This window comes from Emys orbicularis, chromosome 1 (genome assembly GCF_028017835.1).
Source record: "Emys orbicularis isolate rEmyOrb1 chromosome 1, rEmyOrb1.hap1, whole genome shotgun sequence".
NCBI lineage: Eukaryota > Metazoa > Chordata > Testudines > Emydidae > Emys > Emys orbicularis.
Genome location: NC_088683.1, coordinates 204,064,346 through 204,208,524, shown reverse-complemented (window position 1 = coordinate 204,208,524; position 144,179 = coordinate 204,064,346). Strand labels below are relative to the sequence as shown.

At 41.5% G+C, this 144,179-nt stretch overlaps 3 protein-coding genes across 3 annotated transcripts; 1 reads left to right on the top strand and 2 right to left on the bottom strand.

Moving 5' to 3' along the window:
* The first annotated feature begins 18,320 nt into the window (after positions 1 to 18,320).
* CLDN14 (claudin 14) lies at positions 18,321 to 19,031 on the top strand. Its single transcript, XM_065423589.1, has one exon. The coding sequence runs from the start codon at positions 18,321 to 18,323 to the stop codon at positions 19,029 to 19,031; it is 711 nt and encodes a 236-aa protein (XP_065279661.1).
* Positions 19,032 to 60,180: 41,149 nt separating this feature from the next.
* On the bottom strand, positions 60,181 to 88,114 carry CHAF1B (chromatin assembly factor 1 subunit B). The gene is made up of 14 exons (XM_065423091.1): positions 88,029 to 88,114; positions 85,940 to 86,066; positions 85,429 to 85,561; positions 84,570 to 84,687; positions 82,708 to 82,811; positions 79,393 to 79,489; positions 77,150 to 77,228; positions 69,169 to 69,262; positions 68,365 to 68,434; positions 68,167 to 68,258; positions 66,447 to 66,609; positions 64,853 to 65,281; positions 60,937 to 61,031; positions 60,181 to 60,302 (listed from the first exon to the last, which is right to left on the bottom strand). The coding sequence occupies exons 2-14, from the start codon at positions 86,063 to 86,065 to the stop codon at positions 60,181 to 60,183; spliced, it is 1,722 nt and encodes a 573-aa protein (XP_065279163.1). The 5' UTR covers position 86,066; positions 88,029 to 88,114.
* Positions 88,115 to 92,957: 4,843 nt separating this feature from the next.
* MORC3 (MORC family CW-type zinc finger 3) lies at positions 92,958 to 141,469 on the bottom strand. Its single transcript, XM_065405528.1, has 17 exons — positions 141,340 to 141,469; positions 132,347 to 132,419; positions 129,497 to 129,629; positions 128,240 to 128,454; positions 127,807 to 127,951; positions 124,674 to 124,824; positions 123,229 to 123,360; positions 122,876 to 122,995; positions 117,482 to 117,579; positions 111,081 to 111,185; positions 110,804 to 110,926; positions 110,635 to 110,709; positions 109,767 to 109,809; positions 105,049 to 105,236; positions 103,190 to 104,024; positions 97,665 to 97,828; positions 92,958 to 95,123 (listed from the first exon to the last, which is right to left on the bottom strand). Exons 1-17 carry the CDS (start codon positions 141,376 to 141,378, stop codon positions 94,970 to 94,972), a joined length of 2,793 nt encoding a protein of 930 aa, XP_065261600.1. The 5' UTR covers positions 141,379 to 141,469; the 3' UTR covers positions 92,958 to 94,969.
* Between the last annotated feature and the right edge of the window lie 2,710 nt (positions 141,470 to 144,179).

Here is a 144,179-nt window from a genome sequence, read left to right as displayed (position 1 = left end):
GAAGGATGCTGGAAGGACTAGATAAAGGGTTATGCTCTGAACTCAAGCTTCAGACTGATGAAAACTGGAAAAAAAACACAGATGGGACATGGTTAAGTGTCTGGCAAATCTGTCCATTTGACAAGAAATCTGCTTTGATGATCATACAAATGGGTCAAATCCTGAATTCTTTTCTCAGTTTTTCCTCATTCCTTACTCTAGCAAAAGTCCCAATGAACTGAATGGGATTTTTGCCCATATGAGGATATTGGAATTTGGCCGATAATAATAAACAACACCCGTATAAGGTGCTATCATATGCTAATATCAAATTGTCAAGGAGAAGAAACTGCCAAACAAAAAAAGAGTTAGAAAGGGATGTTAACGTGTACATACATTACAATCAAACTCTGGGCCAAATTCTGTCATCCTTACTGGAGCAAGAGCTCCCATTTATATTCCAATCAGAGTTCTTCGCCAACTGACAACTACAGAACTCATCCTTTTCTTCAAAAAAGTTAATGATAGTAATAATGATGAGTGAATAATCTTCTATCTCATTCACAATTCAAGGCCTGATCCAGCACCCATTAAAATCAACAGAAAAGCTCCCATGGAGATCAGGCCCTAAGAGAGCTCCTACATCAGTTGTTTGTCTAATTTGTCTATTAAAAGATCCCCAAACAGGTGGATAAAACATCGAAGGATAAATTCTGCTTTCAGTTACCTCAAAGGCAGCGGCGGCTCCAGGCACCAGCGCTCCAAGCGCGTGCCTGGGGCAGCAAGCCACGGGGGGGCGCCCTGCCAGTCCCTGCGAGGGCGGCAGTCAGGCAGCCTTCGGCGGCATGCCTGCGGGAGGTCCGCTGGTCTCATGGATTCGGCGGCAATTCGGCGGCGGGTACCCCGAAGCTGCGGGACCGGTGGACCTCCTGCAGGCAGGCCGCCAAAGGCAGCCTGCCTGCAGTGCTTGGGGCGGCAATAAAGGTAGAGCCGCCCCTGCTCAAAGGGGTTGCACAGTGAGGTTACAGAGGTGTATTTGAAAGCAGAATTTGGCTTGTAGTCTTTTAGAACTTATTCTTTTATTTTAATTATTCCTTTTTTTAAGTGATTCACCAGTCATGCACCAAGATTTATTGCACTGGTTTATCAATCAACATTCAGACGAACTACTCATACTGGTCAATTTCAGAGGATGAGTATTCCATAGCACATATTATGCCTCAGAAAAAAGAAGATTTTGGCTTTGTGGAAACAGCTTAATATTTGTAGCCTTAATAAGGATATAAACTAGTCCTGGAGAGTGAACGAGTTCTCATGGAGAATCTGATACATAACATATAGAAAACTTGATCCTTTTACTATACCTTGAGTCCCAGAACTGAGCAGCTGTTGTGATCTTCACAGGATATGAGATATTCCAATAATGTGATAGAATGGAAGACAAATAAAACAGAAAGGGTAGAGGATTAGATAGTTTAGGTCCCAGAAGCATTAAACAGCCCTTGATAACTCCTGGAAACAATTTATTGATTCCTTCTTTGTGTTGCACATACCCATTAAGTGATTTCATTTCCTCTAATCACATCACTTGGTTTAGAAGTCTTTTGGTCTCTGAAACCTGTGGATGCACAGATAAGTTCAGTTTCTCATGTGGTGGCTATATGTTCTATTATATGTGAAAAGTTGATACAGTACATGTAACTCCTTGGAGCCAGCAGGTCTGGAGCTTTCATCAGTAGTGGATCATCATCACATCAAGGAAGCACCAGTGGGTTAATTGGTGTGGCAAGCCAAGCTTTAATTGCATTCAGTAAAACTGGGGTAATTCTGACATGTGGCTTTTTCCATCCCTGTAATGAGTAGTAGTAAGGTTCTTGGAAGACCTGATTTCAGTATGAAAAGTATACTGCCAACTTAGCACTAATACTGAGACCAAATGTAATATTGGTCAAGTCCACGCTAGTCACCTACATGAGAATGGTGATGAAGATGTCAATTGTGGAGATTAATTTACAATTGTATTTGCTGATGTTAAAAATAACACCTTGCTCATTTTTACTGAAGGAACATATACTCCATCTTATGATCGAAAGCAATTAAACAACTCCTTGATTTAAAAAAAAAGTATTAAAATCTGCCAGTTTAGCAAAATGAAACAAAATATTCCTCATCCAAGCTGACCTTCATATTCCATCCTATGGGCATTAAGTGCTTTTACTGTTCCTTCTTTAAAGAGCTGCCAGTGCTACAGGCTTCTCACTAGTCAGGCCAACAGCAACTAGAATGTGGAAAGTTCTCCACAACAGCTAGTTTGTTTTGCTTGTTCCTCCCTTTGGAACAAACAACGTCACCTAAACGTTCTTGCTGCTGTTTCCTGAAGCAAAGTTAGTGAGAGAGAAGCTGTGGAGAGAAGAGTGAAGAAGGTTATTCCCCCACCATTCTTCCTGAGTGTAGGAAGAGTCTCAGGATCATGAGCTACCTTTTAGATTTTTCAGACAACTTAGGGCACAGCTCCATGTGAGCATAAATTCTCTGTAAAGCTGCAATGCACTCAAACTGAGCACTGGCACTTCTTACCTCCAGACTTGAAGAAAAAAAATCCACTGCTTCACTAGAACAAGAAAGAAATGAAAACAGACATACAGAACATTGGGTATATTTCTATTGGCTCTGGCTGCTGGGCACAGTATATCAGTAGCCTCTCATTCCCGAAAGGTTCCTCCTTTGCAGATATTTACAGAGGCATCTGTAGCAGTCAACCGGACTGCACTTAAATGAATGAAAAATAAACGTATTAAACCATATTTCCCATTCTGTGGAACCCAGTAAAAGTGTCTCCTGTTCCTTTCATCACCTAAACCAGATACATTCATCAGCTCATGAAAAGACATTGGCATATGGTTTGGGGAGACATGTATTCTAAGGAAACGAACCTATGTCACCCAATACTTTCCAAATTAAATAAATACCCCTGTCATTGTATATATTTTTGCAGACTGAGCTAGTAACAGTGTGAATAATTTTCTCATGTACTGTACTAAGCCCTTTGGAAGACCTTTGCTTTTACAAGGGTATGTGTTCTTTGTCACACAAAAGCTTTCCCTTTATTTAATACAAACCCCCTTAAAGTGTTATTGGCTTCCTGTAGCAACTGTCCCAGCCATATTCAGACAGATGATTTACTGCCGTTACTACATTTGCTTTAAGAGAGGGATCATGTACCATTTAATTTTAGCAAAACTAAGTTAGTATATGCAGGTATATAGTGCTTGATAGCATCTTGCTATGGTTTTAAAAGGGAAGGGGGCAATAAGTCCCAGGAAAAGGAAATAACTACAGTGAGCTTTATGAAGGGTCATGCCAAACTGATGTTCATCAGAATTGCATGCATGGATCAAGGACACTGGATGGCTCTAAGTTTGATTTCAGGTTTCACATATAGCTCATAAGAAGTGAAATTCACCCCACCGCAGAAAGCCAGCAGAAATTGTATTCACCATTTAATCCCTTTTGAAGGGGTTTAAGTGGTATATAGTTAGGTCTAGTGCTACCCCTCTGCAGAAGGGTGATTTTCACCCAAGAAGAACAAATAATAAAATAGTTGCCATCTGCTCATCCTCAAGAAAAATCAAAGGGGTAAAATTTTCAGAAACTTTTGAATCTTTTGAAAATTGTATCCAATGTTAGTTTTAAAACAATGGTAAGGTTGCAAAATCAAGCACTCATAAAAGTCTAGACATTTAAAAACTTACTGTTTCTCCTTCAAAATTAAGTCAGCAATGGTAAACATATGTAGTGGGAGTATTTTCTATTCCTGTTAACAGATACCATAAATATAGTGGATGTTTAATGTTTGCAGTCATTGGAATTTCCCAACTTTTGAGTTTAGAGGGCTTGATAACTTCACCTTTTTTTTTTTTTTTTGCTTAGTATTATCATTTGGGGGTGATATTTATCCCTGGGCACAGAGGTGAATTTCACCCTCTATTATAAAAAAAATAAGATACCTCATATCAAAACCCTTGTAAGGGGTTTGTGAAAGCTTGTGATTTCTTTGGTTAGTGAATGTTCTCCCAAGCTTTTTTGAGAAATAGGAACTCTTGTGGTGAAGAAACCACAGTGCTTCCCTTGCTGGCAAGCTAGCTAAGCCTCCAGAACAAATGGCTCTACCTGAATTAATCACATAGAGCTGTTCTGCAAAATGTTTAAAATACAGAATGATGTTTCCAGGCCAGATGTACAGCTTTCCTCAGATCTGTGTGTCATGGTTTCACTTACCATGAAAACCTAAATATGGTGTGATGGTAGTGTTTAGATAAGACAGATGGAGAGTGCAGTGCAGACTCGGTATTGTAGAAATGCTGATCCTTATAAATGAGCTGTATTGCTCAGTGGGAATTTCCTGGCTGACTTTTTAAAAACCCGAGCTCGATTAAATCATCACAGCTGGGGAGAAAATATCAAGAATTAAGTAACTATTTTATGAGTTGTAAGAGTGTGAAAGTTTTAAGTAGTTAAATAATTACAGAGCTCTGTGAGGGTTATAGGGAAGACGAATGAACTTGTGGCAGATGACGTTATTTATTCTAGCTTATGCTGAAAGATAAATGAAAGTGTCAAGGATGTGGAAAGAATTTAATTCAGAACCAAAGAGATAGCAGTCAAAACAAATAAAGAGCTAAGTATGGTAGTGAAAAGTACCATTCATGCACAGGACAAGGGAATGACGACACCTTGAACTCAATACTTCCACAAGCTATTTGGATTCGATTAAGTATCACAGAAATTGTGTAGAAAGTTAAATATGGCCTGAGCGGCATGTAACACAGCTGTTAACTTGTTTGTTAACAGCAACGGAATTCCATTAGCATAGGAATAAAGAGCAACAGCATGCATGTTGGTATGTAGTTATAGGATTATAAAACTTCCATAGGATCATCTTAAGTGTGTTGTGAGGCCCCATCCTAAGTAAGGTGACCAGATGGGATGAAGAAAATATCAGGACACATGGGGATGGGGGGAGTCCTGCTGGTGGAGCAAAAAAAAACCAAAAAAAATGGAGTCCCGCTGGCGGAGCAAAACAAAAACAAAACCAAACCAGGAGTGCGAAATATCAGGACAAATTGCGTCCCGACCAAATATTGGGACAAACGCCTAAATATCGGGACAGTCCCAATTTTATTGGGACGTCTGGTCACCCTAATCCTAAAGTACCTTATGTGGACTGATAATGGCAAAAAACATCTTTCAATCTGTAGGCCTGATTCTGGTCTTATAGAGGGTTGCCATTTTGGTTGGACATTTTCCTGGATATTTTCTCACATGATTCCTGGAGACTCTGGGACAATATTGGAGGGTTGGCACCCTACTCATACTATTTTTACATCATGCACTTCAGCAGAGTTACTCCTGATTTACACCATCATAAGTGAGATTAAAAATCAGGCTTTATGGGTCTGCCAGGCAACAGAGCAAAAGCAGTGAAGATGTGACACTGTGAGCTGTTTGGGATAGAGATCATCTTTTTGTTATGTCTGTACAGTGGCAAGCAAAATTACAGAAAAATAAATAATAATGATATGGATGATTTGAAACTCTATGGATGGTCACAAAATGGGATACAGAGATTGATGACATGCAGAAAAGTTTGGTGAAGATATAAAGCTACAGGTTGACTTGGCTAAATGTGCATCCATGTCTGTGATGAGGGGCAAACTGGTACAACCACATGGCATACAAGTTAATGAAGGCACTATCCAAGATCTCTCTCAGCATGACTTGCATAAATATCTTAGAATTGGGGAACTGTCAGAGTTACAACATAAGGAACTCAAAAAAGAAGTGAGAAGAGATTATTACGAACGAATAAGGTAAAACTCATCTCAGATAATTTTATCCAAGCCATTAATATGTGGGCAATATCAGTAGCATGGTACATTGTGGGAGTAATCAAGTGGAATCAAATGAAGAAGAAAATATTTTACACTCAAACAAGAAAGTTCCTGGTGATTAACAGAGTAATGAATATCAATCGAGATATGGCCAGGATGTACAGAGGAAAAAGGATTGCTATCTGTGGAGGAAACAACTGACAATGAGATCTGTTAAACAATTAAAAAAATTATCACAATTAGTTGTGAAATTTTAAAAAAATCACAATTAATTACAGCTTTAATCATGCTCTTAAACAATAATAGATACTATTTATTTAAATATTTTTGGATCTTTTCTACATTTTCAAATATATTGATTTCAATTACAATACAGAATACAAAGCATACAGTACTCACTTTATATTATATTTTTGATTACAAACATTTGCACTGTAAAAAAGATAAACGAAAGAAATAGTATTTTTCAGTTCACCTCATACACATACTGTAGTGCAATCTCTATCGTGAAAGTACAACTTACAAATGTAGATTTTTTTTTGTTACATAACTGCACTCAAAAACAAAACAATATAAAATTTTAGAGCCTACAAATCAACTCAGTCCTACTTCTTGTTCAGCCAATTGCTAAGACAAACAAGTTTGTTTACATTTATGGGAGATGATGCTGCCCGCTTCTTATTTACAATGTCACCTGACAGTGAAAACAGGCATTTGCATGGCACTTCTGTATCCGGCAACACATTGCAAGATATTTACGTGCCAGATACGCTAAACATTCATGTGCCCCTTCATGCTTCGGCCACCATTCCAGAGGACATGCCTCCATGCTGATAGTGGGTTCTGTTCGATAATGATCCAAAGCAGTGCAGACTGACGCACCTTCATTTTCATCATCTGAGTCAGATGCCACCACAGAAGACTGATTTTCTTTTTTGGTGGTTTGGGTTCTGTAGTTTCTGCATCAGAGTATTGCTCTTTTAAGACTGCTGAAAACATGCCCCACACCTCTTCCCTCTCAGATTATGGAAGACACTTCAAATTCTTAAATCTTGGATTGAGTGCTGTAGCTATCTTTAGAAATCTCACATTGGTATCTTCTTTGTGTTTTTGTCAAATCTGCAGTGAAAGTGTTCTTAAAATGAACAACATGTGCTGGGTCATCATCCGAGACTGCTATAACATGAAATATGTGACAGAATGCAGGTAAAACGGAGCAGGAGACGTACAATTCTCCCCCAAGGAGTTCAGTCACAAATTTAATTAATGCATTTCTTTTAAACGAGAGTCATCAGCATGGATGCATGTCCTTTTTATTTTCCACGATAAAGAGAGTGCACTACAGTACTTGTATGAGGTGAATTGAAAAATACTATTTCTTTTGTTTATCATTTTTACAGTGCAAATATTTATAATAAAAATAATAATATAAAGTGAGCACTGTGCACTGTGTGTTCTGTGTTGTAATTGAAATCAATTCTGAAATGATCTTTTATTACATTGCTTCTTTCTTTCTTTATGTATTTTACATTAAATGAACATTAAAGGTATGAGGATGCCCAGGCCTACCACAGAGAACTTTCACTCCCTCCATGTGTACTCCTGCAGAGATGCCAGGTACAATGCGGCCCTTGAGCTCCCCAGAACCAGAATGAACTATGGCTTGCATTATGGCTACTACTATCCCCCCAGGGGGCAAGGAGGGGCAGAACTGGTCCGACTCAGGAATATGAGGGGGACCATATACTGCATCCTGTATAAGGATGAAGCAGGGGTGATGCACTCCTGGAGGCATTATGATTGGCTGAGGCACAATGCTTCCAGAAGCTCCTGTTGGGCTGGCCCTGCTCTACACCATCCTATGCTGCAAGCTGGATCCTAAATGCAATCTGAGCCCTCCGTTTATTATTTAAATTAATATTTTAATATATTTTAATATATAACATCCAAAAACCACGTTACATTTGCAAAGTCAAGCACTCAAAAGCAAAAAATACTCTACATTAAGGATGCCTGTGCAACTTTAATTTGGCCCCCTTGTGCATATGCATCAATGCATTCTTTAATTACATGATCACATACTATTTTTTAAGAACATAACATAAGAACATAAGAATGGCCGTACTAGGTCAGACCAAAGGTCCATCTAGCCCAGTATCCTGTCTACCGACAGTGGCCAATGCCAGGTGCCCCAGAGGGAGTGAACCTAACAGGCAATGATCAAGTGATCTCTCTCCTGCCATCCATCTCCATCCTCTGACGAACAGAGGCTAGGGACACCATTCTTACCCATCCTGGCTAATAGCCATTTTTCCACAGAACTGCTGGCTTATTCAGTGCACAGGGTGGACAGTTTCTTTTTATCTTCATCATTCAGTGCGCACATTCATTATTTACTTCACACCATCCAAAGCCATAAGGTTTGTTTTTTAAAATTTCCTCGTGGCCATTTCCATTATATTCTCTTTGTAATAGCTTAGTGCTTCACAAACATTGATGAATTTATCTTCAAAACAGCCTTAAAATTATCCCCAGTTCACACATGGAGAACTGAGGCACAGAGGATAAGGCCAAAATTGTTTAAAGAGTCAACTAATTTTTGGTGTCCAACCTGAGAAGCATAGGGCCTGATTTTTCAGAGTTCTTAGCATTTCACAGTATTTTATATGGCCAGAAAAGTTTTCCTGTTGACTTCAGTTGCAGCTGTGAATCCTCAACACTCCTGCAAATGAGGAACAGACAGTGGCCACCTGTAAAAATTTTGGTTTATGTGACTTGCCCAATATCACACAGGAACTCTCTGGCAGAGGCAGGTATTTCTAGAATCGAATTCTCTGGGGCAGCATTCAATTGCCCCAATCACAAGACCATCCTCTCTTTTTCTGCAATCCCCTGCCTCATTCCCTACACACCTTTCAACTTCTGCAACAAATGAGGCATGGATCCTACAGACAACAGGCTATTTCACTACACAACCCTGATTCACTCCCTGAACATTGTTCATCCTGTGTATTGAATGAGGCAGGAGTCCTGCTGAAAAAAAATAGTACATGATCATGTAATTACAGGCTGCATGGAAATGCCTATGCACAAAGGGGCCAAACTAAGATTGCACAGTAACACTCACGGATTTTTGCAAGGTCATAGTCAACACCAGGTACACACCCATTTTTGTTGTATCCAGGGTATCATCTGTGCAGGAGACAGAGCTTTCTCAGGAGCCAGTCAGACTATGGAATGAACTCCCACAGGAACTAAGGGCCATCAAACCTCACGTCCTTCTGCTGCAAGTGAAAGGAGAATTTCTTTATCCTGGCCTTCTCTAACATAAATACAAAGGAATGTGTATATTAAAACAACCACAAAAATAACAAAACACCCTTCCAAAATAAGACACTCCACTGCACACACTTCTCCCCTGAGGAAGAGGATGAGAGAACAAACAACAGATGACAGATGTGTAGTCATGTTTCTTCATGCACTATTGAACGGCCCTTAGATATTATGGTTATGAGCCTTAATAAAATAGAATGCTCTTTTTAAGACATTTATATTATAATATCTGAAGGAAGGTATAAAGCACCTCAGGGCATGAAGTGAGTTCTGTAAAAACATTATTCCTCATATTCTACTCACTCATGTCTCTATCGTATATTATGGATGTTGACACTCAACACTGGTCACCTTGACTGTATTCACCAATATTTGAGTGGAAAAGCCCTACAGTTTGCTTGTGCAAAGGGCCATTTGTGTATGTGCCACACAGATAACTGCATACACAGATGCCTCTTTCTGCAGGCATTTATCTGTTTAGGTTAATATGATTTTTCTGTGCACAAATCTTGCAGGTGGAACCTACAGCCTAAATTTACAAAAGTGACCAGTGATTTTAAATGTCTCATTTTTTCAATACCCAAATTGTGGCACCTTAAAGGGATCTGATCTTCAAGGGTGGATGTTGAGCATTTTAAGGTATCTCAATTTGAGTACCTTGTGACACTCCCAATGGTGATGCAAGAGCATGAGTACCAACCTCAGGGTAGACTGTTAAAAACCAGGGCACAAACCCCAAATTGGTTGTGAGTTCTAAACTTAGATTTCACCAACCAACTGCACCATGTGCAAACTCCATAGGCACATCAACATCCTAAACACGAACTCACAGACAGTCCCCTTGGGTACTCCGGTCTGTCCTGACACTCAGGTGAGCATATCTCTGACAGATGGACCCTTACCTCAAGAATCACAGCAATGTTCACGGTACTCCTAATCCCAAAGGCCCAGTCACTTACCCCAGGTCAATCACGCTTTAGGTCTCATACTAGAAACAATGCTTGGAGTCAATCCTCCAGTAAACTATATGAAGACATATTAAATAGGAAAAGGAAATTAAAGTGTTATTTACATGGTTAAAGCAAGCACACATAGTCACATGAATGAGTTACAGTCTTAGGTTTCAAAAGGTAATATAGGCTTCTATAATCAGCAAGTTCTATTCATCCTTTAGTGCTAACCCAGGCTAAGCAGCTAGTGATCTCTTGCTTATGCCTAGAATCACCTTGCCCCCTCCCCTGAGCAGAATAGAGATCCTTAGTTCCTTTGTGTGTGGTCCCCTCCTGCCATGTGCATTGAGCTGCAAACTCAGCTGATGGGAGGAGTCCACTTGCAGACTCATTTTCACAGGCAGGAGAGCAGAACAACAATGAGAGTCTTTAGTCCTGTTGTTGACAATTCCTCAACCCAGATGCAGAGAGTTTTCAGTTGCAAGATCCACCGATAGCCTGTCTGGTATCAATGGGTCTTCTCTTTCGGCAGGGGAATACAAATTGTGTAGAAGAGCAGCTCTTCACACCAACTAATGCCCCTCTCCTGTATGGCAAATGATACATTCACAATATGCCCGCTCAAATATTACATTACCATATGGTGCACAGATATTACAAGTCAGATTAATGCATGGACAGCTCACAAGCATTCAGCAGAGTCTAAATACTTTCTTATAATTCTAATACGTACTTTATCAATATTAATCCACAAGTGAGCCAGTCAGATTACAGCTATGTAACTGCCTGTGTCCAGTTGAGACATGGGGACTTTGGCATGAGCTGGCACCTGGCCTGCCAGCATCACACTCCCAAAATCTGAGACTTGAAACACTAGTTACTTGTAAAAATTTTGGCCTCGGTGCCAAGGTTTGAAAATGTAGTCTTTTGGGTGTCCCTTCATTGTGTTTCCATACAGCACCATCCAAAATGTTTCATTCCATTTGCAGTCCTGGTCACTGATCCTTTTTCTTTATGCATTTTCCAGTGGTATCCATCACTTATCTTATTTATGTCAAAGCAGAATGCTTTATTTAAAGTGGGGCAGGAGACAGAGGATGTTTTTATGTCATTTTAAAAAGTTAACCTCGGATATTTCTATGATGGAAAAATATGGAACCCATCCAAGAGCATTTCAAAGTCTACAGAATTTGGTTTACAGCTTACATATAATCAGTCTATGTGACAAAAAATGAAATTCAAGAGTTACCACTGTTATTTGAACACAAGTATAATTGACAGCTAACCATATTGGTAGCCAAAATAGATATATGAAAGAACAAATTCACAAAAAATCAAGTAGGTGTTTGTAACACTACATGTATAAGAATACAATGAATATTGATGTATTCTGGATAGTTTCTTCATTCTGAACTGGAGTTAATGTTCTTGTCAGGCATTTGTCAGTGCAGCAGCAGTGCTAAAGTACTCAATGTCAGCATTGGCTTTAGGACTGTTACTCTGGAGAGGAGAGTGGGGTAGAGTGGTTGAAAGATCAGAGTTGGACACAAAGTGACTTTCAAAATTATATTGATCTCAGCTTTTCTTAAAAAAAAAAAAAGACTAGATGTTTGCTCTATGCCTTGTAAGCCAGCATTTTACACACACACACACACACACACACACACACACACACACACACACACACACACACACACACACACACACACACCCAAGTGCATGATGGTGACCTGAAACCAGAAGTGGATTAAGCTTTTATGGGGCCCTGGGCCAGAGCAAGTGGGGGCCCCTCCTCTCCCTGCGCTCCTGCTGGGGAAATGGGGTTGGGCACAGGGGCTTGCCCTGCCCTGCCCTCCTATCCCGGAGCTCCTGCTGGAGAGCGGGGTGGGGGTGTGCGGGATTCCCCCAGCGGCCTGGCACTCCTGCTGGGGAGCGGGGACTTCCCCCACTCCCCGGCAGGAGTGCTGGGTGGGCGGAATGGGGCAAGCCCCCATGCCCTGACCCCGCTCCTGGCAGGAGCGCCAGGCAGGCACGCGGAGCAGCTCAGGGTGCCCATTTTTCTGGGGCCCCCGGGCACAGGTCCCATTGGCCCAGTGGCTAATCCGCCACTGCCTGAAACACAGGGGATCAACATTTAGGAATGTGGTCCCTTACTCTGCTCATACAAAGACATTATATGCTCAGACCCTAAGGCCCCAATTCAGCCAGTACTCAGGCCTGGTCTACACTAAAAAGTTAGATCGACCCAGCTACATCACTTAGGGGTGTGAAAAATCCACTCCCCGAGTGACATAGTTAAACCGACCTAACCCCTGGTGTAGACAGCACTAGGTTGACGGAAGAATTATTTCATGGACCTCGTTACCACCTCTCAGGGAGGTGGATTACCTACACCAATGAGAGAACCCCTGCCATCGGCCTAGGCAGGGTCTATACTGAAGGGCTACAGCTGTGCCGCTGTAGCATTTCAAGTATAGACAAGCCCTTAAGCACAACCCTAACTTTAAGCATATGAGTAGTCCTATTCACCTCATGTGGGACTATTCACATGCTTAATGTTACCACATGCTTAAGTAGCCTGCTGAACTCGGGCCTAGAAGAGGGAGTACATTGCTCCTGATTCTCTACTGTGTTGCAACTTGAAAGTACTGTAGATAGTCACACATGTGCAAAGTGAGTACAAAGTGGGTAGAAAATGTTACCAAACCAGTATGGCAGAGACTTACTCCTGCTACTGAGCGCTTGAATTGCCGTGGTCTAAGCCACTGTACAAGGAGCAGGGGTGGCTCTAGGCACTTTTCAAGGGGCTGCACTCCATTTTATTGATTGATTGATTGATTGCTTCGGCAGCGGCACTCCAGCTTTTTTTTTTCTTTTGCTTCGGTGGTGGCACGCCGCCTTTTTTTTTTCTTTTTTGCTTGGGGCGGCAAAAAACCTGGAGCCGGCCCCGACAAGGAGGAGCCCTTTTGTCTAGTATCCTCATGGTGCTGTGCATACAGCAGCACTGACAGGCTACAGAAGTAGCTGTATTCAGCCCTCTTCTTGTCCACTGGAGGGAAATTCCTTGCAATTCAAACCTTTAGCATTGGGGTAAATAGCAGATAATCGAGGGATGCTGGAGTACTCTATACAGGGAATTTGTTGCATGTGAAATTGAGAGATGAATATCCCACGTAACTGATATTATTCAGTTACGTGGGATAATTTATGAACTACTGGAAGGTGCTAAAACAGTATGATGATGAGAGTGGTATAATAATCTATGTCGACCAGAACAAAATATCAGTGAAACAGACCTTCTGCAGCTAGACCTTGTGCGAGCTTCCTCATACAGTTCTGCCAATGCATCTCAGATCTGACTAGCATCAAGTCCTGGACCTGTACTGAGAAGAAGTGAGAGAAAGAAGTGATACCAGTTATAAAATAAATTCCCCTTTACATATCATACTGTGTTTCTAATTATTTAACTTAAATGTATATAGAGTACAAAAGGAAAGAAGATTATACATAGTTTATTTAGCCTTTGCTAGATAGTAATGAAAAGGAAAATCAATTAATTTTTAGAGACACACAAGGAAATAAAGGGACACTATATGGAGCAGTAGGTTAATACACTTGTGAAGTCCTGAGTTCAAATTCCAACAGAAGGCACAAATTGAATGTAATAATTTCATGGTTTTGATCCTACATACTAATGGATATTTGCCCAAATAAAAAATAAACAAAAACCCCACCACATACTTTAGCATCATTGCTCACAGAGGCCCAGAAATAATAGGGTTGTTGTGTTATAGATCAGGATTGGTGAATACTGACTTGCATTCTGGTTGGCATCACTATGTCCTTGTTCTGGCAAGAATTTTCAGCATTTCACTTTCATGAGCACACTTTTGAATGTGGTCTTTTAGTTTACTCGTGAGAAGAGAAAAACAACAAAAGACAAAATAATCTGAGCCCTAATGTTATTTTATCAGATTTTCAGTGTTATTAAGAGAAGTTAAGAGGAATTTGATGGGTTGAAATGAAAACAGAGTTAAGTAAGGATGTAGAGGGAGAAAAAGGAATTATTGGATTAAAAATTCCACTGGCAGAACTTTATCAAGAGCAGCAGAAGAAAAGAGGGATGAGAATCACCGCAGTTACAGTCAGCGTAAGAATGGGGCATTTTATGGGTCTGGAGAAAGCACTTGTAAAAGAACAGCCATGAAAGAATGAGATTGATATGGGTAGAGAAATAGTAAAATGAGAAACAATGAAAGAGACATCAGTGAAACCTGCATCTGTCTTTTAATTCTGGGTAAATACCCAGATTAGAAACATTAGTTTCTACTGCTTAATTGGAGCTTATTTTGGAGACAGGTCTCCCAAAACTAATACAGCTGTAGTATGATACAGGGGATACAAACCAAAAGATGTATCCTATGTATAGTGAGTGCTATATAGCTATTCCTATACCACACAGGTATTAGACAACATAAAAGGTTATATGGAAAAGCTGGCTTTCCTACCATTTTACTTATTAAATAAAGATGGCATGAGCTGGCACAGAAAACCCGTTTTTCACAGCTGCTCTTCACAGATTTTCACATTACTTTTTACAACCTTTTGGTTTGTGGATGGCTGAGTTGTGAAAACTCAGCCTGAATGCTGTGCAAGCTGTCCTGCTTCTCCCTCACCTTGTTTAATTCTGGGCCGCAGTGCAGGGCCTGCTTGGAGTTATGGAACCATATCACTTAATGAAATACCACAAAATAACAGTGCCAGCTAAAACGAGCTTTCTTCACAGGTTGGATAGCTTCTCTGGCCTGTTAAGTCTACATCTCATTTGCATTTTCTTACAATGATGAGAACCAAGATCAGTGTAGAGTGGATGGCTTCGCCTATCCTCTAGCATGTAACCTGGGCCCATCTGCAAGCCATTGACTGCACTATTCATTCAGCCATTCACAACAGGGCACAGCTCTACTGCTGGTGGCCATGTTCATAGGGTAATCCGTTAGAAACAAAGCCGTAGGTTAAGGTTTTTTAACAAAATGATTGATGTTCTTTGAGATAAAATGTGTTAATTTACAGTTATTTTTGCCACAATTAAGTAGAGAGTGCAAAGTTGTTCTACAGTAGTTAAGCATTACTTAACACTGGTAGCAGCTGGCCGCAGCTAAACACAGAACATGGAAAACATGACGTCAAGCAAGTGGGGCTAATTAAGGCCAGTTTCCTAAATTAAAAAGACCTTAAGAGCTAAGGTTTAAAAATAACACCTTAATGATTTCTAAAAATAGCTGCTGCCAAGCCTGAGTATTTTGACCTCCATTAAATCTGGAAGTCCATTTCCTGTGACTAATGGTGTAAATCACATTTAACTTTTATATCCCGTTCTCTTTGGGATTAACAGCAAAGCCTTAATGCCTGACCTTGAAAACCTTTTGCAAACATCCAGAAGTAATCTAAAGTGGACTTGCAAATGGTGCTCAATATACAGCTATAATGTGTTCATTGATTAATTAGATGGATTATAATCAGGGGTTCAACCTTTATACATGCATAGGTAAATAATACCAAATGGCGTCAAGGGAGAAACCGGATAACCATGAAACTGAGACTGAAGGATGGTGTTGCATCTAAGGAACTGACTAGGAGGCAGGAGACCTGAGCTCCATTTCCAGATCTGCCACGGCCTGCCTGTGTGACCTTGGGTAAGTCGCTTAGCCCCTTTGTGCCTCAGTCCTCCATCTAAAAATGGAGATAACAACACTTCCTGACCCCATAGGGGTGTTCTGAAGATTAATTCTTTAATGTAGGTGGAATTCTCAGGAACTACAATAAGAATTATAGAAAAAATGAATGGATAGAAATAATAGAATATTGCACAGAAAGAAAAATTCGAAATACGGCATTTAAGTTTTTCTTGCCTGAACAAGCTGTGGTAACAAAAAGTATTTTGCATTACTGGAGATTTCCATTTTGTTTGTTCCTATGACTTGCTACATGCTCTGCTTTACCCTGGATTATGTCCTGTTATGGCACATTACATCCAGTCAGCTGTGACAGAGAGAAAGAAATCTGTGGCATGATCCCACCGGACACCGTGTAGCGAGATGCAGAAATGTTCAGCAGGAACAATGCTGAGGGGAGTTTCTAAACAAAATGTTGAGACTTTTATCATTATCTGTCAATCAAGAAGATTACTCAGCAACAACATAAAACAGTCGATTGTCATTTAAAAAATAGGCACAGTGGAGCTGAAAGGTCATACAGCCATAATAGAAGTTACAAACAGTAAAACACCTTCCTAAAAGTAGTCAAGCAAAAACAAAGCTATTTTTTTTGTTTTGCTCTTCTTTGGTTTTGCTTTTATATTCAAGCCATCAAGCTATATTTGCCAGTTAACTTTCCACTGATGTCAATTAATATCACCCTCATTCCCACTCTGTATCTATGGATTAATATATAAACTAAAATTTTTTTTAAAAGAACTAACATGTATAACCATGAGTTCATCTCACAATCTTCATTGTTGTTTGCAGTGTTGTTGTCGCCGTGTCGGTCCCAGGATATTAGAGAGATAAGATGGGTGAAGTAATATCTTTTATTGGACCAACTTCTGTTGGGAAAGAGAGGTCTCCACAGAGCTCTTCTTCAACCCAGACCTCATCCACCTTGTCTCATTCTTCATTGTTGTAACCTTTGTGCTTCTCTAAACCACTTAATCCCACCTTTTGTTTGAGTGGATGGGGTGCAAATCAGCACTGATTTTTTGATTCTCTGGGCTTGTCTACACTGCCAATTTACAGCGCTGCAACTTTCTCACTCGGGGGTGTGAAAAAACACCCCTGAGCGCAGCAAGCTTTAGCGCTGTATAGCACCAGTGTAGACAGTGCCTCAGTGCTGGGAGCCGCGCTCCCAGCGCTGGGAGCTATGCCTCTTGTGGAGGTGGGTTTTTTAGAGTGCTGGGAGAGCTCTCTCCCAGAGCTCTGCCGTGACCACAAAAGCCACGTTAAAGCACGGTTATTCCTTTATACCAAAGAGTCTTCAGAGTCCTGTATACTTTGGTCACTAGTCTGACCCATCATTTTTTTGTGTGCATGAACCCTTTCAGGCCCAGTCCCCCAAATACTTATGCAGATTCTTACTTTTAAATACGAGTTCAGCCAGTGCATAAATCTTTGCAGGACTGGGATGTAAATTTGCTTCTGTTTCTGAGTTCCTAGCTGGACTTTGATGCATGAGTACTTTATATATTAACATAGAAAGATTTTGCCCCCACAGATAACACTGACCTTGCAAGGCAACAATCTAGTATAGATAACTGTAACTAAGATTTATACAGAAGGAAGAGTTCCTATTTCTTGCAAGGGCTTTTTATGTTAGAATTTGTTATGAGATATTCTTCTGAAATGGCGAGGCATTGCTCCTCAGAAGATGCGGTGATGCACATCTGGTTTAACATGCTGTCATGTAGTCCACAAACTGAAGTCATAAACTGAGTCTCCGTAGGGACTAATGAAAGTTATTCCTCTTTGAGTTGCTTTATTAAAATAAAACCTCAAGAAATACTGGCAACTAGGATAGGGAAGGAAACTTTAATCCAATACTTGTTATCCTCTTCCACAGATTTTAAATCACTCTCTCTGCTCTCTAGTTTGAGCAAATATACCCTTATTGTTTTTGTAGTCCTGCTATGAGCTTCGGAATGTTTTCATCATGTAAAGTAGCTTTCAGGTGTCTGCTTTATAAATTCAAGTGTTAACACTTGTTAATTTTCTACTTTAGAAAGGAAGTCATGTTTCTCTGAGGAGTCTGTTGGTAAGAAGAATATTTTATTTGAAAATATTTTTTCAATTTCATAATTTGCTGTAATTTTTTTCCCAACAGGCCATGGAAGCCTGTTTACATAAGTGAAGAGGGAAGCTTACTTTCCCACTGCTTCCACAAAATATCATTAACTGCCATAACTATGCTAATTGCACTTGAAATGCATCTTACTGGTTAGAAAAATAATGCATTTAGGTAATATTTAACTTCTTTTTCCTCAATTACCTTTTATTAGGAGTCCAGAAGGTGTCAGAGTAAAACTGCTGCATATCTCCCAGGAAAAGCTTGTGTTTTCAGAAGGAAGCCAACCAGAGATACATTATTAAATGGAATAATTAGGACAAACATTAACATGGCAAGCATGGCTGTTCAGTTACTGGGCTTCTTACTAAGTCTCTTTGGTCTAATTGGAACCTTAATTGCTACTATTCTGCCTCACTGGTGGAGGACGGCACACGTAGGCACCAATATTATAACAGCTGTGGCATACATGAAAGGGCTCTGGATGGAGTGTGTCTGGCATAGCACTGGCATCTACCAGTGCCAGGTCCATCGGTCTCAGCTTGCACTGCCTCGGGACCTTCAAGCAGCTCGTGCCATGATGGTGATTTCCTGTGTTATTTCCACACTGGCATGTGTGGTATCTGTTATTGGCATGCATTGCACTCGATGTGTCAAAGGGGCCACTGCCAAAAATTCTCTCGCTGTCTCTGGTGGAATCTTTTTCATCCTGGCTGGTCTCATATGCCTGGTTCCTGTTTCTTGGACTACTAATGATGTGGTTACAGATTTTTACAACCCCGTGCTTCCCAACGGGATGAAGTATGAGATAGGGCAAGCTCTTTACCTCGGTTTTTTCTCTGCATCTTTGACTATACTTGGCGGAGCTCTACTGTGTACATCATGCCAGAGTACTGGGAACAACCTACCTTACCAGCCACAACCAAGGAGCACAACAAGGGCTGCTCCCTCATATAGACCACCAACTGCCTACAAGGGAAACCATGCGCCTTCTCTGACCTCTGTTTCACAGAGTGGCTACAGATTAAATGACTATGTGTGAGTTCCTTAAGATTCACCTGTGAGTCAGAACTGCTCTATAATGGATGTGTATGACATAAAACTAAGCTAAAGAACACTTATAATTTATGAGAGTTTTGATACAAAGTTTACCAGTGTGTATTTATGCAGTGAAACAACATGAAATTGTTTGCTTTGAAACTGGAAAAAAGAAAAGAAAAGAAATTTGTAGTATTCCAGAGGCTGCAAATTTCTCCCTATGTGAGGTCAACTTAAGCTTAAGCTGTGGATGTGGTCAGTTCTGATTAAAAGTAACGTTTTTATTTTTATCCAGTTTCTAATACTAAAACCTGCTTTCACAAACAATAAAGGGTTAACAGTAGAGCTGGTTGAAATTTTTTCAATTGAACAATTTTCCATTGAAAAATAATGTTTCATGTACATCAAAACATTTCAGGGTAACGTTGATTTGGACTAAATTATTCTTTCAACTTTCTCATTTCATTTCAAAAACATCAAAACATTTAGGTTTGATTTTATCATTTTGTTGGTTATATATTAACACATTAAACTATGATATTATAAGATTATATTTCATATAGAGCTATATTTGATATTGCATTATAATGTTTTGACCTTATCCAAACAAAATATTAGGACACTGTCAAAATGAAACAATTCTGATGTTTCCTAATCAAAATTGCTTGGAATTTCTGTTCCAAGAAAAATTTCAACATTTTGACTTTTTGTTTTGATTCAGAATGAAAACAAATATTCAAATGTCAGAATCTACCACAGTACAATGCTATTTATTATCTTGATTACAATAACAACTTTTATTATCTTGTCCCAGAAATTTCAAAGAGTAATCAAAGGTATTAATTTTTTAGTCTCTCAGTTATATTACTTTATTGTAGTTGGGGCCTGTCTGAAAGCTCACTGAAGTCAACAGGAGTTGTTTCCATTTACTTCAGTGGGATTTTGATCAGGCCTTGACAAAGAAAGCATGTATCAAGCCAACTTCCAAAACATATAGGGATATGTCCAATTCCAAAAAATATGGATTGTACCATTGATTGTGACACTTGCTGGACAGAGTCAGGCCAAAACGCTGGTTGAAAGCAATTTACATTTAAAATCATGGTAAAATGAAATTATGCCACAATACATGCAAATAAAAATGTCTGTCCTCATTATATTGTAATAAAGGCCAACACAACATGTAATGCACAGTACAAAACTGTCACAAAGAATAAAAGCAGTAGATTTCTGTTAACCCCACTTGGGCAACATATGGGCCAACAGACTAACAGCTAATAGGGTTAAGAAAAACACTCTCCACACCTGAGAGTCAACTGAACTTGCTGCACTTCACTTGGCAAAAAGCCTGTTTGTAATTAGTGTCACCTGGCAGCACCTCCACAGCTCAGATTCTAAAAAACAACAATGAGGAGTCCTTGTGGCACCTTAGAGACTAACAAATTTAGTTGGGCATAAGATTTCATGGGCTAAAACCCACTTCATCAGATGCAACATCAGATTCTGTCAACGTTTCCAGTGTTTTCACTATAAACCTTTTTTTTTTTTTTTAAAGAGGCTGATCAGCCATTTTTATTCACATTTGGCTTGAAACTTGACATGGACGTTTTCAGCAGAGGTACAATTTATTATCATCATTATTATTATTTTAAACAGACACTTGATTGGTAAAACTAATAACTTTATCTTTCAAATTGATATTAGATAGCCTTGCTGGCCAAACATCCATTTGATGTTTTTTTTAAAAATTGTATTTTCATACATGGTTAATGCACTCAGCTTTCCCTACTGTAGGTATTGTATATTATGTAAAACCCAGGCTTTGTAGAGGGACTTTGTTATTACAACAAACCTATCTTAAGTAACCACACCAGGGACAGAGAAAAACTGTTTGTTTGACACAGGTGGTTTTCTAACAGGTGGAGCAGAATTGTGCTTAGTACATTAGGGGATTCTTTGGGATGGTCTTTTAAGACAAGAGGTAGCTTCATAAAGATGTTTTTTTATGGAGATTTTACTGTATGCACATTACAATGGGTCCAGCCAAGAAATTATGATATCAACCTTGAGCAAGGGGGTTTTGTGCAGTCATGAATACAAGTCCAAGTACAGGAAATGAGCTATGTAGTATGCTTACTACATACTGATAAATTATTCCACTTGCCAAGATGCTTGTGCAGTGGGAATACTAATGTGTAGTACTATTTTTACTGCACAAATTCCCAGCCAAATGGAATGTGTGTCAGTAGTAAGAACAGTTTGTAAACTCCTGGCAAAAAGTCTGGAACTGCTCTGATGGCAATAAAAGAGTGGAATGGTTTATTTCACAGTGTGTTATGGGCCAATGGATCTCATTCCATGCTAATGGGATGAATTCCCCCTCCCCCCCTCTTTTTTTTTTACTATTGTTTTAAAAAGATATTCCTATTTATACAAATAATATAGAAGGTCTGATTTCAATTGATAAAGGAAAATATAAATAAACACTAAATTTGAATTCATGCTGCCTTTAATTATAACTCACCCTTCTATTATGTCAAGCTGTTGCAACACATATTATTGGGGCAAATTCTGCCCTCAGTTGTGCACAAAGGGCTCCCACTGAATTGAACAACAGTTGTACGTACACAGACAAGGGAAGGATTTGGTCCCATGACATGTAAAATGATGCACTGCTCTAAGACCTTAGCAGCCGAGCGAATTCCCAATAGCCTTAAAGAAGTAAGTCTCATTGTCTTCAGTGGGATCTCCTGGTAAATGACATAAAGTGGGGGGTTTGGTTTCATGGAACACTGGGCTACTTTTTATGAGAAAAAGGAGCTGTACACTTTGGACGGCCTCAATCTCAGTAGTAGGGGAACAAATCTTCTGGATGACGGCGAAGATAGACTAGTCTGGAAGGCATTAAACTATAGCGAGGGTCAGTGTTGAGGGGACAAAGATAGTGTATCAAATGGAAGGTGTCACAGGAAAATTAAATCAAGATGACAAGGGACCTGAAGAGAAGCCAAATGTTCACTGCCTCTATGCCAATGCTAGAAACTGAAATTACAAGAGGAATTAGAAATGCTCATGAGAAGAAATGTGACACAACTGGCATTATTGAAACCTGTGGGATGATTCACACGATTGTGATATGCCTCTTTGGGTCACGGCCCAGAGGGAGGAACACATTTTGTGGGGCCACTATATTCCCAACCCAAATTGGTGGGCAGGGAGAGAGTGGAAATCTGTGGTAGCTTGGCTCCTCCCCCAATGCTCCAGCCCATGCAGCTGCACTGCCATGAGAAAGATGTACTTGTGTCAGGTAAAGGGCTGGGAGAAACCAGTAGGGCAGATCATAAGTCTCCAGTCATAATGTGCTTCCTGGTCTTTTGCTTGGGCAGCACAAAAACATGCTGACCACAAATGATGACTGATGCAAAGCTACAATTAACCTCTAAATATGTTTACTAATTTGTCCTAAAAGAACAATAAGGTTGCATGGTGAAGCACTCAAAATTACAGAAATAGTATGGTAGTAATCACTACTACAGCGTGCCACAAACATGTTTCTGTGGTTTTATAAAGAAGAATGGCAATGTATTATGGTATATTGGTTAAAAAACAGTACTGAACGTTAAACTACAATGCATGCGCAAAAGAGGGCCATTTCTTTTTGGGTGCTTCGCTTTGCAAACTGAACGTTCTTTTAATATAGTTTTTGTTTGCAATTTCCTAAGTTTTTAAAAATGAAAATTGGAAAACCAGTTCCATTATGTGCTAAACAGCCTTCCTCCCTATGCACCTGCACTCATAGGAGTGTTGAGCCCTGCTTTGATCCATTGTTCTTGAGAAAGGCTAAACCAATTGGGCTCAAACTTTCCCTAAAAAGGTACTCCCCAGCTGAAAATAAACCTGTCAAATTTCATCCTAAACATAAGGGCTATGCACTATTTAAATCCTATTTTGATCTCCTGATTGATGTGGAAGGGAGAACAGTCCTTGGGTAGGGTGACCAGACAGCAAATGTGAAAAATCAGGACAGGGGGTGGGGGGTAATAGGAGCCTATATAAGAAAAAGACCCCAAAATCGGGACTGTCCCTATAAAATCGGGACATCTGGTCACCCTATCCTTGGGTGAAGATTCAGGTGCTGTCTATACAATTCTTGTATCTGGAAAAAGGTCTAAGAATGGCTCCTTGCAAGACATATTCCTAATTCACTGACAGTCCTAGTAAGAGGTGATAATCACCAAGAAAGGGGTTTGACTGACAAGAAAATGAAGAGAAGCTACTTTAACGGGCCTCAAAGGGTTGCTTGATGATGGCACAGAAACCTAACCTGAGACCCTCCTTACTTACAGGAAACTTGATTGAAAGTGTGAGTTGCTTGAAGGCTTCCAAGAACCTAGAGCCACTAAGAGTCATAGATTTTAATGCCAGAAGGGACCATTATGATCATCTAGTCTGACCTTCTGGATAATACATACAAATAAATAATAAAATAAAATTATAATAATAATATTGAGTCTATGAGAAAATTCAGAGAAAAGATGGGGATTGAGTTAGCTGATAACAAGACAAGAAAATGCTAAATTCAGTGGCCTAGAAGTTTTGTTAGTTTAAAAACAAAAGCTACAGAAACATTCCTATAATTAGATACATGTGTAATAACCAGTAGTTGGGATTCTTCACAGCAGTGGATTAAAAATTATGGAAGTTCTGTGTCTAAATCACCTGCATGCTGTGTTCTCTCTAAGGTGTGCGGCTGCACAAGAGCCTACCAACGGCTGCAAATTAGCAGAGCTGCGCAGGCGTGCACACTGCACAGAGGGCGTAGCCACAGGTGAGCCTGGAAGATGGCAGTGGGATGAGGTGGGGGTGCTGGTGGGGGAGCTTGGGGTGTGCGGGGCTGCGGCGGGGGAGATGCTGCTCCCCCAACCCCGGGGCTGCAGCAGGGAGAGACTCTCCTAGCTCCGGGGCTGTTGCGGGGAAAGGTGCCTGTCTCTCCCAGCTCCAGGGCTGCTGCAGGGGGAGAGGGCTGGGGGAGTCCTCTCTCCCTGCCGTAACCCTGGGGCAGGGGGTGCCCCTTCAAATCCCCACACCTATCCCTTCTTGACACCTTAAATGATTTCTTGACATCTTAAATTACTTCTTCTTGGAGCAGCTAGTCCTGGAACCCACAAGAGGAGAGGCAATTCTTGATTTAGTCCTAAGTGGAGCACAGGATCTGGTTCAAGAGGTGAATATAGCTGGACCGCTTTGTAATAGTGGCCATAATATTATTAAATTTAACATCCCTGTGGCGGGGAAAACACTACAGCAGTCCAACACTGTAGCATTTAATTTCAGAAAGGGGAACTACACAAAAATGAGGAGGTTAGTTAAACAGAAATTAAAAGCTACAGCGCAAAAAGTGAAATCCCTGCAAGCTGCATGGAAACTTTTTAAAGACACCATAATAGAGGCTCAACTTAAATGTATACCCCAAATTAAAAAAACATAGTAAGAGAATCAAAAAAGTGCCACCGTGGCTAAACAACAAGTAAAAGAAGCAGTCAGAGGCAAAAAGGTATCCTTTAAAAAGTGGAAGTTAAATCCTAGTGAGGAAAATATAAAGGAGCATAAACTCTGGCAAATGAAGCATAAAAATATAATTAGGAAGGCCAAAAAAGAATGTGAAGAACAGATAGCCAAAAGACTCAAAAAGTAATAGCAAAAAAAATTTTAAGTACACCTCTACCCCCGATATAACGCTGTCCTCGGGAGCCAAAAAATCTTACCGCGTTATAGGTGAAACCACGTTATATCGAACTTGCTTTGATCCACCGGAGTGCACAGCCCCGTCCTCCGGGACACTGCTTTACTGCGTTATATCAGAATTCGTGTTATATTGGGTCGCATTATATCAGGGTAGAGGTGTACATCAGAAGCAGGAAGCCTGCTAAACAACCAGCGGGGCCACTGGATGATCGAGATGCTAAAGGAGCACTCAAGGACGATAAGGCCATTGCAGAGAAACTAAATGAATTCTTTGCATCGGTCTTCACAGCTGAGGATGTGAGGCAGATTCCCAAACCTGAGCCATTCTTTTTAGGTGACAAATCTGAAGAACTGTCCCAGATTGAGGTGTCATTAGAGGAGATTTAGGAACAAATTGATAAACTAAACAGTAATATGTCACCGGAACCAGATGGTATTTACCCAAGAGTTCTGAAGGAACTCAAATGTGAAATTGCATACCTACTAACTGTAGTCTATAACCTATCATTTAAATCAGCTTCTGTACCAAATGACTGGAGGATAGCGAATATGATGCAAATTTTAAAAAGGGCTCCAGAAGTGATCCCGGCAATTACAGGCCGGTAAGCCTGACTTCAGTACCGGGCAAACTGGTTGAAACTATAGTAAAGAACAAAATTGTCAGACACATAGATGAACATAATTTGTTGGGGAAGAGTCAACATGGTTTTTGTAAAAGAAAATCATGCCTCACCAATCTACTAGAATTTTTGAGGGCATCAACAAGCATGTGGACAAGGGGAATCCAGTGGATATAGTGTACTTAGATTTTCAGAAAGCCTTTGACAAGGTCCCTCATCAAAGGCTCTCAAGCAAAGTAAACTGTCATAGGATAAGGGGGAAGGTCCTCTCACGGATTGGTAACTGGTTAAAAGATAGGAAAAACAAAGGGTAGGAATAAATGGTCAGTTTTCAGAATGGAGAGAAGTAAATAGTGGTGTCCCCCAGGGGTCTGTACTGGGCCCAGTTCTTTTCAATATATTCATAAATGATCTGGAAAAAGGGGTAAAGAGTGAGGTGGCAAAATTTGAAGATGATACAAAATTGCTCAAGATAGTTAAGTCCCAGGCAGACTGCAAAGAACTACAAAAGGATCTCTCAAAACTGGGTGATTGGGCAACAAAATGGCAGATGAAATTCAATGTTGAGAAATGCAAAGTAATGCACATTGGAAAACATAATTGCAACTATACATATAAAATGATGGGGTCTAAATTGGCTGTTACCACTCAAGAAAGAGATCTTGGAGTCATTGTGGATAGTTCTCTGAAAGCATCCACTCAATGTGCAGTGGCAGTCAAAAAAACAAACAGAATGTTGGGAATCATTAAGAAAGGGATAGATAATAAGACAGAACATATCATATTGCCTCTATGTAAATCCATGGTATGCCCACATCTTGAATACTGCGTGCAGTATGGTCACCCCATCTCAAAAAAGATATATTGGAATTGGAAAAGGTTCAGAAAATGGCAACTAAAAATGATTAGGGGTATGGAATGGCTGCCATATGAGAAGAAATTAAAAAGACTGGGACTTTTCAGCTTGGAAAAGAGACGACTAAGGGGGGGATATGATAGAGGTCTATAAAATCGTAACTGGTGTGGAGAAAGTAAAAAAGGAAGTGTTATTTACTCCTCATAACACAAGAACTAGGGGTCACCAAATGAAATTAATAAGCAGCGGGTTTACAACAAACAAAAGGAAGTATTTTTCACACAACGCACAGTCAACCTGTGGAACTCCTTGCCAAAGGATGTTGTGAAGGCCAAAACTATAACAGGGTTCAAAAAAGAACTAGATACGTTCATGGAGGATAGGACCATCAATAGCTATTAGCCAAGATGAACAGGTATGGTGTCCCTAGCCTCTGTTTGAAAGAAGCTGGGAATGGGTGACAGAGGATGGATCACTTGATGATTATCTGTTCTGTTCATTCCCTCTGGGGCACCTGGCATTGGCCACTGTCGGAAGACAGGATACTGGGCTAGATGGACCTTTGGTCTGACCCGGTATGGCCGTTCTTATGCCAAACCCCTTGCTGCAGAGTTTGTGAGGCCCCCATAGAGGTCGGCGTATTTCAAGCATAAAGAAAGCATAACAATTATTTTATTTCATGCATCAATACTAATGATAAAATATTTTATTTCCTATGTCAAGAAAATGGATAATTTTGTTTTATGCCTCAAAGGAATAGATACATGTAACATTCTAAAAGGCTACTGAAAATTTTGCAGTGTTAATTTTATTTTTATTTTAGTTCATATTAAATAAACATCTGAAGCCGTGCAACTTGTTAATTATCCATTGCTTTAATATTCTTTCTTCTTCCATATATATATATATATATATATAACTTTTTAAAAATATATATTATATCTAGGTTTTTTGTTTCTATTGGTGGCGCACATCCTCACATTACCTCGATATTGGTGCTGCACATAATGGATGGAAAAAAATTGAGGGAACATTGCCTGCATGTCATTAAAAATCTCAGCTAATATCTCTACTTTCTACAGATTGCTCCTAACTTTATGATCGCTGTTTGTCAACTAAAGGGCAAACTAGGTACAGATAGCTTTTTAAATATCTTTCACTTTCTTATGAGGTAATTCTTATAGCAAGATCCTAAATTCTGATCTTATCTACAATCTTTCTTGTTCTCATCAATAACCAACTGCAGCACCTCCTTGTACTGATTCTCAGTTTACTTCAGCTCTTTTGCTGCTGTTCTATCATCAAGATAAGGAGGCATGTCTGAACATACAGGGCCAATTCCTTCCAGGTATAAATCAGCAAAGCTTCATTGAAGTCAAACTTCCAACTTCCCTCTTTTTCTTTCTAACAAGCAGTACATTTCATTCAACTACCTGATGTATTTCTCGTTACCAAGAACACTGCTTAGTTTGCAATACAGCAATTCCCATAGACAAACATCTGAATTGGGCATAAAGGTTGCTAGAAAGAAGACATGCAATATACACTGACTGCTCTCACTTTTCCCGTAAAAAGTACTCCTCAAGAAGGTCTCCTGGGGAATGGGGAAAAAGTTGTAGCTAAATTTATTTTCTGCTTTCAGTTCATTTAAATGTTCCATCAGCTCATTTAAATTCTCTATACCCTAATGAAATCTCATTGGTGAGGAAATTGCTAGGAAATATGGTCATTAAAAAAGAAAAGAACTTTTGTGTATCCAGGTGTGCTGATTTGATCTGTTAAATATATATATGGAGAAATCGTGGCTCCATTGACTTCAGTGCCACCCACCCACCTCAGCCTCAGCAGGTGGGAAACTCGATGGGACCATCAGCAGCTGGGACAGGCCCTGTTGAATGGAGGAGGCGAACACACACTGAGGGAATGCAGGGGTCCCTTCCTCTACAGAATCTCTAGCTACTCATTAGCTGGCTTAGGCATGAAGAGAGCTGGTTGATCCCTCACCCTCCTCTTTCATTAACTTAAACTCTAACATGGGCCACATGGAACCTCTGATGGCGCCATTCCAGCAGCCTCACCCTCCCCATCCAGTACTCGAAGCCTTGGAGCTGTGTTTTGCCAATGCTGCAGGTCTGACTGACCATCTGTTTTGGGATCAGGAAGGAATTTTTTCTTCCCAGAGGGGTCAAATTGGCAGAGGCCTAAGGAGTTTTTCACCTTCTTTGCAGCACCCTGGAGGTGCAGTTAAGTAAAAGGGGAATAGGATTGAATAATTATGATAGCACTTGGTAAGGATGTTAGTTTGTTGCAACTTGCGGCCAGTTTCCACTGTGGCTAAAAGGAATCATTCCCAGAACTAACAGATCTGGGATTTTACTGATTAGCCTTGTGCTCGTGGGATGGAGGCAGACCTTGTAGCCTTCGTGGGCCGAGGTCCCCCTCGCAGGGGGATGGGTGGGTGGTAGGACTCAGAAGAGCAAGCTGAGTTCTAGGGGTAAGCTGAGGAGAGTCTACCCTGAGTATGTGTTATAAGGTAGGAGCCCTGTAACCCCCATACTGGAACCACCTAAAATACCTGCTTGGTGAGAATCTGGGTGACTAATAGGGTGGATAGCACCCTCTTCCCCATGTTAAATTTAATAAAGTTGCAGTCTGCTACTTAAAATCCACCCCTGTGTTTGTCCTCATTTGCCACCATGTCTACATTAATGGGGTCAGGATTTCACCCATAAGCTTATCATCATCATCATCATCATCAATACTTCCAAGTCTACTGTACAGCATTTAGCTAAAAGACCTCTGCAGCATCAGTAAAAAATATGAAGTCATTTAACTAACTCTGTTTCATATGGAGCTGGATAGTCATTCCTCATGACACATGGGAGTTCTCCCTTCCACTTCAGTCAAGGGTAATCAATTTTATTTTTAAAATGCCATAATCATTTATATTGATCAACAGTTGTTAATGGCAGTGCTTTGGAATCCATATCTGGTTTGGGATAGTGTTACTTTGCAAACATTTCGTGCCCAATTAGGCAGGCTTGCTAATGCATGTCAGTTTCATTCAATCTGTCCCATGTTCCCAGGGTGAGAAAAGGGCAAGCTGACCGAATAATCCCACACTTTACTTACACTTTACAGTGAGCTGCCCATTTTTTTCATCCATTCAAATTGTAAATGGCAAAGAGTTAGTTGTGTATAAGACGCACAAGGACAAAAATTGAGGCAGATTAATAAGCCCTGAAAACCAGAATTATGAGGCAATTGCTAGTGCTTTAGAGCAACGGCTTTCAAACTTTTTCTATATTATGAAGCATTTCCTTAAGACACACTTGTGGACTATTATAAGTAGCCACTGGAGTTGATAGGGATCTCTGCTTTCAGAGCTGTGCCCAGGTCCTGTGAATGGGCCAGTAGGTGAAGTTTCAGTTTCCTGCCAGCTTTCCTGTGTGTCAGACTTTTATTATAGACCAAGTCATTTCACAATCTTGATAACCATACATTCTTTGTAGCAACTAAATGATTTTTTGCATCATATTAGTAGGGCAGCATTAAAAAGACAATATGAAAATAAACTTGTCTAAACAATGAGTATGGCAGCTTAGCTATGGCTCTCCATTTTGCATCTGTGCTGTTCGTTTCCAATAGCACTTTTCATTTCCTAGCACCAAAACACCTCTCCTTGGTTCCAGTTCCTCCAGCCTTGCTCTGATCTCTTCAGGTTGCTTTGCAGATTGGTTGTGTCCTCCTGCACGTTTGTTACCTTATTAGTTTGGGGCTGTCCAGAAATGTCCACAAGACTGAATTTAGAGCAAAGAAACTCCTGTCATGTCAGACCTGAAGCCATCAAAGCCATGAGAAGGAAGAAAAAGGTTTGGGCTTTTGGTTGAGTTGGTCAGAAAGAACATCTGAAACACCTACCACTAGCTGCAAGCCTCAAAGTATGAAGACTGAGATGGCAGAAACAGCGACACAGACCACCTGGAAATGCTCTATGGCTCACCAGCAGTCTGAAAACCATATTCTGGGAACTTCTGCGGTGGAAGAAGCTGAATTTAGAAAATAGAAGTCTGGGTTTTCATTGAAAACTGGGGAGAATTTTTTTTTTTTTTAATTTGGAAAATTTCCAAAAGCAATTTTTCATCAAAAAAAGTTTTGAATGAAAATCTTCAACCAGCTCTACTTTTGATTTCAATGGGAGTAGGATCAGGCCTATAGATATTATGCTGTACATTTTGCAGAGTAACTTTAATTTGAACCTTATGCATGTTCATAAACCAGTTTGTGGATTTCATGTGTCACAACATTACTGCCCTCTGTGCATGGTTTGTATGTTATTCTGGTTTTGAAAGTAACTAAAGACTACAGCCCTTTAGCTGTAGAAAATCCAAATCCAGATGTTGCGCCTTTCCCCCTGGTTTGCTTCACCTGCATCACTGCTTTTTAGTATACTTCAGCTTTAAAAGTTACACTGCACAGCTCTTTCACTATAAAAAAATGAAAAGAAAATTCATAACTCAAGCAACACGATTGCCAATGCCTGTAGGCCATATGCCAGAAAGACTGAGGCTAATAACATACTTTAAACTTCACTGCAAGTAGTTATTAGCATAATAAATACACATATATCTGTACCTGATGAAATACTTTAAATTTAGGAATGCCACTGTAAATGTGGTCCACTTGTAAAAACATTCTCCTTTACAGTGAGTATCAGCATTCTCCAGTGGGGAAAGACGTGTCAGGTTATAATCCATTCTAGATGAACTGAAAAGCTTTTATAAAAAATTAAACTGTTGAAGAGCCCAAATCAATAAGGGGTGAAAATTCACCCCTCTGTAAACAGCCAGCACTTAAGCCCACATAATAGGACTGGCTGCTCAAGAGTGGGGAAAGTTTCTTGTGTCCTATGCACTCCCACAGAAGGGCCAGACACAATCAGTCTTTTCTCAGGGAAACTCTGATTGAAGCCATCGGGAGTATCCCTGCATACCCACCTCAGCGTTTGGCCGTGTGTGTGAAAAGCTAAAGGGACATGAGCAGAGTCAGTGATTTCCAGTATGGCAGGGAATTCAGTAAGGGCATTAATGTCTTTCTTTCCAACTCATTGGGAGGGAGCAGAACCTGCAAGATGGGATTTTCAAAAGCACTCAGCTTTGGCCTCACTCTGCTCCTCATTGAAGTCAATGGTGAAACTCTCATTGATTTCAATAGCAGTAGAATTAGGCCAGTGTGTTGCGAGCATTTGAAAATCCCACCTTAAATGCATACCATCTTCATCACAGCTGCTATAAATTGTGATATGTTCTTGATAGGCCTCATTAACACCAGGAAAACTAGCTGCTGCTCACTGCAACAGGACTGTTCCCACAAAAACTACTGTAATGAAACAATATGACGATGTGTCTGTCGTGTACACTTGCCAAGGATTAAAAATGAATGTACAGGAAAAACACAAGCTCAGTGTGTATGTGGCAATGTATGGTATATTGCACACTTCTTTAAGATAATTGTCAATGAGTGCAAATTATATAAAGCACTGGGTTATTGTAATACACACCCCTGGTTACTTAACAGTCAAATACTTTTCTATATGCATTACAAATTGAAAGCTGGAGCTGTTTCTAGGCACTGTCAGTTGAGTATCATCTTTTCTGATACACTTTCAAATGTGTACTTCATGGGATAAAGCTGGAAAAATATACCATTTTTTACAGAACTCTTTCCCTCTTACTAATCCAGTAGAGTTTTGGGGGGGAATTATCAGGTTTCATTGGGGTTTTTTGGAGGAGGACACGGATTTCATGCTTTTTCAGTTTTTGAATGTCTATATCACTCTGGATTATTTACGTAATCATAACACATTTGAAAGTGTTTTGATACTGGAAACATCAGGTTCGAATTTCAATCTGAGAATAAAAACTTTAAAGTAAAATGTTTAAAGAACATTTTTTTTTGTCTATTAGGAAACAGTAAGAACATTTCTAAACTGTCTAGAAATTTGGAGACAGGAAACAGGTGGGGTCATCAGAGTTTTCAGAGAGGGACATGGCTAGTGAGTGGAATCAACTGTCATTGGATGCTACAGGAACAAAAGTGGATGGACTTGTGAACTGATAGTGGGATCTGGTTTGCTAGAACTTCTGGAAGGTGGTAGCATATCTGATCACATGGTGCTATACAGAGCTGGCTAGAGCTTATTATTTTTCAATTTTTGGTCTTCAGTGTTGATTTCATTAGATGATTTTCTCATTCTAACTATAGTGAATGTGAAAGCTGTTAATCAATACTGCAAATGAATGATTACTGTTTTAGTTATTACCAACTAGCAATGAATGAATTCTATTTATTTACAGTATGAATTCTATTTATTTGATTTGCCATGCCTAGAAGAAATTAAAAGTGAAGAAATAGAGGAAAAATTAAGGAAGAACTAAAAATCAACATGAATGTAAGATGGTTGGTTAAACATAAGAAATGGTGGCCACAAACATCCAGGCAGGGGGAAAAACCCCCTCTTAATGAATTGATGCTATTGATTTTACATCTGAAAAGAAAACTGCAGAATACTGTATCCAAGTTGCTGAGATGCCATCCAAAAATAGAGAGAAAAATATGATAAGAAGGTCTTTGTCATTTGCTCAAAACAGTGAAAATACAATGAAAAAGATGAGAGAATATTTCAGGGAAAATTATCCTAAACGTCTGTAACATGAGTGTTAAGTACTGTATGTAAATCTAATTGTGCATTAAGGCTATGTTAAGTATTACTTCTTTCTCAATGAGCCAATTAAAATACTCTTCATTAACTATCATCAGACGCCTGGTTGGTTGATTAAAAAAGTAGTTGTATGCCCGGTTCCAAGTCACACCCAGTGGAGCTCAGGAATATTGGATATCATATTTGCATCTAATTATATAATGAAATGTGTATTGAGCATGAGGAGGATTTGATCTAAGCCTAACATATATTTTGCACAACAAGGAACTCTACAGAGATTCACTACATTTACTAAAGTAACAGAAGGCGGCTTTGGAGGGACCAGACAGATTACTGGTTGATGACACTATTGTCATAGTCTCAGTGAAAATTTGGCTTGATCTAGTTAACCAAAAAATTGGATTACACAGGGTCAAAATCAAAAGCACTTCAGAGAAGCTATGGTACTTTTCCATTACTGAGCCAACATGACTGAACCCATCTACAAATAGCCTGAGTACAGAACAGGAAGAAAAGCCTGAAATGTGGCTGATGGAACATACACTATTTTTCTCCTTTCTATTCAAGCATTTACAATTCAAGATCCAGATTCTTACCCCAAATCTACATTTGTGAAAGAGGCTGTCTTGCTGTTCACTGCCTCATTACAGTCAAATCTATATCTTACAGAGATTAATCTTCAATAACAGCTCTTTTTACAGTTAATATGTAGTTCATACCTCCACTACCACATTTCAATGATAGTCTCATTAAAAAACACTTTAATGTAATTAGTGTATTGCGTAATATACACCCCTCAACTGTGTGAACTAGCAGACTTGCTCCAAAAACATAGACCTCTTGGTTTTCAGTAGTGTAAAGCCTATTTATCCTCTTTGTGGGTGAATCATCGGAGGTAGTATCTTAAACATCTGAGCTGTCCTTTAAACAACGGGAAGGGCTACAGAAGTGCAGTAGCTAGTACATTACACCAGTTATTGTATAAATCATTAATCGGGGGGGAGGGTCTTTAAACTTTATTTTAACTCTTATAGGTATACAGCACATCACCTTTTACAAGGTGCTTCAAATACACAATTTCAGCTCATCAAAGGACAGCTAACTTTTGTTCACAGAATAAATTTCACTACAGTTATTTCAGACAATCTCAGAAAAAAATCAACAATTATTAGTTTGTACTATATTATATTAAATTTGTGTTACATTATGCATGTCATTTCATGCTCAATTTAAATCATCTCACTATGGGAAGGAAGCTGTGAATGAAAGGGTTAGGTGTGGGACTGGTTTCAGAAAGCATTCTACTGTTAAAAGCAATAGAGGGTCCTGTGGCACCTTTAAGACTAACAGAAGTATTGGGAGCATAAGCTTTCGTGGGTAAGAACCGAAGTGAGGTTCTTACCCACGAAAGCTTATGCTCCCAATACTTCTGTTAGTCTTAAAGGTGCCACAGGACCCTCTGTTGCTTTTTACAGATTCAGACTAACACGGCTACCCCTCTGATACCATTCTACTGTTAACATTCTAGTCATGACCTAACCCCTGTAATATTTCACAGATACATCTTCAGTCTGGTATGTTTAATCTACTGTCAGTATCTCCAATCGTTTTATGAAACCACTATTTATTTCCTGTACATTGAGGGACCTATCCCCATTCTGCTGCTATAGTTAGGGGGCTAGTTGCCAGAAGCTGAAAAGATTTGGGGTCATGCCTTTCCCCAGTAGTACCAAGGAGTTCATTTGTCATATCAAGGGTATAGTCCTATTTCAGTATTTCTTTTTTGTTTCTGGACTGTTTTCAGGCATTCACCCTGTGTATCATTAGCTGAATACCAAATGTTCTAAAGCAAAATCCTGCTCGCCTTATTCACATGGGTACTCTGAAGTCAACTCTTCTTCTAGCATGAATAAAATAAGCAAGCTTTACCTCCTATGGAGCATAGGACATTTAAAATCATCTCAATGGCTTTTCACAGCTCCAGGCTTAAATTCATGATTCCGAGTATCTCTTAAGTTCTCATTCACTCCTTCAAAAGCACACAGGAAACTGTATTACTTATATTTCTCAGTCAACTAAGGAAGGGGAAACCTGAGCCCAGGTCTTGGGAGGTAAAGAAGAGAAATGGATTTTAAAATAGTTTTAGAATTTATTTACTTATTTTTGATTTTTTTTTAATCTATCACATACTTTTATTGGTATGGGATCTTAGGCAGCTTTAATTAATTATATTTAAAAAACATTTCTGCTTAGCTTTCAGTACAAAATTCCTCAGGTTGGTGGCAGACCCTTCCATACATTTACTCCTTTCTAACCTAATTACAGCGTCCAGACATTATACATGTCAGCTATAGGACTTGCATATCCAGCCCTAACATTCTAATCTATGGGAAGAAATGGAGAAAATGTCTATAAAAATTAGAAAGGAGAAACATCTATTCCCAGTAAAGGCTTTCAAATGGAAAGACAGGTGAAAGAATTCTCAGGGTGTACTGGTAAATTTCTAATGAAATTTAATAGTAACATAGAAGTTGTAAAACAAGCCAGGCTGAAAGGGACAGATATTCCAACTGGCCCGGGGTTAATCCTAGTATTTGTTGCTTTATTTATGGTTGACATTTGGATATCAAAGTATGAATGTGGAAAATGTTCCACTTATAAGAAATTATGCAACACAAGTCGGTTGAGTTTTATGGGCACACAATATTGTATTTTAAAACATTATCAACTATCAGGCAATAAATTATTTTTTAAAATGAAAGTGGATACAAAAAAGAAATCACAATGCAGCTGTTTCCAACTGCCACCTTTATGTGTTCCCTTTCTAAGGCTTTCATTTTAAATTAAAGATTTGTCCTGTGTTGTAACATCTTTGGGCTGCCAATGTGCTGCTGTTTGCATTTTGTTCATACCCTGACATCATTGGCCAGACTGGAAATTTGTCTCCTTTACACCAAAGATGTAAATCTCCATATTCAGAATAAAGAGTTGTTGTCTGGGTCTGAGGACAGGACAAGTCATCACAGAGACAGGTTGAACATGCAGCAGATATCTATAATGTTATAGAATTCCCTGGTGTCATGATATAGAACCATGCCTATAGGCTATTGCATAGCAAAAATAAACAAAACAATCTGTCTCAGTAAAGTAGGTCAGTGTGATAATCATTTATTACAATTTACTTATGAGGTCATGGACCGCTTAGTCTTGTCTTGGGCTCAATGTAATATAAAGCTTCCAGGAGAAGTTCTCCTATGATAAATACATGGCAAAGGCACAGATTCGTGACATCTGACAATCCACTGTATTCTTTCTTTCTGTCCATCTAAGCATTTATACAGTGCTCATCACACCATGGTACAAGTGTCTGCGGCCCTCTAACTTTGTAATTCAATGAATACCCTTGCATCTGAAGAAGTGAGGTTCTTACCCACGAAAGCTTATGCTCCCAATACTTCTGTTAGTCTTAAAGGTGCCACAGGACCCTCTGTTGCTTTTTACAGATTCAGACTAACACGGCTACCCCTCTGCTAAATGAATACAAGACACCTATTTCAGGGTCAGGAAGAAGGAAGCTTTTAGCAAGAGGAGGTTTCCATTTTTCTTTATCTCCTTTATCTGTATTTCCTATCCTAGGGAGTTAGTTTGCCTCTCCCAGTGTCTTGTTGCTCTCCCTTGTCATATCAAATGTGTAATTAGATGGTAAGTTCTTTTAGGGCAGGGAATGTATTTCCCCCCCCTTTTTGGCCTGATTACTGATACTACTACTAGTTAAACTCGGTCTCTGTCAGCTTAGTGTCCAATCACCTGTTTCCAAGGGTAGGATGTGCATTTTACAATGTCAGTATCATGTAAATGGAGATCTTGGAAGCACAAATTTCATTAGCATTTTAGTTCTTGTGATTTTTAGGGCTCTTTGCCAAAAATCATGGATTAGACAATGGCATATTTAGATAGAATCACAGATTTGTGACTTGCCTTGCAAGTAATCTGCACTAAACTTTCCTTCCTGGCAGCAGGAGCCCGTAGTAGGTCTTCAGCCTCCTGTCCCCTTATCTTATAATGAAATGTACTGTTGGAGGAGAGAAGGAAGCATTGTTCTTTACTGTTAGACTACGAAAATGGACTGCACAGCCAAATGTTAACAATGGCTGGCTTCAAATGTGCTGATTAGAATGGTTAAGGTGGCTGATGGACACTGATGTGAGAAGCATTTTAAACTGTTTCCTCTGCAAAAGTTCATAAATATTTTTCTAAAATGACAAAATCAAAAATTAAATTGCCTCTGAAAAAATGGTGCCAAATTTGGAGACTAAAAGCAATAATTAAAGAGAGAGAGAGAGTTATTTTAGTCCTGCTTCAAGAGCAAATCTCAGGGCAACCTTAACTATGGAATCACTATGGAAATCGTGTGTGTGAGTGTGAGAGAGACAACTATATACACATGCTTTTTTAACTATACTTCTTTGGTGGAGTAACACAGATTTTATGTAACAAAGTAGCTTAATATAACAATTTTAACTTATTTTTGCTCACATGTTAAAAATAAAACTATTTTTTCTGAAAACTCCCTCATCCTCTGAAGTCCACCATCACCACACTCTCGCACCTGGATTTCTCTATGAGCTTCCAACACTCCTGTTCACCATGGGACCTAAATTTTGCTAAACTGGTTCAGCCCATCTTTCCTATGGTTATAAGCACTTTGTGATGGATAGACACACAAATCTGGAAAGGCTGGGAGCAATAAAAACCTGGCTTACTAGGTTTGGTTGGGAACAAACTAATGAACACCTGTGATAAGAAGTAAAGGGTGATTTTTTAAACTAGACTAGTACATTAATCCAACTATGTAACACATTTTCAAAATGAGTGGGGGATACGCCCTGCCCAAGAACAGGTTCTAATATCCAAGCCTGAGTGAGTACTATAATGTATTGATAAATACCTAATAGTGGCTCTATTTGCATATAATCTCCACGCTATCAATATTTAACATATCACTTTGTAAAGTACTAGGCGATATCTGGAGTAGGAAAGTAATATTGTTCTGTGCTATCTACCCAGGTACTTACCTGGCTAACATCACTGCAGTATCTGAGTGTCTCACAATCACTAATGTATTTAGCCTCACAGCACTCTTGTGAGGGAAGGAAGTATTGTTATCCCTATTTTTTACAGATGGGAAATGAGGCACAGAAAGAGTAAGTGAATTTCCCAGTGTAACGCGAGGCTGCTGGGTCAATTGTCAGCAGTGGGGATGGTATCTTGGGCCGCTGGATCTAAAAGCATGAGCCTCTACTGCCAGAGCTAAAAGACACAGGCCTGTTCACTCAAAGACTGTAGCATACTCAAACCTCTGTGTATGTCCCAGCCACTAGCAGGGGACAGAGTACCTATTGTGTAAGTGTGGGTTGCACCATGATCACCCAGCATACCAGTGAGCCAGGGATCTTCTACCAGATCCATAAAAGTATCCCAGCTCACTGCCAAACCCATAAAAGCATGCTTCATCTCCAGCTAAGAAGGGAGATATTTCAATAGGGGATGAGTTAAATCATCTGATTTGCCTTATTTAGGATTGAAGATTTTTAATGCCTCATAAAGTATATTACATATACATTCACAAGGAGACAGCACTAACATCTCTGTATATATTAATCACAGAATCCCAAAGGATGTAGCCAGTAGTGCTTTTCCTATTTGAATGTAGTGGTTTCAGTCTGAATTGGATATTAACTACCTGCTGTGTTTGGCAGATCTCTTTTTGCTAAAATAAATAATTGTATGAGAAGTCATAAACTGTATATGGGCTTTTTCATTAAAAAAAAAATCAAAGTAACATCAGGATTGTAGCAGCCTTACTTATTGCAGAAAATCTGGCTTTTACAGCTGCTCATGTTGTACTGAAAACTTCAGCCAACTGTAAATGCAGTCCAACATTTCCTTCTTAAAGTATCCCTTACCAAGGAGCAAAGCCAAGTGAATTCTGGACCGGATTAGTGTGTTAAAAATTATGAATGTGCTCTTATTAGAGTAGGTTGCATGTTTTACATTAAATATACATTCAAATAATAATCTGGCAAAAAGTCTGTCAAGATGATAGTTACATTGGCACAAGGAACAGATTTCCCCCAGCCTCTACCAAAAAATGCTTGTATTTATCACCTATATTATTTGTGGACATTAATGAGGATCTTACTTGAAATCAACTGTACTCTCTAATTGGTGCCAGGTCCTGTTCCATTTTATAGCTGAACTATTTCAGAAATTACTTAGTTCCCACTAGGGACAACACTTTGACAGGTTACACTCTAGCTTATAAAAAGATAACAATTGCTTTTTCTTGTCTGGAAAATTATTTTGAGCTGGAAGCATACAGGACCTCTCAACTATTTCTGGTTACAAGGTAACATTATTTATTTTGGACCCAACTTCACTTCCACCTCACACAAACCTAGTGTTCTCTCATTGTTTGTTATGGTCAACATTATTTTCATTTCAGCCTATGCCTCCATCACCCTTCTGTTAACTGCTCTCTGCATTACTGCCTCTCACTCTCAACTCTGAACCTTCTTTCAGGCACACTTCCGCACTTGGGAGAGTCTCCCTCTTTCTGTGCAGAAAGTGCCTTCTCTTGCTTCTTTCAGATCCCTCGCTGAAGCCTTCGGCTGTCATGAAGCCTTCCTATATCATTTCTACCACTGGTGCTGCCTCTGCAACCTCTTACATTTGAATGATTATCTAAGTAGATTTGTCTAAATTCGGTCCTGCTCCTGCAGCAAGCTCCAAGGAGATGTAGGGGGTCTCCCCACGCAAAACAGGTTGCAGGACTAGTGCCTTAGACTGAAAATTCATCAGGGCAGGAACGTACGTAAAGCATTATGTGAAGATATGGGGCTTGATAACCATGAGAAATGCTGAATCATGAAACTGAGTTTACAGCAATCTTTACAAACAATTCCTTCATTTTACACAGTTTTGTTGCTCCCCCATTTTGTGTCTTCAATGAACATTTAAACAGTTTCTAGCACCACACATTTGAGAAGTATAGCCCAATATACAGCTATGTGGTGTCACAGTTTGAGGCATATAGCTCAAAATCTTTTCCTGAAATTACGCTTGGTCAAATACAAAATGTGCATCAAATATCATATCTGGAACATAAAAAATATAGTCTGTCATGAAACAGATTTCCTGTAAACAGAGAAGCTTAAGTATTAACATATAATTTACATGCCTTTTTAATCAAACAAAAACATATTGAGCAAGTAAATTATTCAAAACTAATAAAAGTTAAAGATTAGCAATATTGCCATCATGTGGCTAGTAGGAGTAATTGCTCAGGCATGAGTCTGAATTCATTAAGTACCAGGAAGCTAATTATTTCCTCTGAGTGCTCCTGTTACCACAAAAAAAGCAATATTTAAAGTTTTGTTTTAAAAAACAGTTTCTACAATTATGACATTATTAATATCCAAAATCTCCCTTTTCACTGTAATTTGTACAGAGCGAAGGGGATTAAAATAGTTAAGATTGCATCAGTCTTTCTATTGCAAACCCTATTTTTGTGGATTTATAGCTCATATGTAAAAATTCACTTCAGGCTGTACTGATTTGATCAGAAGTGATTTTATTTTACAAATTTGAAAATAGTCCTTGTGGCTTTTCTTCAGTTCTAGTAGTTCTGAGGAAAAATAGTTTCAGATGCTGTTTTGTGGTCCTATAATCCAAAATGGTTTAAAGTGAAGTTTTAAAGTCCCTCCATTACTCCAACATGTGAACTAATGGCTTTGAATTATTATGAAAGAAATGAACAAAACCAACTTAATTACTTTAATTTATGAGTGCTATGGGCGTGTATTATTTTCAACAAAAGTTTGTTATGATTTTTAGCATGTGGATTTTGAGCAATCTCAACAAACGCACTTTAAATTATACTACACAAGATAAAAATACTGTAAATTTAGTTTAACATCACTATCACTTTTTTTTCTAGTTAGTTAACCATGTCAAAAAATCCCTTTCTAATAATGTTGCAAAAAGCAGGCCAAATCCTGTGCTCTCAACTCCCATGAACTTTAATGGGAGTTGGTGGAACTATAAGTAGGTTAAAAGGCGTTTGCAAGTATCATTTGAATAAAAGACAGAATTTACTTTGACAACATTCACAACCTCTGCAAGATTACAAGGTCATTCTGAAAGCTGTTTGAGCTTCTGGGAACCATGCAATCAAATAGGAGAAACAATACATGTGACAAACAGTGTACTGGGTGAAATTTTGTGGCCTGTGTTACACAGAAGCTCAGACTAGAACTAGATGATCTAATGGTTCCTTCTGGCCTTAAAATTTATTAATCTTAAAATCTATTTATCTATTACAAATAGCTAATATTCAAAGCAATAATCACAGCCACTAGTGCATATTAATTGTCTGTAAAGTGCTTTGAGATTCTTGGATGAAGGACATGGTATAAATGCAAAGTGCTATTATTATTATAACAAATATACTTTCAGTAATTTTGTAGTATTTAATATTCAATAAAACTATACTTGTAACCAACAATAACTCACCTTTATTTGTTATTGTACATTGTACTGCACATCATGAAACAAGAGCATCCAGCATTTATATCAAGACAAAATACTGTAATTGGAGAAAGTTTTATGTTACTATTGCACCTGAAAGAAAGACTACTTTTGTTTGTTACTGATTCCCAAGGGTTACCTTTTTGTAATAATCCCTCTTTTGTCATAGATACAAAAACTTCATATGGTCAGACTTACAAATTTTGAGTTTAAATACTGCAGTGTCAAGTCATGTAATGCATCTCTTCTATCTGCAGGTTTAATCCACGTGTTCTTCCCCACAGGCTTGGTCCACACTCAGGCCAGATCTACACTACTCCATACTTTGGTGTAACTTATGTCTCTCAGGGGTGTGCATGACATAAGTTATACCGACCTAATGGCCAGAGTGGACTGCGCTATGTGAACAGAGCTTCTCCTGCCGACATAGCTACCACCTCTTGTGGAGGTGGAGTTGTTGGACTGATGGGAGAGCTCTCTCCCGTCACCAGAGAGCATCTTCACCAGACACGCTACAGCAGCGCAGCTGCACCGATGTGTAGCTGCGCCGCAGTAGCACTTCTAGTGTAGACTAGCCCTTAGATTCCCACCCTACCCCAAATATTTCCAAATGGTACAGCTCCACTGGTGTTAGCAACAGAGAGGAATAGCAAGATTTCTGCAGCCCCCACTGCTTGGGGGCACATACAGCGGTGCACCACATGAAGTTAAAAAGTGTGATTTTAAACCTGCTTACTTAAACCAGTGCCAAAGGTTGGACACTTCACTTCCATTTACATCAGGTTTATTTCGGTTTATCATAAGGCAATTATATAGAGCTCTAAGCTTAACTGAAATAAGCCACTCAAGCCAAAATCAGAGTGTCCACACATCCTTTTTCACTGGTTTCAGTGAAACACTGCAAATTTGTGCACAGACAAGGCCTAACACAGTGACATCTAACCCAGAGGAGGTAAGAAATCAACGCAGGAAGAAGAAAAAAGTGGTAGTAAGATCATTTAAATATTAGACTGTATAGAGGTGACTGATGGTAACTTATAACAATGAAAACTCTGTATTGCAGAGGTTATGAGAAGTGTCTGACCCATGCAGCTATAGATCCAGTAGAGTAACTTTGCCAGCAAAATTGGAGGAGAAGAAACAGGTAAAATTTACTTACCTTCCCATAATTTTTCCTTCTCCCTTTTGTGCCATCAGCCCTGTGTGTTCCATAACAACTAAGTTATTCCTCTTCATCTTCCAAGCACAGAGGATCTTTTCCTTTTTCAAACCTCTCTCTAGCTTTGCAACATAGTACCAGCAGGTGGAGCTTTTCAGAGAGCTGATTGTCTAACCCCCCCAGTTCACTGCTCTACCAGAGAAGATGAACTATAAATTCTGATTAATAATGAAAGATTAGCTATAGCCAAGCAGGATGGTTAAGCTACGTATTCATTTATATTACAAAAATGGATATGAATACTTACGCCAAAGCAAGATCCCAATACAAGGCAATCCCAATATTTCTCGCAATCTCTCTCTGCAGAAAAGGAAAAAAAGGAAGGGATTCAAAAGGAAGGATTAACATATTTCCCTCCAACTAAAAGGTAATGCAAATTAGGTGACACCCTGAATGGGGTCTCATTGGCACCTGGTGTGCATTTCAGAAAAGGACAAATCACAGAAGGGTAAGTAAATTTTACTTTTCTCCCTCATGGACACCTGGTGTTCTGTGATCCCCAGACAACTGGAATGTAGGCAGCAGTAAAACTAAACTCTCCACAAATGAGGGAAACTTAAAAGATAGAGAAAAGTGAACAAAGAAAAAACACCTTTTAGTTGAGGACGTTTGTTTATTTTTGTCTTTTTTCTTTCTTCTTCCTTGCCCTCTATATGAAGGGTTACAAACCAAGAGAGAGACTGCAGAGCCATGTGTCCAAAAGTCAGAACGGACAACAACAACATAACTATTTGAAAGCAATAAAAAAAATGCACTGAAAACCAGGTAGCCAGAAGGCAAAATTACTTGAATGAAGTACTGTACTGTTCTACTCAGGAAATGACCAAATGCCTGACTGAGTGAGTTCTTGGAGGAAGGGGATCTTTTATAAAAATGTGTAGGCCTGACAAGCTCCTGTACTTAATCCATCTAGAAATGGTGAATGTGGATGCTTTGCACTCCTTCCTTAGTCACCTGTCTAATTATAAAATTGCATCCCATATTCTTTTAGGAATACTTTGCGTAAACACAATTTGCAACCCTAACCATATTTAAAACATGCATGTGGAAGGACATGGATCACAAGCGAGACAAAATAGAAAAATCTGGTGCAGGACTGAGACTCACTTTATCTAGGAAAAATTTGAACACAAGGATTCCAGAGGAATAAAGCTCCCTCTCCCACCAACATAATATTTTCTGTTCCATGTAATTGCTACCAGGAAAAACAAAATGGGATTCTTGTCCTTTTAAGAGCACCATGAAATTCAGGTTCTCAGAATCCCTTGAAAACACTCAGATTTGTGGACAGTTTTTAGATTCAAGCAAGAAATTTATGAGCTCTCCTGAATATTCATGCTCTAGAAGGCAAAATGTCTCATTGTAAACCGTGGATTGTCTGTAACTTGAAATCTTTAAACCGTGATTTGAAGACTTCAGTAACTCAGCCAGAGGTTAGGGGTCTATTACAGGAGTGGGTGGGTGAGGTTCTGTGGCCTGCAATGTGCAAGAGGTCAGACTAGATGATCATGATGGTCCCTTTTGATCTTAAAGCCTATGAGTCTATGAGGTTCCAGGCCATTTTGCTCAAATGTAGGTGGCAGTTTTAATCATTAGACACCTTATATTGGGAAGCCCTTGAAGCACAGAATGTCCTTAAAGAGGCCTTGGTAAGGGACTAGCACACAGTGGATACTACTGTAAACAAACAATGTAAGAATTTAGAATTCAATTTTTTAAATAATTTCAACAGATGATAGCAATGTTTGTTTTTAAGCATTTTTCATTTTTTACCAATTTACATTTTCACAGGCACAAAATTATGGGTTTTAAGCGTTTTTTTCTAGTTTTTATCTATTTACATTTTCACAGTTGCAATAAATTATGAAGAAGCCAAGGGACTCAAGAAGTTGAAAGTTCTGGTCATTATGTACAGACGTTATCTCATACGGTTGGGCTATTAACAAGTAATCTATTGCCTTCCTGTTGTAGAATGGACATGAGACAGACCATCAAAATGGTGAAAAAACAGGGAACCGGGCAAAAGTCTAAGGGCATTGCCTGGAATTGGAAATGGCTCTGCAATGTTGCAAAGTACACGTAGTATTGGTGGCACAGGCAAATTGGCCCATGGAGACAGGTTTCCTTAAAGGACAGTGAAAATCCTGTGGAGAAATTTCTATCAGAAAGTCCTGGAGTTCAGGCAGAAATGGACCTTGCACCAGTCAATCAGCCTGGACAGAATAAGTAGTGGGAGAACTTGTCGTTACTTCCTACCAGAAAGAGTCTTGAACGCCCAAGAAAAAAAAAAAACTCTCAGGAAAAGGAGTACTGTAATTGTTTCTGCAGAAATGAGGTTTGTAATGTTGCCCCCCACTGCCTTTTACTGATCCAGAGAAAGGTGAGGTGATTGGATAAATGGAGAAGGGGAACTTCAAAATCTACAGGAAGATTCTCTCAGATGGTTTTGAGAGCCCATCTGTGGATATATATTTTTTTAATTTGACTTGGAAAGCTTGAAAACTTTGGAAGAAAGCTCTGTTCTAAAGAGAAAAATGGTAGAAGACTTTCTTTTTCTTCGCTTTTGGGGTGCTTTTTTGGTCATGGTACACAAAGGAATCTTATGGAAGGGCTTGAACTAACCTCCTCAGAAATGGTTGAGCAACGCAGCTGTAAAGATTCTGCTTCCACAGCTACCTGTTTTGTTATTTCCCGATCTATGTCCTGCCCCTTGAAGTGCCCTCTTAAAAAAAAAAAAAGATTTAAAGAAGCAGGAGCTGACAGGATGGATAGGTGGGCGAGAGGGGAAAAGAGCAGAGCTGGGCACGAACACTTATACAGGAAGCCCCTCGCTTCTGCAGTAATGCTCTTTGAGCTTTAAAGCTTTTCTGAACTGGTTTTACAGCTGTGCAACAAAATGATGCACTCTCCTCCCTTAATATTGAACTTTTAGTGCTGGATCACAGCCTTTCAGATCATTCACTGGAACTGGAAGGCTGATGGAAAGAGCAACTAACCTTTCAGCAATGCCACTTGGAAGAAAGCTGCTGTCAGGCTCAATGAAAATGGCAGGGTAGGCTGATCTAACACACATGGAGACATAATCACACCACCACCTGCACATTCCAGCTATTTTGGTGGTCTGCTGGCATATGCAGGCTGGCAGTATGGGTCAGGCTGCTCTGCCTCATTGGTAAGTAAAGCAGCCAGCAGGCATGGTAAAAAAGAGACAGGGATACACAGATTTAAGAGCCGGCCAAACAGAAGATTTGCTGGGTAAATGAATGAGGTAGATCACTCATGTATGCTGAGACAAAGGAAAAATAAGAGAAAGCAGCAGTAAGAGAAAGGACTGGATTAGGCCACACTTGAGGGAGCCTGGGGAATAGAGGGTTAACTAGCAGTATGGACCAGCCCGCTCTGCTGACTTCCTCAGGAAAAGCCAGTGGAAGGAACATGAAAAGAGTGGTGAAATGGCAGGTTTGGCCATGCTGTACAAACCCACGCTGCAGGGAGCTGGGGGGACAGGCTCTGTGCACAGGCCCTCAGGCTGCTCTGACGTAAGGGGAACTAGCACCCCACGTGGGGTTTTGGTTTCAGAGCCTGTGGGAATCAGAGCTGCCCTCAGAGGGAGAGGGGCTGACAAAACCAGTAAAGGGATGGAAGGTGAGGGGGGCTGATGCCAAGCGCAGCAAGGAGTGACTAAAGCCCTTTCCGGAACACCTAGGGCAGAAACACCTGGTTACTGTGGCAGTCTGAACGAGCCGAGGGGTCCTGCATCATGGGTCTTTCCTGCCACAGGCCCTGACTTTTGTTTTTGCCAGTGGGTGCTCCCTCCTATCTGCCCCTGCCCTCACCCTTGTGCAAGTGGTGGGCAGGGCCTTGGGGAGGGAAGAGGCCGAGTGAGGGCAGGGTCTCAGGTTGGAGCGGGGGGCCGAGTCATGGACCAGGTGCTGGGGCCCACAAAAGATTCATCTGGCCCTGCGTGTGCTGAGCACCCTTCTCTTTTTTGGTGGGTGTAGGGTTGCCAACTTTCTACTCACACAAAACCGAACACCCTTGCCCCGCCCATCCTCCAAGGCCACACCCATGCCCCGCCCCTTCTCAAAGGCCCCACCCTGCTCACTCCATCCTTCCCTCCCTCTGTTGCTCGCTCTCCCCACCTTCACTCACTGGCTCAGGGGGCTGGGGTGCGGGAGGGGGTGAGGGCGCCGCCAACCGGACAGTCAACAGCCCAGTCAGCAGTGCTGACCAGAGCCGCCAGGATCCCTTTCCGACTGGGTGTTCCGGTCGAAAACCAGACACCCTGGTCACCCCAGAGCACCCACAGAGTCGGCGCCTGTATTTCCTGCCCTTCGGCTTACCAGGCTCTTGAAGACTCTCCTGGGTTGTGCCATGTTTCACCCCAGTCAGAGCAGAGAAACAGCCAAGGACCTCTGGCCCGTCGCTTCCAAAATGCCAGGTTCCGCTGAATCTCTGCCCCAAACAGCTTACAGCTTGCCTGCCACAGCGCTGTAGAGTGGGGGCAACTGCATTAATGCGCAGCTGGGGTGTGTGCTAGAGCCATTTTGATCTTAGCTGGGCTGCTACACTGCCAGATTTCTCCTCAAATAACCGTTTCCTACAGACTCCTGTTCTCAAAATCCTCTCCCCACAGTGGGGGTGGGGGACACCAAGGAGAGGGAGAAGAATAGTAAAAAGTGTCATGGAAAAAGCTCCTGCCTGGAGCTAAAGAGAGGCCACGTCTAGAGCAGTGGCTTTTTTCATTTGCGGACCCATAAAAATGTTCAAATGGAAATCTTAGACAAAGTCTGCGGGCCCCCAGGGGTCTGCGGACTGCAGGTTGAAAGCCACTGGCCTAGAGGAACCTCCTGCTTCTTACCTTGGAGCAGAAGTGAAACACTGGGGAATAGAGTGGGAGTCAGTCCTCTGAACACCTCCACCTGCTGGCAAGCACATTGTGAAGCTACAAAGAGAGGTTGGGGCTGGGGTGTGGTGGGGTGGAAAAAAGAGGAGCCTCTGAGCTTGGAAGATGAGGAGAAATAACCCACTTGTAAAGGATCACCAAGCACCCAGTGCTCATGATGGAGAAGGATCCTCATAATGCTGAGAGCCTCCTATCAGTGTAAGTTTCCTTCAATACCCTACCACCAAAAAGGCTGCAAGCACCTCCTGCTCCCCAGACACCTCCTCCCTTGCCCCTCCTTCCAAATTTCTACTCTCCAGTTCCTCACCCACCAACCCTTCTTCCGCTAAAACATTCCTCAATGTAGGGCTGCCAACAGTCCCATATTATAACTTATTTAGATTAAAAAATTGCTTGTCCCATACTAAATTAGCACAGGATGCCTTGTATCCTGTATTTTGACATATTAAAAATAATATCCCTCTGCAAATATTGCAAGCCAGTTTTTTATTACCTTATTTTCCAATGATATTAAGTTTCTAAAACTAGACAATGTAGTACAGAATCAATTCCATGATTTACTGAATCAACGTACCTAATTAAGTTGAATTAATAAATGGAAATTTTGCCTACCTAGTGGCTAATATTAGCTGCAGCACTATTTACACACATCAGGTAAACAGATTCAGCAGGGTGAGTGAAACAGCAGGAACTTCAGACAGTCCTGGACTTAAACAAGAAAAAATGAGATTGTATAGATATAAATGCCAATGAGAAAGAAAGTACAACAGTGGTAGTTCTGGTAAAGCCTTTTGTACATGATTTGCTATTGGGCATAGAGGTGAAACTGACCTAAGGCAGCATTACAGCAACTGATAGACATAAGAAAGCACACAGGCCGAAAGTATGACAACCATTAGCAAATGTTTTGTGATTCAAACACTAGAAGTGACAGAATTGCAGCATAGGAAATTGCAACCTTTTACCATACAGTTAAACACAGTCTGCATTGCAACAGCATGGTCAATGGAAATAAGTTTGCAATTCAAATATTGTTAAAAAATTGTCTTGTGCAAGAACCAAGGCAGAGCTATTAGTGACCAGTGTTTTGGCCCCAAAGTCTGCGAGGGATTGTTTACAAGATTTATCACCATCACCACCACAACATCTCTTGTGTGTCTCAAGTAAAGGGGACAGAAAGATGTGCTAATGTGCTTGTGATACTCTACCACAGGCCAGAACAACTCGTAAAGTGGCGAGGGCCATATTACTCCAAAGAAAACAGCTGAGGGCCGAAACCCCCCGGCCCCGCCGAACCCCCCGCCAGCACCGCCGAAACCCCCCCAGTCCCTCCCGCAAACACAACATCCCCCCCACCGCCCGCCCCACGGAAACAACCGCCCCAGCGCTGCCGAAACACATCCCCCCCCAGCGCCCCTGGGAATCCCCCCCAGCGCCGCCCACCCGGTGGGAAAAAACCCTCCTTCCCCAGTGCCGCTCTGCTGAAACAGCAGTATTGAACCTTGGTAATATGTTATAGCTGGCCCTAAGGTAAAAGAAAAATGTCTTTTTGCTAGAAGTAGAATAAGATCTTCCCCCCACTTTGTAATCAATTGCCCTGTTGAATGAATGAGGTGTGAATGAGGAAGGCGTGGAAGGCAGGCACCTCCAGACAGCTTCAACCCTTGGAGAGGGGATGGGAGCCAGACCAGATCAGTAGAACAGGTCAGCTACCGACTCGCCGCTCGCCTCCTCAGCCCCCCTCCCCCAGCTCGCCTCCTCACTCCCCGCCACTGCCTGCCCGCTTGCCTCCTCAGCCCCCCACCCACCCTGGCTCGCCTACTCACCCCCCGCCACTGCCCGCCTCCTCAGCCCCCCACCGCCCTGGCTCACCTACTCAGCCCCCCTCCCCTGCCGCTGGCTCACCTGCCTCCCCGCCACTGCCTGCCCGCTCGCCTCCTCAGCCCCCCCCGCCGCCAGCTCACCTGCCCCCCCGCCACTGCCCGCCTGCTCGCCTCCTCAGCCCCCCACCCCCCGGCTCGCCTACTCACCCCCCGCCACTGCCCGCCCGCCTCCTCAGCCCCCTACCCCCCCCCGCTGCCGGCTCACCTGCCCATCCGCTTGCCTCCTCAGCCCCCCACCCCTCCAGCTCATCTACTCACCCCCCGCCACTGCCCACCCACTTGCATCCTCAGCCCCCCTCCCTCACCCGCCACTTGCCCACTCACCCCCCGTAGGCTGCACAGTGACCCCCCGCGGGCCGCATGCGGCCCCCGGGCCGCATGTTGTGCAGGCCTGCTCTACCATGTTACATGGCGTTCAGTGCAAATTGTTTAATTTTATGAAGATGGTGATGAATATACGAGAGGCATTCCTCGTGCTGTAAAGAACTGTCTAGAAAACACTATCTTAAAGTTAATTGTATTACTGCATACTTTAATGATAATGCAAAAGTGAACTATGGCAAGCACAGCTCAGTACATCAGTTATGTATTGAAAATTACCACATTCTGACAGTGAACATCCCTGCATATGAAGCCCACAATAATTTGCAAACATGAAAGTGATCAGCTGGTAGTTGAGAGAAATTATATTGAAAATTTACAACCATTTTTCTGTGTCCACAAAGCATAGAGAACACAAAAAGTTTTTCCTGAGTTCGTTGAATGGAAAGAAGTACTGCAACATCTGAGTACAAGATGGCTCCCCCTTAACCTAGCAGTTGACTGACTTTTGAGAAACTGGCCAGCAAGTATAGCCTATTTCAAGTCAGTGCAGAGTCCTGTACTTAGGACAGAAGAATCCCATGCACTGCTACAGACTAGGCAGCAGTTCTGCAGAAAAGGGCCTAGGGGTCACAGTGGACGAGAAGCTGGATATGAGTCAGCAGTGTGCCCTTGTTGCCAAGAAGACTAACGGCATTTTGGGCTAAGTATGAGCATTGCCAGCAGATCGAGGGACGTGATCGTTCCCCTCTATTCGGCATTGGTGAGGCCTCATCTGGAGTACTGTGCCCAGTTTTGGGCCCCACACTACAAGAAGGATGGGGGGAAATTGGAAAGTCCAGCGGAGGGCAACAAAAATGATTAGGGGGCTGGAGCACATGACTTATGAGGAGAGACTGAGGGAAATGGGATTATTTAGTCTGCAGAAAAGAAGAATGAGGGGGGATTTGATAGCTGCTTTCAACTACCTGAAAGGGGGTTCCAAAGAGGACGGATCTAGACTGTTCTCAGTGGTAGCAGATGACAGAACAAGGAGTAATGGTCTCAAGTTGCAGTGGGGGAGGTTTAGGTTGGGTATTAGGAAAAACTTTTTCACTAGGAGGGTGGTGAAGCACTAGAATGGGTTACCTAGAGAGGTGGTGGAATCTCCTTCCTTAGAGGTTTTTAAGGTCAGGCTTGACAAAGCCCTGGCTGGGATGATTTAGTTGGGGATTGGCCCTGCTTTGAGCAGGGGGTTGGACTAGATGACCTCCTGAGGTCCCTTCCAACCCTGAGATTCTAAGTCACTAGGGAAATCTCGCCCAACAGCTTTAAATAATTTTTTCACCGCAGATGGGGAGTAGAGCTGCATTGTGGAAATTTACATGCATTTTTTCCACAACATGGCTTGTGTCTGACGAACTTGTGAAGAAGTTAGAGGAATCAAAACATTGATGACATATATGAAAAGATGTACTGTTTTAAGATGAAGATGCTTAACCAGAAAGAGGATAATTTTTTAAAAATTCATTCTAAGCCAAAAGCAACAGAGGGTCCTGTGGCACCTTTAAGACTAACAGAAGTATTGGGAGCGTAAGCTTTCGTGGGTAAGAACCTCACTTCTTCAGATGCAAGTGAGGTTCTTACCCACGAAAGCTTATGCTCCCAATACTTCTGTTAGTCTTAAAGGTGCCACAGGACCCTCTGTTGCTTTTTACAGATTCAGACTAACACGGCTACCCCTCTGATACTTGATTCCAAGCCAAATAATTGATGGAAAAACTACCACCAGAACAAAATATGAAGGGAAAGCGAGACTTTATTAAGCTTTATGACTCAGTGCTTTTGTACATTGACGATTGGTTCTATTTCTCTTCTGACAACATAATGATGAACCCACTGGCCTCTACAAGAAGCTTAGTTTCTCAGACCTTCAGGACGTAACAGAAGCACTTCAAATGAAAGAAATCAAAGAAATCAAACATGGATCAACTCTGTGAGGAATTCTGCACCAGTCGAGATGTGATCAAAACATCAAGAAATATTTCCAAATCAACAGTGAACAGCAGATGGATGTGTTTCAGAAGTGTGGAAAAAGTGTGGAAAAAGAAAAGCGTGTTTAAAATTGTGTCATTTGTACTTAGCATACCAGGAACAAATGCTTTTGTAGAGAAGATTTTTTCCTTGATGTGGAATAAATGGTCTGACAAATGGAACAGATGCAGTACAAATTTAATTAAAAGCAAACTTCAAATTTTCATAAACTTCCAGTTATCTTGCAAAGATTTCTTCATCTCCCTGCTAAAGGATCAGGCATTGCTGAGTGCAGCAAAAAGCAGCAAGAAATATCCCCAGTGACCATAGGCGAGTACTGCTTAACAATAAAAATAAAATGTACACTACTGTTACCAAGTTTTGCAGGTCGCCATCCCTGAAAAACAACAACAGTATTTCTCTGCGATGTTGTCCTGGGGCGTGTGTGTTTGTGTGTGCATACACGCTATGAACACAGTTCCATATTTTTAAAATACAATGTTGGTAACCATGCCTCAGTATCCCCTACCTAACCCAGGGTTCCTTACTGAAGCCTGTCTCTCCCCTCACTATCCTCCACACTGAACCTTTGCCCTGACCCATGAATGGCAGGGGGTATAATAGGCCAGGGGAGGCTCTGCCTTCGCCAGCGCTGCCGCGGCTGTCGAGCCCCGGGTTGCGGGGTTTGGCAGCGAAGATTTTGCTTTATGATGCCCCATGCAGGATCCGAGGTGGCTGAAGAGGCACATACCGCCTCCTCAGGCACCCCAGAACCTACATGGGGCATATCAAAAGCATTTTCTAACAGATGCTTTTCCCCTGGGCAGCTTGGGTCTGGGGAGGGGAGGGGAGGCACAGCACGGCGCTCCTCGGTGGGGGGAATTCAGCCAACGCGGGGCTCCTCCAGCTGGAGGGTGGAGGCGCTCTGGGCTGCGGCTGACCCCGGGCTCCTCTGAGCGGGTGGGGAGGTGCTTGGGGACTTCGGCCAACCCGGGGTTCAACCCGAGGGGGGGGGGGCACACTCCGGGTTTCTCCGGGTGGAGGAGGGCTTGGGGGGGGGGGAGGTGGGTGCAGGTGGAAAGGGTGGAGCCGGGGGCTAGCCTCCCCAAAGGGGAGCTCCAACTGCCACCCATGCCCTGACCCCACTTTCCTACAGTAGTTCTCAAACTTCATTGTACTACAACCCCCTTCTGACAACAAAAATTACTACACAACCCCAGGAGGGGGGACCAAAGCCTGATCCCGCCCAAGCCCCGCCCCCCAGATTGGGGGCCAAAGCCAAAGGGCTTCAGGTGGGGGGCCTGTAACCTGAGCCCTGCCTGAGTGGAGAGGGTGGAGCTCAGGCCCCAGGCCCCAGCAAGTCTAACACCAGCCCTGGTGACCCCATTAAAAGAGGGTCATGACCCACAGTTTGAGAACTGCTGCTTGAAGATACAGTCTGCTTCTCATATCTGGACCTCCCTCACAGGCAAGGGAAGGAGAAGCGAGAACTGCTGCTGGGCAGGTGGGCTCAGTCTCATGCCTGCCTGGTTGAATTCTCTGTTCTGTACTCAGAGCTGGGAGGGAGCTGAGCCAGCTCCTAGGAGAATCTTTCTGTCTGCCACTGCAGCTGCCTCCTCTCTGATCAGTGAAAGATGAGGGAGAAGCGTGCTGAGTGCCACACTAACAAAGCTCAAATCCCCAAGATTACCTCCCTTCCCTCCATATGGGGGGGTGATAATTAACAGAGAGAAGCAGCATTGTTCTTCCTCTCCTATGCTGGAAAATAGTGCAGTATAATCTATGGATGTACATGAGTTAGTCAAAGCCATGATTAGTAAGGTGCGATACTAAGGAATACTACATTTATGACAGACTAGCTGGTCTACAAGACTTCAATTAGAGACAAATGGAAAGCAGCCATCGTTTACCTGTAATCCTCCAGATTAGAAAAGCACTAGTTTTTCAGCATTTTCTAGATGCCTTTTTATTTATTTTCTTAAATGATACAATACAATTCCTTCAAATAAAATTCCTGGGCTACATATGAGTTTGGTAAATAATCTTTGGTTACTCTGGGCCAAATTTTCAATAGTGCTCAGCATTTTAATCTGGACCCAATTAAGTTCTAGGCACTTTTGAAAATCTGGCCGTTCTACATTAAATTTTGAAATGCCATATTTCCAACTCGATAACTAACTACAGTATTAATCTATTTATGTAAGTTACGACAACCAAGCCTATCACAAGTTTGCTATTGCCATGTAAAAACATTCCAGAGCATCTGAAAAGTGACAGAAAAGTTCATTATAAATGGAATGTAATAAATGAGAGGAAAAGTGAATGGTGTGAAAAGCAGGAGTGGCTTAATACAGTATAGTGTATTCTGTATGTTATAACTTAAAACATACCACCAAGCTGCCTCTTATTAAATAGGACTGCCAAACAAGCTGGGAACTCATAATGCAATAAATCAAATACAGCTATAGTATATAGATACCATAAACCATTTTTAAAAATGTGTCAGTATATATATTTTGTTTAGGAGCATATATCTCTGGCGTTCAGTGAAAAATTCTAACAAGAGGAAGCCAAATTCACTGGCAAATCAGGAATCCTTTATATGCAGTCAGCAACAATGTGGAATTGTGAGGTTATATATTAGTGGAACTGGCCAAAACATTTGAAAATTTTAATTTCCCAGAACAAAAAGAGAGGGTCACATGCTTTTCTGTAGGCCACAAGCATTGCACACACCAGGGGCTCCTTACATTCCTCCATTTCCCTCCTGCTGTCCCCAAACTGCCTGTATCATTCTCCCTCTATTTCATGGATTCCTCCTGTATCCCCCACTCCCCATCTCAGGGCCTCTATGTAACCTCATTCCCTTCTTTCCCCAGGCCAGGGTCCCCCATTCCCCGCATGCCCCCTCCATTCTTATGTCCTTTCTTTCTGTCTGGGAGATAAACCATTCAGAGTGTCAACCTTTTAAACTTCATTGGAATGAATGAAGATGAGATGCGGGGGAGGGGGGGTAGCTATTCTTGTGCTGGAAGGTGTTAATGGCTGCCATCAACCAGTGTTTTGAACTATGGACTATTATGTGCTCTTTCCAGAGAACAAATTATGGGCACACTAGTCCCATCAATAGCCTCAGTGCAGGGTGGGAAGCCCATTCTCTCAAAGCCAGCAATTATTTCAGGACTGATGTTTATGCCCATCCCCCTTGGGTAAAACACAGTTCTGATTGCCTCACAAACCTCCATCACTACAACCCCTCCCCAGTTGACTTACTAACACCAAACTGGTTAGCCATAAACCTGTAGCAGTCTGGGGTAGCCTGCTTCCAGACGGCTATAATGACCTGCTTCTGGACTCGTCTGGTCTCCCCTCAGGCAAGCTGCTCACACTGCTCTAGGAACATCTGCTTCTTCATGAGAAAGTTCTGGAACAATTGCTGGTCATCCCAGGTCTGCATGACAATGCGGTCCCACCAGTTTGTGCTTGTGGCCCTGCTCCAGAAGTGCCAATTGACATATGGTGAATCTGCAGCTATGGCAACAGGCATGAACTGCATCAGCTGGGTTGCAAATTCCATGGCTATATCCCCTTCCAAGAAGGGCTTTCATTAAAACAGATACCACTGTTGAAATGTCCACCAGCACCTCACAGATGCTCTGCCAGGAGTGACAGTGCAAGCAGAAGAAGATCTTCTATTAGTGCTGGATAGATGGTATTGTCTCCAGTTATAGGGATTGTGCACACCCAAAAAATGGCTTGGCAGGCCAAGAGCACTTTCAGTCAAGTGCGGTAGGTTGGACAGATAAAGTCTCCAAAAATGCATTATGAACCAAGCCCTAGGGCAGCTAGAGCTAGCAAGGGGCACTAAGAATCTGGGATATGCCCCTAGAAATCAGTGCCTTGCAAGCGCAGGCTCGCAAAGAATGGGTTTGCGGGCACAAGTCACATGGACCCAGTGTAGAAATAAGCTTCAACAAGGTCGATAAGGGTGTGTGTTTTAACCAGATGCAAGGGACTCCATGTGTCCCTCATTTCTCCCTTCTGATTTTCAGCAAAATCACTAGGGTTCTGACCATTGATACCAAAACATTCCTTGAAATTTTGGAATTGATCAGATATTGCATTCTAAAGTTACATTCAAACAAAAAATGCTATCGAGTTGAGCGCAAGACCTCACTTCACTCGGCCATTTATAAAATAACATTGAGTAACTTCATTAACCCTACCACGAATAGGTAATATTTTTTTCTAAAATGGAACAAAACCATGTCTTTTGTTACTAGCTATTGCAAGTTACTGTTGACCAGAGAAAAGTCAAAGCTTGAAAACTGGGTTTAAGAAAACATGGGAAATTTTATCCATGAAGGAAAAACTAACTAACTAAAAATTATGCTTATTTATTTCTGAAAATATAAGTGGGTCTTGGTAGCCATCTGGTGTTAAACTTTTCTCCTTAATAGAGTTTTGTTGCACTGTTTATATTTTGTTCCATTTCTTATTTTACTTATTTAAATGTATATAATATATTTAGTTTGAACCACGTAGCCTTACTTACGCCTTGGCATATGGAACACTTAAGTGAAAGTCATTTACATAGTTCACTTGTTGCTCTAATAAAAATATTCTATTTTTAAAAATTGCATGTGTTGATTGAGAGGGGATCCTTGTTCTTGTTCATGAGATGCTACTCAGAAAATAAAAACACCTCCTCCCCACACACTATATTTAACTGTAAGGAGTAAGCTCTTGTTGGTAACAGAACCAGTATTTTTGGAAGCCCATATATCAAAGATTAAATTGTTTACTGTCCTAAAATCCCACAACTCTTCTTAATCCACCATGTTTTTTTGTTGTTTTATACTGCTAGCTTCAATATCTTTTCCCCACAGCCCCCAAGATGTAGAACAGTGACATCCAGAGGCCAGCTAACACTTTATGCTTAGAATTCTCATGCCTGGGTTTCTGGGCAAGTTATTTGTTCATACTGTTATTATATTATCCACAACTGAATGGTATTCAGCAACCTACTGGAAAAAATCCATCATCTTGTCCAACACAAAGATTAAACTGGTAATCAACCAGTAAGGTGAATGGATGACTTGTGCGTATGGAGGACCTTGTAAAAGATGTATTGACAGACTGCCAATAAGGAAATACTTAAATATGAAATCTATAAAATCAGCTAGTCCAGTTGATATACATGATTATGAATGGAAAGAACTGGCTAATGAACTTAGCAACAATTTACTTCTGTAAAACAGATGTGGGAGTATCTAAATGTGAAAAGAAATCATAGTAATATAATACTGTGTCAAAAAATAAAAAGGGATGATACCGGTAATTATTTGCATGTATTATTATTGCTGTTCAGAGATGAGCAATAAAAATGATGTGGGACCTGGTTTTATGAGAAGATTAAAAGAGCTAAATATGTATGACTTTGCTGAGCAAAGAGGAAGAGAGGGGAGACAGCAGTCTACCAGTAACTAAGGGCGGTAAACAAGAAAAGGAATTATTTTGGCAAGAGGGAACTACTAGGAATAATGAATGAAATTATAAAAACAGAAAATGTAGCCCAAATACCAGGAAAAGCTTCCAATCAGTATCTGGAATAGTTTTCAAAGGGAAGTGGCGGAAGCCCTATTTCTTGCAACACTTATGATTAGACTGGAGAAAGCATTAACAATGAGCTGGCTGGCTAATCTACAATCAGTAACTCCTTTCCATATCTGGCTTATATGGTTTTAAGTGCAATGGTTTTTGAGCACACATCTATTTCAAACCACCACAAAAATGAAGATGAAGTGAATAATATTATCCATTACCACTTACCAGTCTTCAGTGTAGAGCAGTGGTTCTTAACCTGGGGTGCACGCACCCCTGGGAGTGCGAGATGCTCTTTCTGGGGGTGTGAGACATGCCGGATTTTTTTAGAAGGTAAATCATTGAAAACACAAATTAAGCACAGGCATGTAAGTACAACTACTTTGTTTCATCAATGTATTTATTAACATCACCTATGTATTTATTAACATTGTACATTTTTTTAACGATTACTGTAATATACAAACAAAAAATATATGTAGGTTTAAAGAACTGACCTACTTCAACGATTTTTGATAAGGGGTGCGAGAACATATTTTGAGAACCAAAGGGGTGCAGGCTGCAGTAAAGGTTAAGAACCACTGGTGTAGAGGATAGCCCACTTTGTTTAAAATCAGGTTTTATAAAACTGCAGAAAAATATTTCAATTAATGTTTATCAGAGGTTAAACGGTCCCTTGCAGTGCACACAACCCAAATATTGCAGCACTATATTAGTCATTGTATGTGGAAACCAGAAAGTGGAGATGATTAGTGTTTTCATGGCCCAAACTGAGCAAAAAAATAAAACAGCATAAATAGCAAAGATGACTTTAGATGTAAATGTCTATCAGTCATCATTGGTAGAGATCTTTAAAAATATTTTTACTCAACAGTGTGAACATCTGACCTAGCTGAGTCGTATCTTCTTTCCATTTCTTATTTTAGGATGCTCAAGATTTGGCTGGTTTCAGAGTAGCAGCCGTGTTAGTCTGTATCTGCAAAAAGAACAGGAGTACTTGTGGCACCTTAGAGACTAATAAATTTATTAGAGCATAAGCTTTCGTGGGCTACAGCCCACTTCATCGGATGCTCAAGATTTGGCTAAATCTAATAAAGCTCAGCCCCATCCTCTTTCTCAAAGATTTTGAGCAGAAATGCAATTCAAGGTGTTTTCCCCCCGTTTGTATATATCAAACGTCAACAGAAATGTTCAATAGACCCTGATTCAGCAAAGTACTTTAGCATCTGCTTAACACGGTCTCACTGACGAGCCTTTATTCAGTAACATGTCTTCCGTATGAACTTTATTTTATTCAACCCATTTCTGAAGAACTTTCACTTTAATTTGCCTCTTTTTGAATTAGTTGTTTCTCAGGCAGTTATGAAACAAGTGATAAGTAAATTACGTATTTTAAAAACAATAACTTTACAGTGAAACAACCAAAACCAGGGAACAGTATAGGTAGAAAAAAGCTTTAATATGAATTTGGAACTTTTTTTTTTTTTTTTTTTTTAAACTATGTACATTAACACTTCAAATGTTGAAAGCATAGGCTTAACCACAAGAGATAAACTGCCACTTAAAACCCTTTTTCAGGTAAAGTCAGTTAAAAGGGTCCTTCACTTATTTAACCATCTTACATTTTCTTTTAAACAGGGAAGGGGGGTTACACAAAGTACTCCCTCTTCCTGCCCCTCTCCAACCTTCACCAGCAGGGCTGAGCATTCTGAAGTGTAGTAGGTTTCAAAATATTTGCATTTTGATTTCACTGTTCCCAATCCTAAGGTCTTATGTTAGCTACACAAAGAGCACTAAGTGCTAAAACAAACACCACATTAAAACCTTAACAAATTGGTTTTATGTATTTATTTTTTGCTAAGGGAGCAGGTTTTGGACTATGGAAAAATAGGGAAAACTAGTAATTTCAACATATATATCGCAATCCTTTGCTGCCCCCAGAAAATCTCATGCCTGCAATTTTTTTATATAGAGAATGAACGGACAAATCTGTTTCTATTGTTGAATGCCCATAACAAATATTTAAACAAAAATATTTTTCACTTCCTTGCAGTTATGAGTTTGACTTTTATTTCAATTATAGCACTGATATTGCACTGCATTTTTAAGTGTGGAGCACATAAACATTAAACATCCAAATGGAATGAAAGTCAGAGTGCATAATTCTCTTGTAAACTGATAAACTTCACTGTGAAATGTAGAAGTCAATTGCCTCAGGGAAACAGTTGTTAGCCACATTAAAACACTATGAAGACAGACAAATCCTTAAAAATCCCCCTTTTTTGCAAGACACAGACCTGCTGGAAGACTTTAATACTTTAAAAATATCAATGCGATGATTATGAAGGAGACTCTTAGGTTGTCATGACATTTCTATACCAATATTGCCTGCAAACACTATGCTTTATCATGCAGTTGACACTACTTGGTTTAGAAAGCAGCGTTCAAAGGCCGATACAGGCATAGTTAAGTTCCCACTATTTTCACTTCCCCAAAACAGGATTTTTGCAGAAAATCAGTCTTTTCTGCTGCAGATACCCTCCTTCACAGCACCTTATGTTAAACCCCCTTAATACTCTATTTAGCTGCTGAGGATCTATCACTTGCAGAAAGGGCGTTTACTTTCTGGTCTAGTTGCATTGCCCCCAGACAGTGAGTTTACTGAAATTTTGGTCTTCAGTTGTTTGAACTACAGCTGGTTTGCTCTTCAGGAGATGCAGAGACAGGAGTTTCATCAGTTCTGGGACGTTTAGATGCTGGGGGATTGTGCACAGGATCATCAGAGGGAGAAGGTATCTCTGAAATATTGGGAAATAACGAAATTCACTTAGTTTGATTTCTTGTTTATTATTTTTCATTTAAAAAAAATTAAAAATGAATTTAGCACTCATGAAAGATGCTGAGTTGACAGCCCTGGATACCAAAGTCCTTTATCCACTGTACAAGCATCGTGCAGGATCAGCAGTGAAAGCTGGCCCGTACAACCCACCAGTCTGATGTGGAGGTGAATACCTCAATGCCAATTCATTCCTGGGTGTTGAGACTGACAGCCAGGATTCTAATTAACATCAACTGTGTTCACAGAATCAGACTATCAGGGTTGGAAGGGACCTCAGGAAGTCATCTAGTCCAACCCCCTGCTCAAAGCAGGACCAATGTGTTGCTGATGACTAATGTGGACATCTGTCCACTAGCAACTGGACTGAGAACAATAACTCACTTTACATTGTCCAAAGTACCATCAAGCAGCAGCAGCTTCCAAAACTGTGAGTTGGAGACACAAGTTTCTGAATTTGTCATTAATCCCTCTGTATTTATGTTTGAACCAAGACTTTCATATTTGCCACACTCGTCAAAGATCCATAACAATGTAATTTGGAATGAAATGGCTGAGCAGCAAATCTTTATAATTATGACCAGAAAGTGGCTTACCATGTTGAATTGCTTCTGAGGAGGAAGGTGTGGACACTAGATTTGTGTGTGTTGAGTTTGGCGTGTCTGTCTTCAGAGGAATCAAGTTTATTCTCCTTAAAAATAAAACAGAGATACAATTCAACTGCTTTTAATGCCTCACTTCCACAAATTCTTCTTTGAAAGGTACTGTACAGTATAATTATTTAATTACTGCTTCAATTAACTACAGTGGTATAGATGTGCTTTACACACCCACACTTTCCCTGGCTACCTTTGGTATGGGATATTCTGAACTGAAAATTTAACTTGGAAAGACAGAAGTGTTTTAATTATTAGACACTTTCCTTGAATGAGTATATGTGGATATAGAGCAACACAGTACTTGATTCTTGACTTCAAAACATGTTATATATATATGAAAGAGATTTAAAAATTAAAATTGGCTGCTAAGATAAGGTTTCTACTCTGCTCTTTAGGCATGTCTACACTTACCTCCGGAGCGATTGATCCAGCAGGGGCCGATTTATCGCAGCTAGTGAAGATGCGCTAAATCGACTGCCGAGCGCTCTCCTGTCGACTCCGGTACTCCACCGGAGTGAGAGGGGGAGTCAACGGGGGAGCGTCAGCAGTCGACTTACCGCAGTGAAGACACCGTGATAAGTAGATCTAAGTACGTCGACTTCAGCTACGTTATTCACGTAGCTGAAGTTGCGTAACTTAGATCGATTTCCTCCCCAGTGTAGACCAGGCCTTAAGAAAGTCCTTCCACTGTACTGGCAGGTCCTTCCACTGTAGTGGAATCTCTTATCTATACCTCCACTGGACTGTTCTGACTTTGCCTCTTCTGGGTGAAATGCCAATTTTCTGCTGGATTACCCTTTCTTCTGCAGAAGTTTGTTGACAAGCACTGTTAAAAAAAATTACACTTCCCCAGCAACTTATTGCTTGTGCTTTTCTTCTGTTAAATCTACCAGACATGCCATTTGAAAATTAAGTATAAAAAATGGGGCAGTGTGACAAACACGGTAACTAAACACTTCAGTGTTTTCTTTTTCTTTTTGCGACAGCTGTCTCTGTGTTATGGCACAGAGTCCCAGAAATGTAGGGCTGGAAAGGATCTCGAGAGGTCATCAAGTCCAGCCCCCTTCACTGAGGCAGCACACGTATACCTAGACCATCCCTAACAGGGGTTTGTCCATGCTGTTCTTAAAAACCTCCAGTGATGGGGATTCCACAACCTCCCTTAGAAGCCTGTTCCAGAACTCAACTATCCTAATATCTAACCTAAATCTCCCTTGCTGCAAATTAAGCCCCTTACAACTTGTCCTACCTTCAGTGAATATGGAGAACAACTGAGCACCAGCCACTTTATAACAGGCCTTCACATACTTGAAGACTTATCAGGTTCTCTCCTAGTCTTTTCTCAAGACTAAACATGATCAGTTTTTTAAAACCTTTTCTCATAGGTCATGTTTTGTAAGTTACATGGGCATGGGAGCGTACTGTAATTCTGTATTTCCTGGTTTTCTGCAGTTTGAGTTTTTCTGAACTCGAAGCTCTGGAAGGACATGGAGTTGTCACTGGGAAACCTTAACTCTTCATGAACGAAGGTTTTTTTGCTATTTAATTTCCTAGGTTATTTTTTTAAACAGAAAGAAAACTAGTTGGTAGGAGTTAGTGGTCACTGGCAGTTGTAGATAGCATGCAGGCCAAGTGGACTATCAGTCCTGGCCCTATACCCTTCTCCCCCCACCACTCAGCCCCACTAACCAGCCCTGTCCCTTCCTGTCTGGCTGCCCTCCCAGCTGCCCCCCCCCCCCACTATTTTGTCCAGGCTCCCTCCCACCCCCCACCCCATATGCAAGATCGGTGGGAGATGTTTCTGATATGTTCATGTGCCAGTGTACCCAAGTTTGCAACTGGACCTGGTCTTGGAATCCAATCTTCCCCCTATGGATGACCAGAGGACCCCAAGGTTCTTTTGAGAGCCACCATAACTTTCTGAAAAGGAGCTGTATTCTGTGTACTGCTTGGTCAGTCTGGGTTTTCCCTCACGGCTCCCACCCCAACTCACCTGAGGAGGGGATAGGGAGAACAGTTTAGACCTCTCTCCAGAATCTGGTTCACATGAGGGGCACATGGAGGGGGTGAGACCCCAAAAACATGGGCAGGGGTTCCCTAGATCCCGGCACACGCACAGGGGTCAGGAAGCAAGGCTCAGACACCCCCCAAGGAGGCAAGACCCCCGCTATCCGAGCTCACATGAGGGGAAGCAGGGAGAGGGGCTTCCATTCCCCTAAAGAGGCAGGGACCCCTCAGATCTTGATGCACACACGGGTGGGCAAGGAGTGGGGCTCAGACACCCTGGAAGCAGAGCCCCCCCCAAACCCATTCTCATGGGGAGGGATAGGGACCCCCCCAAGATCCTAGCACACATACAGAAGTAGCGAATGTGGGGCAGACAGGCACCCCCGCCCCTATTCTCTCACTAGACTCCATGCCATTCACCCCATGTATACCTCACCTGCTACCCCCAACCTTTCACCTCCCATCCCCATTTATCCCCCTCCCCACAACGCAAACCTAAACCCTTCTCACCCCTTCCCCCACACATGCTCCCCCTCCCCGCAAGCAAACATTTTCCACCCCAAAATAAAAAAAAACCCTCTAAGATGGATTTTAGCAATATGCCACCACCCTCTTCTAAATTTCTATCCAAGGGAGGGGGTGAGGGACTCAAACTGACATTGTCTGGGTGGGTCAAGTTCATACTACTGCTTATCCCCTGGAGCGATCCAGCTAGTGTGAAACTTTGAAGGCTAATAACTAAGGCTGCGAATCATTCATGGAGGTCACAGAAGTCCTCCATGAATTTTGCAGCGCTGGTGCGGCTGACCCCAGGACCATCCCAGCAGCTGGGGAAGCCCCGGGACCAGCCACTGCTCTGGCAGACTCAGGCAATGGTCCCGAGCGCTGCCCTGGAGCAGCGGTCCGGAACCAGCAGCGGCGGGGCTGCGGGCTGCCCACTGCCCAGACCGGCAGCAGGGCCCTGGGCCGTCCCCCACCCCCTCAGCAGAAGCGTCGCCCATGTTATTCCCCCCTCCCAGCAGCAGTCTTCAGGAGCACCCCCCTCCCAGCAGGTAAGATTTAGTCCCAGGTATTTTTAGTAAAAGTCCTGGACAGGTCACGGGGCTGTGACTTTTTGTTTATTGCCCGTGACCTGTCCAGGATTTTTACTAAAAATACCTGTGACTAAAATGTAGCCTTACTAATAACCTGTTAACTTCTCTGTCCATGCATGCGCGGCACAATCTATTAGTCGTGCAGATAGACTGGCGAGTTGTCACATGTCTAACTGCAGAAGTAAAAGCTTTTTCAAGTAACATTTTCATTTGATTTTCCCCATAGGCCTGGTGGGTGCCCTGCGCTCTACTGGGGTAACCCTCGAGCATCTGGGATGCTTGGTGATGATCTGAGCCTCGGTTTGATCTGTATTTGTGGACAGAATGACAGGTTACCAGAATCTGTCAATTTGAAGAAAAGCTGGGGGTAAGGGTAGTGAGAAGGGTCTGTATGTCAGAAACCCCTTAGTTAAATGGCCCTAAATTTGGATCGCTAACAGAATCCCACATCCCTATGAGGTACACCAAAGCCAATCTGAGTAACTGTAGATTTTAGAACACTTTAGAGTTGAGCTTTAAACAAAAACGGGTCTTAACCGTAACCATAGCAGAGCTGTCACTCTGCTATAATTAAGGCGCAAATTTAGGATCTAGAAGTCATTTTGACCTTTCACTTGGAGTACAAACGGAGCACAAAAGTATGAAAAATAGCTATAGAATTTATTTTAAAACCTCCATACTTCTAAAGTAGCACAAGAACAGCTTGTTTTGGCCTTCACATTTATCACAGGAAACGGCAATATAAATCTTACCTTGGTGTCTTACTCCACCCTTGTAAAGCATTTAGAGTAATCCTCCTGGGCTGGTTTACTTTAGCACGCTGGCTGGCTGGCTGCATGGGTTTCCTCTCCTCTGAAGATGAAGCTGGAATATGTTTGATGCCAACGGGTGTTGAGGGAGAATCCTTGTTGGTTATTATTGCTGCTGGTGTTTTAGGCTGGAGAGTGAGATTACTTGGATCCAGGGTCCTGTTCGGAGGGGTTCCATCAACTGGCCTGGGGACTGGGGAGACAACCTTGTGTGACTGACTCTTCTTCATTTTCTTCTCTGTTGCACTAGCAGTCGTGACACACACCACTGGTTTCTCTTTCAATGGTACTCCAAGCTCATCCTCCTCAAATGTCACAAAAGAGCAGTATCCATCCGTGGAAGAAATAGCAAGAAAGGATCCATCACTGGACCTGTTTATTTTTTTCAGAGGGAAGAAATCTGAGAAACTGAGCTAGTCCTGACCGCTCTCCCCAGAAACATATCCCATGTCAATCACACAAGTTGCCCCATCCCCAAATAAATGTGTAAATGTAAATAAACCTGAAATGACCTCAAAGACATCATCTAACTCAAACAATCAATAGTTCATGAAGCACAGCCTTGACAATTGATTTAGTTCCTCTGGCTTTGTCTATGGTACGGCATTACCCATTACTAGCAGCAGGTGGGTGCCGCCGAAGTGGTACTGAATACAATTTAACTGCAGGTATACAAATATTCAGCACCTTTTAATCATGATTTCTGACATTCTGCTGAACGCAGTTTGCCATAATTTACATTGTATTTAAACTGTGTTCAGCACTGGTTTGGCGGCATTTCTTGCCCTTTGTGCTGGCAGTGGGCAGAAGCCCTGCAGCGATAACATGAACAGGCCCCTGCCATTCACTTCACCAAACAGTGATCACTGGTGAATTAAGAAACCTTAATTTTCTGTTCATGTTCTCATACAGCCCCCCTTCATCATCACACATGAGCATCATTGACAGGTTTTGAAAGAAGCCCCATATATCCAGTCCTCAGCTGGAAGGATAGTGGTTACAGTATGGACCAGTGGTTCTCAACCCGCGGGCCGCTTGCAGCCCAATCAGCACACAGCTGCAGCCCATGTGACATCCTCAGGGCCATACAGGCAGTATATATATTGTGTGGATGTGGCCAACATAACACAGGGAGCTGCATATGCAGACCACAACGGTAAATAGGTTGAGAACCTCTGGTACAGACCCTAGAGAGGAAAGATGGTCCAGTGATTAGGGCCGCAGTCTGGGCCATGAGAGACCTAGGTTCAGTTTCCAGCTCAGCCACAGACAGAGAGATCTTGGGTAAGTCACTCAGTCTTTTGGTGCCTCAGTTCCCCATCTGTAAAATGTGGATTATAGCACTGCCCTATCTCACAAGGGTGTCATGAGGAAAAATACGTTACAAGCTTGCAAGGCACTCAGGTACTATGGTAACCATACAAGTACAATCGATTGATAGATGTGTAAAGTAAGAAATAGGAGGATCCTTTCAGAAAAGATAAGAATGACAGCCCGCTCTACCATGACAAATCTAAAGGATCTGTCAGTTACCTACCATGAAATGTCACTCAGAGTATGATAATGTATATTGGATACGTAACCAAAGGGAAAGGACTGCTGTGTATCATAGAAAAGCACAGAATCTTCTGAAGCAACAGCAAACACCAACCGATAGGGCAGATTTATTAGAGCAGGGATGGACTTCTGTGAAGCTTCATCTAGGAGTACAAAGAACACAACTCTGAGAAAAATCACACCGAGACCACCACTCCATTATAATGGTATTGCTTGTACTAACTTACTTAACTGCTTGAACAGAGTTTTTTCATTGCAGTGTATCAGTACCAACATTCTGGCTGAGAAGATGGCACTTGTATTATATAACACTATTTTCAAGTACATGCAATTTTCTGGAAAAGCTACTCTTTGGACTTAAGTTTCTCCTATTTTGTCTTAGCCTAAAAGGTGAATGGTTGGGGAAAGTTTGGTCTTTTTGGCCTTTTTTAAATTATTCGAGTGGGAATGAAAATCCTCCAGTTAAACTATTCAGAAGCTTTTTTTGCACTTTAACTCAAGGTCTGAATAAGCAAATCTCAAAATTTACTTTAAATTACAATCTTACCAGTTTATATAAAACAGAACTTGCTATAATCCATTTTCTTCCTGAATTTCATTTCCTTTTGTAATTTTTAATTTCAACAGTTGGCTAATCTTCTGGGCTAGAAGTTAGTTCTTTGTATGGTTAGAGGACAGATACCGAAGCAACATTTTTCCAGCTGGTGCTAAAAGGCAAGCACTAACTGGCCTTTATTTGCAGCAGTGCTGAACATACACAGGTCGCACTGACTTCCATCAGTGTTATGGAAGCTCAATGCCTTTGAAAATCAGGCCACTTATTTAATTTTAGGCATCTAAGTTTGTACATTTTGGCCCTAGTCTGGATCTTTTGCTTTCATGAGAGTGTTGTGGAAGCAGCAGCAGCAACACTCTGCTTAATAAAGAACTGACAGATTGACAAAATCCCATCTAGTTCTCTTCCACCAGCAGCTCTGAAGGTTATGGTGAAAAAAAAATGGCACTAAGTAACAGGATCCTGTAAGGGATACTATAATTTGTGAGTTATGCACGTCAAAGGAGGGGGCCCTATTGTGCTCCAGTTAGAATTGAGGAAATCTGTGCCTTTTAGCAAGAATGTGAATAGTCTTGTTTAAAAACCCTAGGGTAAAATCCTGGCCCCACAGACTTCAATAGGGTCAGGTTTTCACTTCCTACCAGCCGGTTATTGTGCAGTTTGTGTACAAATTTCCCCTCACCACAGCTCTGCCAACGCATCCCAGTCCTGACCAGCAACACTAGTGCTATTTCAGTCTTAGCTCTCCTGAAAAAATATCTTCAATTGTTGCAAACTGTGACAAATTTTGTAGTGATTCTGTGATGTGGGCAATCAGGACTAAAACAATATTTTACGAGGTGATTCCTTAATGCTGAGCCAAGTTATTTATGTTTATCCAGTGAGTTAAAAAAGTTGTAGGAAAACACCATAAGAGGCCAAGTGAGAACATTTATCCACTATACCAAAAATCACTCAAAAGGCACTTAGTGAATTTAAGGCCTTATAATCAGCAAATAGCTTCTTAGTTGTGGTACAACAGTTAATATCCTAAAGGAATGTTAAAAGACTGGGACATAAAATAGTATGACCTGGAGTTACATAGTCAGATTTGCCTTCCAGCAGATTTGCTGTAAAACAAACTCCCCAAAAGGATTTACGGCACCTTTCTTACGTGCTGGTCTCAACTCAAAGTAGACTGGACAGCAGCGAACAGCCAGAGTTGCCTTTCCAGGACAGGGCAGGTGAGCTATGGGCCTATTAAAAAGAAGAAATGTTTTAGAAAATGGCATGTTAAATGGATATATACACAAACACACATCCCTATATATTATAAAGAAAATTTAGGTATATTAAATCCTACCTTTTAAGATTTTTTCTCGAAAAAACATACGTAGTATTGGTTACATTCTCTCCTGATTCAACACAGCCAGCTGAGAAAATTAAAAAAAGTTTCAAAGCATTACTCATCAATTCAAAGGTAATAAGCACAGAAACTTACATTTATCAACAAGCATTAGCCTTGTCAGAGGGCCAGGTTTTTGTGATCTGATCACAACTTGAAAATGTATCCCAAATACTACTTTAAATCTATTTTAGTTTTCCTTATATACTGCTCCAAAACAAGCTTCTCTTTACTTTTGCAAATGGCTGCAACATCAATGTCTATGCAGGTAACAGACCCCGCTTTGCAGCTTTGGTCTTATTAATCAATCAGAACGCTTTTAAGAACAAGGACACAAAGGAGTAGAGTCAGAATAAGTCAAAAAAGAAAATACTCCTTTTTTTCCTGACACTGCAGCATTGTTGATATACCAGGAATTTCATAAAGAATGCCTTATGCAAGTGTTAACACTACACTGAAGGTCTGAGTCTCCTGCTGTTGATTAATAAAATGCCAAACTGATTGCAAATGTATACAGAGGGGTACACTGAATTTAGCCTACTCTGTAAAATAGGGAACCACAGGCTGCTACTACCACCAGCAGCAGCAGCAGAATGTAACAAGAACAAGATACTGTTAACCCCTTTTGCTGCTGCAGCACGTGGCTGTATTATGCAACATATCCATGTTCCTCTGACATTTCAAAAGTCATGTACCTGACACAAGGGCAAAGTGCCGCTCCAGGGCTGCCACATGCACCTGGTACATCTTCCTTTCACGTACCTGGAGTGAGAAGCAAAGAGCCGTCAGGAGTAAAACTAAGCCTGCGGAAGAATGATTTCATGCTGTCATCATGAAACATCCGATAGCTTCTCACCTGTAACATTTCAAAAGAATAAAAAAAAAATCTTTAAAGTATCATCTCTGAAAAACACCATTAATTGCAGTCAATACATTTATCTTAAAGTGTGACAATCACCTGGTTATGCGATCCAGTTTAATGGGTCTTTAGTGGGTCTTAAAATAATTTAAGATTTTGCTACCTCCAAATTGTTTTTGTAAACTATTATTTTGTGTGGTTTAAATTCTCTATGGCTAACGGTAGTCTCCCTGGATCCCTCTTCATATATTGATTAGCATACTTCAAAGGCATATTAGACTTGACTATTCCTCTCGTTTCCCTCTATCATATTATTATAGCTATTTAAATTGAAGTAGTCACCAGTAACGGAAACAGATGAAGATACATTTTATTTACAGAGTAGCACTATTGCTTGGGTATAATAAGGGAAAAAATGCAACTTGATAGATCCAAGAAATTCAGATAAAGAGAACCAAAAATTAAATAAAGACATGGGAATAAAGATACATTTTAAGTAAACAGACAAGTTACAAATTAACTGAATCTAAGAGTCTGTCCCTTAGGTAATCTTACTTTAACTCTAATACTAGAGATTTAAAGATGCCCCCTCAGATCCATTTTAGACCTGATTTTCAGGACAAACAAACCTGCTTAAGGCTACTTCCTAAAGAAAAAAGATATGCATTCCTTTACAGACAACTCCAAAAAGTTATTTTACTATCTATCATTCAGAGTTAATTTGGGGGGGAAAAAACTCTTCTGCTTCCCCCTTGGGATTTGAAACTTTTTACCAATATATTTTCACTCAAAAATTATATTACACCCGCCAGGTGACTGCAAGCTATGCATTAGTAATAAAAATGTTAATGCAATATTATAACTAGGACTGTCAAGCGATTAAAAAAATGAATCACGATTAATCGCGCTGTTAAACCATAGAATACCATTTTTAAATATTTTTGGATGTTTTCTACATTTTCAAATATATTGATTTCAATTACAACACAGAATACAAAATGTATAGTGCTCAGTTTATATTTATTTTTTTATAAATATTTGCACTGAAGAAAACAAAAATAGTATTTTTCAATTGCAAGTACTGTAGTGCAATCTATTTATTACAGAAGTTGAATTTACAAATGTAGAGTTAGGTAGAAAACCTGCATTCAAAAAACAAAACAATGTAAAACTTCTAGAGCCTACAAGTCCACTCAGTCCTGCTTCTTGTTCAGCCAACCAGACAAACAAGTTTGTTTACATTTGCAGGAGATAATGCTGCCCACTTCTTCTTTATGATGTCACCTGAAAGTGAGAACAGGCATTCCCATGGCACTGTTGTAGATCAGCGTCACAAGATATTTAGGGCATTTGGCACGTAAAGATTCATATATCCCTTTAACCACCATTCCACATGCGCCCATGCTGATGACTGGTTCTGCTCGATAACAATCCAAAGCAGTGCAGACTGATGCATGTTCATTTTCATCATCTGAGTCAGATGCCACCAGCAGAAGGTTGATTTTCTTTTTTGGTGGTTCAGGTTCTATAGTTTCCGCATCGGAGGGTTGCTCTTTTAAGACTTCTGAAAGCTTGCTCCACACCTCGTCCCGCTCAGATTTTGGAAGGCACTTATTTGGAAGACACAGATTCTTAAACCTTGGGTCAAGTGCTGTAGCTATCTTTAGAAATGTCACATTGGTACCTTCTTTGAGTTTTGTCAAATCTGCAGTGAAAGTGTTCTTAAAACAAACAACACGTGCTGGGTCATCATCCTAGACTGTTATAACATTAAATATATGGCAGAATGCAGGTAAAAGAGAGCAGGGGACATACAATTCTCCTCCAAAGAGTTCAGTCACAAATTTAATGAAACATTTTTTCTTTTTAAAACGAGCATCATCAGCATGGAAGCATGTCCTCTGGAATGGTGGCCGAAGCATGAAGGGGCATACGAATGTTTAGCATATCTGGCACATAAATATCTTGTAATGCCGGCTCCAAAAATGCCATGTGAATGCCTGTGCTCACTTTCAGGTGACATTGTAAATAATAAGCAGACAACATTATGTCCCGTAAATGTAAACAAACTTCTTTGTCGTCACAATTGGCTGAACAAGGAGGACTAAGGCCTGGTCTACACTACGACTTTAATTCGGATTTAGCTGCCTTAATTCGAATTAACGCTTGACCCGTCCACACAACGAAGCCATTTAATTCGAATTAAAGGGCCCTTTAATTCGATTTCTGTACTCCACCCCGACGAGCGGAGTAGCGCCAAAATCGAATTTGTCAATTCGAATTAGCGTTAGTGTGGCCTCAATTCGATGTTATTGGCCTCCAGGAGCTATCCCACAGTGCACCATTGTGACCGCTCTGGCCAGCAATCTGAACTCGCATGCACTGGCCAGGTGGACAGGAAAAGCCCCGGGAACATTTGAATTTCATTTCCTGTTTGCACAGCGTGGAGAGCACAGGTGACCACAGAGAGCTCATCAGCACAGGTAACCATGCAGGCTGATAATCGAAAAAGAGCACCAGCATGGACCGTACAGGAGGTACTGGATTTGATCTCTATATGGGGAGAGGATTCAGTGCTAGCTGAACTGCGTTCGAAAAGACGAAATGCCAAAACTTATGAAAAAATTTCCAAGGGCATGATGGAGAGAGGCCACAATAGGGACACAGATCAGTGCCGCGTGAAAGTCAAGGAGCTCAGACAAGCCTATCAAAAAGCAAAGGAGGCAAACGGTCGCTCCGGGTCAGAGCCGCGGACATGCCGCTTCTACGCTGAGCTAAATGCATTTCTAGGGGGGGCCGCCACCACTACCCCACCTCTGACTGTGGATTCCGAGCTGGGGATAATCTCATCAGGTACACCTGATGATTCCGCGGAAGGGGAAGAGGAGGAGGAGGAGGAGGACGAGCTGGCAGAGAGCACCCAGCTCTCCGTTCTCCCCAACAGCCAGGAACTGTTTCTCACCCTGACTGAAGTACCCTCCCAAGCCTCCCAAGCCAGCACCCAAGACCATGACCCCATGGAAGGGACCTCAGGTGAGTTTACCTTTTAAAATATAAAACATGGTTTAAAAGCAAGCATTTTTAATGATTAATTTGCCCTGAGCACTTGGGATGCATTCGCAGCCAGTACAGCTACTGGAAAAGTCTGTTAACATGTCTGGGGATGGAGCGGAAATCCTCCAGGGACATCTCCATGAAGCTCTCCTGGAGGTACTCCAAAAGCCTTGCCACAAGGTTTCTGGGCAGTGCAGCCTTATTCCGTCCTCCATGGTAGGACACTTGACCACGCCATGCTAGTAGCAAGTAATCTGGTATCATTGCCTGACAGAGCCTGGCAGCGTATGGTCCCGGTGTTTGCTGGCATTCAAGCAACATCCGTTCTTTATCTTGCTGTGTAATCCTCAGGAGAGTGATATCGCTTAGGGTAACCTGGTTGAAATAAGGGAATTTAATTAAGGGGACTGAGGTGGCCGTTCCTACTGGGCTGTTTGCCTGTGGCTGAAAAGAAATCCTTCCCTTAGCCAAGTGCAAGGGGGGGGGGGGGGGGGAGGATTGGCCCAGAGCTTTTCGCGTTTTGCTAGCAGGGATCTTCCCTGATACCAGCCACGCGGTGGGGGGAGGGAGAAAGCACTCATCCCAGAGAATTCATGGCGGGTGGGGGGGGGGGTGTTATTTTGGTTCCTGCAGGGATCTTCCCTGATACCAGCCACGCGGTGGGGGGAGGGAGAAAGCACTCATCCCAGAGAATTCATGGCGGGTGGGGGGGGGGGGGGTGTTAGTTTGGTTCCTGCAGGGATCTTCCCTGATACCAGCCACGCGGTGGGGGGAGGGAGAAAGCACTCATCCCAGAGAATTCATGGCGGGTGGTGGGGGGGGGGGGTGTTATTTTGGTTCCTGCAGGGATCTTCCCTGATACCAGCCACGCGGTGGGGGGAGGGAGAAAGCACTCATCCCAGAGAATTCATGGCGGGTGGGGGGGGGGGGGGGTGTTAGTTTGGTTCCTGCAGGGATCTTCCCTGATACCAGCCACGCGGTGGGGGGAGGGAGAAAGCACTCATCCCAGAGAATTGGATGGGGGGGGGGGGGTGTTAACCTTCAGCAGCAGAAAACAAGCTAACAGGAAAACTGCAGCACAACGGGCTTTGCTTGGTATGTGGGAAAGCAGGGCGCAGAAGCCTAAAGACAGTGGCTTACCATGGCAGCATGCAAGGTGAATTCTGTTGCCCCGACCTGCGTCTGTGATCTCTAGCAGCAAAGCCACAGGCACTCAATATTAAGAGGCAAAATGCGACCTTGCACAGAAATCACATGTGCTATGTAATGTGAATAGTATACACCGTGAAAGAGTATAAGCATTGTTCTGAAAAATGTATCTTTTAAAAAAATTCTCTCCTTTTTTCACTCCCTCCAGCAGGTGCAAATGTTTCAAGCCTCCCTCCTCCTTCCCGAAGGCTATCCCAGATAAGGCGTCGTAAAAAAAAGACGAGAGAAGAGATGTTTTCCGAAATCATGCAATCCACCAGGAATGAAAGAGCTCATCTGAATGAGTGGAAGGAGACGGTTTGCAAGTATAGGAAAGAAGCCAGTGACCGTGAGGACAGGAGGGACCAACGTGAGGACATGAGGGACCAACGTGAGGACAGAAGGGACCAACGTGAGGAGAGGAGAGACGCTCGAGATGAGAGGTGGCGGCAGGAAGATCAGAGGAGTCGGGAAGCAACGCTGGGGCTGCTGCGTGAGCAAACAGACATGCTCCGGCGTCTGGTGGAGCTTCAGGAACGGCTGCTGGAGAACCGAGTGCCGCTACAGCCCCTGTATAACCCCCCTACCTCCTCACCATGTTCCATAGCCTCCACACCCAGACGTGTAAGAACACGGGGGGGGAGGCTCCGTACACCCTCCCATTCCACCCCAGTGGACAGCCCAAGCAAAAGGCTGCCATTTTTTTAACCTTTTTTTACTGGGCTTTTCCTTCCCGCAGATCCTCCTCCCAAACCCCACTCAGGTTCTGTGCCGCTACAGCCCCTGTATAACCCCCCTACCTCCTCACCATGTTCCATAGCCTCCACACCCAGATGTGTAAGAACACGGGGGGGGGGAGGCTCCGTACACCCTCCCATTCCACCCCAGTGGACAGCCCAAGCAAAAGGCTGCCATTTTTTTAACCTTTTTTTACTGGGCTTTTCCTTCCCGCTGATCCTCCTCCCAAACCCCACTCAGGTTCTCTCCCTCTTTTTATAATCAATTAATAAAGAATAAATGATTTTTAAACAATGGTGACTTTATTTCCTTTGAAAGCAAGCTGGGGGAAGGGGGAGGGTGGGTTCCTTACAGAGAATGAGTCAATAAAGGGGGCGGGTTTTCAGGAAGGATAAACAAACATAAATTTCACACTGTAGCCTGGCCAGTCATGAAACTGGTTTTCAAAGCTTCCCTAATGCGCAGCGCTTCATCGTGTGCTCTTCTAATCGCCCTGGTGTCTGGCTGCGAGTAATCAGCAGCCAGGCGATTTGCCTCAGCCTCCCACCCTGCCATAAAGGTCTCCCCCTTGCTCTCACAGAGATTGTGAAGCACACAGCAAGCAGTAATAACAATGGGGATATTGGTTTGGCTGAGGTCTGAGCGAGTCAATAAGGATCGCCAGCGACCTTTTAAACGGCCAAATGCACATTCTACCACCATTCTGCACTTGCTCAGCCTGTAGTTGAACAACTCCTGACTCCTGTCCAGGCTGCCTGTGTATGGCTTCATGAGCCATGGCATTAAGGGGTAGGCTGGGTCCCCAAGAATAACAATTGGCATTTCAACATCCCCCACGGTTATTTTCTGGTCCGGAAAGTAAGTCCCTTGCTGCAGCCGTTTAAACAGATTGGTGTTCCTGAAGACGCGAGCGTCATGAACCCTTCCCGGCCAGCCCACATGGATGTTGGTGAAACGTCCCTTGTGATCCACAAGTGCTTGCAGCACCATTGAGAAGTACCCCTTGCGGTTTATGTACTGGGTACCCTGGTGCTCCGGTGCCAAGATAGGAATATGGGTTCCATCTATTGCCCCACCACAGTTAGGGAATCCCATTGCAGCAAAGCCATCCACTATGACCTGCACATTTCCCAGAGTCACTACCTTTCGTAGCAGCACCTCCGTGATTGCTTTGGCTACTTGCATCACAGCAGCCCCCACAGTAGATTTGCCCACTCCAAATTGATTCCCGACTGACCGGTAGCTGTCTGGCGTTGCAAGCTTCCACAGGGCTATCGCCACTCGCTTCTCAACTGTGAGGGCTGCTCTCATCTTGGTATTCTGGCGCTTCAGGGCAGGGGAAAGCAAGTCACAAAGTTCCATGAAAGTGCCCTTACGCATGCGAAAGTTTCTCAGCCACTGGGAATCGTCCCACACCTGCAACACTATGCGGTCCCACCAGTCTGTGCTTGTTTCCCGGGCCCAGAATCGGCGTTCAAAGCCTATAACCTGGCCCATTAACATCATAATCTCCAAAGCACCGGGGCCCGCGGTCTCAGAGAATTCTGTGTCCGTGTCCATGTCCTCATCACGCTGGTCGCTGCGCTGCAATCGCCGCCTCCTCCTCCTCCTCGCCTCTTTTTTCTGGTCCTGTGTAAGCATAAACTCCACGAGAAAGCGCGAGGTGTTTATAATGTTCAAGACTGCGTTCTGGAGCACAACGGGATCCATGCTTGATGCAGAATGGAGTCTGCAGAGTTCACTCAGGAAAAAAGGCGCGAAATGGTTGTCTGCCGTTGCTTTCAGGGAGGGAGGGGGAGGCTGTACCCAGAACTACCTGCGACAATGTTTTTTGCCCCATCATGCACTGGGGTCTCAACCCAGAATTCCAAGGGGGGTGGAGACTGCGGGAACTATGGGATAGCTATGGAAAAGCTACCCACAATGCAACGCTCTGGAAATCGATGCTACTATGGTAGCTTGGACGCAAACCACCGAATTAATGGTGCCTAGTGTGGCCGAATACATTCGAATTTATAAAATCGGTTTCCTAAATTCGAATTATATAAATTCGAATTAATCCTGTAGTGTAGACATACCCTGAGTGGACTTGTAGGCTCTAAAGTTTTACATTGTTTTGTTTTTGAATGCAGTTATGAAAAAAAACCCTACATTTGTAAACTGAACTTTCACGATAAAGAGATTGAACTACAGTATGTGTATGAGGTGAATTAAAAATACTATTTATTTTGTTTATAATTTTTACGGTGTAAATATTAGTAATCAAAAACAATATATTGAGCACTGTACACTGTGTTCTGTGTTGTAACTGAAATCAATATATTTGAAAATGTAAAAAAATCCAAAATATTTAATAAATTTCACTTGGTATTCTATTGTTTAACAGTGCGATTAAACTGCGATTAATTTTTTTAATTGCGATTAATTTGAGTTAATCGCGTAAGTTAACTGTGATTAATCAACAGCCCTAATTATAACTATTAATAACCTTAAGAGCTGCTGCCGGACAGATTTCTTTGAAATTATTCCATTTAAAAGAAATTCTCTGTGTACAGACTATTTTTTGCTTCTCTCCCCTTGAACTTTACGTAAGGGCATCAGCATTGTCAATTTGCTAAGTTATGGGAGCAGATGAACTTGCAAGAGACTAGATGACAATATTATTTGTGATGGTCACTTCCACAGTAAACTAAAGTCAGAGAAAACAATATGAAGAAATATCTTCTATTCCACACATTCATATAGCAATAAATGAAGAGACAAATGCAAAAATATCTGATGTACAAGTAAATTATTTCTAAAACTGAATAGTTTTTTTCCAAATTTCACTTTCAGAGAGAGCAGCCCTTGTAAAAAACATACCAAGGGTTATCTGATAACATTGTTAGTATTAGAACAGTTTACCTCGCCTTCAGCTCCTGATGGCATCTTGGTAACATTGAACGCTACACGCTTAGTCTGTGTACTGTACACACGCAGCACCCTACATAATGGAGAATATCGTTACCCACAAACAGGTACCTTCCGCACTGAGCAATATCCTTGTCTATTTCATACAGAGTTACAGCACCTTCCTTTTCAATCAGAACTTTCTGGATCCAGTTGACAGTTATGTGACAAAAGGACTTCCTTCTAAAAGGGTAGGAGATTATTACTACTAAATATTATAGGACAGGACATTAACAAATAACCACTAAGGGCATCTCTACCCTACAAATTTTTGCTGCCGCAAGTTTTGTCAGCATAAAGCCACCACAGTTAGCATATTGCTTGTGCATGTGCATGCTGGGCTCCTTGCATCGGCGCTGCGCACATTCACCAGGAGCGCTTGTTTCAATGCAGTGAGGAGCATCATGATGTGAAACTTGCCACTGTCCAGCACACTGTCTTTTGGGAAGTTTTGGCAATGCACGGTGGGGCAGAAACGAGTTGCGCAGGGGTGACTAGGACTGCAGGGTCAAGTTCCCATCATGCAACTTTCTCCACACCCATGCCATCTCTATCCCATAATTTTCATGTCTTTTTTAAAAATTCCATGCACCTGTGTGACTCTCTTGCTGTCCATCATCTCTGACAGAAGCACAGAGCCTGCACAGCTCTGCACTACTGTCGTCAGCATTGCAAACAAAGGACACATGATCCTCTGGTATTTGCAGAACCATAAGAAGGGCTGCAGAAAACATGGACCTTTGTTGATTTATTCACAGAAGCTTATTTGTGACATGTGTGTATGTGCCCTTGAGGAAAAATCAGGGCTCAAAGTGAAATGGAAAAGACCTGAACAATTTCCTGGGACTTCCCTAGTGATTCCATCAGTTTCTACAGAACATGAACCGTCACTGAAAGAATAAATCATACTTCTAGCCGTTATTGTTGCAGTTTCCTTACGAATGTGAATTGAATGCAGGCCTGTGCAAGATTATCTTCCTAAATCTGCACGGGAGAAGTGTGAACAGACTTAATTCATGTCTTTCAGGGTGTGAACTCTGAAGTCTAAAGATAATTTAAACTGTCACTTTATTATTTCACAGCTGATCATTTTTTAGAGAAACATCCAAATATCGTGTTTATCCCATGGAGATTCAAAGGGACTATTAGGTCTTTCTACTTGTCCTCTCTCTGATCCACTTGCAGGATCTGCTCCAAGTGAGATCAGTACCCTCTGAAATAGAACCCTCATCATTATGAAGGCTTTCCAGGTATACACAGACAGTTTTCTGTTTCTTAATTTCATCCTGCTACTCCTTGTTACACCTCTGGAATCGAGGCTAGTAATCCAGAGGAGAGGAAAGATAAAAGAAAAGAGGAAGATGAATCAGGAGGGGATTTATTAAAAGGGCATCACTACACCTCCAGCCCCTGGAGAGAATAAAACCAATAGAAGATGTAGGTTAACATGTATCCATCTTTTTTTCTTCAACACACACTAGCGACAAAGGGATAAATATAATTAAAGGGGAAGACTTTGGTGATAAAAAGGTACCTAAGATCAACTAAACTAAGGCACTAGCTACACAATGCCCATGTAATTTCTATAGTCTATGAAGACAGCCCACTGATGTGCTATTTTTCTGCATTACAGAGATTCGGAACACTTTGGTACTAAAGAAATCTCAAATCAGGGATCACTCTCCCAGAGGTTTATTAGCCAGTTGCAAAGTCTATCAAAATAGGATGCATAGCCCCAAACAATTTAAGGTGACCTGCTAAGTTAAAATGAAAAAAAATTGAGTTAAACACAGATTTGTTTGCCAAATGACCTTACTAACCAGGCTGCTGAGGGTGGGGATATGGGGTGGGATGAAAAAGAGGGACATTCAGCCCAGAAAAATTAAACTTCTGATATCTTCAGTGATCCAAAAATGCCCAGTGGAGGATCATTTGTTTAAAAGTTTAATTAAAATTATTTCTTTGTTGAATGTTCCCTCTAAGACTTTGGATGCATTCAGCACAGAAATAAATTTGGGATTAACACCAATTCTCACTTCACCTTTGCAGTTCCCTTTGAAGGACCAATGTGAACAGCAATTAAAACTCACATTTCCAGATATTGATACTTGTGAAGTGAAAAGCATTCAGTTCTTTTCTTGACTTAATTAACATGCAACAAAGAATAGTAATAGGAAACACTTAAAACAATAACTCACCTATCACAGCTAAGAGTTGCAATATACTGGCCGACAGGATCCCATGTTATTCCTTGTACATAACTCTTGTGTTCATTAAAAATTGAAACTTTTTGCCCTGAAAAAGCAAATAGTTTCTAAGTTCCAAAACTCAATTTCTATTTCATAACACACTTTTCATTTCAGAAATAAAACAAGGCCAAGTATTTCAGAATGTAAATTATATATTTTTACACTTAAATAGAGAACATTCTCGTAAAGTGTCTTACAATGACAGTAGTGGGAGAAAAGGCTTTCTAATGATATCAACTCAACCCACAAAACTCTCCACCAACCAGGGGACCTGGTGCTGGGAGGCATGAGGAGCCACGCATTCCCCCACCCACCCCCATTACACTGCAGAGGGTGGCACTGTGACGGGTTGGATCACAGAAACCCCCCTGAGAGCTGCCACCTGATGTGCCAAGACTACTTCTGCCCCTGCTTTCCCTGCCAGCTCAGGACTCCAGCACCAAGTCTTGCTGAGCCAGACACTCCCGTCTGCTCCAACACAGACCCAGGGTCTGAATTACTTGCCCCAAAGCTGCAGGTTTACCTGAAAACAGCTCACAGAAGTGTGCTTGTCTTTAGCACTCAGATGCCCAACTCCCAATGGGGTCTAAACCCAAATAAATCCGTTTTACCCTGTATAAAGCTTATGCAGGGTAAACTCAAATTGTTCGCCCTCTATAACACTGATAGAGAGATATGCACAGATGTTTGCTCCCCCAGGTATTAATACATACTGAGTTAATTAATAAGTAAAAAGTGATTTTATTAAATACAGAAAGTAGGATCTAAGTGGTTCCAAGTAGTAACAGACAGAAGTAAGTTGCCAAGCAAGATAAAATAAAATGCGCAAATCTATGGCTAATCGAACTAAATACAGATAATCTCACCCTTAGAGATGTTTCAGTAAGTTTTTTCCTCAGACTGGACACCTTCCAGTCCTGGGCACAATTCTTTCCCTTGGTACAGCTCTTATTCCAGCTTAGGTGGTAGCTAGGGGATTCTTCATGATGGCTCTCCTCTCTCTCCCTTTGTTCTGTTCCACCCCTTTATATATCTTTTGCATAAGGCGGGAACCCTTTGTCCCTCTGGGTTTCCACCCCCCTCACTGGAAAAGCACCAGGTTAAAGATGGATTCCAGTTCAGGTGACATGATCACATGTCACTGCAAGACTTCATTGCCCATTTGCCAGCACACACATATACAGGAAGACTCACAGGTAAAACACAGCCATCTGCAGACAATGGTCCTGGTTAATGGGAGTCATCAAGATTCCAAACCACCATTAATGGCCCACACTTTGCATAATTACAATAGGCCCTCAGAGTTATATTTTATATTTCTAGTTTTAGATACAAGTGTGGTACATTTATACATATAGGATGATCACACTCAGTAGATTATAAGCTTTGTAATGATACCTTACAAAAGACCTTTTGCATGAAGCATATCCCAGTTACATTATATGCACTTATATTTTTATAAAACCATATAGACTGCAACGTCACAGGCACCATTGACACTCATGTTTAACATGTATGCAGAGGAATCTGTTAAAAATATTACAAGAAGAGATTCCAGAGTATTACACCTGTCCAACACACTGACTCCATGTGTCACAATGAAGAAGCTACTGTCTCATACTTGCATGGAGGACAACTGCGTACTTTGCAGGAAAAATACTCCAGCATGAGAAGAGTTGCTCAAAGAATTTTTTCATCATTTGGCATAACGAAGCTGCTGCCTTTCACTGTTAAGTGAAGTTTCTTAATAGTTCCCAAGAGGCGGCTGACACTAAAATGATCTTGCATGCCTTCAATGTCACAGTGAAAGATGTGCACACGACACACGAGCTAGTGTTGTGTGATGCTACCGAAAACTTCCGCAAGATTCTGTTTTTGTGCCTGCTGTTAGGGAACAGAATCGCTGTATATTCCTCAGAGATGTGTTCCTACTACTCGGACCATTAAATGCCACCACACTGCCAGGATGTGACACTACTGGAAGACCAAATTGTCTTACCAGAAGGCATTTGATTCATCCTCCTAAGACATTCTCCACCCTTTAAAGGTGCTTGGAATGGCTGAGACAATCACTGATGAGGTCATATATAAACTTGGCATATGAATGCCTCCAGTGTACCATTTGAAGACCAACATGAAAGACACTTGCAGAGCTACGTATCACAGGGGTAGCCGTGTTAGTCTGGATCTGTAAAAAGCAACAGAGTCCTGTGGCACCTTTAAGACTAACAGATGTATTGGAGCATAAGCTTTTGTGGGTGAATGCCCACTTTGTCGGATGCATGTAATGGAAATTTCCAGGGGCAGGTATAAATATGCTGACAAGAATCAGTCTGGATGTTGATGGATGTTTTCCAAGAAGTAGCTTTTCTCTGTTTTTCTATCAAGAGGGGGCAAATTATCAAGCAATGGAATGGCTCTGGGATGATCAAGTGCGAACTATCCTCCCCGTTTGGGCATGGATAGGTCTTGGATGATGGACTAATCACACCAGTGTATGTGAAATGCCTCGCACTCCAGAAACAATCCTTCCGCTAATCAAATGCTCACAAGAGCAAAGACCAGATGCTCACCACCCGGCAAACATTTGGCCAGCAGCTTGCTTTTTACAGAGATGTACGAGTGCGCTGCACACGAGAATCAGTGTGACATGTCTAGCAGTGGTGCCCTAGATGGAGACAACATTGACGATGAATAAATATTTTCAGGCCTATATGTCAAGGCTAGCTTCCCTAGAATTACCAAAGATTAATGTCTTCTTTACTTAAGCAATGCATCTCTGTGTTAACGTATAATTTTGAATGTTTTCTCAAATATAAATCTATATAATTGTTCAAAATTTGTCACGTTTGGTACCACTGTGGTTGTGGGAGAAAGGGCTTTTAAAATGGGTATCGACCCATCTCTGACAACACTGTATTATCAAAATTTTCACCACTGGAGGACCTGGAGCTGGGAGGGCAGTGAGTCCCCCCTGCCATGCCACGGAGAGTGACACCATGGAAACTATGATTCTGTAGACTGTGTGAATCAAATTACCCCTCCCTGACCCTTTTGTCTCTAACCTGTCCACAAAATAAGATTTCACTACATCACGCTCCCAGACTAAGAGGTATTTCCACCCCACCCTCACAAATTCAGGAGATAATTTGACCATATTGTCTTAAAAAAAAAAAAGATGCTTTCGTTATTTCTTAAGCATTAAGCAGTTCTACTTATCACAGGATGGATGCCACAAAGACAAATTAGAAACTTAGCAATTACCTTTATTGACATCCCACATTATAGCTGTGTTATCTACTGATGCAGATGCCATGCAGTTTCCATCAGGGGTCCAGCAAATATCGTACACATCCTCTAAGTGGCCTCTGGAATCCGGGGTAGTAGATTGTGATCATTAGTAATAGCAAGAACAAGAGTTATGAACAAAGTCAGATTTTTTTAAAATGTTAAAAGCCTATAACCAAAGGTTATCAATTATTGCAATAGTGAGATGGCCAGCCACTGCTTTTTATTTTTAAACTATATATCTATATATATTCCTGCTAGTAGGACTAACACACATATAACCCTGCTAACTTCTGTATAACATGGCATCTTTCAAAGAAATAAAAACCCTGAATTCACAAATGACTTCAAATGATGTAGAATTAAATATGTGAAAAATGAACATCCCCAGGAATGTGTGCAATATAGACAACACACAATTGTTCATGTACTAATAAATTATATAAATATGAGAAAGGTCACTTTTTCAGAAAACTTTCCTTTACAGATACATTTTTTCCACAAGAAGTGTTCAATAAAAGGTTGGCATATCAAGTGGAGTCATATCAAATCTCAGAATCTAAGTTTAGTTCATATTGCATTTGAACCAATGTCTTCTGATATCAAGTCCAAGTTAGGAGAATCTCCATGAAAAATAAGTTTTAAAAATGGTAAGAATCACTAGCATTATTTTGTAGATTTACACCACAATGTGACTATTTGAATGATAAAATATAGGTTACATTCCCATTTTTAAAAATTCCAATTTTGTTGAGAAAAATTAATTCTAATTAACTTATCTTGGAAGCTGTTCCAGTCTCGTATGGAAATTATAAAAAAAATTTTGAAGGCATATTTTATACTATACACACTTTGTACCTATTCAGGTTTATCAGGTAGAGATACTAGATTTTTTTTTTTTTTGTAAAACAGTGTGAATTACTAATGAATTTAACGACCATAAGAGGTGCAAACTGAGAAAACCTGGAGACCAGAGTGCTCAGTTTATCCACAGATGCTGCTCAAACAGGATAGTGTTCCACATATTGTCCCATGAAGGGACAAAAGGTGATTTCAGTTTCCACAGCCTTTCATTCCTTTGCTTCTCCACTGAGAGTGGCAACAGGATGCCATTCAGTTCCCCTGTGGTAGTGGCGCTCTGATGTCTTGCCCACTAGGAACTGGACTGAAACCACGACTCATTTCACTTAGATAAATGAACTATTTTAACTGTGAATACACATACATTTTAATAAGCATCATATATAATGTGAAATAAAGGCTATTTTGTATTAGATGAATACATAATAAAAAAATGTAAAAGTAACAATTGTATTACTGTAATTTGCAAATAATATTTCCAGACAGCTGGAATAAGACTTTTCAACAACTCTAAAAACTAGTTTAAACAATTTGGCTGGGACTGACATTTAGCAAACAGGCATGATTCATTTTTATCTTTTGGCACTTTTTTGTTTAATATTTATTATTAAATTACATTCACTATAAATACAGTAATAAAAATGTCTGTTTTCTTAAAATGTCCCTGTGCAAAAGTGGACAAAGACAGAGCTTTTGAAGTACATGATCATATAAGTAGGTGCAGAGAGCTATGCCACAGATATCAGATCTTCTGCCTTAACATCCCCAGAAGACGGGAAACAGACTGGTACAGAACACCAGCACTCACTGATAATAAATAGGGGCAGAAGTTAGAAAGCATAACAGGAATTAGCTGTGGAGCAGGTGAGTTTTCCAAAAACCGTGAAGGGGATTTGTATATGTTGAGTGGAAGGCCGTTCCAGACATAAAGAGCATCATGGAATGAAGAAAACTCTCAAAAAGCCCAATTAAATTACCTTAAAGTTTTAATTACTGTCCAATTCTCTTTGTTCAGCTGAGCTTCATCTTCATCTTGAAATGCTATTGGTTCTGGTTCTTTGTTATCATTCAATTTCCACAATAAAATCACAGCATCTGTGGAATAATTTGACTTGTTGATAAATTTTTCTGATAATGAATTATTATATTGGCCTTATCCTGCTAACCCAAAGATAGACATGTAATGTGCAACTCAACCAGCAAAAATATTTAGACTAGCCTTGGAGATTTTTTTTGGTGATTGACCTAGAAATGCTTTTTTCCCCACCATTACCTTTATTACGCAGGAACAGTAAACAAATGTACAAGTTAGTTTTGATTTATGTTGATCTAGCCTTTTTCATTAAACAATCTGATTAAGAAGGAAATTTCCAAAGGTACAAGTGGGAGTCAGGTTCCCAACTTTCAAAGGGTATCTAACTGCCCTTTGTGCCTTTGGAAATCTTCCCTTAAAATATGACACATTTGTGTCAAACACAATAGAGAGCTATCCAATCCCTTTGGTCCTGAGGATAAAGCACTGGTCTGGGACTAAGGAGATGGATTTAATTTCACAACTCGGCCACAGAGTCCCTTTATGATATTGGGCAAGCTGCTCAATGCCACATCTGTAAAACAGGAATAATTCTTTCACATCTGTAAAACAGAGAAAATACTTCCCTATCTCACAAGGAGGCTGGAGGAATAAACTCATTAGGGTGTGTGGGGCACTCATGTATTATGGTGATAGGGAGGGCAGTGGTTCATACAAAACCAAAGATAGACACTTTCTGTGCTCATTTTTACATGAAATGTATGTATATTCTTTATATTGGTCTTTATTATAATGTTACTCACCATCTCCTCCTGATGCTAAAATCTCACCACTGGGAGAGAAACGCACAACATTCACTGCTTTGGTATGGCGAGCTAGATTGGACAAGAATTCCACAATTGCTTTCCCATCTGGTCCTTTTTCCACTTTCCATATCTAGTTATAAAAGTATTACAGATAGTAAATTGGCTTCTATACCTGAAAATTGATCTATTTTCAGTTTTGTAATTAGTGTGCACCATTTTCTTCAGTTCAGTTATTTATATATTTTACAAGGAGGCAGGAGGAGTGCAGTCATTCAAAAATTTCAAAACCCTACCCAAACTAGATGAAATTAGGAAGAAGCAGATTAGCCAGAACTTGAAGACTAAACTCACACTGATAGAGTTCATGCCCCACATTCACATAACTGTTCATCTGAGTCACTTACTCGTGGGCAGTGGAAAACCAGAAGAATGTGAAATTTTAAAGTAAAATTAAATTCCTTGGTAGTTATCTTGCACACACTAAAATCAGTGAAAGTTTGGAACTCACACGAACAGCAGTGTCTACTCCTGCTGAGGCCAGTCGATTTATTTTCCCATCAGTTCCGTGTTGGAAGTCTAAGCTATACACCGGCTCTTTGTTGTGCCAGGCTATTTCACAAGTGATGACCTTCATTCTTTCTAAAGGAAAACAGGGCAAGAATCAGATATTTTGCATTTATTATGACAAACACTATAATCAAAGTTAACAATACAGTGTCCACAAGCAGTATGGAAATAAGAAAAACATTACAGCAAAGCACAAAAGATGACTACGTTTAAGTAACTATGGTTTATAATAACTGAAGTTTTCTGTAAGAACATTCTCTGAAAAGGTTACTAAGCCATGGCTCTCCACTCCATTACTAGAAATCTTATGATGACAGAGGTAGTTGTGCTGGAACAGTGCTTAGGTACATTTTCTGTGGGCATATCATTTTTCCCATCCCCAGACCTCAAAGTAGTTGAATTCTTCATGCTGCTCTGATCCCTCTACTCCCTGCTCCGACGGCAGCACAAATCTTGCATACATTGGTGTTTGAATCACAAGCATAGCCAAAGCGGCAAGAGTAATTACTCCTGAGGGCATTCTGCACCAAAAATTTAAAAATTCTGCACCAAAAAAATAAAAATTCTGCACACAGTATTTTAAATTCTGCAAATTTTATTTGTCAAATAAATGTGGAGGCTCCAGCATGGCATTAGGAAGCACAGGCCACTGGCTGCACAGAGGTGGGAGATCATTGTGCAGCTCTCCCGCCGCGACACAGACTCAGCGGTGAGGCAGCACCCAACCCTGATACAGTGCAAGGACTGGGTCTGCCCCAGAAACATCCCAGGGCCCTGCCCCTCTGTGACAGGTGCACCAGGTGTGGGCAGGCAGGCTCAGTAAGGCAGGATCCAAGTGTGGAGGGGCTTAGTGCAGCGAGATCCAAGTGTGAGTTGAAAGGGTTCGGGGGGGGGGGGGGCACAATCTGGGTGCGGGCAGCTCAGTGGGGAATCCAGATGCACAGGAGCTTGTTGGGGGGTTCTGGGTGCAACGATAATGGGACTCTGCAGGGGGGCCCAGGTGAAGGTAGTTGGGGCTCAGCAGGAGGAGTGTCGGGGGGGGAAAGAGAGCTTGGCAGGAGAGTGTGTGGGGCTCAGTGGTGGGGTCCAGATGCTGAGGAAGTGGGGCTCGGGAGGGGGAAGGGAAGATTCAAGTGCAGCTGGTTGGCTTGGTACGGTGGGGATCTGGGTGGTCCAGGTACAGGGGGAGTGGGGCTTGTTGAAGGGGTTCTGGGTGCGGGGGGGAGTGGGAGTGGCGCTTGGTGGGAGGGTCTGGATGCAAGGAAGCTGGATGGATGGAAGAGCAGCTCCCTTTACAGGGATCCCTCCCCCTGCAGATGAGGAGCGATGGGTGCAGGAAGCACAGGGGGGAGGGGGGGGGAAGGGGGAGAAGAGTTTGCAGAGCTTCTTACAACCAGGGGAGAAATCTAGGGGTGGGTTTGACACAGCCCCGGATGCTGTGCGCAGAAAGAGGAAGTCCCATCCTCCCCAGCCCAGCCAGGACTAGCAGCTGAGCCTGGCACAGGGTAGGAGTCACCAGCTGAGTCTTCCCCAGTCCCGCCCTCTGCCCCACAGTGATTTACCTCTGCCGGCTACTCTGGGCACCCAAAACATACTGCTGGGGAGGGTCGCATGACCGTTCTAGTGGCTTCCTTTTGCTTCCCCATCAGAAAGTCATTTTTCTGCAGGGAAGCAAAAAAATCTGCAGGGGACATAAATTCTGCACATGCGCAGTGGTGCAGAATTCCCCTAGGAGTAAGAAATGCTAGAAACATGGCAAGCAGTGAGGGAGGAAGGGGTAAAAGAGGAATTCACCATTTAGTGCAGACCTCATGGACCATAAAAGTTATCTGCATTTTAAGGGGAAATTACCAAGTAAAATGAAGAGAAAAGAATTAGCATGTTGGAGTGGGAAGGGAGATGAAAGGATAGAAGAAAAAGGGGAAACAGAGACAGAACAGAACAAAAATCATTCCTTCTAGGAACAGAGGGGCTTGTTAGTCACAGAAAAGATGCTATGCCTCAGCAATAACAAAACAATACTCACTTACCTAGCAGCTTTCTTCCAGAGGTCTCAACGAACTTTGCACATCACCACTGTTCTACAGGAAGACTGAGGCACTCAGCTGAGAACTGTCACACAAAGCCTGAGGTGCACAGTTAAAGGTTTGAATCAAACTAAAGTAAAATATGCACTCGTTTGCCAAACAGAGTATGAAGTTTAAAAGGAAGGTGAAGCAAGTCAAGCTGACAAATCCCTGCAAATGAAGAGGCCCCCTTCAAAATACTCCATCTCTGGAACAAAACCCACCCCCGGAAATGTTAGCCTGACAAGAGAACCCTGGAGCGACACAAACCCACCCCTGGGATACAGAACACTCTAGGACGCCACAGCAAGGCTGAATGCGGCCCTTTAGCCGCCCCTCACCAAATCCCATCTCAACAGAGTTGGGGCTCTGTACGCCCAGCATGTCACATGCACCCCGCAGGGGGCACCTCCTCCTAGCCCCGCCCCTGCACCCCGTGCCCCAGCTCCCGTCCGTAGCGCCGCTGGGGGGGGGGGGAAGGGCGCCCCGAGCCCGCTGCCGCCCCTACCTGAGGCTGGCGCGCGCGGAATAGAGGAGGCGGGTCCGGACGGCAGGCGAGGTTCACCTTTCCCGCGCGCGCGCCGCGGCTCCCCCGCAGCGACCGCGCATGCGTCCGATAAAGGCCGGGTCCAGGGAAAGGGACACGCCCGCCGCTGACTCGTTCCCGGGGGACGTTACGGGGCAACAGCGCCACCTGCTGGGCAGCGCCGCTGCGTTCCGCCTCGTGCCTCCCCCGCGCCCCGCTAAACCCAGAGCCTCGGTCCCAAGCTACGAGGCACAGCTACAAGTGGGGGGTGTATTACGTGTGTGTGCGTAGAGGTGGGTGGGAGAGAGGGGACAGGGTGTCTGTGTAGGGGGAGCAAGTTGTGTGTGTATGGGTGGGAGGGAGCAGAGTTTGTGTATAGGGCCAGTGTCTGTCTAGGAGTTGGAGGGGGCAGGGTGTGTGTGTGCAGGGATGGTAGGGGGGAGCAGGGTGTGTGTGTAGGGGCAAGTGTGTGTGATGGGTGGGGGGAGCAGGGTGTGTGTGTGTGTGTAGGGGCAGGGTGTCTTTGTAGGGGTAGGGGAGCAGGGTGTATGTGTAGGGAGGGTGGGGGGAGCAGGGTGTATGCATATAGGGGCAGAGCGTGTGTGTTGCTTTACAGAATGATGGAGATTCAAGTGTATTTTCCTCTGTTCATTCAGTCCCCTCCCGTGGCAAAGTGAAACTTTCTCGAGTTCAATCGTTCCACTAGAGTGGGTCAGATAAGAAAAGGCCCTTCCCCATAATCGCTCCAGCTGTCTGCTCCGTTCTTTCAGGCTCCTGTAAGCCATTCCAGGTAGGTGGGCGCTGGCAGAGCCGTGGGGTTAGCACAGCCATAGGGATCCTACCCTCTATAGAGCAGCAGGGGGTCTTTTTTGTTAGAGACAATTGCTTAAAGCACATTTTCCTGTGTAAGTATTAAGGGGGTGGGGGCATTAGAGAATACCGAAATGGTAACAGAATTGAAACGGTTGCACTGCTCTTATGATTATTGAAATTAATTGTACCTAACCCGACATGGACTCCTCATCCATAGATCACAAAGCACTTTATAAAGCTGAGTATTGTCCCCATTTTACAGGGTGGCAGAGGGGTTACAGCACCGGATCTCAACTTTGTTTTTGGAATTTACACCATTTCCTAGTTGCCAAATTTTGTTAAGTTCCCTTAGTGGCATTTTATGCAAATTATGTAGCAATCTAATTTGCATTCTTGCACGTTTTCATACGACCATACGCTTCATCTGATGGCCAACACATTCTGCCCAGAGCAGTAGCAGGATGTCAGGTGACATGAAATTGCACAAAACTTGGCAATTAGCCCCAGGGCTGCTAGACTACTGAGTGGAGGAGGGTGCCTGGTGTGTGTAAAGGGTGGATGCTAGGCTGTCAAGGTGGGTGACTGCTAAAACTGTGGGGAGAGGGGTGCTGGAGTGAGTCAAATTGCTAACAGGTGTTTGGGGGGGGGGCAGCGGCTGGCTGTTTGGGAAGGAAGCTGGGGGAGGTAGGGGTACAATCCTGTGGTTGGGAGCTGGCTGAGGGACTGGCTGGAGACAGCCTGGCACCTGTTCCTCATCTCTTCCCCTGGGTCTGCTGCTGGTACCAGCTGTAGTTGTAATACAACAGGGAATATGGTGTGAGGCGAGACAGAGGCTGGGTGCAGACCCCACAGCAACTTCTGCTGTACTCAATTAACAGTTACAGCCTTTTCTGTAGCCCATCTGAATGCATGATGTTAGAGTTCAGTATTCACAACCCCAAAAGTTCAAAAATAATGATTCAAACCCTAAAATTGTGAGACTTTTACAAAAGCCCATGATTATGTGCCAAAGATTAAATGGTGTTTTGGTCTGTCTTCTGACTTTTGAATTCCCTTTGCTCATCCCCAAATGTGTGTCATAATTACAAAATGGCCAACCCTTGCAAATTTAGGTCTTGCTATACTTAACCTCATACCAAACACATGTTATATGGGAACAATTTTTAATCCTTGCGGAGCTGGGCACAGTTCAAACAAATGACCTAGTGCTGAAATGCTCTGTAGCAGTGGTTCTCAAAGAGGGGTAGGAGTACCTGTGGGGGTATGCAGAGGTCTTCCCAGGGGTACATTAACTCATTTAGATATTTGCCTAGTTCTATAACAGGCTACAATAAAAGCACTAGCAGAGTTAGTACAAACCAAAATTTTATGATGTGTTTATATTACTCTATTCTATACACTGAAATGTAAGTACAATATTTATATTCCACTTTATATTATAGATTAAAAATGAAAGTAAGCAATTTCAGTAATAGTGTGCTGTGACACTTCTATTTTTGTCTGATTTTGTAAGGAAGTAGTTTAAGTGAGGTGAAACTTGGGAGTACATAAGACAAATCGGACTCCTCAAAGGGGTAGAGTAGTCTGGAAAGGTTGAGAGGCACTGCTCTGTAGCTCAAGTAGTAATGCCCTAAGTCACTCAATCTCCAATAAGTGCCAATGTTACACTTTTCAGAATGAGGATTACTTTCTGGAAAGATAAGTTATTAAACTTAAGTTCTGGCCTTTTTGGAGCTTACACAGCAAGAATCTACTCTTTGGTTACAGAGAGAGTCTTCCATGGATTACTCTGAACCAAACATAAGTAAAAATACAGCAGTAAAGTATATATTAGTACAACATCCAATTTCACTTCCAAATATATTTTGCAATATAAAATCATTTCAACAAGTGCTTCAGGGCTCTTAAACTGAGTTTTATATATAATGTATTTTTTCCACCCTATCTGGGTCATCTGCAAGGTTGGAACCCACTGCCTTCCAGTCCACAGCACAGACCTCTTCCATGTCAAGATATAACTAGTGGTGGTGCTGGTGTGCACGCACAGGGGTGGAGTATGCTGCTATTCTTTACATGGACTAGCCCTTACAGGGAGGAATGGCACATTGCCAGTGGGTTACACACAAGCTTTTGTGGAATGCTGGGCATTGGGAATCTTGGTTTCCATTGCTGGCTTTGGGAGCAGCGTGTGGTCTAGTGCAGGGGTAGGCAACCTATGGCACGTGTGCCAAAGGCAGCACGCGAGCTGATTTTCAGTGGCACTCACACTGCCTAGGTCCGGGGGGCTCTGCATTTTAATTTAATTTTAAATAAAACTTCTTAAACATTTTAAAAACCTTATTTACTTTACATACAATAGTTTAGTTATATATTAGACTTATAGAAAGAGACCTTCTAAAAACATTAAAATGTATTACTGGCACACGAAACCTTAAGTTAGAGTGAATAAAGGAAGACTTGGCACACCACTTCTAAAAGGTTACCGACCCTTGGTCTAGTGGTTACAGACTGGATAACCAAAGGTACCTGTGACAGATTTGTCCAGGGTATTGCAGGAAACTGCCCAACCTTCTTGAAGTTTGTTTCGTAGGCTATGGATTGTATGCAATTCTATGTGGGGAGGGAGACCAGAGTCTTCCAGGAACCAAGCTGAGTGGAGGGGTGGGGTTAGGCAAATTCACTCCAGTTGTAACACTTCCAGAGAGCTAGCACTGACTGGAGTCTTGCATATACTTGTTCAAACTGAACTCTCCAGGGACCAAAAAAGAAGGAATTTTGTTTAGAGGTAAAACTAATGGAGAGCTTTCCTTCTAATCCAGCAAATGGGGAGGGCCCCAATCCTCAGGAAAGTGTTGAAAGGACTGACAGACTAGAGCCCTTGTGGAAGATGGGGTGTGATCTCTAGTAAGTTTAGTGTATGTGTACATTCTTTTATTGTTTTAATGTTTTTTCTGTAATTTTTTTACCTTAAGAATAAATGTGCTTGCTTAGAAAGAGCTGTGTGGTAACTTAATTGTGGCGCTTACACTGTTTACGGTCCCTGACAAGAAAAGTAAAACAGGCCTGCTTAGGCAGTCTGACTGCTGGGGAATTCACAGTACAGGCAGGGAACTGTGCAGCCTGGAAATAACTTCATTAGGAGGGAGAGAGATGTGACAGCTGGGAGCTAAAAATGGGTGCCCTTGCTGGACCACAGAGTGGGAGCAGAGATGCAGTTGCTCTGAACTGTGACAGTACCAACATCCTTTGTTTAGGAAATCTGGCATTGAACCTGGGACTTCAGAACATGAAAACACTAGCCTCCAGCACTGGAGTTAAAGAATCAGGTCTCTTAGCATGGAAATAGAGTCAAACATCTATATGTGGTCTAACTGCTAAAGAGAGTGACAGAACAACACTTAGTGCGGTTTACAGAAGCAAGCAATTTGACATTCTTCTGAAAGGCTGCATGGTAAAGTGAAGGCCAGATTTCTCGTAAGGACGAATGTTAAAATAAAGCAGGAGATAGCTAGTATGCATATTCTTATTTAAAACAAAATTATTTTTTTATTGACCAGTTAAAAGTTTTGATCTGACAGAAAACCAGAATGTGCTTTTTACAAAAAAATACATCTATGTACTTTAACAAGTAAACTTACTTCCATTTACCCGCTGTTCCTCAAAATTTAAATGTACAGTATAAATTTTTAATTTTCAATATAGACATATTTTACCAGTCATCTATAATAAATTCAACTACAGAAGTATCTGGACAAAACACTGAGAAAATAAATAAACAATGACAAAATGAAAAATTGCACACCAGTTTATCAAAAAAACAATGTTCATATACCTAAGTCATATTTCAGCTACCTGTTCAAAATTAAACATTAAATTTAGCCATTATAAGCACAATAGTATTTCTTTATCCCTACTAGCATAATACTAGATCAGGTATTCAAGATACTCTTACGCTAAACAGACTAGCATAGTACAACTAAGGGAATGCAACCTAATTTAAACAGGACAGTAAGGTTGCTTAAGCCAAAAAATGTAGGTTTTGTAGAAACAGATATTTCACATTAATATGTTTAATATTAAAGGGATGTTTTCATGATTGTTTAAGGTTTTAATTGAAAATTTTTGTTTAGATCACTAGTCAAATGAGAAGGACACCTCTGTTGGCTGGGGAAAAAAAAGATGGTTTGAAGGAGCATACCATCACTATCCCCATATTTGTCCTCAACACTTAAATTTAAACATTCACCTGTTTTGCAGATATTGCAGCACAGTGCTGATACATGAGAACCAGGAAAAGAGACTAGAAACAAAAGGACTAGCCCATTTTTTGTCCATAAAAAATGTGCAAAATTTAAAACAGCATAAACAGTGAAAGCAAATTAGATTTAAGTTTTCAGCTTTAATAAATTCATTGGTCATTACCACCATCAGTAAGGTAATTAATTTGTTTTTAAAAGTATCTTTAACTTAAATGCCCTTTTAATTACATAATTCCTCTAAAACTGAGTAGCCCATTGTAATCATACAGCATGCTGCAATATAGGTATTTTCATGGGAAGCTAAATTAGGAGACAGATTGATTACAGTAGTGTCATTTCAAAAAAAAAGCTAACAAAGGGGGGTTTCTATGGCAGAGTCAGTAATTAATATTGCAACAATTCAATGTTCTGAGGTTTTTTATTTTAGGACATATCTTGTCCCTATTCTGTATTTGCCAACATCACAAAACCACTATACAATTTAACATGATTCGCAGTCTTCACTCAAGGGGGTAGTATTAAAATGGTAGTATTTCAGGTCAGTATTGAGATGCATCAGCAGAGCTATGAATAAGCTCACACAGCACATACCAAAACTATGCCTACTTGTGGTTAGTACCACAGCAGTATGCTTCTGAGTGGTATGAGCATCTGCAATTCCCACTGGCTTTGGTGGGAATTGCAGGTATTAGCACGTGTCAGGATCAGACCCTTGTTGTACAAAAAAACCCAACAACCCATATTGCTACCAGGGACCATAGCCCAAAAATTTCATGTCCCAACTATATTTGATCATAAGTAAAGGCAAATGCACAAAACTTGCCTGTTTCATTATTGTTTACAAGCAGAATACTGGTATTTACAACAATGCTATTGTGGTTTGTTTTTGGAGGGGGATCAGAGAGGGTAAGTTTAGTTTTGGGGGAACAAATACATTTAAGGATCACTGAGAATACAACAGTTAAAAGCAAAATGAAAAGCTCTGTAAAAACTGCTTAAGATTCCAAAGTAATAGAAAATATTTGCAAGTTTAATTACAAACATTTATTTTTAAAACAAAATTCTTAATAAGTTAGGTACATCCACGGCCTGTCAATGTTGACTGTTCCTTTAAGGAGAAAGTTAAAGGTACGTGAAAAGTACCCACAGTATTTGTGACACCTGAGTGCACACAGTATATATATATATTTTACACTGGATTTATATCTAAATTACTCAAACAAAAACAAAACCAGTCTTTACAATTTGGAAACCATACAATATAGTGGAAGATTCAGCAAGTGTCTTAATGTCTTCAGTAAAGGATATTAAGTAGTGGTGATTTCATGCATTTGTTCCACAACTTGTCCTAAAATTTCATCAACTATATCAACATCATAATTTACTTGCTGCAAATCTAGATCAGGCATAATTATGGCCAGTAGCTGTCCAACGTTAACTCGGAGGGATCGCAGTTTCAGGCTGTAAGGAGATAATGTTGATCATATTAAGGAAGATTTTTATATAAAGTGCAGATAAATTCTGAGATTACAGTCCATAACATTTTATATTGAACTTTATAAACAATATGACTGCCTTACTGAAAAGAGAAGGTTCTGCAAATCTGAGTTTTACAAAGAAACATATCAGCCAATATAAGACATGATGAAATTTAATTTAAAGTAATCCATGAAGTAACTCAAGGCAAGGATCTAGCTGGACCAGTTTTTTCCAAGGTTTGAGCACCACAGTTCCTGAGCTGGAGGATTACATGCTCATTCCGTTTTAAACAAACACTGAGGGCAGAACTTGGTTCCATCCTCATCATCACAAAACAGAGGCTCTTTTGAAGCAAAATGAAAGGGATTGTGTTTATTTGTTTGGGTAGCACAAACCCAAATACTGACCCAGATACCTTACTTCAATCTCCATTTTGCTTTCTCAAAACAATTCCAAAGTATTAAAAATTGGAAGTACATGCAGAAACATGATAGGGCATGGCACATCTGGCCCAAGTGTGAGGCACACACTGAAAGCCACCTCTAGAGACAGACAAAAGGAGGGGGGGAAATATCTGCTGGAAAGAGAAATTAATTTGTCCAAGAACTACCTTAAAAATAAAGCTACAATAGGTGTGTAAAGCTATGTTTTAGCTATATTTTTCTGTTACACTCTATAGGTTTTTTTCTGCTTCAGCCTCTTTCCTACTTTCCTTTCCTCCTCCTGTTTATTTTTTCTGTGTTCCTTCTCTTATTCTTGCTTTCCTGTGTTCATTTTCTCACCCCATGCCTCTCTGCTGCTCAAAGTTACTTCCAACTCAACCATCCTTTTTCTCTCTCTTCCTTCTGCCTGCACTTCCTTCCAGGTTAGCATCCATTCTGTTGATAAGTCCCAGCCTGATTTGTGGATGGCCACTAGTGCAACAAATTCAAATAATCCGCAAATCCTTCCAGGCAGTACAAGACATCAAAGTTGGAGGCCAACAGCAAAGAAAATGCTGGCAGACAGAGGAACGATCACAACTGATGCAGCTACAACTCAAACCTAACACTAGAGATCTGGCTAGCAGTGACAATTCTGAACAGACTTGTATGGAATGGTAACTCAATCTATTACTACAATTTGCAGTAACATTTGAAGAAGGGTGTCAGTAATCCATAACAAAGAACATTTAAGGCCTAGTCTACACTACAGAGTTAGGTCAACATAAGGAAGCTTACATTGACCTAATTTTATTACGCATCTACACTAGAGTAAGTTGTCCACTACGCTGACCTAATAACTTCACCTCCGTGCGCAAAAGAGTGTGCTTAGGTCGATGTAGTTAAGTTGCTTACATCACCTGTTGCTGCTTTTGACAGCCCAAGCCCCGTTGCCCTTGCATGGAGCCAGCCAGTGCCATCAGCCCCAGCCTCGCTTCCCCCACATGGGGCCAGCCACCGCAGCCCCATGTAGGGGCAAGCGGGACTGGGGCCGATGGCACCGGCCAGTGGGCGGCAGGGCCGTCCGCCAGCTGGTGCCATCAACCCCAGCTGCTCCCGGGCGGGGCAGAGCAGGCCAGCCCATGCCACCAGCCCCGCCTCTCCTGCATGGGGCCAACCACTGGCTGACCACCATCAGCCCCAGCCTGGCCAGCCTCCCCAGCCCTCCCGTCGCCTCCGCATGGGGCATGCTGGTGGCATCATCCCTGCCCTATCACCTCCGTATGGGGCAGGCAGCCTGCCATCAGCCCCCCCATGTGGGGTCAGCCAGTGCCATCAGGGCCAGCCCTGCTGACTGGCCAGCTGCCATGAGCACCAGCCCCAGGGCCCCCGCGCGGGGCAGGTCAGTGCCATCAGGACCCACCGCCATCAGCACCAGCCCCACTGAAACATACAGCCCTAGGGCAGAGGGTTCCCACAGTCAGCCCCGCACCAACTGTCAACCCTGCAGTGGTGGGGCTCTGCCTGTCAGCCCCCTGCAATGCCCCCACTTAAGTCGATGCAGGCGCACCTGGTGAGGACGCATACCATTGGCACAAGGAGGGTAGTGTGGACATGAACAGCTGATTTAATTACTGCGCTGGCTGTAGGTCAACGTAACTTACATTGACTTAATTTTGTAGTGTAGACCTGTGCTAATATACATTTGGAGTAAAAACGCCTGAGAAAATGGACAATGTCTTCTGTGCCTTGTATAGCGGTAAGTAAGCAAGCTGTTAACGCCAATAAAAAGCCATTGTTCTACCTGAATAAAGAGAAACCTTATTTCTTCTATTTTTATTTTATTTTTTTTAGGATTTTCAGACAAACTACATTTAGATTCTTTAACACTTGCAATCTGGACCATATTATACATAAATTAACCTGAAATATTTTTTGGAAGATAAATTGTGAACATTAGCAGGGAAAAGAAGGGGCAGTGAAGATTCAGAAAGCCACAAAAGATTACAGAATCAATCATGAACTTTGACAGGGTTTTAAGGTACAAGCCCGATAGGCTATTCCAGGCAAATTTCTGGTCTAAAAGAAAGAAAAGCGATACCTTTCTTCATCAGAATAACTGACAGGATCTTCAATGTTACTGGTTGTAGAATCATTTGCACATGCTACCACTTGAGGAATTGTAGCTTTTAACTGTGCAACTTCTCTTTTAAGCTCTTCGCACTGAAAACCAATTTGAGTTTTTTCCATTTCCAGCAGTTCAATCTGAGACAGGTAAATCAAAGTAAGTTAATTTTATACTTCTGAAGTCAAGGTGGAGTAATTTAAAAATAAGGCAATTTAAATCATTGGCTTAACTAATGATCAAATCACTTGATTTTTAAAAGAAGTTTACTGATACTTTAAAAAACTAATCTGAAAATTTGTTTTACTGCAATAAATTAAAATTAACTAAATTATGCTTTCTAAAAATGTCACTACTAGTTGGGTATCATATCTATATTTTACAAAAATGCTACAGGAAAACAAAATATTGAAAATTAAAACCATGATCCTGCAAACACTTAAGCAGGTACGTAATTCTGCTCACATTAATATCAGATTTTCTTCAATGTGACTACTCATCTGCTTGAAACCACCATGAGTGTACACAAGTGTTTGTGGTATCAGAGGTTAAAATTGTAGTTATTAAAAAGTCTTAGTGCCATAAAATCTTTCCATTCAAAACAAATTGCTTCAATATTAACAATCAGAAGTTAAGACTTTCAATACATTAGTGAACATACTTTACATATGCCAAAATTTTCAAAAACAGAAGCCTAAAGTTAGGCACTTAAAGCTAATTTAGGCACCTAACAGTTGGATTTTCAAAAGCACTTAACATATTTAGGAGCACAAGTTCCATTGATTTCACACTGCAAACCCTGATGGTTGAGTATAGACTGGTCAAAGCATTTCAGCTTTCTTGACTTGTGGAAGTTCAATATATCAAAAAGTGGAGTTGAGTACAAACACAACATGGGCAATTTACTTATCAATTCTGTATCTGTGTGTGTTGTTTTCAGATTAAGGCTATTAATGAGGCTCTTGACTTTTTTTCAGCATAGATGAGCATTTTAAGTATGAAACTTGGAAGGGCGCAATCTATAAAATCTGAAATTCTATGAACAATTAGAAAGCCAAAGAAACATACAAAACATCCACATTAGCAATTTAATACTATAAGATAGGGAAATAACTAGCAACATTTAAAGAACTGATCTTTTAAAAACTAATTTATCCATCCTGTGTGAATTCCAAAAATAAAACCTGTTCGTTTATAAAATTATCTGTCACTTTCTTGGTTTTAGCTAATTCTTGGTGAGCAAAAAGTAATGGCAGAGTATAGATACTCTCCTCTAAAAAAATATTTTGAAAAAGATGGAGACAAATTACCAAAACTGATCAATTTCCATAACACACACAGCAATTTTGTTTAGAATAGTTTTTTTTTAAAAATTAATGGTTTCTCTCCAAAATGAAAATTTTACTCCTCACAAAAGATGCCAGATTGGGTGTCAGAAGCTTTGGATGGCAGCTGATCTAGGAGAAGGTCAACTCCAAATTAAAACCACAGCAGGGTCAGCCATGAGTGGGCTACTTAGCTCCTAGGCTCTTGGTGTGTTCTTTGAATGCAAGTATTTAAAACATGTAACCGACACTTTTCCAGGCAACAGCGACAAATTGGCAAAGTCCTGAGAATAGCAACTTGGAGTGTAGGTTCACTTAGGGGTAGGTCAGGAGAGGTGGTAGAGGCAATGGCTAGAAAGAAAATCCATATACAATATCTGCAGGAAACTACATGGTGTAGAGGCAGAAGTATAATCTTGAAAGATGGATTTAAAGTTTTTTAGTTTGGAGAAAAAAAAGAAAATGAATGGGGTAGCTTTCATCATGAACTCAGATCACTGATGTCAAAGGGTAGAAAGAAGAGGAAAATGATTGATAGTAGTATGGTTGATGAGAGAGAATAGGGTTGTTTGATGTCAAAGTTTGCTCCTCAATCAGGCAGACCTATGGAAGACAGGAAGAACTTTAGAAATGAGCTGGAAAGTTGGTGGTTATGGTTGAGAGTGACACCTTGTTAGTGACCAGCAATCATGTTGGTGAAGGGAGCCCAACAGAAGGAGTGGTGGGTAAATTTGGCTTTGGTAAAAGAAATACAGAAGGCGAGAACTGGGTTAAGTGGTGTTTAATGGGAGTTCAGTGGTGAATACTGTTTAAAAAAAAAAAGAATCCCATATGAGGCTATATTATAGTGGAAAAAGCAAAGCCCAGGTAGATTATATTTTGGTAAGAGAACATATGAAAATGGTGAAGGACAAAGGTTGTTCTGCCACATATTCACTCAGTATAACAAGTATTAATAGCTAAAATGTATAACCTGAGAACACAGGGAAGACAGTGAAATTGAGGAAGAAATTGCACTGGTAGTTAAGTTATGTAAGGGGGCAGAAAGGAAGTTTGCCAAACAGTAAAGGAAGGTTTTCATGCTTTGCCAAAGACAGTGAAGTGAGTGGAGGGAGAATTAAGAAAGTTTAAGAACATAAGAACAGCCATACAGGGTCAGACCAAAGGTCCATTTAGCCCAGTATCCTGTCCTCAGACAGTGGCCAAATCCAGGTGTCCCAGAGGGAATGAACAGAATAGGTAATCAAGTGATCCATCCCCTGTTGCCCATTCCCAGCTTCTGGCAAACAGAGGTTACAGACACCATCTCTGCCCATTTCATTAAGGCAGTGAAGGTAATGTGGCAGAATGAGTGGTAAGATAGGGTACTTTTGGATAACAAGTAATTAAAAACAAATAATTATTTAAAGAGTTTGAGAAAGCAGGTTGTGATGAGAATAAAAAAAGCACACAACATGCAAAAAAGGCAGTTGCTAAGGCGACAATGGAGGCTGAAGAGGAATTATACAGAAAGCTGGAGGAAGATGATGTCAAGAAAGTATCAGAGGGGTAGCCGTGTTAGTCTGGATCTGTAAAAAGCAACAAAGACTCATGTGGCACCTTATAGACTAACAGATATATTGGAGCATAAGCTTTCATGGGTGAATACCAACTTCGTCAGACGGGTTGGCAAAAAAGAGGAACAAATGAAACACAAAAGATAGAGCTTTCTGCATGAAGGATGGGAACTGTGTGATGACTAACCCTAAAGGTGTAGTAGAGATTGGAAATATTTTTTCCATAAGGCTGTTAAACAAGAAGAGAATTGCAACTGCAAGCACCTCCAACAATCATGGAAAAGCCTCAAAGAGATATTGATCTCTGTAGAGGAGGTAAAAGCTCTGAATAAGATGAAGAACGGTAAGCCAGCAAGTGAAGATGAGATAACTGTTGATATGATCAAGGCAATTGCAGATACTCGCTTCATACATTACTATGTGTTTGCTGGGATCCCACTTAACTGGAGAATGGGATAGATTGTGCCTCTCTGGGAGGGCATGGGTAATGCAAATGATCCAAATACTTATTGGGCATCACTCGGTTAAATCAGACTCAAAGTCCTTGAAAGAGTTTTGGAGGTAAGGTTTTGGTGCAAGGTGGAGGAAAATATAGGAGAAGAGATTTAAGAAGGGAAGGAATACTACAGACATTATATTTACGATGAGACAGAAGTTTGAAAGAATTATAAATGGAGGGCGTAACTGCTATGTAGCATTTATTGACAAAGCATACGACTTGATTCTGCATTGTTTGCCGTATTGAAATCGATAGGACGGGGACTTCAGAAATGGATAGGATAGAGGAACTTTATTGAGGGTCAAGAGCTAAGATGGTAACAATACATGGAATTTCAGAGAGTTCTGAGGCGGCAGTAGGAGTCAGACAAAGCAGTGTGCTGAGTCCACTTTTCTTCATCCTAGTTATGGAGTTAATAGGAGAACCAAACTTGTGGAGATAGAGAAAGGTAATCTATGCTGACCATCTGGCCCTTTTGGCTGACAGCAAAGAGGAACTGGTAAATACGGTATCAGAGTAGGCATCTGTGTTTGAAGATCATAGTTTGAAGGTAAACACAAAAGACTGCAATTATGCAAGTAAGGAAGAGTGACAGAAGAGCTGTTGACTGAAGTTTCTGGAGAGAAGAAAGAATCTGTATGCTTGGGAAGTATATTTCATGCTACTGGACCAAGATCTATATTTGGGGTCGGGAAGGAATTTTCCTCCAGGGTAGATTGGCAGAGGCCCTGGAGGTTTTTCGCCTTCCTCCGCAGCATGGGGCAGGGGTCGCTTGCTGGAGGATTCTCTGTGACTTGAAGTCTTTAAATCATGATTTGGGGACTTCAACAGCTGAGTCAAGGGAGAGAATTATTCCAAGAGTGGGTGGGTTAGCTTTTGTGGCCTGCATTATGCGGGAGGTCAGACTAGATGATCATAATGGTCCCTTCTGACCTTAAAGTCTATGAGTCTATCTGGAGAACTGAAAAGAACCCCACAATGTGCATGGATAGCAGTGAAAAAGGCAGGAGTACAGTGGAACTTGCAATTAATTCACAAACTGAAAGGAAGAGTGTTCACTGCATTTGTCTGTCCCTGCCTGCTCTGATTTGGCAACAGTGGATAACAGAAAATAATATACTGAAGAGAATGGCAGGCAAGCGGAGAGTAAACAGAGTGCACATGGAATAAATTAGGGGGAAGATGAATTTGGGACTCTCAGTGATAGCAAAGAAAGCATGGGAGAAGGAGGACAGCAAGAAAGGACATGGAAGACAGAGGACACGATGGAAAGACTGTCAAGAGAAGTTTGAAGAAAAAAGGACTGGAACTCCAAAACCTACAAACCTGTGCCATGGACTGGAAGGAGTAGTGAAGAATCAGACACCTCCGACCCCATGTAAATGGGAAAAGGAGTCGAAGTGAAGTTAAAAGATGGCAGATGTAGTCTCCAGTGGTATCTATTCCGTTTATTAACAAAAACAAATAATGAACTACCCAAAAGCAATGAGAACTCCTGTATATTTGTCTATCAGGGTGTCTCAAGCTTACTCTGGAGGGATCACTTCTAAAGAGAAGTTAGAGTTAGTCTCTGCCAATTCAATGCTTGGTATCTTTTCTAGCCGTTTTTATTAGTTGTGTTACTTGAACACACAATACATGATAAATATATTTACTAGAATTATGTTAATTTTTTTAATTTAACTATTTGAAAAAAATATTCATACTTGAATTTTTGAAATAGAGGTAACAGTATACTAAAAAATTAACAAGGTATTCACATCTCTAGCAATTTACAACAATCAAGATCTAGCATATACACAGGAGATGTCAGCTAATGAGATAATCCTAATTTATTTCCAATTAACTGATTTGCATCTGGATAATTATGATAATTTGTATGTGCAATTGCATCCACAAATTTTGACCCTGATCCTGCAGTGTACTCGATGTGGCTGTTCTTTTTGCTCATAAGGAGCCTCACTGACGCCATAGGGAGCTCTGTGGATGGAGTTCATTACAGGATCAGGGCCTTGGTGAATAATTTTGTAGCTAGCTGTTAAAAAAAAAAAAAAAAAAAAAAAAAAAGACAGGTCCTGTATATTCACTTTACCTTGCCATAAACCATATTAGCAAACATACCTCACTTTTATATTGATCTCTCTCAGTATTGCATTTGTCCAGTTGTCTGAAGACATCATCAAGTTGCACAGCAATTTCATCCACCTCATTTTTATTTTCATTGTTAGAACATTTGCTGCATTCCGTTTTTAAATTTAGCAAAGTACTACACTGTTCCTTTAGCTTTTCCATCTCTTTTAAGGCCTGCTCATATAAAATAGCCACTTCTTCTGGACTTTTCTCTTGAAAATTTTCTACTTTGTCATCTGGGAATATAAGAGTAGTCTCAGTTGACTGATGACACATTTCCTTTTTCACATAGTTACCATTCATTTCTAGTATCTTCTGCTCTAGTATTTTCATCTGGTTGGTTAACATTTCACACTGTTTTCGGTAATTTTCTTTTTCTTGGTTTGCTACTTGCAGCTGATTTCTTAGTTCATTTAATTTGATGCTAAAATCCACAGAAGATGTCTCAGAAGCATTAATGATTTCTTCTTGGCTTGTTTCCAAAGTTGATCTGAGTAACTGCATATCTATATAATCTTCTACTTCTTCCTTTTTAACAACTAAACTTGGGATCTCAGTTTGGGTTGATGCAGTCCACTGCTCATATTTATCTTCTGAACTAGCTGCACCACAAGGCTCCTCTTGCATGCTGCCTTGTTCCATGTTAATATGCTCAGTTTTTACTATTGTAACATCACAGTCTGCTGCAGGCTTTGGAGTACTGCTCTCCTCTAAGATGATGACGTCCTCATCATCGTCATCTTCAGTGTGATTGTCAAATGTGTGGTTATTTAATCGTGGTGTCTTTGAAGTAATAGGTGAACAACCAGAAATCTTCCGTTTAAGGCTGGGGAGGGCGGGGGAGGGAAGAAATGAAATAATCAGCTAGTGCAAACTACTACATTATTCAAAATAATTTCTAGTTTCCCAACTGTATAATTTCAAAGTTTGTGTGAACAGTGCTTATGAAAATAAAGTACACATTTGTTGGACTGCACTGGTGATTCTAGACAATCATCTGCACTTTTTAATTTCTAAATTTTGAGGTCAACTTTAGGAGTCATGAATCCTACCATTTTGGAGTGCTCCTGAAAACTGGACATTGAGTGAACTGACGCTATACATAGTGAATAAGAGAGGATGTCTTTCTGCTTATCTATTATAGTGAGACTGTTGGTTGTGCTTGGTACAGTTAAGAACATTAGAAGAGATCAGGTTTCATGGCTGGACTGAATCAAAAGGATTCATCCAAGGCTATTTGGGACAATGGAAGCAACAACATCTTTAGTTAACTAATTCAGAATTAGAGGTAATTAGCAGAAAGACAGGCCAAGTCTGTCTTTCAAGAGAAAGGTGTTCTTGAATGGAACAGATGTCAGCAGAGAGGCTCTGACTAGAAAGAATGTTATGCTAAGAAAAAACTACATATCACTAGTCAGTCAGGGAACATATCAACCATTATTTTTATAGTAACCTAGCAATTGACTTGTTTTCACACTATATCATGAAACAGACTAATAAACTTTGGGCCAAGAAGTGACAATATAATAAAAGGTTACCTGCAATGGAAGCTTGTTTGGAAAAATATACTGGAAAGACAGCTAACACAAAGCAGTCTTTCCTGACTAAGAGAAATAGGTAATCAATCTTCCTCCTTGTTAGCAAAATGCTCCCTACATTTGCTTTCCACTCTTCAGAAAGCATCTGATCTAATGTCTGACAGCTATCATAATAGCTCAGATAACACATCAATCATTATTATGGCTGGCACAGCCTGGCAATTGACATATTACAAACACCATAATTATTTTCATCTGCAAATTATTTATTCCTGAGATGAATGGAAAGCTACTTTGCACTTATTCACTAACCTGTTTTCAGGATCCAAATGAGGTGAAGATACTAATCTATTATTTGAAGTGTTTATAGATCTTGTAACAGAAATGTTTAAGGCTTCTGTTAAGTGTGATCTTAGAGCACCCTCCTTTCTACTTATAGATGACAATGCATTTTTGATTGAAGAGACAGAAGGTGTTTTAAAATACATTTCATTATTAACCTGTAGAAAAAGCAATATTTAATTAGACTACCTTGGAAGGTAGGAGGGGGTACTTGAAATCTAAATTTGGCAGAAATATGTACCTTATTACAGAAGTTCACAATGTGTCCCATACTTGGACCACCCTCACATACAGCTGGAAACCTGCCTCGCATTTAGCAATATGAGAAGGGCAGGATGGTCATGAGCCCTTGGTTGGAAACCCCTGTTCCCATTAAAACAAACAACCCCAAGCTGACTGTTGTAGCCCAACCACCAAAACCTTATTCAAAAGTGTCATCCATATTCTGTTTCAATACGTTATATTTATGGATGATGGAGCTACTTTGAATGGTGCAGTGCCCATTCAAAAACACTATAAAAAACATCCAACCACTGAAATCCTATCCAAAAGTTCTGTTTCAGTATGATGTAAAAATACATGTTACTAAGGGAGTAAACACAAAAACCATACGGTGGAGTTCTGGAAATAAAGATTAAAATGTCCTAGACTGGAAACAGGTTCAAATGGTTTAGGAAATATTATAAATAAACTGAACATCTTTGTACACGTCTGTGTTATTAATATTACCAATCTGCAATTACCGTAAAGAATTGTGCTCACTAAAAATAGGTAAAATATGCTTAACCACCATTAAAAGGACTTTCTAGACAAAAATGTATACTTTAATGTGTAAGAGTGCTAAGGTGGGGGGGGCAACTACACTAAAAGAAACTTAACAGGACTGGCACAGGAACTAGACTGTTTGAAATCACTATTTTGCTAACAGAGATGCTGTGGAAACAATCAAGCACTTTGACAGTAGACAGCAGCAAAAGTACTATATCCATTAAATAAGCAAAACCAATAACTCATTAATGAAGCTTTGTTAACTGTATATAACATATGTGATCTTGTAATTGTTTTAAGGAAGTATGGAATTAAGTCAATGTGTGCTAATAACATGTACGTGGGGGATATACAAGCTATACAAAGTAAAAGTGACTAAGTTATATGCAGCAAGAAAACTTGCCCTCTTACCACAAACAAGTTAAAATTTGGTACAAGAAAGATTCCAGTTGGTGCAGTGCAAAAAAATTAACAAGGATCCAATTCCATGAACTTAAATGTAAAACCACTGAAACCCATATGGTGTGAAAAAAATTGTTTTCCCTTTGTTGCAAGACAATGCAAGATTGGGAAAGCCCCAGGCTTCTACTGCTGTTCACACCTGGGAGACACTTACGTGTGCAGCTGTAAAGTCTTACAGACAGAGTTGCCAGTATGTGGATTCACTTTGGGGAAACAGTCTTCAAATTGCACAGTATGGCTGAAACACTGACGCTGGTAAAGTAAAAACTGTCTGTGCTAATAATAATTATTGTGTAGTGGCTAAAAAACCCCGCTTCTAGTATAAATGCAGAAAATGTTACTTTAATTGGTCTATGTTCTGTTTCACACCTAAATTACCTGTAGTAATAAATATTTTGAACCAGTTTATAATATAATTAAAAGAAAAGAAAAATTAAAATGACAAAAAATGCTTTAAAGGCAAATCAAGCATATAATGTATTATACCCTAGTAGGCTATTCCATAAAAATAATCTTGCACCCCCTGGTTTGTGCTTTAAGCTAGTATTAAATAGTAATTTAAATAATTATAACTGCTATAATGAGTTTAAAATGAGTTGCTAAATAATAAACTTTAAAAAGGTACACAAAACAAAAATATAATGCAAATAAAACAAATACCAATATAAAAAAAGAACAAAAGTAGTGGAATGTAGACAAGACATTTATTGGGAGGCACGGTTAGGAGTCAATCCTTCAAACCCTACATAAGGGTTTTTCCATAAGGACTGAGAGCTGTTAACTCAGAACAAGCACGTCCACAAATAGGTCAAGTCCTTCCACATACAACCATTCTCAGGAAGGACTGCGTCTCCCCTTGGACAGAAAGTCCTGCATCAGTTTAAACTCAAGAAGTACAGAAGACCTTTCTTTGTTTGCAGGTCTCCAGAGAACCCAGTTTGAACCAGTATATTCAAACCTGTACCTTTCGAGAGGTGTGTTGCAACCTGAGTTAATTTACCTAATGACCCTCTCTTAGCTCCTGGATGGCTGTAGTCCCGCCCTCCCCCCCCCCGCCCCATCCCCATGGAATTTCATACAATCCCTGGCCCACAATGATATATAAACTTAATACAGTAAGGCTAAACTTAATCCAATAATGTTTTTCCAGAGTACTGCAGGAAATTGCTATATATGTCACACGACAAACAGAATGAAATTGGACAAATGCAAAGCACTCCACTTAAGAAGGAACAATCAGTTACACACATACAAAATGGAAAATGACTGAGTAGGAAGGAAGTACTGCGGAAAGAGATCTGGGGGTTATAGTGGATCACAAGCTAAATGAGAGTCCACAGTGTTGCAAAAAAAAACCCCCATCATCATTCTGGGATGTATTAGCAGGAGTGTTGTAAGCAAGATACAAAAAGTAATTCTTCCACTCTACTCCGTGCCGATAAGGCCTCAACTGGAGCATTTTGTCCAGTTCTGGGCACCACATTTCAGGAAAGAGGTGGACAAATTGGAGAAAGCCAAGAGGAGAGAAGAGGCCCATCAGCAAGTTCAGGATTGAAATTAGACGAAGGTTTCTAATCATCAGGGAACTCAAGTTCTGGAATAGCTTTACTAGGGGAGCAGTGGGGCCAAAAAACCTAACTGGTTTCAAGACTGAGCTTGATAAGTTTATAGAGGGAATGGTATGATGAGGCTGCCTACAAGGGCATGTTGCTTATCTCTGACCACTAGCAGCAAATATCTCCAACAGCCATTGATGGGACACTAGATGGGCAGTTTAGATTGGACATTAGGAAAAATTTCCTGTCAGGATAATTAAGCACTGGAATAAACTGCCTACGGAAGTTGTGGAATCTTCGTCATTGGAAATTTTTAAGAGCAGGTTAGACAAACACCTGTCAGGGATGGTCTAGATCAGTGGTTCTCAACCTATTTACCATTGTGGGCCACATATGTAGCTCGCTGTGTGTTATGTGGGCCACATCCACACTATATATATTAGACACACACACACACACACACACACACACACAGTATGGCCCTGAGGATGTAACATGGGCCGCAGCTGTGTGCTGATTGGATTGCAAGGGGGCCACAGGCCACGGGTTGAGAACCACTGGTCTAGATAATATTTAGTCCTACCTTGAGTGCAGAGGACTAGACTAGAAGACCTTTCAAGGTACATTTCAGTCCTACAATTCTATTATCTGCCTATTAAAGCATATTTTGTGATTTTACTTGCATATTTTTATCAACTTTTTTTTCACGAAAGCTATGCTTGCTTTTGTATATTCTCTAGTAATTTCAATATTTAAATAGTTCTATTTACATTGGTTCAATTACTTTGGAGAGTACATTTTAATACTTTGATAATTAATCACTGAACTTTGAATTCTGCTCCCAAAACATGACTATGAAAACAGTATCTTCTTACTGAATGTATTTGAAAATCTGGTACACAGGGAGCAAAGGGAGACATGCACACTATCTCATTTTATGCACATCATGAAATATGCATATTAAGTGTTCTTGCACACTAAATTTTGCCATTAAAGTAAAAAGATGAAAAGATGATCTGGAATGATCTGGACCAGGTTTTCAAATGTTTTTACTTTTTATTTGTTAGCACTACACCATTAATATAGTTATGCCAGAGAGCCTGTATTTTTTTTTCCAATCTAATGAATCAACTGAAACATTAACTAAGTTCAAAATAAAGGACAAATTCTGCAAATAGTTTTTATAGGTAAAACCCCACTGAAGATAAGGTTGTCTATGCAGAACGGAAAGCAGAATTTGGCCAGCAGAACCTTTATTGCTAGCAATGATACAGATCTGAGGTTGAATTTGCAGGACTGACAATTTAAAAAAATTCTTGCTTGTAAATTAAGCAAGTTGAACCTAGAAGACACATAACATAAAGCCTCTCAATGCTGTTTTAAATACCTTAATTTGATCAAATAGTATATGGCTTCTTAAACAAGCGTAATGTGATCAGTATGTGTGCACTTGCATATATAAAAACATTAAATATGAGAAGTGTGTATATTTGTTTACACATCTTCTAAATAAGAGCAGCAGGCTCATTGCCTTTAAAAATGTACTAGTAAAACAAAATGCATATTTAAAAATATAGTGTTGTGTAAATTATGTTTGAAGCCCCTTTCAGAATGTTATGTAAAAATATTTAAATGCATTACAAAGTAGTTTGAGTAATCTCCCTTATATCCTCTCACCAAACAAAATCAGACACTCAGATGGAAAAAAATATCCCGACCTTCTGAAGTGTACATATAGAGTTTTGAATTTACAGCTTTCGCTAAATGCACATTAGCGGCTACAGTCCAATATACTGTATGTATATTCTTGAATGAATTACATCTGGAAAATCATCATTCAGGTGCATTTACAGCCAAAACTATCAAATTCAAGAGCAAATCAAGATTAAGAGAGACAGTTACCTGTTGGCTGTACTCCAGTCGCCTCCTTAGTTTTTCCCTGTCTCTTTATACATTGGGGAAGAAAAAGTTTAAATCAAAATATAATTCACTGTAAAAATCAATTTCTAGCTTAAAACAAATACAATACTCTTCACCTTTCAAAGATGAAAAGAATGAACAACGGTTTTCACTAACATTCTGAATTACTGAATATAATTTAAGCATGAAGGCTATTAGGAGTTAAAATTAGCATAACCTCAATTACTTGTCAGATTTGAACCACTGTAAATAATCCTTTTTAAGCTAACCCTTTTCATCAGTACTCAAAACAATAGACTTCCTGAACTGTCAATTAAGGTTCTGTTCATGCTCAAATTACTCCTGTGTTGGGGTAGTTGGTTACACCCAACTGTATGTGTAGGCTAGAGCAGGGATCCTCAGGTTATGTAGCCTGCATCACACCTTAGAGTGTCTTCCCATTCAAAATTATGCAACATCCCTGAGCCAATGCCAGCAATTGTTCTAATAATATTACCCTATGAGAGTATTTACACTGACAGCTAAATATGTATTAATTTAGCAACTGGAAAGGAGGAGAGCATCATGTGATCAGCAGTCAAAAACAAAAATGACACCAGTGGTCCACAGAACAATTTGAGAATTTCTGCATCAGTCCATGCTAAAAGGAGAGATTATATATGACATTTGATAACACTGTAGCACTGTTCCCTTACAATGGTTTGGTCTGCTCTTTTAGGGCACAAACCATGCTGTAACTTGGTAATATCCCCCAAACAGTGGGTAAGTTAAAAACTTAAAGGTGTTTTACTTCTCACATTTCTATTCTATAATAGGTACATCTTTTCACACAAAAGTCTTTGGTACTCACTTTTTCTTACATGTTTTCTCATATGTCGGATGTATTAGGTCATCATCTTCAGGTTCTTCTGGTACACTGCAATTCCTGATTAAAAGTATTGAGACAAATGGTGCTCTAATTAACTGAGAAAAGTAAAACATGCAATTGCATCTAGATATTCCTCCAGATCCTACTTTACCTGAACTGTGGATCAGGATTCAACGAACAGTACCACTTCTCTGGCAAGCGATCTATCCCATCTGGAAGCTTCCGCCACTTCAGACATGAATCGCATTGAACCCATGTCTGATCAGGTCGTTTTCTGTAAAGAAACATCAAAACATTCATATGAAAATGTTACCCCCCCCCCCCCTCCCCTGACTCCTGTGCAATATCATGTAGGAGTAGAGAAACTAACATGCATGTATTCTAGTATTGAGGCCTTTACATTATAGCTTTAGAGACATCTTACTTACTGTAGATCCTCTACTGGCAAATCCAGAGGATATTCTTCGTTTTTCTTTGCTTTCATTTCATTCCAGTAATCATTAAGTTTTTCTCCCAGTGCCGCTATTGTAAGTCTAGCAAAGAAATAGTGCCTCATGAGAAACATTTTGTAAAATATTTATTAGCAAGGAAAACTTTTACATTCACATAGCTGAAGTTGCGTATCTTAGATCGACCCCGCGCAGTAGTGTAGACAAGCCCTTAGTGATATATTTCTGGCTTTGATTTGGGAAAACTGCTGGTTCAAATATTGGACAAGTCCTTTGCACTAATAGTGAAAATAAAGGTCTCAAACCCAATTTACAAATGACTTTCAGAGAAGAAATAAAATGAGCATTGAGTAACACGATGGTCTATGGCAGAGGTGGGCAAACTATGGCCCGGAGGCCACATCTGGTCGGCAGGACCGTTCTCCCCGGCCCCTGAGCCCAGGAGGCTAGCCCTCAGCCCCTCCCCTGCTGTTCCCCCTCCCCTGCAGCCTCAGCTCACTGTACCACCGGTGCAATGCTCTGGGTGGCGGGGCTGTGAGCTCCAGGGGCAGTGCAGCTGCAGAGCCCGGCCTGACCCGGTGCTCTGTGCTGCACGGCTGGCTCCAGCCGGGCAGCGCGGCTGCCTTTCATGGTGCAGCCGCACCACCAGCCACCGGTGCTCCAGGCAGTGTGGTAAGGGGGCAGGAAGCAGGGGAGAGGGGATGGATGGAGGGCAGGTTAGTTTGGGGAGTGGTCAGGGGATGGGGGTGTGGATAGGGGTGGAGGCGGTCAGAGGGCGGGGAACAGGGGGGTTGAATGGGGGCATGGGTTCCGGGGGGCGGTCAGGGAGATGGGGTGGTTGGATGGGGCAGAGATCTGGGGGGGGTGAAATCAGGAAGGAGAGGAGGGGTTGGATGGGATGACGGGAGGCAGTCAGTGGCGGAGGTTCCGGGGGCAGTCAGGAATGAGAGGAGGGGTTGGATGGGGCAGCTGGGGGCAGTCAGGGGTGGGGGTTCCAGGGGCTGTCAAGGAGAAAGGGTGGTTGGATGGTGCAGGGGTCCCAGGGGGGGAGGGAGGAGAGGTCAGGAAGAAGGGGGGGTTGGATGGGGCGGCGGGGGGTTCAGGGGCGGTCTGGGGACAGGGGGCCATCAGGGAACAGGGAGGGTTGGATGGGGCAGGAGTCCCGGGGGGCCATCAGGGGCAAGAAGCGGGGGGTGGGGGGGGGTCGGATGGGGGCAGGGCCACACTTGCCTGTTTGGGGAGGCACAGCCTCCCCTAACTGGCCCTCCATACAATTTCTGAAACCCGATGCGGCCCTCAGGCCAAAAAGTTTGCCCGCCCCGGTCTATGGGAATGAGTCTCTGGTTTAGGTATGAGGGAGTCTGGGCAAACACTCACAGTGGTAGTGAAAATTTAGGCCAAAGTATAATTACAGTCGGTAGAAATAGCAGCAGTTGAAGAAAATAGCCTTTGATTCAAAAGGATGGTGACAGATAAGGCAATACAGCTATTAAAAAAATAATTTAAATAGTCCATTTGATGGTCCTGTTAGTACTTGCTCGTGAATATTAGCCCTTTTAGTCCTTTTCTTTTTTGTATATTGATTCATTTACATATTAACTATTCTTTAGAATCTGTTTTAATATCATAAAAAGTATGTGGAATTCTAAGGCCCAGAATACTGGTCCTTGACCTATAAGTAACCCAATTCATGATTCTATGCATTAGGATGTATCTAATAATCCGTGGTGCTTCCATGTCTATAAAACTCCAAATATTCTTGGAAACCATTCCTTTTAAAAAAATGTTATAATATAATATAATGCTTACATAAGCATATATAAAATGGATTGCTGAGGGATATTGTTACAGCAGATGTTTCCTATTGGGGAATCAACAGGGAAGAATGCTTATGGGGGAAGAAGAACTCACTGAGATATATTATCTTCAAGAATGTTGGTCCTCAGCTGTAAAAAATTATGCCTTCACACATAAATCAGGTAAACTAAGAATGTACAGATATTAAAGGAAATCCCATCAGAACATAAGAAATGACATCAGAACACGGCTCTGGGAGGGTGTTTTTGGCGAAGAGGCGTTATGGCCTAAAATCCCTATATAACAACAGAAGTTTTGGAACTTAGGTGAGGAATGAAACTGTGCATCCCACCAGTTACAGTGAAGAAGAGACACAGCATCAGATCTTTACCTTACAGCTAGGGTAGTAATGTATCTATTATTTCTGTATTCTGTACAGTGCTGTACTAATCTCTGATTCAGGGCCGGCTCCAGGCACCAGCCCACCAAGCACGTGCTTGGGGCGGCACCTTGGGGCGGGGCGGCGCTCGGGTTTTTATTTAATTTTTTTTTTTTTTTTTTTGGTTCGTAGGGGCAGCGCTGGAGGGTTTTTTTGTTTCCGCGGCGCGGCACGGCGCTCGGAGGCGGGGCGGGGGGGGGGCGCGGCGCAGCGCTCGGAGGGGGGAGCAGGGGCCGGCGCGGCGCTCGGAGGGGTTAGGGGCTTCGGGCAGCGCGGTGCTTGGAGGGGGCGGAGCTTCAGGTGGCGCGGCGCTGGGAGGGGCGGGGCTTGCGCGGTGCTCAGCAGGGCTTTGGGCGCGCGGCGCTGGGGGGCGGGGATTTCGGCGGCGGGGCGGCGCTCTTTTTTGCCTGGGGCAGCAAAAAAGTTAGAGCCGGCCCTGCTCTGATTGAACATCTATGATTAATCAATTCCAATTGAGCCTGTTATTCAACAATCTTGGATAGTCATCAAGTCACATGCAAAAGTCCTCAGCAAGATCACAACAGACAGAGAGGAAGAGAAGTTTTGAGATCGGATTTAAAGATTTAAAGTCAGAAAAAGAAGAGCAAATGAATGTTCCAAAGAGAGGTCTAGAAAGAAACACACAAATGTACACAGCCACAAAAAAGTGAATCATAACATTAAGGAAGGAAGCAAACTGGAAGGCAGGAGTAAGTAGCAGAGCAAAATGGATAAGAAGCCAGTGAACTGAAGAGGCAAAGACATGGGAATAAGCAAAGCAGAGCAAAAGTTATAGTACATGAATTAAGTAGGATGGATTTGGACCAAACGAACAAAGGATTCTACAAGACCAAACATGACCTGTAAAATGAAAATACTTGTCTAACAGGAAATACAGACGAGACCAGTAGGAACAATTATGGGTATACAAAGAATAGACAGTAAAGGAGGAATAGAGCTGACATCATAACCAAAGTCAACAGAGCCCCTATATGCAGACACAGGTTTTCCAGAACATATTCAGTTGCAGGGTTGAAGCCTAAGGGAGGACAAGGAAAGCAGACTTCATAGGGTGATGGGAGCAGATGCACAAAAGCTAGGTGTCATTGGAAAGGTGGGGGGGGGGGGGCGGGGAGAGGGCGGATAAGATAACACTACTTCATATAAAATTGTACTAGTGTATTAAATTTATTTCAATATTTTTCATTCGATATTTACCATTCACCTGTCAGTTAAGTGAATTATTTCTGAAGTCTCCCAAACTCTCTTCAAATGAGAGAAAAATATATATCCACTGTTTAATAAATATATGCAGCACAATTTTAGATAAAAGTTGAGAAAGTTACTGTCATTGTAAAGGGTTACCCAAATCTCCGTTCCCAATCTGGTCTCTCTGAATGCAACCCCCTCATGTGTTAGGCCTTGTGCCTTTACCTATCTTGTGGTGTTAGTCAATACAAATATATTAGAGATTGCATACATCCCATTAACGGGTATTATCCCACAGTTTGTTTACATATACAAAAAGTGTTGGGAAGTTATGTTAACTGAATATATCATGCTCTCCCCACAATTCTGTTCATAAAATCACAACATTTTGCAAAGCTGAAGTCAGCTTTGCCATTAGAAAACAGGAAGCCTGTTAAGCTAAAATACAAAGGGTAGGTCTACACTTACCCGGTAGTTCGGCGGCTGGCAATCGAACTTCTGGGTTTGACTTATCGCGTCTTGTCTGGACGCGATAAGTCGAACCCGGAAGTGCTCGCCGTCGACTGCGGTACTCCAGCTTGGCGAGAGGAGTACCGCGGAGTCGACGGGGGAGCCTGCCTGCCGCGTGTGGACCGAGGTAAGTTCGAACTAAGGTACTTCGAACTTCAGCTTTCACGTCGCTGAAGTTGCGTACCTTAGTTCGAATTGGGGGGTTAGTGTAGACCTGGCCAAAGAGTGGTGGGTCCTAGTACAGATTGGGATGCACCTCTTCACCCAACTGGGTTTGGAAAGTACTAGTCAAATCAGAAATAAGAATAGAACAAAACAAGTTAAAGAACTGTTACAAACTGATGGATTGGATTTTAGTGATGTGAAAAAAGCTTTAACTTGTAAAATCATACTACAAATATTACTCAGATTCAGACTTTACGGTCAGGAGGGACAATGATCTTCTAGTCTGACCTCCTGCACAACGCAGGCCACAGAATCTCACCCACCCACTCCTGTAACAAACCCCTGACCTATGTTTGAGCTACTGAAGTCCTCAACTTGTGGTTTAAAGACTTCAAGGTGCAGAGAATCCTCCAGCAAGTGACCCGTGCCCCACGCTGCAGAGGAAGGCGAAAAACCCTCAGGGCCTCTGCCAATCTGCCCTGGAGGAAAATTCCTTCCCAACCCCAAATATGGCGATCAGCTAAACCCTGAGCATGTGGGCAAGACTCACCAGCAGACACCCGGGAAAGAATTCTTTGTAGTAACTGAGATCCCACCCTAGTTAGTGTCCCATCACAGGCCATTGGGCATATTTACCGCTAATAGTCTAATTTTGGCAATTGATCTTTGACTATCCCATCATACCATCCCTTCCATAAACTTACCAAGCTTAGTCTTGAAGCCAAATATGTTTTTTGCCTTCACTGCTCCCCTTGGAGGGCTATTCCAGTACTTCACTCCTCTGATGGTTAGAAACCTTCATCTCATTTCAAGTCTAAACTTCCTGATTACTAGCTGATAAGCTATTTTAGAAGCACATTTTCTGTGCAAGAATTGCTTCCCAGAAAGAAGGCATGTATGTCTCCTTCACGTATTGTACTGCTTTGTCTTTAGACAATACATTTGGGTAAGTCTGGTTATTTGGTCTCTTGAACATTTAACCATGAGCGTAATCAAACGATTGTCCTTTTGTCAATAGGTGGGATTCTGCAATTCTCCAATTCTTGAGACCAGGCCCTGGACTACAGTATCCTATGGCTCAATTGTACTTACTTAACAGGTACAAGTGAGTTCAGGTACCTGTACTTCTTCCCTGAAGGTAAGCTAAGCAGGCCTAACTTCTTCAGATACCCTCAGAAGGATCCGGGGTTTTAGTCTGGTTCCCCTAAAGAGCTACCCTCCCTCTTTCAAGAGTGTTCTTTTTGAGTTTTTGATCCCAGTGATCAAAAGCCTTTTTCTGTCCTGGAACTGTCAAACACTTGTGTAGTTACGAGACAGGTGGCTTATCTTGAGCCATTTTTTCCCTTCCTGCTTGTTCTCCGTTCATCCCCACATTATACTAAACCACTGTTTCCATACAAAAAACATCCCAATCAGGTCAACATGCACTATTCATAAATTACAGAGCAGCTCCAAATCCCACAGTTACCACAACCCTATGCTGCTGAGCAATCTGAGCTGCTTACTTTCTGGTTCATGTGCCAAATCTCTCGAAGATTTAATAGAATTCCCATTCTAATGACCTATCCATTTCCTTCGGTTACAGGTGATTGATATTGCTCAGCCTGGCAGAGAAACAGGAAAGCTGTATCTCAGAATTTTAAAAAGGATGAGTCAACTTTTACTTTTAAAATGGACAAATTTCTAATTTACAGCTTTAACTAAGGCATTAATTTTGAGTCTCCTTAAATACACTCTCCAATAAGTCAATTACTTAATTATCTTTGCATGTAAAAAACAAGGAAAAATAGCAACTCCAAAGTATCTTCAGATGTAGATGACAATGTATAAAACTTTTCTTGCAGATATTACTATTAAAGAACACACAATAGTTAATAAATTAACTTGGCAATTATTTGTTGTTTTCATTTCTCACCTCACGCCTCCCTCAAACACACATACAGCATATGAATTCAGCTTTTCAGCCAGTTAACTCTACCAATAGAAATAAGCATTTAAAGAGAAAAGCATGAAGGTGTTTGAAAGATAAAGTAACTTTTTAAAACAGAATTAACTGCCTTTGTTTTCAATTTGGTAGCACTTACTGTCCAAAGTGGTGATAGTATTTCATGACAATTTCAGATTACAAAGTACTTATACAATACTTAGGAAAAAAACTGACATTTTATAGCTAAGAAAATAGCATGCTAGGAAAAGTATTTAATACACCCACTGTAAACCCATTTTATAATATGTCTAGATAAAATACATATATATTCACCTGTATTCATTGGTATAATCAAAATCTTGTTTATTATGAGTTGGTTTTAGGAAGTTACATTCTATAACCCCAACTACACCAACACCCATGTTGTTTGCCTGTAAAAAATATAGAAATTAGAAAAAGATGCCAACTTTTATACTGAAACATTCCTATATACAAAAGGAAAAAAGACTATTGGTAGTTTGGATTTTACAAATATATTCAATTTAGCAACAAGTTTGTCAGAAAAGTTTACAAGCCACATGAGCTGAAGTTATAAAATTTAATTTTGACATGTAGTTCCTCTTGAAAAAAATGGAATTGTCTTGTATTTTGTACCTATCATGGGTGAAAACATACCCAATGTGGATAAAGGAAGGCTTAAAAATAGGTCCAAAGTGGGCAGGTGACAAAAGCGCATAAGTATAAAAAACTCATATTAACAGAGGGCTAGATGTTCGGGGGAAGGGAGGAAGACATGGAAAATTACAATAGGGTCACTGGAGCAACAAGAGGGATATCAGTGGGGGAATCTGCTCAACATGTCTATACACAAATCCAAGGAGTATGGGGAATAAACAGGAAGAACTGGAAGTGTTGGTACATAAATTAGCTTATCACAAAGACTTGGTGGGATAAATCTCATGACTGGACTATTGGTATAAAGGGGTATAATTCGTTCAGGAAGGACTGGCAGGTGATGTAGCATTATGCATCAAGAATATATACGCTTGTTCTGAGGTCCAGAAGGTGGTGAGAGGCAGACAAGTTGAAAGTTCTCGGTAAAGATAACCGAGGGAAAAATAAGGGTGACATCATAGTATGGGTATATTATAGACCACCAAATCAGGACGACGAAGTGGATGAGGCACTTCTAAAACAAAACAAATATCGAAAACACAAAATCTGGTACTTATGGGGGACGTGAACAACCCAGACATCTGTTGGAAAAGTAACACAGGCAAAACAAAAAATGTCCAATAAGTTCTTAAAACTTTTTGTTTCAGAAAGTGGAGAAAGTAATCATGGGGACAAACATTTTAGACTTGATTCTGACCAATAGGGAGAAATTGGCTGTGAATCTGAAGGCAAAAAGCAATTTGGGTGAAAGTGATCATGAAATGCTGATTTCATCATTCTAAAGAAAGAAAGGAACAAAAGCAGCAGAATAAGGACATAAAAGGCAAGGGAAAATTCCAACTTCCAAGTATCTTTGATGTAGATGACAATATATAAAACTTTTCTTTCAGATATTACTATTCTAGAACACTCGGTAGCTAATAAATTAACTAGGCAATTATTTGTTGTTTCTATTTCTAAACTCACACCTCCCTCAAATACATGTTCAACATTTTAAATACTCTACTGGTTAGCAAAAAAGCAGACTAACACACTCAGAGAACTCATAGGTAAAGTCCAATGGGAAGAAAAGCTAAGGGAAAAATGAGTTCAGGAGAGCTGGCAGTTCCTCAAGGTGATAATATTAAAGGCATAACTGCAAACTATTCTGATACTATTCTATCTTTCCTTTGTAAGAGACCAATAAGGCTCCATCAGGAGCTCTTTAATGACCTGAAAATCAAAAAGGAATTCTACAAAAAGTTGAAACATGGTCAAATTGATAAGGAGGAACACTAAAGAACAGCATAAGTATGTAGAAACAAAAATCAGAAAGGGTAAAGCACAAAATGAGTTGCACCTGGCAAGGCACATAAAAGGGAATAAGAGGAGGTTCTTTAAATACCTTAGGACCAAGAGAAAGAAGAAAAATGTGCATCTTCTACTTAGCGGAGAAGGAGAGCTAATAACTGATGACATCCAGAGAGCCAAGGTGCTTAATGCCTATTGTGTTGCAGTCTTTATTAAAAAGGTTAATGACCACCAGATACTCAACACAATTAATATTGACAACCAGTGGGAAGGAATGCAAGCCAAAATAGGAAGAGAACAGGTTAACGAATATTTAGATAAGTTAGATGTATTTCAAGTCAGAAGGGCCTGCTGAAATTCATGCTAGAGTACGTAAGGAACCAGCCGAAGGCATCTCGGAGCACTTAGCAATTATCTTTGAGAACTCCTGGAGGACAGGAGAGGTCCCAGAAGACTGGAGAAGGACAAACGTAGTATCTATCTTTAAAAAGGGGAAACCAAAGAGGGCCTGGGGAATTATAGACCCATCAGCATAACTTCAATACCTGCAAAGATACTGGAGCAATTATTAAACAGTTAATTTATAAGCACTTGAAGGAGAATAGGGTTATAAGGAATAGTCAGCATGGATCTGTCAAGAACAAATCATGCTAACCTGACTTAATTTCCTTCTTTGATAGGATTACTGACCTAGGGGATGGAGGAGCACAGGAGACGTGATATACCTTGATTTCAGTAAAGCTTTTGACACAGTTCCACATGACATTCTCATAAGCAAAGCAGGGAAATGTGGTCTAGATGAAATAACTGTAAGGTGGGTGCACAACTGGTTGAAAGACTGTATCCAAATGTTATCAGTTTTATGTTAAGGGCTGTTATAAAGAGGACAGGGACAGTGATCAACTGTTCTCCACGTCCACTGAAGGTAGGACAAATAGGGGCTTAATCTACTGCAAGGGAGATAGGAAAAGCTTTCTAACTACAAAGGAAGTTAAACTCTGGAATAGCCTTCCAAGGGAGGTCATGGAGTCCCCATCATTGGAAGCTTTTAAAAACAAGTTGGACAAACACCTGTCAGGGATGGTCTAGGTTCACTTGGTCCTGGCACAGCATAGGGGACTGGACTTAATGACTTTGAGGTCCCTTCCAGGACTAAATTTCTATGATTCTATAAGGACAATGGATGTAAAATCTGCCTTTATTTTTTTTTTAAATATACTCTGAGAACTGGTAGGTAATGTCCCCCAGGAAGAAAATCTAAAAGAGAACTGGCAGTTTCTCAAGGAGACAACATTAAAGGCACAACTTCAAGCTATCCTGACGTGAAGGAAAGAGGAATAATAGTAAGGTGTCAACATGACTCCATCAGGAACTCTTTAATCACCTGAAAATCAAAAAAGAATCCTACAGAAAGTGGAAAATTTGTAGTATTCTTTTGAACTTAGCAATTTATCAAGCATATAGGGAGAAAATCAGAAAGGCTAAGAGACAAAATGAATTACACCTAGAGAGAGATATAGAAGACTAAGAGGTTTTTTAAATACATTAGGAGCAGGAGAAAGACCAAGGAAAGTGTAGGTCCTCTACTTGGCAGAGAAGAAGAGCTAATAACTGATATCAAGAAGGCGGAGATGTTTAATGCCTATTTCGCTTCAATCTTCACTAAAAAGGTTAACAGTGACCAGATACAACACAATTAATATTAACCAGGGGGAGGAATACAAACCAAAATAGGGAAAGAACAAGTTAATGAATATTTAGGTATGTTAGATGTATTCAAGTCATAGGGCTTTATGAAATTCATTCTACAGGTAACTTAAGGCTGAAGCTGAAGCAACCTCTAAATCATTAACAATTATCTTCAAGATCACATGGAGGGTGGGTAAGGTCCCAGAGGACTGAAGAAGGGCAAACATATTACCTATTTTTAAAAGGCAGAAACAAGGAGAACCTGGGGAATTATAAACCAGTCAGCCTAACTTTGATACCTAGAAAGATACTGGAACAAATTATTAAACAATCAACCTATAAGCACCTAAAGCACAATAGAGTTACAAGTAATCACCAACATGGATTTATTAAGAACTAATCATGTTAAACCAACTTAATTTACTTCTTTGACAGGGTTGTTAGCCTAGTGGATTGGGGGAAGTAGTAGATGTGATATCACTTGATTTTTATTAAGGCTTTTGACAGTCCCACATGACCATTCTCATAAGCTAACTAGGCAAATGGGGTCTACATGAAATTACTGTAAGGTGGGGGCAAAAGTGGTTGAAATATTGTACTCAATGAGTAGTTATCAATGGCCCACTGTCAGATGGGAAGGACATATCTAGTAGTGTCCTACAAGCGTCAGTCTTGGGTCTGGTCCTATTCAATATTTTCATTAATGACTTGGATAATGGAGTGGACAGTATGCTTATAGAACAATCAGGACAGCAAGCTAGGAGGGTTTGTAAGCACTTTGGAGGACAGGATTATAATTCAAAATGATCGTAACAAATTGGAGAATTGGTCTGAAATCACACAAGATGACATTCAATAAAGACAAGTGCAAAGTACCTTACTAAGGAAGGAAAAATCAAATGCACAACTACAAAAGTGGGGAATAGATGGCTAGGCAGTAGTACTGCAGAAAAAGATCTGGGAGTTGTAGTGGATCAAACTGAATATCAGTCAACAATGTGATGCAGTTGTGAAAAACACTAATATCCTGGGGTGTATTAACAGCAGTGTTGTACGTAAGACACAGGAGGTAACTGTCTCACTCTACTTAGCCCTCGGGAGGCTTCAGCTGGAGTACTGTGTCCGATTCTAGGTGCTACACTTTAGAAAAGATGTGGACAAATTGGAGAGAGTGTCCAGAGAACAACAAAAATGATAGAAGGTTTAGAACCTATAAGGAAAGGTTTAAAGAACTGGACGTGTCCTCTTGAGGAAAGAATATTGGGGGGGGGGGGTACCTGAGAAGTCTTCAAGTATGTTAATGGCTGTTATAAAGAGGACTGATCAATGTTCATGTCTACTGAAGGCAGGACAAGATGCAATGGGCTTGAACTAAAGCAAGGGAGTTTTAGGTTAAATATTATGACAAACTTTCTGTCTACAAGGGTAGTTAAACCTCTGGTATAGGGAAGGTTATGAATCCCTATTACTGGAGGTTTAAGAACAGATTGGATAACTTGTCATGGATGGGCTAGGTTTTACTTTACCTGACTCAGCACCAGGAGCAGGACTGATTACTTTGAGATCCCTTCCAGCCCTACATTTCTACGATTCTCAAGTCCCTCCTTTCTCTTAAAAGTGACACATTCACGCCTACACTTTGTACATCAAGGTTAGTTCTAAAGCAATCATTTATGATTAAGTGCTTAGTACAACTTTCAGTATTAAACTGATGCATTGACACTACAGAAACCAAGGATTTTACAAAAGCTGCATCAAAATATAACGTTTTTTAAAATTTGGTATTTTATTACTATTAAATTTCTCGATTAAACAAATTAGGTAAACTGGTTTGAATTAAACTACACCTCTACCCCGATATAACGCTGTCCTTGGGAGCCAAAAAAAAAAAAAAAAAAACTTACTGCGTTATAGGTGAAACTGCATTATATTGAACTTGTTTTGATCCGCCGGAGTGCGCAGTCCCCTCCCGGAGCGCTGCTTTACTGCGTTATATCCGAATTCATGTTATATCGGGGTAGAGGTGTAGTTTCTAATTCACAAATATTAACTTTTTCAAGGTTGAAGTCTTACCTTTAATTGACAGCCAACCCTTTCATAAGCTTTGATGAGTCTGTTTCTGTGATACATCATTATTCCATAATGGTCTTTGTTTCTGCAGTTAAATCCAAAGGTGATTCTTACAGTTTTAGCCTTGTTTTTGGATGTTAAGGATAATTTGATCACCCAAGAGTTTCTTTATACTGAAAGTTCATTCAAAAATGAGCCAATACTTTCAAACTGGAACAATTCCATCAGCCCCTAGGTTTGGTATAGCATCTTAACATGGATATCTGCAACACAACATTTTGTCACAGAATTGACAGCCTACTGACATCATGTCTTCCCATTCAGCATGCAATGATGTACGTATCAGTAAAGGATACAGCCAAAAATTTTGGTCTATAAATATCACGTTCAATGTATGCAAGACTTTTGGAAATCAGCTGCGTTTTCACTTTTTGTCCTCTGATAATGATTTGCATTCTTGGCTTCAAATACAAAATACTGCTGTAAGCCTGCAAAACACATGGTAATTTCTATTATGCAAACCAAGCCAAACCAACCCAACATGAATGGTTTATAATACATCCTCTCTCACTATATAGAATAAATGCTGCTTAACAACAACCCTGATAATTACTTCCTGTTAAACATTTTGCCTGGAACTGAAACCATCCAATTGACTTGAACTGGAATTGGTCTGGACATTGGCAACAGGCTTGCCACTTACTGACTTTTTTTGCCTGCAGCTCCACAGGTTCCCAGCACCGCCATTCCACATGGAAAGACCCAGGCACAGGCAGGTTTGCAGGGCTGCAGTTAGGGACAGAAGTGCTAGGATGTGTGGAGCCCAGGCGCCAGGAAGGGTTGCTGCTGCTGCCTAGATGATGGGGGGGCTGCATGATACCTCTCCCTGTCCTCTCTGGGCTGTGTCCTGCCCTTGCAACAGGGGCATGGCCTTGGCACTCCCAACCACTTCCCCTGGCCACAGGCAGGTTTGCAAGTGGTGGCAAGGAGATGGACTGTTCCTTCACTGAATAGACAAGCTGATAAGTGTGGCTTGCCTCGTGCAAAAAGGAGCACCACCAGGGTTGGTTGAAAAATAGTGAAAGGTCTTCGGGGCTGAACTTTGCTTTACAAGGCATTAAACAAGTCTAGATTCTAGACTAAATAGTTAAATAAGTCTAGGTTCTAAATGCATTATGATTTTATTTTATATGTAACCATTTGTTTCCAATACTTCTACTTGCTATCCCTTGAATCTCTTTCCTTTGTTAAATAAACTTTTGTTTGTTTTCAATATAAAAATATCTAAGTGCTGTCTGTTAAACAGAACAGTGATCGGAGGTATAACTGGAAACTGCAGTGTACTGCAGCTAAGAGCACCAAAACTGTGAATACTGAGAGTTTCCAGTGGAACAGAGGCTGGGCACTAGGAAGACATTCATGGGCTTGGAGGTTGGACCACATCTATCACTAATCTGCAGAGAGAGAGAGAGAGAGCGGAGCAAGCATACGCTGAGAGGGGAGTGCTTGTGTTGCCCATGACCGGCGGAGTCAGGGAGCTGACACACAGCAGGCACAGAACAAGGCTTCCTCACACTAAGGGCAGGTTGTAGTTAGGTGCCTCACAATCCTGGGCACCCCGGAGAAGCATCACAGACATACTTCAAAAGCAAATGGATTGGCTTTAAAATATTTTTATGGCCACTGCTGCTGTAGTATAATCATTCTCACTGAAAAGAAATATTTTAACTTACTTTCCAGCTTTGTCACTTTTTTTTTTTTTTTTTTTTTTTTTTTTTTTTTAAGTAAACAGCATACCTACCCGTAATGAATAGTCACTTTCGGGCACAATCTGGTCCTGTCTCTCTTGTTTTTTATACCCTCTTTTCCCTGTTGCTTCATCTAAATCTTCTGGAATTCTGATGTCGTATTTATCCTTATCAAAATCGAGCTCTGTTTCTCCATCTTTATCTCTGTGGAAGGAAGTCCAAAATATAAATAAAATAAATTATAATTTTTAAATTATAATTTTTAATTTATATTAAATTGTTTACTTTTTAATTAAATAAACAACCCAACACAATTACTGAAGAAGGCAGGAAACCACAGAGGGGTGGAAGAGGAAAAACATCTTAGCAGGCAAGTTTATTTCAGCTGGCGATTCTAAAGTATGGTTTCCTCAAGGAGATGTTCCTTTTTAATCACAGTTCTCTAATATTTACCAGGTAACACTGCAATGACATTCATTTGTTCTAAATGAATCCTAACAATACTACTACAGAAATGCATCCTAAAATACTCAAGGGGCTGACTGAGGAAATATCTGAGTCATTAGCTATTATCTTCGAAAACTCATGGAAGATGGGAGAGATTCCAGACTGGAAGAAGACAAATACAGTGCCAATCTACAAAAAGGGGAATAGAGACAACCTGGGGAATTACAGACCCAGACCATAGTTATCAGTGGTTCACAGTCAAGCTGGAAGGGCATATCAAGTGAGGTCCTACAGGGATCCTTCCTGGGTCCAGTTCTGTTCAATATCTTCATAAATGATTTAGATAATGGCATAGAGAGTACACTTAAAGTTTTCAGACGATACCAAGCTGGCAAGGTTTGCAAGTGCTTTGGAGGATAGGATTAAAATTCAAAATGATCTGGACAAACTGGAGAAATCGTCTGAAATAAACAGAATGAAAATCAGTAAGGACAAATGCAAAGTACTCCACTTAGGAAGGATCAACTGCAGACATACAAATTGGAATTGACTGCCAAGAAAAGAGTACTGTGCAAAGAGATCTGGGGGTTACAGTGGATCACAAGCTAAATGAGAGTCCACGGTGTAACACTTGCAAAAAAACCAAACATCATTCTGGGATGTATTAGCAGTATTGTAAGCACAACACAAGAAATAATTCTTCTGCTCTACTCTGCACTGATTAGGCCTCAACTGCAGTATTTTGTCCAGTTCTGGGCACCACATTTCAGAAAATATGTGGACAAATTGGAGAAAGCCCAGAGGAGAGAACAGGCTATAAACTAGCCATCAACAAGTTTAGGCTTGAAATTAGGCAAAGGTTTCTAATCAGAGAACTGACGTTCTGGAACAGCCTCCCAAGGGGAGCAGAAGGGGCAAAATACCGAACTGGCTTCAAGACTGAGCTTGGTAAGTTTAGAGAGGGGATAGTATGATGAGACAGCATACAGTGGTATGCCGATGATCTGCGACTGCTAGCAGCAAATTATCTCCAATGGCCAGTGATGGGGAGGGCTCTGAACTATTACAGAGAATTCTTTCCCAGGTGGGTGGGGCAGGTTCTGCGGCCTGCAATGTACAGGAGGTCAGACTAGATGACCATGATAGTCCTTTCTGACCTTAAAGTCTATGGGAGCAACAAAAATGATTAAAGATCTAGAAAACATGAACTTTTAGGGAAGATTGAAAAAAATTGGGTTTGTTTAGTCTGGAGAAGAGAAGACAGGGGAGAGGGGGGAAATATGATAACAGTTTTCAAGTACAAAAGAGATTGTTACAAGGAGGGAGAAAAATTGTTCCCCTTAACCTCTGAGGATAGGAGAAGCAGCAATGGGCTTAAATTGCAGCAAGGGCGGTTTAGGTTGGACATTAGGAAAAACTTATTGTCAGAGTAGAGTAGTTAAGCACTGGAACAAATCTCCTAGGAAGATTTGAGAATCTCTCTCATTGGAGGTTTTTAAGGACAGGTTAGACCAGGGGTCGGCAACCTTTCAGAAGTGGTGTGCCGAGACTTCATTTATTCACTCTAATTTAAGGTTTCACGTGCCGGTAATACATTTTAACGTTTTTAGAAGGTCTCTTTCTATAAGTCTATAATATATAACTAAACTATTGTTGTATGTGAAGTAAATAAGGCTTTTAAAATGTTTAAGAAGCTTCATTTAAAATTAAATTAAAATGCAGAGCCCCCCGGACTGGTGGCCAGGACCCAGGAAGCGTGAGTGCCACTGAAAATCAGCTCGAGTGCCACCTTCGGCACACGTGCCATAGGTTGCCTACCCCTGGGTTAGACAAACACCTGTCAGGAATGGTCTAGTTATTACTTAGTTCTGCCTTGAGTGCAGGGGACTAGACTAGATGACCTATTGAGGTCCCTTCCAGTCCTACATTTCTATGATTCTATAGGGCCCAATCCTGCAGAGGCACGTGGATGGAGAAGTTGACCTAACAAATTTGTTCTCTAATTAATACTGACTTTGAGAATGTGACTAAGTAAGCCTTTTATTTTGCTATGGTAAATTGTGTGGGAAAATTCTGGATTAGATACTGTAAGAGTCAACAAACTAGAATTAAACTTGAAAAGTTCCAGGCATTTTAAGTAGACTACTGCTAGGCACAAGAAAGTTTAGTTAAGGAGCTGCCTGGTGTCTCAAACAGCCATCAAAATATTAAAACAGATAGGATTTAGCAAGATACCACACTTTAGGGCTAGTTTACAACTGCAAAAGCTTTGCTGGTACAACAATACCAACAAATCTCTCTAGCAGAGATCCAACTTATTCTAGCAAAGTAATTCTTTTGCTGGCACAATTAAGCTACCTCCTCAAAGGACATAAGCTATACCAACAGAAGTCTTTTGCCTGTATTAACTGTCAAACACAGGTTTTTTTGCTGGCATAACTAACAGACATAGCTATGCCAGCAGAACATAGTATAGACCTGACTTTAGTCCCTTTGCCTCTGGCTATTTTATTTGCTCTGTCGAGATAGTTCAGTGGTAGTGGATCAATGACCTTGTATCTCTCAAATTTATCAGTTCAATTCCGCATGTTCCCACTAAGTTACTACCAACTCATGCTCATTAGCTTTAGAGAGTAGTTCCACGAAGACTTCTAAAGTCTAGCTGCTTACCACCAAACTCATGCATAGTGAACACTTATTTTAAGTTCACAAGTTACCAGACATTGGACTTCATCTTACCTTCTAAGGTTCCAAATGATGATTCTTGTTCCTTTTTTCCCAATGATAGCATCAAGCTCTGCCAGTAACTTCTCCTCAGTAGAGAACAAAGAATGTGCCTGGATGGCCTTTAGGCTGGCTTTGTATTCTGGATTAATTATTTGCCGTAAGAACTAAGTTAAAGACTTAAACATTTCACAAATTAAAATAAATTTCCAGGTGAGCTTCTTTGGCACAGCCACAGTACTCAGGGCTTTCTCACCTAACATATCTCAGACACGTGTTATGCTGCTAGCTTACTGCTTTTATCCAACCCCATAGCCCACCTCCCTCCTTATATACAAGGAGGACATCAGCACAACTGCAATTTCCATCTCTTGAGAGGCTCTTCATATCCTACTTTTACACATGCAAGTTCTCTACTTTTTATGTCTGAAAATAGTCAAAAGGATATGTTGCCTGTTAAATGATACTATCGGAACAATGACATGTTCTGCCTTTGTAGCTTCTAGGAAGGTCTGAGATAACAGGCCGACACTCATGGTCTCTCCATTTTTGGTGAAAACAATCGCATCTTTTCCCAGGCGCATAGATCCTGATTTAAATCCATTTCCATACAGTCCCACTGGAACGCGGCCATTTATTGTAACTTTGTCACTGAAGCCAAAGCTGAAACACATTGTAAGAATATTTTGTAAAAAGTGTAAACCCACAAAAGGTTGATATAAAAATAGGTTTAAACAGATTATGTTAATCTCCAGTTTTGATATCAGTGACTACAACACAGCTAAAAGCAGTATTTGCTCAACAACTAGACAAAGGCCGAGGATCAGATTGAGGTTATAATGCTAAACTGCTCCCTTGTGTCATCTATTGCCATCTTTAAATATGTCTAAGAGGTATCATCTGTATGGAATTATACAAAAAGTGCTCCCAAAGCAGTCTAATAGTCAATTATATTTTAAAAGACTGAACTGGACCTTGGTGAACAGTTTTTCCACTTCTCTCTATTTGTAAACAAAAGTCAACTTTGCATTAGTAAATGAGGCAAAGGAGACATTTCATTAAAAGTGATGATCTGTAGTTGTGCAGTGAATTTAGCATTAAGCCCTTAAGTCACAAGAAACAATACCTTAAGAAAAAAAACAGGTACAAAGAAAACATAACTGTTCATTAGTTATTCCTCATCCCCTTAATTTTTCTACAATACCTTCAATTTTTAACAATGTGCAAAATCTGAATTCTATTACATTTCACCTACAACCCACTAAGTCAAAGAAACAACTGAACGGTCATGTTGGCAGTTAATAGCACTGAGTTAACTACCTTTCAACTTTGGCTACCTGGGTTTATATTCACACAAACCTGAGTTTAGCAGGTATGGCCTCCTCTTCTTCCCCTATCCTATTACTCTTACGGACATTACAAAACCACATATTTCTGTATAGACGCTGACTCAAAATAGGCTCAGGAACAGACAAATGGAGATGGGTGATTCAGGAACAAAATGTACTGGCAATCTTGATGAACACTTGACCAGCATCTGCCTATTGTTTGGATCTAGCTACTAATCTTAGTCTCGCTTTCACAAGTACTAAATTCATTTGCCGATTTGATATAAAAAATATGCAGGAGTGAGCAGAACATTAAAATCTGAAATTGGAATGATTGTGGAAGACCATAAAAATATCCACAAAAAACCATTACCCACCTGAGCATTTTGTGCAATTTCTCTGAAGTCATACCATTTCCATTATCAGTAAATGTCAAACATATGTTGCCCTTTATTACTGTTTTGTCTATCCATATCTGTTTAGCATTCACATCTGGATCATAAGCATTGTCTGAAAATCAGGGAAGTGTGAAATTAACAAAAGCATAAATTAAAATGCTATAGCATCCATACATTCAAAAATACATCATTCTGGTGAAGGGCTTATATACCAAAACCTTCTATGAAAATATTATTTTCCAGGTATGTGGATTCAGCATGTCCCATCTCTACCCCATAAAACATTAAATTACATACACTTCTTTCCCCGACCCTCCTTTTTAAATCAGTTAAAGCCATTTTTAAAAGTTAAAATATTGTACAAGGTCTACAAAATGAGTGGCTTATAGTTGCTGTTTTAGGATCAAACTTGAAGGCCAGTCCCCACTTAGTACACACCAATTTTTATCATCACTCATATGGACAGCCACCATATTATCTGGGCTGTTTGCTGATGACTTTCCATCACTAATCACTAAGAAAGATGTAGGGTTAAACTATGAGTGCTGGTTGCCAAGTAGCTTTCAAACAAAAGGCCTTTCCAAAGATTAATGAGGATCTGACATTTAGGAACCACTTAAACTATTGCTGGCAATGCTGATGAGCAGCCACTGGAATGAACCTACCACCTTGATTAAATGTAAACCCTGCCGAATTTTAGTAATTTGCATTAAGGCCCATTCTGAATTTGTGAGTGAACAAACATGTAAAAGCAAAGGTGCATAACAAAGATGTCCTTTATTTTGTCAATTTTAATTATGTACATTTCTTCACAGTGTAAATATACAGTGGTACTTTGCAAAATTAAATTGTAGTAATACAATACCTCATTACAGCATCTGCCACAAACTCTAATTTGGGGTGAGGGGATACAATTTTTTCCTTGTGACTAGCGCATACAGTTTTGCAAAGCACTGAACAGCGAAATTTTGCTACTTTGTTTAAAAATTAGCATAGACCCTGAAACAAAAACCATACGTTGAAGACTGAAGACGTACTTGATGATGAATGTCAATTCTAGAATTAGAAATGCATTTTAGTTTTAATTTCATCTCTTTGATGAAGTCATCAGATTATATGTAAAATATGTAAAAGTTGATTAATAGTCCCCCAAATTGACTCAATTTTAAATAAAAGATTAACACCACTCCACCCCTAGCAGGAATATCAGCTCACATTAGACTTGGGTGAACTATGGTTTTAAACATGTGCAATATGCCCAATGCATGTGGTCAAAAAGAATGAGATCATAAAAAGAGTTGTGTTAAACTTTCAGTGACCCTTCAAAATACCAGTGTTATATTATTTAAGGTTTGTGCTGAAATAATAGAAATAAAACCTGGTTCATTGGGTACCAGGTACAGTAAGTAATTGTCAATATAAGTTTGTTTAATATATTATAAAAAACTGCTTCATCTGGCCTTAGCTAAGGTCAAATACTTGGCAATGACATCACTTGTTCATTAAAGGGTATTAAAAAAAAGTAAACAGTAAGGGTTCATTGCTAATACCTGCCTGAACAAGTTGGAGCCAACCAATATGGGTATAAGCATCCCTGTAAGCCCTTTTGTAAATATTTGTAATCAAATGCTCATAAGTGTTGTTACTGTTTGGATATTTATTATTTAGGCTTTTAGACATATTTAGAGCAATTGCAGAAATACCATTGGGCCTTCAGATTTAATAAAGGAATTTATGATTGACTTGGTGTCATGGTAGTATCCTATGTTAATAATTTCAATACACACAGCCCCCAAACTATTCCCTCTACATTACTGCCCCTATTTATAGTTCAAGATATATCATATGTAAAATTCCACTGAAGACGTCATCATAATCAAAAAAGGAAGAAAAAAAATCTTGTTTTCCAGTACCTTGTATAAACAAAATGTTACTAATTTGCTGCCTATTAGGGAAATGGCTAACCTATTTTTAAAAATCTAGATTGCAATGACTGATCTTCATACAAAACCAGATGCTAAAAATTAAGATTGGCCTCAGTTTCCTTCAAACCACCACTGAATGGCAATAGAAATGGGCAGTTTCTCCCATTCACCCTACTCCTAAGTTTCTCTTTAGTCCTTCTCAACCAGCTATGCTCCTAACTAAGCTGTACTGCAGTTCAGGAAAAGAAGGCACATGGCTAACAAATAAGGCTATAAAATATTTTCTTGTTCGACAACCAAATATGAGATACAAACTATTCTGAAAAAAATGTACCTTAAAAAAGGTTATTCTAACACAAACTTCTAGCTTTTATAAAACTAGAAACTGTGAACAAAGATATAAAAGCAAAGTGTAGTTTAGCTTATTGGCAAGTATCTCTTATTACAAGTAGACATGTCCAACATTTAGGTTTTGCTATTGAAAATTGAACAAAAGCCTAAGAAATGGTTTTATGTATTTTAAATGAGAAAAAAATGTCTTTAATTTGAACATTTCCCTAGCAATGTTCAAAACTTAAATTATACCACTGTGCTATTGCAAGTGAACCTGACAGATCTACTTCTAAACAAAATAAACCACAAATAGCATACATGGCAAAAAACAGTTTCATTTTTAAATTATAATACACTGTATTAAACACATGCAAGGAAGTTTTAAATATGATTAAACTGAAACTTTCGATTGCTCTCTATGTACTATAGAATCAAAATTTAAAACCTTATTTCCCCTCCACTTTCTATTACAATAATTATTTTAGCTGAATTTAACTTTTAATGTCAAAGTCACTGCACAATTTAAACAAAAACAAAGGGGTCAAATATTCAATAAATGAAGTGCTGATACCTATAAGTTCTGCAACTGCACTGAACGGCCAAGTGTGACTGGTAGAATTTGTGTGCAAGAACTTTGGACAAAGCTGAAACAAAAAACAAAAACAAAAGGTTAGTGTTAGCTCAGTTTGTTTCCCTCCACAATATAAAGTGAAAGACAATATCTATTAAATACTGTGACATTTACTGTAGCTATTTTAATACAACAAATATGTCAAATTACCATACTTAAATCTTGGAAATATTGTTCAGATTTTTTTTTTAAACATCAATATCCTTCAAGAAAGTGACATGATCAGCAAGATTTAGCTCTTGTTGTTATGCTGTGTTCTGGACTAGAGTCCTCACGGTCATCCTATGAAGTTGGTTTCTCTTTTTTGGAGAATCTTACAGTACTCCTGAGGGAGGTGCAGAGCTACATAGGGTGGCTGAGTGGGGGCACAGAGACGAGTGGGGACAGGGGGAGGGGTACAGGGACACATAGGGATGGGGGAGTGGCTAGGTGAGAGCACAGATGCATGAGGACGGGGAAAGGGGTACAGGGACAGGGGAGTGGCTGGTTGAGGGCACAGAGACATGGTGATGGGAGAAGAGTACAGGGACAGACAGGGGAGTGGCTGGGTGAGGGCAGAGTCACATGGGGAGGGGGTTGTGACGTTGCAGTCTATATGCTTTTTTAAAATATGCTAATGAGTGAATATAATGTAACTGGAATATGCTTCATGCAAAAGGTCTCTTGTAAGGTATCATTACAAAGCTTATAATCTACTAAGTGTGATCATCCTATTTGTATAAATGTACCACTCTTGTATCTGAAACTAGAAATATGAAATACAACATTGAGGGCCTATTGTAATTATGCAAAGTGTGGGCCATTAATGGTGGTTTGGAAGCTTGATGACTCCCATTAACCAGGACAATTGTCTGCAGATGGCTGTGTTTACCTTCCTGTATACGTGTGTACTGGCAAATGGGCAATGAAGTCTTGCAGTGACATGTGATCATGTCGCCTGAACTGGAATCCATCTTTAACCTGGTGTCTTTCCATTGAGAAGGAGGGGGTGGGAACCCAGAGAGGGACAAAGGATTCCCGCCGTATGCAAAAGATATATAAAGGGGTGGAACAGAACAAAGAGAGGAGGAGCCATCGTGAAGAATCTCCAAGCTACCACCTGAGCTGGAACAAGAGCTGTATCAGGGGAAAGAATTGTGCCCAGGCCTGGAAGGTGTCCAGTCTGAGGAAAAAAACTTACTGAAGCATATCTGAGGCTGAGATTATCTGTATTCAGTTTGATTAGACATAGATTTGCGCATTTTATTTTATTTTGCTTGGTGACTTGCTTTGTTCTGTCTGTTACTGCTTGGAACCACTTAAATCCTACTTTCTGTATTTAATAAAATCTTTTTACTTTTTACTTATTAATTAACTGGAGTCCTGAGCTGGCAGGGAAAGCAGGGGCAGAAGTAGTCTGGGCACATCAGGTGGCAACTCCCAAGGGGTTTCTGTGATCCAACCCGTCACAGGGGTGCAGAGTTACATAGAGCCAGGGGAGTGGCTGGGTGAGGGCACAGAGACACATGGGGATGGGGGCAGATGTGCCTGACTGAATGGGAGAGGCTAGGGGTCAGCCAGGGTCTGAATGGGGGAAGCTCCCTAACAATCCCTCCCTACTCCCTCCCCACCCCAAAAAACCTGTTCCATACTTTTCCCACCCATACCCAACAGCCCTCCCAAGTTCACTCCCAGCAATTTACTTCCCTCTCCCTCAGCTCCTCCGTTACCCCTAACTCCCTCGAGCCTTTGCACTGCTTCTGAGGAGTGCAGGAAATACAGTTCTGTATTGTAGATTAAATGAATTATTACTCAGAGTTCTGTATTAATATGCCTAGTAAGGAATCTATTTGTCAAAAAACATTTCCTGAATCTTTTTTGTCATCTGTATTGCTACAGACATACTTGCTGACAGGTATTTTGAAATAAATGATCAAAAATAATTGAAACTGGTGTGATTATATTCTGCATATTTTATTTGTCAAAATAACAATTTTGCAGAATTTTAAAATATTGTGTGCAGAATTTAATTTTTTGGCACAGAATTCCACGAGTATTACATGCAACAAACTACAGTTACATGCCCACTGACACTAGAGGTCATCAGAGGAACCAAACCTCAGCTCTCCAGCACAAGCCTCAACCACTTGAGCTAAAAGAGTAATCTTTAGCTTTAGGTGTGTAACAAGCACTTATTCTTACTGGGGGCAACCACCAAGAGGAGCAATACACTGGCTTAGGCTTTGTCTAGTCTACAAATGCTTTGCCAGTATAGCTATAACGGGGAGCCCCCTAGTGCAGACATAGCATATACTGACAGATGGAGTTTCTCCACCAGCATTGTAACATCACCTTTCCGAACAACATTAGCTATGCTGACAGAAGCACTCTTCTGCCAGCATAGTTGCATCTAAACTGGAGTTTTTGGTGGCATGGCTGTGTTGACAGGGGGTACCGTTTTTTCACACGCCTGAAAGACGCCTCTCCCAACTAAACTTTGCAGTATCGACCTGCTCTTAGCGTGTACAATCATGTCTCCCTGTAGTAATTGGGTCTGTTTGATGAAGGCTTATTTACCACTAACCAAATAGCTCCTTTAGGTCAAGCAGTGGTGACTCATGGTTTGGATAGTCAAGTTCCTAGATTCTATCCCTACCAATGACCAGAACAACTATACCAGGAAACCCTTTCTAGTGTACACAAGGCCTAAGTAAACATGAGCTAGTCACCCTCTCCATTATCCCCACAGATATAATGCTGTTGACCTTTTGCCAAGCAGAGCAGAAATCAGGACCTTGTAGGTCAGTTTTCTGTTTGGAGCGGAAATTGGTGATGCAGAGTCAGGTATTTTCTTCAGGTAACTTGTTTATACAAAACGCACACCAATCCTATTTCCTTGAATGGGGGCAGTAAATGGCGCATAAGCAACTCTCTCGCAGAAACCTCAAGTAAAGCATTTCTGCCTGTTTCCAGGACACTCTCATCAATGTAACTGCTTTACAATTTCTGAGAATCTTTCTCTCCCTAAACACCCCTGCACTTCTACATGTGAGGGCAGGTCTACGCTACAAACTTGCAGTGGCACAGCTGCACCAATGCAACTATTCTGCGGTAGCACTTCTGGCACAGACATTCTAAGCCAATGGGAGCAAGCTCTCCCATTGACTTAACTCCACTTCCATGAGAGGTAGTACCTATGTCGGTGAGAGAGCTCTCCCGCCAACATAGCGCTGTCTACACCAGCGCTTAGGTCAGTATACCTACGGTCATTCAGAGGTGTGGATTATTCACACCCCCCGAGCGACAGTTATACCAAAGTAATTCTGTAGTGTAGCCCAGGGCTGAGAAAGTCCTAATCCCACACTGCTCATGGAGACCATAAAGCCCGAAAGCTGAGCCATCAACACTTTTATACAGCAGCTCTGCAACACAAAGGCAGTTTAGAAAGGTCTAACAACCTGCACAAAGGACTGTGATTTAGCTCACACAATGTCCTTAATGACTTTCAGAGAGTGGTTATTGCATGAAATCTTTAACTTTCTTTGGAGAGCTTAATCCTAGGTGCTTTTATATTTTTGTATATGTACATGTACACACACACCCCTCATGGGCAAGCCACTAGTGTTGTTATAATACTAAAAGGTGGTCCAATGAATGATATTACCTCACCCAACTTTGTCTCTAATAACATTGCTCATCCCACATGAATGCTGTAAAGCTTGTCTGAAAAGCAATTTTTACATACATGGAAGAGTTAAATGGAACCCAATGCACATAACAGGAACATGTCCTCATGATGCATATGCTCGAACCCTTTTCTATTGATTAAATTAAAACTCACACACTGTCCAGCAGAACTCAAAGGTCTAACATGTCTTTGGCCTTGCTTCACTGCAAAGTTAACTTGAGTTATACTTGAGTCATCATCACACATAAAACCCCTTAATTAGAATGCAGTGGTGCTCTTAACTCAAAATGTCAGGCCCAAGAGCATAGCTCATCAACTGTATAACTATTGCAGTGTGGATGCAGGCTAGCTTTACTGTGGTGCCACCATTAGTCCAATACCTTCCAACAATTTTCTGGGAACATGGGGAAAGGACAGACAAGTTCTCCCACAATGCACTAAGAAATAATTCATAGAACAGCTTAAATTTCTACATTGCTAAGAATCACAAAATTTGCCCCCAGAAGTTGTAGCACTACTCAATGAGTGAGTACAGTAACTCCTCACTTAATGTTGTCTCAGTTAATGCTGTTTCATCACTGATCTATTAGAGAACATACTCATTAAAAGTTGTGCAATGTTTGCATATAACGTTGTTTGGCCGCCGCCTGTTAGCGGGTGGGGGCTTGGAACAAGGGTGGGCCAGCAACCCTCCATTAGGTCCCCTCCAACCCACCCTGCAGATCAGCAACTCCCTGCTCCTTCCCCGTGCCTCCTGCCCGCAGCGCCGCGTCCTCGCTCCTCCCTCCCGAACCTCCTGAACACTGTGAAACAGCTGATTGCTGTGGGCAGGAGGTGGAGGCTGCGCTAACTAAAACCTCTCCAGCGCATCATCAAGGATCTACAACCTATCCTGAAGGACAATCCCTCACTCTCACAGACATTGGGAGACAGACCAGTCCTCACTTACAGACAGCCCCCCAACTTGAAGCAAATACTCACCAGCAACTACAAACCACACAACAAAAACACTAACCCAGGAACCTATCCTTGCAACATACCCCATTGCCAACTCTGTCCACATATCTGTTGCAGGCACAGAGGCCCGAGGACAGCAACAGCTGGTTCGTTGCCCGGCGTGCTTCGCGCCAATAAACATACCGGGGTGGAGAAACAATCAAAGTTTATTTGAGATCTCAAAGTGGTGCAAGGAGACAGGCAAGTCTCAAATCGAGCACACCAGAACAAAATATTTTCTCTCTTCTTATACTTTACAACCAAGCCCCCCCCACCACCACCTCCTACTCCCCCTCCCCTCTCTACCGAAGACATGTTTATACATTTAAGCCGTTAAATCATTCTAGGGCTATGAATCTAGCTTGTTAGTAACATTCCTCTAAACAATCATTTGGTTCTGTTTACCCTAGTTTACTACCCCTCCTCCAGCTAGAAACATGCAAACCTCATCATTATTGCTTAGGACCTGGTTATGAGCAAGGTCGTAATAGGTAACTGGCTATTTACACATTCCAATTCCTGTCCTTGGCTTTTGAGGTCGATTAGAGTTAAATATGGAAGGACAGAGTTTAAACATGGAAGAACTCTGGTTCATATATATAGGCCTAGTAACCCCAACATATCTATTCAAGGGACACCATCACAGGACCTAATCACATCAGCCACACCATCAGGGGCTTGTTCTCCTGCACATCTACCAATGTGATATATGCCATCATGTGCCAGCAATGCCCCTCTGCCATGTACATTGGCCAAACCAGACAGTCTCTATGCAAAAGAATAAATGGACACAAATCAAACATCAAGAATTATAACATTCAAAAACCATTTGGAGAACACTTCAACCTCCCTGGACACTCAATTACAGACCTAAAAGTGGCAATTCATCAAAAGCTTATGCCCAAATAAATTTGTTAGTCTCTAAGGTGCCACAAGTACTCCTCGTTCTTTTTACTCTTACAACAGTTACATTTTCCCCTCTGTTCCAACTTTATAAGATTAATTCTGCTCATCTTTATTTTCCACTTGTTTATGACAGATGGAAACTGGAATTTTCAATTGTATTACCACACACCTTACAAACTTTTTCTAGCTTTGTACATAACAGTCCAGATGAAAATAAACCGCAGAGCCATCTGCACTAACGGTACGTACCTAGCACAAAGTGCATTATTAGCATACTTCAACAGAACATACATCTTGCTTTTGACAGATTCTGCATATACAAAGAAGAGAGATTACAACAATTTAAATACTAGTGAATTTCCACAATAATGCTGAGCATGAATACGAAAGATTCTGGGAGATTTTAACTAGTTCAATGCACTGACAACGTGAACGTTTGAGCCTATAAATGTTTACCTTCCTTCACCTATTCAGTTCCATACTTCTAAATAAATAGGTTTCTGAATCTTCATCTTCCTAATTATAATTTTACTTCATAGATACAGTAGTAACGTTAGCAAAACTTCCATTCTAAAAAAATTCAGAGCCACTATAGATTTTATTACGTTCCTTCTGCAAACAACTAAAAGCTGATTGTTTGTTTTGATTATCTTATACATTATATTTGAATGGTATTTAATTGTGCATGAAGTTTTAGAATCACTTTTCTTTTGGAAGGACCCAAATATTAGAAAACAAGAATACTAGGGTTGCCAACTGTCTAATCACAAAAACCCAAACACCCTTGCCCTTCCCCGAGGCCCTGCCCTACTCACTCCATCCCCTCTTCCTCTGTCACTTGCTCTCCCCCACCCTCACCGGGCTGGGGCAGAGGGTTGGGGAGCAGGGGGGATGCACGCTCTGGGCTGGGGCCGAGGGGTTCGGAATGTGGGAGGGGCTCCAGGCTGAGCCTGGGGTAGGGGTACAGAAGAGGGTGCGGGGTGCAAGCTCTGGGAGGGAGTTTGGGTACTGGAGGGGGCTCAGGGATGGGGCAGGAAGTTGGGGTGCTGGAGGGGGCTCAGGGAGTTTGGGTGCAGGAGGGGAATCGGGGTGGAGAGGGTAAGAGATGTGGGCTCCAGTGGGGAGGCACTTACCTCAGGCCAGCGCCACACCATTCCTGGAAGCAGCCAGCACATCCCTGCGGCACCTGGGTGAGGGGCAGGGGGCTTCATGCTCTGCCTACACCCACAAGCACTGCCCCTGCAGCTCCCATTAGCCACAGTTGCCGGACAATGGGAGCTGCAGAGTCGGCGCTTGGGCAGCACACGGAGCCCCCCCCCCCCCGCCCCCCCCATCCCCAGGGGCCACAGGGATGTGCTGGCCGCTTCTAAGAGCATTATGGGGCCAGGGCAGATAGGGAGTCTGCCTTAGCCCTGTTGCACCTCCTGACTTTTACTGGCCTAAAATCTCCCAGTTTGGTTTCAGTAGCCTCTGGGATACAGGACCTGTTACCAAGAGACTCCCAGCGAAACCGGGAGAGTTGGCAACCCTAAATATTACTAGTCATTTTTAAACATCCAGAACTTCTAAGTGATTTGGTCAACTGGTTTTAGCCCTTGGTTATAGCCACAGCCATGGACAATGCTAGTTGCCACTATCATGGTTAGCTGTGCCTTTGACACCTTACTGATCTCTCTAAGTCCGCTTCTCAGGTCTCATGCCTTCTCCCTTGGACAATTCTGCTATTCTCCCACTCATAGAATGGGTGCTAGACTACAGTAGCCTGCATATCAACTGTGTTTACCCAACAGATCTGACTAGTTTGGTGCCTACTGTCCTTCCTTTGGGAATCTGTGACCAATGGATTACAGTGACCCAAAACGAGGCTTCTTAAAACAAAGTATTCTTTAGTCCCAACAGTGGGAACACAAAGAATAGCATAAGAGAAAAAAGTTTTTTTTAAAAAGAGAAGATCTACATGCCTGTCTATCTTATCTAAGCCCGAGTTCTGTTGGTGAGAGAGACAATCTTTAAAGCTACATAGAGCTCTTTTTCAGATCTGGGAAAGGTACTGAGCCCTAGTCTACACTAGGGACTTATGCGGTTATAACTATGTCACTCAGCAATACAGTACAGACCAAACACACACAGCGCTATGTCAACAGGAAGGCTTCTCCCCTTGACTTGGTAAATGCCTCTCAGTACCTGTACCTGAAGTGCAGACACAGCTAAATTGTTAGCACATATTCTAAGGGACCATTCAAGGTGAAGTGGCCCATTAACATCCATATGTCATATGACAAAAAGTGGGGTTAGTGGGTTGCAGATTACTGTAATAAGCCATGAAGCCAATGCCTTTATTATAACCATGATTTTTAGTGTGTAACAAAATTATGAATTTAAGCTCTCACTCATCTTTTGGAAGTGTTGTGCAAGTTTCCTTTGAGGATAACAATTGATAAGTCAGATATAGAGTGATCGCTTCATGAAAAGTGTTCACCACAAGTGATATGGCATTTTTGTCTTTTTTCTTTGTCCAAAAGAAGTTGGTCCAATAAAAGATATATTACCTTGCCCACCTCGTGTCTCTAATACCGTAGGACCCACACAGCTACAACAATACTGCATATTATCTATGCCTTTCCATCACCTGAGAAGGGCACAGGAAAGCTTAGCTGTTTAATAACCCTGCAGGTGTCTGTGGGTGCCAACAGGTTTCCCTTGCAGTGGTCCCTGACAATTGCCTACCCCACAGAATGATCATGTCCTTTTAAATTTGGCCACTGTTTTTGTTCTCCTCCGCCTCCCAATCTCGGGCTTCCTGCCCAAACCTGTCCGGTGACCTCCACAGGCAGGGCCAGAGCATCAAACCGAAAGGCGTTTGCAGTCTCTCCCAAGTCCCCCTTCCCGAAACACTTGAGGGACGCCTCAGCTCAACTCAGTACCTCGCCTTCCTGTTTCCAAACAGCCCCGATGACACCGCCCACAATAGCCACGCGGTGACCATCCCCGCGGCCAGACCGGCACAGAGCGCCGAGTCCCTCCCAGCAGAGCGTGGAAACGCCCCTCCGGGGCCCTTCCCAGCCCCCCCGGACTCCCCCATGGCGGCGCGGAACGAGCCCCCCCCGGCCCGTCTCTCGGGAGCCGCCAGCGGGCCCCGCGGTGTTTTGGTTTTCGGAAGCGCAGGTTTCCCTGCCCGGAGCCAGGCCTCAGCCCGCCCCTCCGTGCCCCCGCCGGGCTCGGCCCCACACGGCTCAGACTGGGGGTGCGGGCGGCTGGAGCAGCAGCAGCAGCAGCCCCCAGGGAACGGACCCGAGGCATGGGGGGAGGGGGAAAGGCGGGAGAAACCAACTCAGTCCCCCCCTGGGGGAGCCCGCCCGCTCACCGCGCTGAGGCGAATCCCGCTCTGCGTCTGCGCCGCCATCTTAGCTCCGGTGCAAACCTAACGCAGCAGCGGAGTCGTCCCACTCCCGTCCCGACCCGCGCCTGTCTCCACCCCGAGCACTTCCGGGGTGGGGCCGACCACTTCCGGCCCGAGTTGGGGGCGGGGCCGGGCGGTGAGGAAGAGCCGCGAGGCGTCAGCCCCGCCCCCTTCTGCGTGCGGGGCACCCGCCTGCGGCGGGGGAGCGAGGCGCCGAGACGGCGGCGGTTTGTGCCTCCAGCTCGCGGGCTCGTGCGCAGCTGCGGGGCGGAAAGGCTGGAGAGGAGCCGCGCTCAGCCTGTCCGCACCGCCCCACGTGACAGCGGGAGAGCGGCTCGCGGACACCCCCGCCCGGCTGCATGGAAAGGGAGGCCCCGCGGCCGAAACCTGACCCCGCCCCCGCGTTCGCACCCACTCACCATCCCTCCTGCACACGCACCCCTCGCTCGCTCCCGGTGCACACACCCCCTGCCTGCATCCCCTTGGGTATATCCCCCCGTGCAGTCTCTGCTCCTCCATACACACAACAGCCTGCGTCCAGGCATCCTCCCGCCCATATATCCCTGTATACCCGCTCTACACACACACCCATCCATCCTCTCCCCACACACTGCCCTGTACACATCCACCCCACATCCCCTGCATGCCCGCACCCTGTGCACACCGACCCCCACATCCCCTGCACACACAACCTGCATGCACCCACCCCCATATCTCCTGCACATGCACACCCAACCCCACATCCCCTGCACATACATCCTCGTACACATCTCCTGCACACACACATACCCTGTGCGCACACCCACCGACGTCTGCACGCACACATTCTGTGCACACCCAGCCCCACATCCCTCGCACGCACACACCCTGTACACATCCATCCACACGTTCCCTGCGCACACACACTGTGCACAGACTCAGACACATTGTTTGAATGTTGCCACATTCAAGGTTTTCCTGTGGAATGGGCTACTTATGCATGCCAGTTGTATTTTTTGAGCAGTCACAGGTTGCAGTATTTTGGGCAAGTTTGCTTATAGTCTGCTACATTTGCGGCTAATTAAATTTAATTAGATGAAATATGTATATACTTGTGGCACCTTAGAGACTAACAAATTTATTTGGGCATAGTTGGGGGCTGAAGGTGACGGCTAGTGGCATCCTGTTACTTTCTTTGTTGGGCCTGTCCTGGAGTAGGTGCTATGGGTACCCGCATGGCCCCACAGTATGCCAACATTTTTATGGCTGACTTAGAACAACGCTTCCTCAGCTCTCGTCCCCTAATGCCCCTACTCTACTTGCGCTACATTGATGACATCATCATCTGGACCCATGGAAAAGAAGCCCTTGAGGAATTCCACCATGATTTCAACAATTTCCATCCCACCATCAACCTCAGCCTGGACCAGTCCACACAAGAGATCCACTTCCTGGACACTACAGTGCTAATAAGCGATGGTCACATAAACATCACCCTATACCGGAAACCTACTGACAGCTATACTTACCTACATGCCTCCAGCTTTCATCCAGACCACATCACATGATCCATTGTCTACAACCGCATTTGCTCCAATCCCTCAGACAGAGACAAACACCTACAAGATCTCTATCAAGCGTTCTTAAAACTGCAATACTCAGCTGCTGAAGTGAAGAAACAGATTGACAGAGCCAGAAGAATACCCAGAAGTCACCTACTCCAGGACAGGCCCAACAAAGAAAGTAACAACGCCACTAGCCGTCACCTTTAGCGCCCAACTAAAATCTCTCCAGTGCATCCTCAAGGATCTACAACCTATCCTGACGGATGATCCCTCACTCTCAGAGATCTTGGGAGACAGGCCAGTCCTCGCTTACAGACAGCCCCCAAACCTGAAGCAAATACTCACCAGCAACTACACAGCACACAACAAAAACACTAACCCAGGAGGAACCTATCCTTGCAACAAACCCCGTTGCCAACTATGTCCACATATCTATTCAAGGGACACCATCATAGGACTTAATCACATCAGCCACACCATCAGTAGCTCGTTCACCTGCACATCTACCAATGTGATATATGCCATCATGTGCCAGCAATGCCCCTCTGCCATGTACATTGGCCAAACCGGACAGTCTCTACACAAAAAAATAAATGGACATAAATCAGATGTCAAGAATTATAACATTCAAAAACCAGTTGGAGAACACTTCAAACTCCCTGGTCACTCAATTACAGACCTAAAAGTCGCAATTCTCCAACAAAAAAGCTTCAAAAACAGACTCCAACGAGAAACTGCATAACTGGAATTAATTTGCAAATTGGACACCATTAAATTAGGCTTGAATAAAGACTGGGAGTGGATGGGTCATTACACAAAGTAAAAACAATTTCCCCATGCTAATTTTTCCCCTACTGTTACTCACACCTTCTTGTCATCTGTTTGAAATGGGCTATTCTGATTATCACTACCAAAGTTTTTTTTCTCCTGCTGATAATAGCCCACCTTAATTCATTAGTCTCGTTAGAGTTGGTATGGCAACACCCATTTTTTCATGTTCTCTGTGTATATATATCTTCCTAATGTATTTTCCACTGCATGCATCCAATGAAGTGGGTTTTAGCCCACGAAAGCTTATGCCCACATAAATTTGTTAGTCTCTAAGGTGCCACAAGAAATCCTTGTTCTTTTTGCTGATACAGACTAACACGGCTACCACTCTGAAACCTATATATATACTGTGTCAGGGACTCTCCTTACAGTATCTCGCTGCCCGCTGGCTTTTCTTGGCTGAGGCGAGATTTTCAGCTGCAGGGTGAG

Bases quoted from the DNA above. Each gene is read 5' to 3' on its own strand.
- CLDN14 (XM_065423589.1), top strand. From the start codon at position 18,321: ATGGCAAGCATGGCTGTTCAGTTACTGGGCTTCTTACTAAGTCTCTTT.
- MORC3 (XM_065405528.1), bottom strand. From the start codon at position 141,378: ATGGCGGCGCAGACGCAGAGCGGGATTCGCCTCAGCGCG. The intron at 117,580-122,875 runs GTAAGACTTCAA...TATTTTTTACAG, and splicing joins GGGTTGGCTGTCAATTAAAG to GCAAACAACATGGGTGTTGG. The intron at 104,025-105,048 runs GTTAGTGAATAA...CGCCCTCCCCAG, and splicing joins CATTTGGATCCTGAAAACAG to CCTTAAACGGAAGATTTCTG.
- CHAF1B (XM_065423091.1), bottom strand. From the start codon at position 86,065: ATGAAGGTCATCACTTGTGAAATAGCCTGGCACAACAAAGAGCCGGTG. The intron at 84,688-85,428 runs GTGAGTAACATT...ATTATTCCACAG, and splicing joins TTTAGCATCAGGAGGAGATG to ATGCTGTGATTTTATTGTGG. The intron at 68,435-69,168 runs GTACGTGAAAGG...TAATTTTCTCAG, and splicing joins CTCTTTGCTTCTCACTCCAG to CTGGCTGTGTTGAATCAGGA.